This window comes from Trifolium pratense, linkage group LG3 (assembly GCF_020283565.1).
Source record: "Trifolium pratense cultivar HEN17-A07 linkage group LG3, ARS_RC_1.1, whole genome shotgun sequence".
NCBI classification, from domain to species: Eukaryota; Viridiplantae; Streptophyta; class Magnoliopsida; order Fabales; family Fabaceae; genus Trifolium; species Trifolium pratense.
The window spans coordinates 11736621-11841215 of record NC_060061.1 but is presented as its reverse complement, the minus strand read 5'-3'; the positions used below and the strand labels follow the sequence as shown (position 1 = coordinate 11841215).

General features: G+C 32.6%; 12 protein-coding genes, 3 long non-coding RNA genes and 2 pseudogenes across 29 annotated transcripts in view; 11 read left to right on the top strand and 6 right to left on the bottom strand.

Moving 5' to 3' along the window:
- Positions 1-2359: 2359 nt before the first annotated feature.
- LOC123914308 lies at positions 2360-4943 on the top strand (annotated as a pseudogene).
- A 1787-nt stretch (positions 4944-6730) lies between these two features.
- On the top strand, positions 6731-8571 carry LOC123914307 (stemmadenine O-acetyltransferase-like). The gene has a single exon (XM_045965411.1). It carries the CDS (start codon positions 6876-6878, stop codon positions 8208-8210), a length of 1335 nt encoding a protein of 444 aa, XP_045821367.1. The 5' UTR covers positions 6731-6875; the 3' UTR covers positions 8211-8571.
- Positions 8572-11492: 2921 nt separating this feature from the next.
- LOC123914306 (stemmadenine O-acetyltransferase-like) lies at positions 11493-13057 on the top strand. Its single transcript, XM_045965410.1, has one exon. It carries the CDS (start codon positions 11561-11563, stop codon positions 12872-12874), a length of 1314 nt encoding a protein of 437 aa, XP_045821366.1. The 5' UTR covers positions 11493-11560; the 3' UTR covers positions 12875-13057.
- Positions 13058-13598: 541 nt separating this feature from the next.
- LOC123914304 (stemmadenine O-acetyltransferase-like) lies at positions 13599-16594 on the top strand. Its single transcript, XM_045965408.1, has one exon. The coding sequence runs from the start codon at positions 13599-13601 to the stop codon at positions 14907-14909; it is 1311 nt and encodes a 436-aa protein (XP_045821364.1). The 3' UTR covers positions 14910-16594.
- On the bottom strand, positions 14931-16376 carry LOC123914305 (DELLA protein 2-like). The gene has a single exon (XM_045965409.1). The coding sequence runs from the start codon at positions 16374-16376 to the stop codon at positions 15237-15239; it is 1140 nt and encodes a 379-aa protein (XP_045821365.1). The 3' UTR covers positions 14931-15236.
- Positions 16595-26713: 10119 nt separating the features above from the next.
- Positions 26714-27854, top strand: LOC123914587 (annotated as a pseudogene).
- A 674-nt stretch (positions 27855-28528) lies between these two features.
- LOC123914303 lies at positions 28529-30855 on the bottom strand. Of its 4 annotated transcripts, none has more exons than XR_006811800.1 (4): positions 30537-30855; positions 30269-30442; positions 30024-30183; positions 28529-28813 (listed from the first exon to the last, which is right to left on the bottom strand). It is a non-coding gene; the product is annotated as an uncharacterized LOC123914303 (long non-coding RNA). The 4 variants fall into 4 exon arrangements; XR_006811801.1 differs by having other exon boundaries at positions 30269-30437; XR_006811802.1 differs by having other exon boundaries at positions 30269-30396; positions 30537-30853.
- A 2887-nt stretch (positions 30856-33742) lies between these two features.
- On the bottom strand, positions 33743-36076 carry LOC123914302. Of its 4 annotated transcripts, none has more exons than XR_006811796.1 (4): positions 35758-36076; positions 35490-35663; positions 35245-35404; positions 33743-34034 (listed from the first exon to the last, which is right to left on the bottom strand). It is a non-coding gene; the product is annotated as an uncharacterized LOC123914302 (long non-coding RNA). The 4 variants fall into 4 exon arrangements; XR_006811797.1 differs by having other exon boundaries at positions 33744-34034; positions 35490-35658; XR_006811798.1 differs by having other exon boundaries at positions 33744-34034; positions 35490-35617; positions 35758-36074.
- Positions 36077-38963: 2887 nt separating this feature from the next.
- LOC123914301 lies at positions 38964-41297 on the bottom strand. Of its 4 annotated transcripts, none has more exons than XR_006811792.1 (4): positions 40979-41297; positions 40711-40884; positions 40466-40625; positions 38964-39255 (listed from the first exon to the last, which is right to left on the bottom strand). It is a non-coding gene; the product is annotated as an uncharacterized LOC123914301 (long non-coding RNA). The 4 variants fall into 4 exon arrangements; XR_006811793.1 differs by having other exon boundaries at positions 38965-39255; positions 40711-40879; XR_006811794.1 differs by having other exon boundaries at positions 38965-39255; positions 40711-40838; positions 40979-41295.
- A 684-nt stretch (positions 41298-41981) lies between these two features.
- Positions 41982-46157, top strand: LOC123914300 (signal recognition particle subunit SRP72-like). The gene is made up of 6 exons (XM_045965407.1): positions 41982-42276; positions 42359-42495; positions 43553-43905; positions 44439-44535; positions 44627-44908; positions 45027-46157. The coding sequence occupies exons 1-6, from the start codon at positions 42147-42149 to the stop codon at positions 46020-46022; spliced, it is 1995 nt and encodes a 664-aa protein (XP_045821363.1). The 5' UTR covers positions 41982-42146; the 3' UTR covers positions 46023-46157.
- Positions 46158-50594: 4437 nt separating this feature from the next.
- On the top strand, positions 50595-54512 carry LOC123914299 (F-box protein SKIP14). Its single transcript, XM_045965406.1, has 2 exons — positions 50595-52503; positions 53268-54512. The coding sequence occupies exons 1-2, from the start codon at positions 51583-51585 to the stop codon at positions 53877-53879; spliced, it is 1533 nt and encodes a 510-aa protein (XP_045821362.1). The 5' UTR covers positions 50595-51582; the 3' UTR covers positions 53880-54512.
- Positions 54513-57577: 3065 nt separating this feature from the next.
- LOC123914298 lies at positions 57578-59454 on the bottom strand. 2 transcript variants are annotated; one of them, XM_045965405.1, is made up of 2 exons: positions 59300-59454; positions 57578-58711 (listed from the first exon to the last, which is right to left on the bottom strand). In XM_045965405.1, exon 2 carries the CDS (start codon positions 58677-58679, stop codon positions 57741-57743), a length of 939 nt encoding a protein of 312 aa, XP_045821361.1. In that variant the 5' UTR covers positions 58680-58711; positions 59300-59454; the 3' UTR covers positions 57578-57740. The 2 variants fall into 2 exon arrangements, with proteins under 2 accessions (XP_045821361.1, XP_045821360.1); XM_045965404.1 differs by having other exon boundaries at positions 57578-58707; positions 59300-59451.
- A 5448-nt stretch (positions 59455-64902) lies between these two features.
- Positions 64903-71124, top strand: LOC123914297 (putative ABC transporter C family member 15). Its single transcript, XM_045965403.1, has 10 exons — positions 64903-66100; positions 66290-67719; positions 67805-67891; positions 67984-68574; positions 68662-68826; positions 69016-69310; positions 69388-69908; positions 69994-70057; positions 70173-70412; positions 70527-71124. Exons 1-10 carry the CDS (start codon positions 65260-65262, stop codon positions 70634-70636), a joined length of 4344 nt encoding a protein of 1447 aa, XP_045821359.1. The 5' UTR covers positions 64903-65259; the 3' UTR covers positions 70637-71124.
- Positions 71125-75159: 4035 nt separating this feature from the next.
- Positions 75160-82285, top strand: LOC123914296 (lysine histidine transporter 2-like). Of its 2 annotated transcripts, XM_045965402.1 has the most exons (8): positions 75160-76096; positions 79930-80051; positions 80652-81035; positions 81128-81521; positions 81605-81710; positions 81851-81942; positions 82018-82086; positions 82187-82285. In XM_045965402.1, exons 1-8 carry the CDS (start codon positions 75641-75643, stop codon positions 82283-82285), a joined length of 1722 nt encoding a protein of 573 aa, XP_045821358.1. In that variant the 5' UTR covers positions 75160-75640. The 2 variants fall into 2 exon arrangements, with proteins under 2 accessions (XP_045821358.1, XP_045821357.1); XM_045965401.1 differs by lacking the exons at positions 79930-80051; positions 80652-81035; positions 81128-81521; ... (2 more) ...; positions 82018-82086; positions 82187-82285 and adding an exon at positions 77231-78647 and having other exon boundaries at positions 75199-76354.
- Positions 82286-83195: 910 nt separating this feature from the next.
- LOC123914295 (polynucleotide 5'-hydroxyl-kinase NOL9-like) lies at positions 83196-88747 on the bottom strand. Of its 2 annotated transcripts, none has more exons than XM_045965399.1 (9): positions 88418-88747; positions 88015-88294; positions 87879-87912; positions 87031-87200; positions 86705-86897; positions 86429-86609; positions 85935-86034; positions 84782-84909; positions 83196-83689 (listed from the first exon to the last, which is right to left on the bottom strand). In XM_045965399.1, the coding sequence occupies exons 2-9, from the start codon at positions 88274-88276 to the stop codon at positions 83510-83512; spliced, it is 1248 nt and encodes a 415-aa protein (XP_045821355.1). In that variant the 5' UTR covers positions 88277-88294; positions 88418-88747; the 3' UTR covers positions 83196-83509. The 2 variants fall into 2 exon arrangements, with proteins under 2 accessions (XP_045821355.1, XP_045821356.1); XM_045965400.1 differs by having other exon boundaries at positions 83235-83689; positions 86429-86549.
- A 392-nt stretch (positions 88748-89139) lies between these two features.
- Positions 89140-97498, top strand: LOC123914294 (ATP-dependent DNA helicase Q-like 5). Of its 2 annotated transcripts, XM_045965397.1 has the most exons (19): positions 89140-90384; positions 90569-90622; positions 90890-91002; positions 91121-91333; positions 91420-91498; positions 91757-91810; positions 91912-91986; positions 92134-92187; positions 92597-92641; positions 92728-92822; positions 92903-93032; positions 93409-93507; positions 93737-93792; positions 94078-94180; positions 95011-95139; positions 95589-95758; positions 96010-96034; positions 96139-96254; positions 96573-97498. In XM_045965397.1, exons 1-19 carry the CDS (start codon positions 89245-89247, stop codon positions 96658-96660), a joined length of 2838 nt encoding a protein of 945 aa, XP_045821353.1. In that variant the 5' UTR covers positions 89140-89244; the 3' UTR covers positions 96661-97498. The 2 variants fall into 2 exon arrangements, with proteins under 2 accessions (XP_045821353.1, XP_045821354.1); XM_045965398.1 differs by lacking the exon at positions 93409-93507 and having other exon boundaries at positions 89276-90384; positions 96573-97452.
- A 5695-nt stretch (positions 97499-103193) lies between these two features.
- LOC123914293 overlaps positions 103194-104595 on the top strand; it is a 4715-nt gene continuing 3313 nt past the window's right edge. The window contains exons 1-2 of one of the 2 annotated variants that reach the window (XM_045965395.1): positions 103194-103371; positions 103887-104595. The exon at positions 103887-104595 is cut by the window's right edge and continues 131 nt beyond it. In XM_045965395.1, coding sequence (XP_045821351.1) covers positions 103906-104595 — 690 coding nt within the window. In that variant the 5' untranslated portion in view covers positions 103194-103371; positions 103887-103905. Of the gene's footprint in view, positions 103549-103886 lie in introns of both variants that reach the window. The other variant, XM_045965396.1, reaches the window with a different exon arrangement.

The following is a 104595-nucleotide window of genomic DNA, read 5'->3' as shown; positions in this document are numbered from 1 at the left end:
ATAATATAATATTTCTACCGACCGAATTAAGCTCACATGACAAATATTTATTATTTTTTTTTGGTACATGACAAATATTTATTATTAATAAATATAAAAAAATATAATGTCGTCATATAAAAATAAATATAAAAAATATAAAACAATTGAATAAGTATTATTTTTATATTTATTAATAATAAATATAAAAAATACACTAAACAAATATTTGTCATATTGATAGATATAAAAATACCAGACAAATATATATATCATAAACTTTTCAAATGAAATGAACTTTACTTTTAATCATCTTTGGTACTTCGTCGGTAATATTCTCAAACAATTGGTTTATTGGTTTTTAATTTTAATGTCGTCTTTTTCATTACTTTGTTCCTAATTTAAAATTTAAATGTAGGTTTTATTAATTAGCAAAAAACTTGGGTAATATGTTTGAGGTTATAGGTTCAATTCTCATTAACTCTATTATAAACAAAATAAAAATTTTGACTTACAAACAAATGTGCACGCTTTGACGTGCAACCCGTGTGAAGCATGTATCCGTGCTTAGCACTGTTAACTTCACGTTTAAGGTGAATAAGTGTAGTGTCCAGAGTTCGAATTCCGACTTCTACATATATAGTATGATGTCTCTGCCATCTGAATTAAGCTCACACAGAGACAAGTAATAGTATTTTAGATGATACTTCCTTATGAGAACACAATTCTATTAACCCATATTTAATTCACTTATATGATGTTCGATTTTATTTTTTTTAAATAATGTAAAACTTTTAACCCATATTTAATTTTCTTCTCACGATCCATTTAAATGGCATATGTTTCTTCTCAAATATTTTCTTTTTATTCACATACACAGTGTGATTGGCGTAGCATCAATGAAACACCGTAAATTATTTTTTTATTCACATACATATTGTTGAATGAAAAAGAAGCTTCCGCTTACGGATGAGCACAATAAATCGTTTTTGGTATTTGGAGAATTTTTCTGATTTTCTCAACAAAATAAATAGAGCATGTAATTGGAGGATTTTTAGATGACATTTAGTTGCTTCTTAGGCTCTATAGATGTTTCCAGTAGTGCACTAAGTCATTATAGTAGCCGGTGGAAATTTATAAGCATGTTAGTGCTCATTATCTAAGGTCTATAATGAATGTATGGTAGTAGACAATAAATCCTACTATGTAAGGATAGATTATAAATAGGACTCTTATGCATTTCTCAAAGAACAACTTGAAGTTTAATATAATTGAGAGTTTTCTATTGTGACAATTCTGTTGAATATGTAGTTGTTGAAGTTTGTTTGAAATCTCACATTGCTTATGTTCCGGGCTGCTGAGTGTATAAATATGTGAGGGCAACCTCATCCTAGCTATGAGGTAACTTTTGGGGTTGAGATCCAAACATATTTAAGGTGTCAGAACCGAGTTAAGGACTGCAATATATGTGGACATTTGACTCAGGTCCACGCTAGGCGTGAGAGTGAGTGTTGAATATGTAGCTGTGTAATTGAAGTTTGTCTAAAGTTTCACATTGCTTAGGTTCCCGGGCGGTTACACGTATAAATATGGACAACCTCACCCTTTTTGGGATGAGATCCAATCATATTTAACAATATGTTCCTTTGTTCTTAAGATAAGAACTTTATAGTGTTGGTTCTACCGGAAGATGTGCGGTTAGGGTCAAGTTCCTATACATACCTGTTTTTCAAGACAATCTTAAGCTATCGCTTATCATCATCTCTATCAGTTCAGTGTCAATCATCATTAAACCAACAAACTATTTCTAACTGCTATCATCATTGTTGAATTAAAAAGAAGCTTCCACTTAGAGATGAGCACAATAAATTGTTGGACCAAAATATAGATGAGCGTAATAAATTGATTGACCAAATATAGATAGATCAGGCAATTATATAACTTATCATCATTGTAGGCCATAGACAATATTAATGTTTACCTTGCAATAGCGTTCATAAACATATTCATCGAACCTGACGCATTAAGTTTTGATTTTAAAACTGATTATGAATTTATGATATTGGATAAATTGAAGGTTAAAGGAGAGGACGAAAATTGAAATTTTTGTCCCCCACTGAACCATAGAACAATATTTTGTCCTATGCATAAATTGTCTAAAATATCAAGAAAATATTATGTCCACTAAATATCGTACAACACGAAATTTGTTCAATACCTTAAACGTAACTTGTGTTGTTCTATTTTGTATTATTCTGTCAAGTGCTTACATTTTGCAGATCAAACGAATTTTAATTTAAAAAATAAAATAAAAAAGTTCACACTATATAAAGACTTGTGCTAGCTATAGTCATGGAAATGCCTATATAGTAAGGAATATTTGAAGTGTATATATTATATCAGTTGGAGAGACACAATTATATAGTTATCATGGAAATGGAATTACTTTCTAGAGAAACCATCAAACCATCATCACCAACTCCTTCTCACCTTAGAATATATCCACTTTCTTTTATAGACAACATTGTTTTCCGCAAGTATTTACCATTGCTTTACTTTTACAACCAAACCAAAGATATTGACCAAAATTTCAAAATTTCACAACTTCGAAAATCTTTATCTCAACTTCTATCCAAATACTACCCTTTTGCAGGAAGATTGAAAGATAAAATTAGCATTGAATGTAATGATCATGGCGTGTCATTTTTAGTCACAAAGATAAAAAATAAAGTATCAGAGATTCTCCAAAATCCGTCAGAAAAAGTGTTGAACTCATTATTCCCTGACGAATTGCAATGGAAAGATATGGATTGGAGTGACACTTTAATAGCCATTCAAATCAATGGTTTTTCATGTGGAGGAATGGCAATAGGTATTTGCATGAGTCACAAAATTGGTGATGTTGCTACCCTTTTCAACTTCATGAATGATTGGTCCATCATCAACCAAAAATTACAAGAAGAAGAAGAAGATGAAAAAGGGTTATTAGCATTATTATTAGGGGTGTGCATGGTTTGGAAACCACACCACACCACACCTAATTGATGGTTTTGGTTCTAAACCAAAACCATTTCAATAACAAACCGGTTATTTTTTAAAACTAATTTGGATTTGGTTATTAACCGGATCGAACCAATTTATAACCGGTTTGTAATAAAATTTAAGTTATTCACATGATCCAATTTTAAATAGGTTTTTTACTTAAACTAGTTTTTTTTATTAGTTGATTAAAAAAAATAGATTTATTAATTATTTTAAAAACATAATTTTTCATTAATTTTATGATTGAATTGGTTTATAATCAACCCACAAAATATTTTTTTTAAACCCAAATTATTTTTTACTTAGCCGAAAACTTATTTTTTATATTGTTTTAAAAATATTTTTTATTATTTAAAAAAAGAGTAATTTTTAAAATTTAAAAATCTGATTTTTAAATACAAAAAAAAACTAATAAATAGGAAAAAAATTAAAATACTAAATTTTTGAAAAACTAAAAACATTAAAAACTGATTTTTTAATTATTTTAAAAAAAAAACTGATTTTTTTAATTATTTTTAAAAATTAAAAACATTAAAAACTGATTTTTTTAATTATTTTTAATATAATTATTTAAAATCTGATTTTTAAAATAAAATAATATTAAAATAGCATGGGTGGTTGGTGGTGGCCGGCCACCGGAGCACCACCACCGGAGCACCGCCGCCGGCCGCCGTGAAAGCCGCCGGAGGTCCGCCGGAAACCGCCGTCCACCGCCGTCCCGGCCGGAGCGCCGCCGCACCGGCCGCCGGTGGTCCGGCGTTGACCACCGGTTGACCACCGGTCCTCCACCCCTCTTTTAATTAATTATTTTATTATATATTAAAAAATTTTAAAAAATTGAAGATTGGGCCTGAATTAGCTATTGGGCCTAAATTTTCAAACCAATTTCAAACCAAATTACAATATGTGGTTATGGTTTATAATTGGTGTTTTTTTATTGGAGTGGTGTGGTTTTTTTTTTTAAATGGATTTTGCAAACTAAAATTGGATATGGATTGGTTAGTAATTTGGTTAAGGATAACCAAATTTTTTGCACACCCCTAATTATTATTACCCTTTGATGGTGGAGCTTATGTTTTTCCACAAAAGGATTTACCTATTTTCCCAGAACTTGTGCTTAAGAGAGAAAACAATGTGGTGTGTAAAAGGTTTGTGTTTCAACCCTCAATGATTAAATTACTGAAGGCAATGGTAAATTCTAGTTCCATGGATTCACCTCCTACACGCGTACAAGTAGTAACGGCATGGATTTACAAACTGTGTGGTTTCAATAATGGGATTAGATTTCAAGACTGCATTGTTTGCCATGGGTGTGGATCTTCGCAAAAGAATGGTTCCTCCATTATCTGAAAAATGTGTAGGGAACATAATATGGTTATCGTATATGTTTGCGGATAAGAAGGAAATGAAATTAGAGGATTTGGTATGTAAATTAAAACAAGGGTTATCTGAGTTTTGTGACGTTTATCCAAAAATGTTTGGAGGAAAAGAAAAGGAACATTTTTCAATGATATCTGAGTGCTTGAAACAAGTAACGGGGCCTCTTCCTGAGAATCAAACTTTGTTTACTTTTAGTAGTTGGTGTAAGTTTCCAATGTATGATGCCGATTTTGGATGGGGAAAACCAACATGGGTCACCACTTTTGGTTGTTCCTTGAGGAATGTAATATTTCTGATGGATACTAGAGATGGAAATGGGATTGAAGCAGTTGTGAATATGGAAGATAATGATATGGCTAAGTTTGAGCATGATGTACAACTTCTTCAATATCAATCTCTTAAATCTTATCAATGTTGAACTTGATGTGATATAACTATATGCACTCTCTAGTCAAGTTCTCTCAATTACTTCTTAACATGTATATATATCTATATAAAAATAATGTGTTGGTGTGAATAAGTGATTTTCAGTAAGTACTTAATTTCAAATGTGTTAAAAGTTATTTGTAATTTTCGCCGACTTTATTTACATAACAGCTACTACATAAAAAGTCATGTTCTTTGCAAATCAATTGATTATCCAGCCAAAAAACTGGCCAGAACACATGAATATGCTAAACATAACAGTATGCAAAGTATGTTGGGAACATGGTGCTGAGTTTGAAAAAATATAAAAAAAAAATATATAACACTATTAAACTATTATTACACATTTTAACATAATAAAAATATAATGTGAATATGTTAACAGAGATATGAACTTTAGGATGAGATTAATAATAATTTTGTTTATAATTTTCATGAGTTATAACATTAAAATTTTTGAATTTTTTTTAATTCTATTAAAATTATTACATGGGCTTGGATCTCATCCAAAAGCTAGTTCAAAGCATGTTGCTCAAACACATTTATACACTCAACAGCCTAGAAACCAGAATAATGAGGGAACTCCAAACAACTTCAACAACTTCCCTCACGCCTAGCTAGTGTGGGCCTAAGTCCAATTCTCATATTGCAATCCTTAAGCCGGCTCTGGTTACCATATTAAATGGGTTTGGATCTCATCCCAAAAGCTATCTCAAATGGTGTAGTCGTCCAAAATACATTTTTATACAATCAATAGCCTGAGAACCTGAGCAATGTGAGACTCCAAATAACTTCAACTCCCTCCCTTACGCCTAGCTGGCGTGGGCCTAACTCTAATTCTCACATTGCAATCTTTAACCCAACTCTGATACCATATTAAACGGGCTTGGATCTCATCCCAAACACTAGCTCAAAGGGTGAGGTTTCCAAAAGCTAGCTCAAAGGGTGAGGTTGCACAAACACATTTATACACTCAACAGTCGGTAAACTTAAGCAATGTGAGACTCCAAACAACTTCAACACCCTCCCTCACGTCTAGCTAGTGTGGACCCGTGTCCAATTCTCACATTGCAAATCTTTAACCCGACTTTGAAACCATATTAAATGGGTTTGGATCTCATCAAAAAAATTAGTTCAAAGGGTGAAGTTGTCCAAACATATTTATACACTCAACAACCGGAGAATCTAAACAATGTGAGACTTAAAACAACTTCAACAAAAATGATATGATATTTTCTAATTGATCGATTTATTTTACAAAAAATAAAGGTAATTGATACAGATATGAGTACTTAAATAGTATAATGGACACTTGAGTATAGATCTGAATACAGATATTTTTTTCAAAATACGGATTTGAAAAAAAAAATTATAGTATCCTAATACCCTACCCATTGTAATCCAATATTTGATTTGATTCCCCACCCAGCTCATATTGTTCATCCATCGGATCCTATTAAAGATCTTCAACTAGTTGATTGGTTCCTATCTTAATTGGACGTTAACTAATTTGTTGTAACCATTAACCAACTTGTATTCATTATAAACTTGGATCAAAATTATAAAGATCCTTTCAGAAACACAACAAAAAACAAACAAAGTACAAATCCTAATGTCAATGAATATTTAATGGGGGTACATAACATTGTTTGACGTGTTAAATGGTAAAATCAAATAAATTAACCTTATTATAAAAAAATTATGCTCCACTAGAATGTTAGTCGATCGGCCAATATTGTCGTTTTTACACAAGTGGCACATAGGAGATAGGACTTATGAGTATATGAATTATTAAATTCAACAAGCAGCATCGTTTTTTCAATAAATTAATTTTATCAATGAGAATATACACAAAGAAATACTCCAAATTAACTTTAAACTAAGTAATTTTTTATTTCCCCATTTGGAATATACATGTCTAAAATTATCATCATCGATGCTAAAAAAATTGTAAAGGAAAATTTAGTTGAACTACCATATATGAAAAACTACTATATATGAAAAAGTATAGAATACTCAACAAAGTATTAGAAACAGATTACTGAAGCATGGAAATTGAAATAATATCAAGAGAATTCATCAAACCCTCATCACCTACTCCTTCTCACCTTAAAAAATTTCCCATCTCTTTCATAGATCACATTACTTTCCGTAACTATGTGCCCCTACTTTTCTTTTACAATGATACCAAAGTTTGTGACCAAACATCAAAAATTTCAAACCTCAAGAATTCCTTAGCTCAAATTCTATCTATATACTACCCCTTTGCAGGCAGGTTCAAAGATCAACTTTCCATCGAATGTAACGATCAAGGTGTGTCATTTCTAGTCGCAAATATCATAGGAACAAAATTATCGACAATACTCCAAAATCCAACTGAAAATGTGCTTAACCCTTTGTTTCCCGATGAATTACAATGGAAGAAAATGGATTGGAATGAAAGTATTTTAGTCATTCAAATCAATTGTTTTGCATGTGGAGGATTCGTAATAAGTGTTTGTGCTTGTCACAAAATTATTGATGCTGCAACCGCTTTCAATTTTATGAACGATTGGGCCAAACTGAACCGTGAAGAAGGAGATTCAAATTCAAAATTTTCATTACCCTACAATTCACTTTATGCGGGAGATACCATTTTTCCACAAGGGAATTTGCCAAATTTTCCGGAAGGCGAGTTTGTGATAGACAAAACAATAGTGTGCAAAAGATTTGTGTTTGAAGCTTCTAAGATAAAGTTACTTAAGAACATGGTAAATTTTGATACACATGCGGTGAAAAATCCCACGCGTGTAGAAGTTGTCACGTCACTGATTTACAAGTGTGTGGTTTCTGTATTGGGATTAAATTACAAAACAACATCACTTCGCATGGCTGTAGATCTTCGCAAAAGAATGGTTCCTCCATTGTCTCAAAAGTGTGTAGGAAACATAGTTTGGTTCTTATTTGTTATGAACCCGGAATTACATGACTTGGTATTCAAAATTAGGCAAGGGTTGTGCGAGTTTCGTGAGGTTTATCCAAAGAAATTTGGAGGGAAAGAAAAAGACTTATCATTTATTTTTGAGTGTCTAAAACAAGTTACTACTTCAGTGTCAGAGAGTAATAGTATTGATCAAAGTTTGATTATGTATGCTAGTTGGTGTAGGTTTCCAATGTATGAAGCTGATTTTGGATGGGGGAAACCGATATGGGTGACAACTAGTGCCTGTCCGGTAAAAAATGCGATAGTTTTGATGGATACAAGAGATGGAGATGGGATTGAAGCGATTGTGAATATGAAAGAAAATGATATGATTATGTTTGAACATGAATTAGAGCTCCTTCAATATGCTTCTTTGAATCCTAGTATTATTGTTGGACATGATGTAGCTAATGGTTTCTAAGCTCAAGAGATGTGTTGATATTGTCATCTTGTCTTGTTATAAAAAGAGAACTGCATAAGTAATCAAGTATTATTTGTATATTTGCAATTGAAGTTAAGTGCTTATTAAAATAGTCCAATGCTAATGAGTGTCTAATTAAGATATTGTTCAACAAGTTTACAAAAGAAAGTTCATTTTATGTCATAAAATACCTACCTTAGCTACGGTTTATATAGGTGAATCTATGGAAGGACATCATTGACTAATTATCAAAATAGTCTTTTTTCCTAGTTTAGCCCGCGACAAAGTATGTGTCGCTCATGATAATCAACTTAAGGAAAATAAACCAAAAAAAAAAAAATAGAAAGAAATTTTCAAAAGTTTTAATCTATTACTAATATATTAAAACCGATTACCACCAAAATTCCTAAATTAATTTATTACTAATATATTTTAACCACATTGCAAGTTTTATATTCTTCATTGTAATTTAACTAAAAAAATATTTAAAAAAGTATATAGAAAGAATATAAGATAAATACAAAAAAAACAAATATATAGAAAAAATATAAGATAAATACGAAAAAATAATTATATGCTTAAAAATAGGAGCAAAACAGAACGATCTATACCCATAAAAATAGGAAAAAACACAATAAAAACATTATAGAAAGTTTATTCAATAAAAAAATTATAGATTGAATATAGAAAAAATAATAAGAAAGCACGTAAAAATAAGAATATAGAAATAATTAATAAAAAAAAACAAAACTTTATAAAAAAAGGAACATAAACAATATTTTTCATAAGAAAAAGAAAAGAAATATATACAATACTTTATGTCGAAAAAAAAAAAAAAAACCTTATGTTATGGTCAGTTTGTTAATAAAATATATTTTTGCTGCTAAAACAAAATGTATCTTATGTTATGATGAGTTTGTTAATAAATTTTTCCGGCACCAGAATGATGAGCATTTACTGCACATCAAGGCCTCCAAGCCGTTTTCCGGCAGCCACTTGATGGCCATTAATGCCATCAAGGGTCTTGGCCCAGCGTTGGGGGCTATATATACGCAACTCCTTGTCATTTGTAAGGTACGCATTATTTTAGCACAGAAAACCTTCACTTCACCTCACTGACTTGAGCGTCGGAGTGCCTGCAGGTACACAATCCCTCTCCGTTTCAACAGGGGCTTTACCAATACCAACGCCGGCGCGGTCGCACTTCTGATCCGGCAAGATCACAAACCATGTGTCAACTTAATATTATTTATCATGAGATTACCCTCTCATCAACATGGAGGATGTGCATATGGTGAGTTTGCGCCCAGGGCCGACCCTACATGAGACCTAAAACAAATTATGAAAAGAGACTTTTATATATTTTAATAGTAATATTTTTGTTAAAACAAAGCTGATGGATTATTAGAGATATAGTTAGTTGCATTAGTTACTAGTTAGTTAGCCTGTAAATAAGTCATTTGTACCTAATTTTCTTATCAATTGTAATTTTATTCATTCTCATCAATACAAGTTTTCTAACTTTTCTCTCTACTTTTTCATGGATGTCATGTTTGTTAACACCGATCAAACAAAAAACTAAAGAATTGTTAACCTTTTTTACGGAGTAGTAAACTTCTTTTTCGATTTTTGAGCTAGTTAACTTATCACTTGTTACTAATTTTTTTTTTTTTTAATTTAGAGCCTAAAACTCTTGCTTGATTCGCTTGGTACTTGAGTCAGACCTAATAATATGCACAAATTATAATAGAGCCATAAATAACATCATTAAATATTAATTTTGGTATCTAATTTTAAGGTTAGCTGACGTATTTGATGAGTTGTCTGTGCATGTACAAATTTTTTAAAAATTGATCTGAGAAGTGGTTAAGTCAAATAAGGGTGTGCGAAGAAGATTTAATGGAAAAAGACATATCCAAGACCAAATTTCGTCCATATTAATGGCTCGTTATGCCTTTTGAGAAGTGGTTCAAGTACTTTTATGTGCTTAATGAGCTGTAGAAGATTATGTTAATTATTTGAAGGGTCTTGTTAACATGTGCCCTAAGGGCACATGTTAAGATATACCAAAATAGAAATTTAACATTTAATTATACAAGAAATTTAATGCTTCAAAAGTCAAAATACACAAATTAGCATTTAATGATTTCTATTTTTGCTTCCTTAACATGTGCCTTAAGGGCACAAGTTAACATTCTCCATATTTGAAAATGGTTTTGAAGGTCTCTTAAGAAATGAGACTTTTGATGAAAACTTTGAAAAAAAATGGACTTTTTGTAAAAATAATAATATCTGAGCTAGAGAATTCTTTCCATAGGTTTAAATTTAAACATTTTTGGAGTAGGTTTTGTATTTTTTTTAATGAAATATTCGGAGTAGTTCACTTTGCTAATCAGGAACATTATTTATAGTGGTTTGAATTTAAATTCATCATTTTTTTATAATTAAAAATGTGTGTTAGTCAAAAAAATAACTAAAAATGTGAGTTTATTATCTACTACAACTAACTAATCAACAAAAAGCCAAATATGTTTAGTGATTCAAGAGTTATGGCCGACCGTGTAAAAAATATTAGTGCATAGAAATTATTTATAATTGATAATAATATTTGTATTGGTCTTGTTAACGTGTGCCTTAAACACATTATAAACTTCAAAAGTAAAATTATTACATTAAAAATATAATAATTTAACCACTAAAAATTAAATATACAACTTTCGATATGAAATTGCTTATCCTGTGTTTTTTTTAAAATTTGTCTTTTTTAAAATTTTCAACGATCATTCATAGCCAGACACATTAGTATTTGTCTTTTTTTTTAAAATTTTCTCATTCATACTTTTTTTTTTTTGACTAATCAAACATTCATACTTAATTATAGAGGATGGAGAGACACGTAGAGAATTAAGAAAGAGATATCCAATTTGTCTTTCGGTGCCAATGATTATTATTTATTTTACTTTTTGGTCAACATTCATACACTATAAAATACTATCTTCGTCCCTAATTATAAGATTCTGTTTAATAAAATTGTACTATTCATTTATCTTGTTTTGACAGTATTTTTTTAATAATATATAAATATAAATATTAGCATATAAGATCTTGTTCAATTCGTTTTGATGAGTATTTTCAAAATATTAAATTTTTATAATTTTTACTAATAGAGAATTAAAAGATATTAGTGATTAAAATTGTGCATTAACATACATGTAATGGTCAAACATAATCTTATAATTAGAGACGGAGGTAGTACTATCGATAAATATTTTTTCTACGGAAAAATATGAACGCTTGTTCTATATTAATGGCAAAGCATTCACGATAGAATAATGGATATTAAGTAAAGTATGGAAATGGTACTACTTTCTAGAGAAACCATCAAACCTTCATCCCCAACTCCTTCTTATCTTAGAATATATCCACTCTCCTTTATAGATAACATTTTTTACCGTAAATATGTGCCAGCACTTTTCTTTTACAACACAAACGATTGTAGTAACCAAAATTTTAAAATATCACAACTTCGTAAGTCCTTATCTCAAGTTCTATCTAAATACTACCCTTTTGCTGGCAAGTTGAGAGATAAAACCAGCATTGAGTGTAATGATCAAGGTGTGTCATTTCTCGTCACAAAGATCCAAAAAAAATTATCAGAGATTCTCCAAAATCCGACGGAAAAATTGTTGAATCCTTTGTTCCCTGATGAATTACAATGGAAAGACATGGATTGGAGCGGAACTTTAATAGTCATACAAATCAATTGTTTTGCGTGTGGAGGGATCGCGATAAGTATTTGCATGACTCACAAAGTTGGTGATGGTACCACTCTTTTCAACTTCATGAATGATTGGGCCATCATCAACCAAAAGGTAGAGCAAGAAGAAGAAGGGTTATTAGTATTACCCGTCCCTATACTTGGCGAAGGGGCTTCGATTTTTTCCCAGAAGGACTTACCTATTTTTCCAGAACTCAAGCTTGTGAAGGGAAACAAGATGGTGTGCAAAACATTTGTGTTTCAAGCGTCAATGATTAAGTCTCTCAAGACAATGTTAACTAATTCTAGAAATTCTCCCACACGCGTACAAGTTGTAACTGCATTGATTTACAAGCGTGCGGTTTCAACAATGGGATTAAATTTCAAGACAGCGCCATTCAGCACGGTTGTGGACCTTCGCAGAAGAATGGTTCCTCCATTGTCAGAAAGTTATGTAGGGAACATAATTTGGTTCTCGTCTACGCACATAGATAAGAAGGAAATGGAGCTGCCGGATTTGGTATGCAAAATAAAACATGGATTATATGAGTTTTGTGACGTTTATCCTAAAAAATTTGCAGGAAAAGAAAAGGACGATTTGTCGTTCATTTCCGGGTGCTTGGAACATGTTAACGATTCTTATTCTGATGATCAAACTATGTTTACTTTTAGTAGTTGGTGTGGATTTCCAATATATGAAGTAGATTTTGGGTGGGGAAAACCAACATGGGTCACAACTTTTGGTAGTTCTTTGAGGAATCTAATATTTATGATGGATACTAGAGATGGGGTTGGGATTGAAGCATATGTGAACATGGAAGAGAGTGATATGGCTAGGTTTGAGAATGATGTTGAGCTTCTTAAGTATGCCTCTCTTAATCCAAGTAATGTTGAACATGATTCATAACTATGTACTTTCTTTTTAAAATGTGTGGGTGTGGATGAAAGATTTTCAATAAGTATTGAATTTCAAGTGTGTGTTGTTGAAACTTGAAAGAGATTTGTAATTTATTTGAAATTCAAACATGTAAGATTTATATCTGTTTCTTCCAAGTTCTTTTTCAATAATGTACGTGACAAACATTTTACACATATAGATCCCACAGTTGTGTTGCCTCAAAACAGAACATATACTAATCTTGGCAAGTTAAATTATCAACAAAAAATAATTTTGGGCAAGTCAACTTTAACCTACACCAATTTCACATCACAGTAATTAAATCGGTAAACAACCAGTTTTCAAATATATAAAGTGTTCGCACTATAATATTTGAATATATTTTTTTTGACGTAAATTATGCTCTGGGTGCAAAATAAATTATACTCTACTGCTGGTTAGTTGGCTAATTGTCGTTTTTATACAAGTGGATTACATTATATGAATTGTTAAATAACTTAAATCCAAGTAGCTTCATTTTTTCAATAAAGAAATACTCCAAACCATTGACTAAGCAAAAAAAAATAAGGCACATAACTTAGTTGATCTAATTTTTTTATCTATCCCACTAAGAGTAGGTATGTCTAAAATTATCATTATTATGATAAAATAATTGTAAAACAAAATTCTACTATGGAACTTGAAATAATACATAAAGTGTAAGAATCTCAACAGATCAGAAAGAGTGTGAAGTATGGAACTTGAAATAATATCAAGAGAGTTCATCAAACCCTCATCACCAACTCCTCCTCACCTTAGAAAATTTCCCCTCTCTTTTATAGATCACATTACTGTCCGTAACTATGTGCCTCTACTTTTCTTTTACAATGATATCAAAGTTTGTGACCAAACATCCAAAATCTCACACCTTAAGAATTCCTTGTCTCAAATTCTATCCATATATTATCCCTTTGCAGGTAGGTTTAAAGATCAACTTTCCATCGAATGTAACGATCAAGGTGTGTCATTTCTAGTCGCAAATATCACAGAAACAAAATTATCGACAATCCTCCAAAACCCAACTGAAAATGTGCTTAACCCTTTGTTTCCCGATGAATTACAATGGAAGAAAATGGATTGGAATGAAAGTATTTTAGTCATTCAAATCAATTGTTTTGCATGTGGAGGATTCGTAATAAGTGTTTGTGCTTGTCACAAAATTATTGATGCTGCAACCGCTTTCAATTTTATGAACGATTGGGCCAAACTGAACCGTGAAGAAGGAGATTCAAATTCAAAGTTATTGTTACCCAACAATTTACTTTATGCGGGTGATACAATATTTCCACAAGGTAACTTGCCAAAATTTCCGGAACGCGAGTTTGTGATAGATAAAACAATAGTGTGTAAAAGATTTGTGTTTGAAGCTTCTAAGATAAAGTTACTTAAGAACATGGTAAATTCTGATTCCCCTACTGTGAAAAATCCCACACGTGTAGAAGTTGTCATGTCACTAATTTACAAGAGTGTGATTTCTGCATTAGGATTAAATTACAAAACAACATCGCTTCGCATGGCTGTAGATCTTCGCAAAAGAATGGTTCCTCTATTGTCTAAAAAGTCTGTAGGAAACTTGATTTGGTTCTTAGTTGTTACGAACCCAGAATCACATGACTTGATATTCAAAATTAGGCAAGGGATGTGTGAGTTTTGTGAGGTTTATCCAAAGAAATTTGGAGGGGAAGAAAAAGACTTTTCCTTTATTTTTGAATGTTTAAAACAAGATACTACTTCAGTTACAAAGAGTAATAATGATCAAAGTTGGATTCTTTTTTCTAGTTGGTGTAGATTTCCAATCTATGAAGTTGATTTTGGATGGGGAAAACCAATATGGGTGACAACTAGTACTTGTCCGGTGAGAAATGCAATAGTTTTGATGGATACAAAAGATGGAGATGGGATTGAAGCGATTGTAAATATGGAAGAGAATGATATGATTATGTTTGAGCATGATGTGGAGCTCCTTCAATATGCTTCTCTGAATCCTAGTATTCTATGTAACTAATGATTTCTAAACTCAAAGAGGTTTGTCGAAATTGTCGTAGAAAACACTTTTTTTAAGGTGTTATTGGTACAAAGTTTCTACATCGATCTATTTAGCGATTAATCTCCGTCTAGAAATATGTGCAACACATAAGATAGGTTTGTCCCTTCCAACTGAATTTTTTTTATATGTATGAGTAAAAAAATCGAACCACTAACCACACTCGTGTAAACGCTCTCAAACAAAGGAGCTACCCTTGGGAAGTAAGCTTTCTCACCTGGATCAATAGAAAAGCAACTGGAACTGGATCGATGGAAGTTCCAATGTAAAGTTTCCTCTTCTCTTGGTCTAGCCCATCTGATTGAAGTACCATTGACCACTCGAGTTGTCGGCGGCGAGTTTCCAAGCAGAGGTTACAATTAAAGGCCTAGCGTTCCAACCATGCATGAGACAACCATCATTCTCTTCCACCTTGTAACCCTCCCTGCCGAAAAGCGACAACAACAGACTCGCTCGCATTAACGCATTAGATCCCAAATGTACCGGAGAAAATCCAGCCCAACCGAACCGGTTCCTCCACTGGTTCAAAGTCTCATGACGCTCAACCCGGTCCGTTCCTTCACACGCCACCACGTTGCAAATTTGCTTCCCAAGATACACCTCTGACATAGCCTTGTCCTGCGGTTCAGCCAACGAACTCTCCAGCGAGTCAAACAGAGCTGAATAATAGTACAGCGACTCGGTAAACCGGTCCAGAAAACTCGATCCGTTGTGATTTGCTTCTTGTTCGACTACGGTTACAATCTCCGGCTGAATCTGACGGATAACAGAAAATACTCTCTCAAGCGAGCCGGGACGCGCGTTAAGTTTATGAAGTTCAAAAACAGAGTTAACAGCAACAGATTCAGTCTCCGGCGAACGGAGTTCAAGCATAGAAGCTTCTAGATCAGCGAGACTATTAACAACAACACGGCGATACTTAAACTCAACACCAAACGTTTGTGCAAGCTGAGCAAGCTTCCAACCAACCTGTTGGAGGTGATCGGAGTTATCAGAAGCCGGAGATCCTACTCCGGTGAGACGAAAGGCATGAGGACCACCGGGACGCAAGGCAAGCGCCCGCATAAGCTCCTGCCACTGTATTCCTTCATTGATGGAAAAATCAATGACATGAACACGAGATTTTCCTTGAAAAGCTTCGAGAATAGCTTGATTCGCGGTGAAATGAGCTACTTTTAGGTGAGGACAAGCTTTATAGAAATGGTTCTGAAGGGAAGCAGAAATGGAATGTTGTGGAAACATACCGTGGATTCGCCGAGCGAGAGCTTCGGCGAAATAGGTAGCAACTTTACTCGTAGCGGGTTTTTGTAATGCAGCTAGGTATTTGATCGGTTTGGCAATATCTTCCGCTAGAGGTATATTGTTCTGTTCAACTGCCTCAGCATAAGCCATCAAAGTCTTGTGAAGCATTTGAGCAACGTCAGACATGTCTGATTATTTCACTTTGTAACTGTTGTTGGAGATAAAACTCACAAACGCAAATTAATACACACACTGATGATTATTGGATTGAGATTATGAGAGAGTAAAGGGAGATAATGAAACTGTATTTAACTTTTCTATCTCAATTTGTGCCAGAGTAGTATTAGGATGACTTTTCGGAAATTGTGATTTGTTAAACATGGGGGTTGTGGTGGTTACAGGAAGATGAATGTTTGTTGGTTTTTTTATTATTTTTTATTTCGTTTTCTTTTAAAAAAATTCATAATTATATTATATGGCAATATTTATCTACATGGCACTAACTATTTTAATTTTAATTAAAAATAAATCAAAAATCAAGTAGGCACGCCACATCATCAAATATGTTTAGTCATAAGTCAAGTTATCACTGAGAGAATAAACGGTGAAATCTTAACATTCTTAGCAAAAAAACACAAATTTTTTTCCGAAAATGAAACAAAACTCGCTATCATTGCAGGACTAAAAGCTACTATTAACCATAATAATTACAGTATTGTGAGTATTGACAAAAAGTCAAATGTTTAATAGTTCAAGAGTTGCGATAAACGCGCATTCATACTTAATTATTTTTAGCGCAAGCATATTCATCTAATGCTGATCTTGCAATCGATGAATCACGATATCTATCTATTATTTATATATTTAGGAGTTTCTCTCTCATGGTCTTATTCCTATGTGGCACCATTTCCTTGATCCATGTCTTATGTGGCATTCTAATATTTCTCCAATTCCTATGTGGCTAATTATGAAGGCCTTTGCAATTTCTCTAATACATGATGATATCATTTTACTTAGAATCTTTGGCTAATTTGGAAATTCAATCATTTCTCAATTATTGTTTATAAATCGTATTTAATGCACCTATTATCTATCCCCATTATCTATTATCTATCTATCTATCTATTATTATTATTATTATTATTATTATTAATATATTATTATTTGGAAGGGTTTGATAGAAGAATTATGTACACATGGTGTTCCCAAATGCATTTTTCTCCCATATTTTTGGCCATAAATGAATTAAATGCTTTATATGGTTTTTCATTTTTTTTTTTTTTTGCATTATTACAAAAGGAATTGTTTCTGAAGTGCTATATATAGCAAGCAATTATATAGTCATTATTTTTGTTGACCGAAAATCATAAATTTACTCTAATAATTATTTTTGTACCAATTTCGTCAAAAAAAAAAATTTGTACCAAAGCAATTGTTTTTAAATTTTTTTTTATGAAAGGAAGATTGCCAACTGCATATAATAATTAGGTATAATTGTCAGCCGGATATAATAATTTTTATGGTCTTCAAATTCAATTAAAAAAATATTAAATCTTTATGATCAAAATTATTCTCTCACAAATTTTTTTCTAAATGGTCGTGTATCAAAATACTAAGGTCACATATATATATATATATATATATATATATATATATATATATATATATATATATATATATATATATATATATATATATATATATATATATATATTGTATTACGGTAAAAAAAAATATTATATATTTTCATAATTTTATAATTATATAAAATCACATAATATAATTAATATTTTATTATTATTTAAAAAAATTGGAATATGTGTGTTATATTCATGTGCATTAATTTATTTAATTTATTTATAATATAATGGAATATGTCTTATTTACTAATTTACTAATTACTAATTTACTAATATATTTTTAAAATTAAAAATGGAATCAATATATTTGACTTTAATGAATTTAATTTCATATTAAAGACAAAATTACTCATTTGTCCATTTTTTTTACTATATATATAACATTTATCCGAACTCTAAAACTCACAATTTTTCAATCTTCATTATCTCTTATTCATCTCTCTCGATAATCACTATTTTTCTGTATATTGTCACCTTTTTAAATTTCTTTATTTTTTCTTCTTTGTTCGATATTTCTTATATTTTTAATATATTGTTTGTTTTACCTTTTAGATTATTTTCTTTTGGTCATCTTTTTATTTATTAATCCTATTTATTTTCGTGACAGGGAAATAATTGAGAGGCAAGACGAAATGCATCACATTCTCACAAAATGGATTGAATTGAGAGCTCGGAGTCTGTTTTAACAACTGTAGTTTTGTTTTTTTAGAAAATCTTGCTTATAGCACTTTATCAATATCAATAATGTCTTGGATACAAGTTGGAATATCAATGATGTATTTACTTGATGAATCTATTAACAAATTAATCAAATGATGTATTTTTCCAATAGTATTAAGTTCATCATTATTGTATATTTTTCCATTGCAATTTTTATTTTATACTTCTTTTTTTTAAAAAAAAAGGAGATCTTTATTTTTGTGAATCTATCTATATTATTTATATGTTTAAGAGTTTTTTCTCTAGGAAACAAATCTGCGTGTCACTTTCTTATGAATTTTAATTTTTATTATGGAAACTTTCCTATGTGTCATTCTCTATTTGATCACTTGATTAGGTGTCACTCTACTATTTACTAATCTCCTATGTGGCGACTTATTAAAACATTTCTCTAATTTTATTTATTTGACCTTTGGTTAATTTAAAAAGGCAACCATTACTATATTAATCAGGTTTAAATCACAAAAATCAAAATCAGAAAGACAATTATTGATATATTAATCGGGTTTAATCACAAAAATCAAATTTAAAAATTATAACTATATATAGAAATTTCTTATTCTTATAAATTAATTTAAACAACATTAGATGTTGAGATTTTTTTTTTCGTTTGAAAAATATCAACAATATTTTCAATTCTTATTTTTTAAGTGTAATATTATTTGATTAATAAAAAAAAAACTGTATTATTATTTGAGTGCATTTGTCTAAATTACCTTTAACATAAATGAGTAGTTTTACAACAAATTATTTTTATATTAGATACATGCACAAAAAATATGAAAATAAATGAGTAGTCAATTTATATTCTATATTTGGAAACAATTCAAAACATTATTTATTTTGGTAAGAATTCAATACATTATTATTAGGAGATTAGGAGGCAATCAAACAACTTATAGTACTAATATTCTAAAATGGTAAGACCCCAATTTTTTTTTTAAACAAGACCCCAATTTTTTTAACATACGAAAACAAATTCTTATTATGTGATAAAAAGAATTATGCTAAAAAACTAATATATTTTTATTAAAATATAAGCATTAGTTTGATAAAAAAAATTATTCACATTCAATTTATTAATAAAAATTAAAATTCGAAATTTATTTTAAAATATAATTCTTCATTTTTTTTAACAAGCCAATTCTTCATATTTTATTATCTTAAAAAAAATGGAATATTTGAGTTATATTCATGTGCATCAATTTATAATATAATGGAATGGAATATGCCTTATTTACAAATATATTTACTAATACGTTTTTTAAATTGAAAATAGAATCAATATATTTGACTTTAATGAAATTAATTTCACATTAAAGACAAAATTACTCATATTTGTCTTATGTTATTGTGAGTTTTGTTAATCAAATTTTTTTGTTGCTACTAAAAAAATCAAGGGTGTTATATGTGTTATTTCAAATGATAGTGAAGGGCAAAATAGACCAAAGAAAAAGTCAACCCAAACTCTCCTATCCCCTTTATATATTGTTATAGATTTCATCTCTCTCAATACTCACAATTTTTTTTGTCTATTGTCACTTTTTAAAAATTTCTTTATTATTTTTTCTTTTTTCGATATTTCTTATATTGTTTTTTTTTACTATTTAGATTATTTTCTTTTGGTCTTTATATTTTTATTTTTATTTATTAATCCAATTTATTATTTGTGACACAGAAATCATTGGAAGACAATAAAAAATGCATCACATTCTGACAAAATGGATTGAATTGAGATCAAACTTGGAGTCTCTTTTTTTCTTATCTTGCTTTATCAATAATTATGAGTTGGATATAACTTGGAATATCAATGATGTATTCTCTTAATGAATGAATCAACAGAGTGATCAAATGATGTATTTTTTCAATAGTGTTATGTTCATCATTATTTATATATGAAATTTTATATGTACCTCACTATGTAGTTTTTTTACGTATTATTTTAGTTTTTGAATTCATATTAGTTATTTGTATAGTTTTTTTTTTTTTTTTTACAATCAGTGGACTTTAAATTAGTTATTTGTATAGTTAAAAATATTAAAATAAAATCCAAATAATTATGTTTAATGATGCATAGTTTTAGGTATTAAAATTAGGTTAATTAAAAAAAATTCATTGGACTTTGAATTAGTTTACCTTTTTTTTTACAATTTGGTACTAAACAAAAATGAAACTTTCTCTTCATCAATTTGTTTATTTTTATTTAAATACATCAATTTATTTTTGGTCTTGCAATACTATCATTAATTTATTGAAATTTTCATATTTTATGAGATTTGACTTTCTCAAGAAGTTTGTATATTAATTTCTAGCTTTCTATAGAAGTCTTTATATTAATCGTGTGTTAATTACGAATTAATTATTGCACCAAAAATATTATGTCAAACTTTGGTATATAAGATAGCTACACTCAAGGAATATGATTTGATGATAAAACAAAATTTTAGAAACATTGCCAAAATTGACTAAAAATATTTTTGCTCTCAGCTTTCTTTCATCTCTTTTTTACATATTCTTTTCTCTTATTTAGTTTTTTTATCATTTCTCATATCTATGGCCTATATGTTTTTTCTATTGGATCTAAAGAGCATATTTAAAGACGAAAAATAAATTTATTTATTCAATTTTTTTAATATGTTGATGAGATCCTTACAAAAACTGATGCAGATGTCTATGAGAGAAAAAATAACATGTGAGTTGGGAACGGGGAGTGGAAGATTAATATACACCCTCCCCTTTAAAATATGTAAAATTTGTATTATTTTTCATATCTAAATAAATTACATTAAATAAAAAAAATTATAGATAATTAAAAAATCACAAAATATTAAAATTTTAATAATTTATATTTTTCATTGAACATTAACCCGTGCAATTGCACGGGTAAGTTATACTAGTTATTTATATGTTTAGGAGTTTCTCTCTCATGATTCATTTCCTAGATGTCATCCTCTCATTTATCAATTTCCATGTGGCATTCTCTCAAAACTCCTCAAAAAATTTAATCCTACGTGGCAACTTCTAATGGCATTCTACTTATCAAAAAGTGAACAAATTCAAAATAAACAAAAATCTATATTAATCAATTTCACATCAAATAGTAATAATATCGTAAATGGAAACAAATTAAATCAATGGTCAAGCATAATTTGGAATTATATCCAACTTTCATTAGAAAATTAAAATATAATGATTTATATTCTATATATACTTGATTCCATTTTTATGAGATTATTTGCTCTTTTAAAATTGTTAATTATTGATTGACATCCTGTAAAAGTTTATGCAAAACTTTAGGGATACTACCTTTAATTGTTAGTAGCATCATGGTATTATATATACATCACATTTTCATTCGAAAACAGGTAGCATATACTTTTTCTCAATATAATGATAGTGTTATTTTTTTATTTGTTTGAACATCAGTTTATTGTTTGAATAGTTATTTTTTCTTTTGTTTCACTCTTACTCATTCATTTAATTTGTAATTTTTTCCCAATTTTACAGGTTTTTTATATGATTATTTTTTTCATTTGATTATTTGATCTTTTCAGGTTTTGAGGTTTCTTTTTAGTTTATTGTTTGAATAGTTTTTTTTTCCCGTTGTTTCACTCTAACTCTTTTCTTTAATTTTTTATTTTTTCCCATTTTACAGGTTTCTTGGTTATTTCTTTCCTTTGATTATTTGATCTTTTCAGGTTTGAGGTTTCTTACTATTTGTATATTGCAATCGAAGTTAATTTTTTTTATCATTATTTTTTGTGTTTTGTTTTTACAACCGGTATTTGGTCCATTGGACAGCCTATTTTATTTTTCAACAGGATCTAATCTTCAAGTTTGATGAAACTTTAATTTGGAGGATAAAAAAAAGACAAAATTGCATTAACTTGTGCCCAGAATCACAGATGGTGCAATATTTTCTTTTTCTGGGACATTTTTTTTAATCTGATTATATATTTGGCAGTCCGCACTCTACAAGCTTTCCTATGTTATTTGATATTAAATTGTAAAACTATTGTATTTTACTTTGTCAAAAAAAAAAAGAACAACAAGTTATTGCATTTTTATATTCGCTATTTGAAATATATTTATTTGTGATTCGATTTATGGCTTTGAATTTTTTTTATTTCTTAATTATTTGATATTTTAGTTTTCAAACTGTTCCATCAATTGTGCAAAATTTTTTTTTCCATCAATTGAAGAATGACAGACAACTTGATGTTTTCTTATATAAGCTTAATTGAAATTGTAAGGTTACATAAGATATATTATATATAAAAATTATTCCATCAATTGAAGAATGTTAGACATTTTTGGTACGAGCACAAATTGTTTATTTTGTACTTCGGATAGATATTTGTATTTTTATTTTACATAATTAATTTTATAATATAATATATATTTTAATTATACAAATTACGTTTTGATTAGAATCTTCTAATTTATTTATTTTTGACAAAAGTAAAACTAAACAAATTCATTAATAATCAATTTCAATAATGCATATTGGAACATCATCATAATATTGAAAAATAGCAATAAATATAGTCACCCCTACCAGAGCCACTACATGGACTTTCTTCCTTAAAAACTCTAACGAAGAGTTGTAAAAATAACATAATAAACTACTCCAGGATAAACTCTTCTCTTCTAATTGAACCCTACAAAATTAGCTTATATGCATTTATTCAAAACCTGGTCTAGACCATAAACGATGTAAACTCTCTCTACACCAAATTCAAATTAAAATATAAAATGATAAATAATTTTTTTAATTAATAGAAATGAACTGAATGTATATATATTCAGTAACATATATAAGTTTATTATTATTTTTTATAGATATATAAGTTTGATAGATATATAAGTTTATTATAATTTATGAATTTGTGAAAAATCAATTTATTTTTATTACTTTCAACATAAAAGTTTATACTAATTAATAGTTTTTTAACTTAATTTCCGAGACAATTGTTAGTGCTTTAATATTTGTTTCCTTATCAATTTATTTGTAATTAATTTGGTACAATAATTTTGGAAAAATTTGGTACAATGATTTGGTTCATAGTAGTTACTTTTTTACCCTAAAAAAGGAAGCAAAATATATGAATTTTTAATATTGGGATTCGATTAAGTATAATATAGGAATTGTTATTATATGCTTTAACATGACATTATGACAACAAATAAATAAGGTCATCCGCATACTTATACATTTATTAAACAAAAGGACAGATATACGCTCGAAATTATTTTGACTTTTGTTTTAATGTTATTTTTAGATGACTTAGAAAGATCAAAATCTATCTATCTATATCTATCTATATATTATATGTTTTAGAGTTTCTCTCTCATGCTCAATTTCTTAGGTGGCGACCTCTCATTTCTTTTACTGGTCAAAATCTCACGTGGCAATCTCTCAATTCATTTTGTTGATGTGTCATTCTTCTATGTTTCTTCCTTTAGTCATTAGTGCTCAATTATAAATATAGAAATTGCTCAATCAAGTTTTATGAACAAATGTCTATATTAATATTTTGATACAATTGAAATTTTACATATGGAAACTTTTGATTATTGACCAACTCATTTTTGGAATATATATTGATTAAATTAAATCAATGCTGAAATGTATGGAAATTTCAAAAATTAAGGACCAAAAATCTACTATAGTTTCTATATATACGGGTCAAAAATGAAATAAATTTCACAAGTAATTTGAAAAACAAAAATATCAAAATGAACATCTATGGAATACGGGGGGGCTATATTTCTATCCATATACCAATATTGGGACCACTTTTTCTTAAAATTTGTACGGAACCTTTATTTATACTCAGGGGTTTATTTTTTTGTAATTTTTACGGAGTTAAATTTCTACAGATGTTTTAATACGAGATTTATTAATACGGGGCGAATGACCTATTTTCTTTTTTTCTATGGGAACCTATATTTCTACACGTATTAATGCTAGATACCTATTTTTTTATAATTTTTACTGGGACTTATATTTACACTCATATTAATAATAGTGCATATTTTTTATAGTTACATTTGTTTTTAGTGTAAACACTGATACACTTACTTATTTACTTTAAAAAGTTGAAATTTTAGTTATTATATATTACTTAACAAAAAATACATTAACTAAAAATAAGAATAGAAAAACTAAAATTAAATTTAGAAAAACTAATATCTCAACTAATTGATTTTAACCTTAATCATATATAATAATAATCTAATTTTTTTATATGATGATCAACGAGATTCTTGCAGAGACTGATGAAGATGACTACGAAGGATAAATAACATGTGGATTGGGAACAGAGTGGATAAAATATTCAAGTTTAATTCTACAATCAGAAAATTATACTAATTTTGAGTTATAATTCTTTATTTGCAGGTCCATATACGGAAGAACAACATTGTTTGTTATTCAAATTAGGATTAAGTATTATCAATTGATGTTAGAGTTTTAAGTATTTATTTATATTTTTTATATTTTATTGTCATTTTTTTTAATCATATGTTTACTTATTAAAAAAGAATTGTTGTTCATATTATTTTTTATTGGATTTAAATCATGCTTATAAATGTTTTTTTACTATTATTTATAAATAAATGTTGTACTCTATTTTTTTACTCATTATTTTTTTATTTATCTAATTTTTCATGTGATATTTAACAAATGTGGAATTGAGAAAAATGTGGAATTGGGAAATTGATATGCTTAAAAAAAATTATTCTTAAACTTCATACTTATCAAGTAGAGAAAAAGGTGTCATTGTCTGAAATATAAAGGGAATGAAGTAATTGACTTCATAGATTATTTTTCTATTTCATTTTATTATTCTATTAATTATGGTTTACCTTAACGTGATTTTTATAATAAAAAAAATACATAGTGATTTGTACCAAACAAAATATTAAAATACGGGGGTATTGATAAAAAAAAACCTACATGGAGGTATTAAGCAAAAAATAACTTACACGGGGTGAGACATACATTTGTAGATTTTATTATATAAAAAATACTATATCAATTGAAAGCAGGGAAAGTAACAATGATTTTATATATATATATAAAAGAATTAAAAGCAATAATATCATGTATTACTTTATTTTTATTCTCCATACATCACTGTAAAATAAACAAATAAAAATAAAAACAAATAGATGCATTTTTTAAAATTTGCACATTAACAAATGAGATATGCTTAAAAAAATTATATTTTTTTTTTGTCAAGCAAATGACAAACAATTCTACTGTTCATTACTTTTAAATAAATAGTATTAAAATTAAAATCGCCCCATTTTGCTTCTCAAATGTGAAATTTTTTCACACGGGGACATGAGATAAAATACTCCTGAAGAAAACAAATGTCTAAAGGAGAGAGATGACGATTAAGAACAAATATATTAACCGTTAGATCAATTTTTGCATAATGACTTTTTTTTATGAAAATAAAAGAACAAATATATGAACATGTGAGTTGGGAACGGGGAGTGGAGTATCACTCTCCATTATGTCATTTCTCCTTAAAATCTCCAAAATTTGGATATTTTATTATATTTAAATAAACTATTACATTAAATATAAAATTAATTTTACAAATAATAAAAAAAATCACAATATTAAAATTTTAATAATCCATATTTTTCATGTGTGAAAAAAAATGATCTATATTTTTCATAAAACATTAACCCGGGCGATAGCACGGGTAAGTTATACTAGTACGGTATTTAGTTGAAATAGCATACTCCTCTTACTATTTAATTTTATTTTTTGGTCAACATTAATACACTATATAAAATATAAATAAATTGCTGTAAAAAAAATAAATAAATACTTTCTTTTGGGAAAAATATAAACACTTGCTCTTATTACTCTCTCATGTTTTTTTATAAGGAACACTTTAAAATCAAGAAAACACATTTTACATAATTATTTTCATTTAATAATCTTATAAATTTAAATCTATTCTATGTATATCTTTATTTAATTATTTTAATTCAACTAACTTATTTATTTTTAATATTCCATCTCATAATAAATAAGCGCATAAACAAAATTAAACATTTAAAACATTTAAAAATTGGTCAAAATTTCTAATAAAAAACCAACCGAAGAGTAATATTTTTATAATATTTTTTTCTATATTAATGGCAAAGCATTCAGCGATAGTATGGAACATTGGAAATGTTACTACTTTCAAGAGAAACCATTGAACCTTCATCTCAAACCCCTTCTCATATGAGAATATATCTGCTCTCTTTTATACTCTTTCCGGTCCTAATTATAAGATAAGATTCACTTTTTAGATACATTGAAAACTTAATATATCTAATCTAAATTATAATCTAGATATATCAAACTTTGAATGTATCTAAAAAATAAATTTTTTCTTATAATTAGGACTAAAGGGAATAAATAACATTTTTTTTACCGTAAATATGTGCCTGCGCATTTCTTTTACAACCCAAAAGAGTGTGGTAACCAAAATTCTAAAATATCACAACTTCGTTATTCTTTATCTAAATACTACCCTTTTGCCCTAGAGGGACCTACCTATTTTTCCAGAACTCAAGCTTGTGAAGGGAAATAAGATGGTGTACAAAAGATTTGTGTTTGAAGCGTTAATGGTTAAGTCTCTCAAGAAAATGGTAACCAATTCCAGGAATTCCCCCACACGCGTACAAGTTGTAACTGCATTGATTTACAGGCGTGCGGTTTCAACAATGGGATTAAATTTCAAGACGGCGCAATTCAGCACGGTTGTGGACCTTTGTAGAAGAATGGTTCCTCCATTGTCAAAAAGATATGTAGCTATGGAACATAATTTGGTTCTCGTCTATGCACATAATTTAGTATGCCAAATAAAACAAGGATTATTTGAGTTTTGTGGTGTTTATCCGAAAAAATTTGCCGGAAAAGAATAGGACAATTTGTCATTCATTTCCGGGTGCTTGGAACATGTTAACGATTCTTATTCTGATGATCAAACTATGTTTACTTTTAGTAGTTGGCGTGGATTTCCAATATATGAGGTCGATTTTGGGTGGGGAAAACCAACATGGGTCACAACTTGTGGAAGTTCTTTGAGGAATCTAATATTTATGATGTATACTAGAGATGGGTTTGAGATTGAAGCATATGTGAACATGGAAGAGAGTGATATGGCTAGGTTTGAGAATGATGCAGAGCTTCTTAAGTATGCTTCTCTTAATCCAAGTACTGTTGGACATGATTCATAACTATGTGCTCAATTATCAAGTTTTCTCAATTTCTATTTAAAATGTGTGGGTGTGGATGAAAGCTTTTTAATAAGTATTGAATTTCAAAGTGTGTTGTTGAAACTTGAAAGAGATTTGTGATTTATTTGAAATTCAAACATGTAAGATTTCTTTTAAACTTTGACTTGATTTAAATTTCTCTCAAGATGGATAATGCATGACTCTTAATTAGGACATTTCTTTAAATGAAGTTATTGCATTTTAGTCCATATTTTTTCTCTTTGGTTAATTAATTTACTTTGTTATCTTTTCTTTCAAAGGCCAAATTCGATATATAAAAATTGCTATAGGCACAAGCTACAATTTTTTTTGTTTTCACCACTAGTTTAATGTCAGTTCTGACATCAATTGGTTCCAACTTTCTTCCGATCACAGTTGTAGAGATCGAATCAGCTACGAAATTAAATGTAAGGTGTTTGGACTCAAAACTGTTATCAAAAGATTTAAAACATTAATTTGTTTCTTGTAACAGGAATTTTGATCGAAACATTATCTTCTCATTTAATGTATTAGCAACAAATATTAGGGGTTGGCTTGCTCAAAAAAATATTAGGGGTTGGTCCTTTAAATTTTGATGGTTCCAAACAAAAACATTTTTATATTGGATTTGTAAGACCAAAACATGTTACTTTTATAACACCCCATATTGATTTATCTAGAATATCAATAGGAGCATACATAACTGAATCGGGAAACATTAATATTACAGAATAACTTTTGTCCGACATAGTACAATTACAAGATAATTTGCCAGACAATACATAATCTTGACAAAATCCTGAATAAACTGTCATAATGTACAACCTATAATATATTATACATCAGAGCGAAATAGAATGCATAACAATCAGGATCAAGCCTTGAATCATCTTCTATAATAATTTAACAGGTGAATGCTACGAAGTTTCCATAAACAGCGTCTTTACTTCAATCCTCTTGAAAATCCATTTATCATGCTCAACCTGTTACCTATAATCAATAAATCGTGGGTTGAGACTACTAAGCCTCAGTGAGCTCCTGCTACCCCAACTACAGTGGTGACTACACCGGGGGCTCGTACATAAATCAGTTGATCACTAAAATAACTCATATTCATAATTGAATAGCTTAAACATAAATAAAGGTGTATCACATAATTTATTATCTTTATTAATTTTATAACTCACGGACACTTCGAGGTGAGCGGGTCTCGAAGGCCTGACTGTAGTTTCTGATATTAAATGTAGATCAGAGAACCACCTCAGCTCACAACTTAAATAACTTGATTCCCACTAAAAGTGAAGAATCCCTCGTAGCAAAAGCTAGACTCTTAGCCAAAGGCTAGATAAAACTGTGGTTCGGGATCAACCACCATAATCTGATCAACTGTCTTAAGAATCTAAATTGCATTAACCTGCCCATCAACCCTTCCCGGGAATATTTCTAACTATTATGATCATCCTGATTAAATTCCTAAGTATACTGATTTTAAACATGTAGAAAGTCTGTAATCGTGGAATTTAGACACTTGTTGTTTTTATAAAATACTATTCGTGACGGAGGGTTTTTAGTTAAATTAAATTAGTTGACATATCCTCCATCCTTAACTCAAAAGCATAATAGTCTCAGGTTGCATCGGTTCATAAGAGTTGTGCACCGGTTCATGTACTCAGTTTGTTACAAAAATAGTTATTGTTACAAAAATAGTTATTCTGGGTTCCATGCTCCCGTGCATACTGTCTATGCACCGATTCAAACTCTGTCCAGGCCATGTTTGAGTCACTCATACCGGGTATGCACCGATTCACACGTTTTCCATGTTTTTATAAAACACATACTGAAGCCTATGCACCGGTTCAAGCATAGCTTGCACCGATTCATAGACTCAGAACACACATTTTCTAAGCTCTGGAAAACATATGCATCGATTCATAGCTGTATGAACCGACTCAAACACGCAACCTGTAACATCCAGCAGCACTTACCATTCCAAAACAGTATACATATCAATCATTTTATGCTAAATTCCACGAATTAACAACATTCCAAACATGTAGGGCATATTCAATTCATTAATTAAGTCATTTCATGAGTTCTCCCTAATTAGTCCCTAAAACTTAAGTTAACATGCATAGTTGGATTTTGGGGGAAAACTAATAAGGCTACTCTATTAAGTGAGAGTTTTCCTAAAGGAACCCACCTGAACATGACGTTTGAATCGTGCTAACAACATATTCGGAGCTAGTTGAAAAACAGAATTTGCAGCCACAACACTCTAAACCCGTAGCCCAAAGTTCTGCATCAGACCTCGAACTTCAAATGCTTCTTCCGAATTCATTACTGCTTAGAAATCCATGAAACTGGCGTCGAATCGACCGGAATTTCGTTAGCTTACCACAGAATCAAGCGGCATTTCAAACGGAGTTACGAGGAGTGAGAAATTACCTTTTTAGTGGAGGTCTGTCCAGAATACGGGTTTAACCCAAATCCTTCCAATTTCTTTCTTTTCCATTCTCTTCAATTTCTTCCAAGCTTCAATCTTTAGTCTCCACTGTTACAAGTCCACATCTTTGCTGAAATTCCAAACTAACAGTGAAACATGACTTCTTTCAACCTTCACTTTCAAGGGAAATCGGATAATAACTATCTCATTCTCTAACCATCAAAATCGGTCAAATCAACACAGAAGAGGGGAAAGTTTAGGAATGCTTACATTACATTGGTTTCCAACATCTACAAGCTACCCATAAGAAATTCGTGCAAATGGTGGAAGGTATGAGTTTGTGAGGAAGAAAGGGGTTTGTGGCTAAGAGTGGGAAGGAGAGGAAGATAGGGTTGGTTTTTGCTTCTATTGAGTTTAATTGATGATGGGTTAAGAAGAATTCATACATGCATTAAGAAATTTGATGGATTAATGGAGTATGAAGTTTGTGGTTATGGTGAGAAAGGGAGGTTGGGCGTGAGAGTGTTTTGAGAAAGAGAGTTGTTCTTCTCATCTTGGAACTTATATGGCTATTACTACAAAATTACTATTTTGTCCTTCACAAGTTATTCCAATTTACACTTATGTAATTTCCACATCCTTCACTTGTCCAATTTTTTTCTTGTAATTAAATTCTCAACTGTCTCTAATTAATATTACTACTATTAATTAAGTGGGTTGTTACAATCTACCCCCCTTAAATGAATTTCGTCCTCGAAATTCGAAACTTCTTCATTCATCACCAGGATAACCATGGTAAATCGTTTATGTTCTTTCCTAAATCCCTTGACATATCTTCTTTACCGATCATGGCTTGCCGTTCATTGGTTACTAATCATCACTTTTTACTGCGTTAGCAGTTTCTTATGTTACCATCGGAAATCCCAATCGTCCATTTCATGACATCGAACTCACACCTCAGTCCATATTACAACTCTTATATGTGAGTTCATCATCTGTTAGTCTCTTATGTCATCCTCCCTCAGTTCAAACGCACATGGTATAACAGTCCCTTTTTCTGTAGTCTTCGAATTACATCAAAGCATACTTATTCTTACTAGTTCACCGTGTTAAACTTCTAAGTTGAACCGTGTTTCTCAAACGCAGTCTCTGCTCTCAAGAGTACTTCGTTACTATTAATCCAAGATTTAAGTGGGAGTGTATGCACTAATTGTCACACGTTCGTCAATCATCTTGTGGTCAATCACATTCAGTCTCTTGGAATGAAACTTTCCTCTCAAAGAGTTGTTGGCCTAAAGGCCAATCTGCTGACTACATTCTCAACCAAAACTTGTTGCGCACTCTGATTTTTGACTACTTACCGTCATCCTCTTTGATTGCGTCAGTACTGCCTTGATCTACAAGTTCCCGGAAACGGTCCCATAGCGTCTTTTCTTATCGTTATATCTGATTGTGATTACCGTGTCATTCCAACAACGACGCTTACCTCATCCATTGGTGTTACCAGTAAGTGGATTTTGCTTAACTTCTCACTCCACCGATCTCTGCTACGGTTAATATCCTTTTATTGCTTCCGGCAATAACTTTGTTACTCAACTAACTTTGTAGGTCGGTATCTGGCCTGGTCGGTTACACTCCGAAACACGGGACACTGACTGATGTTATGAAATTATCTTAAGGGTATAAGCTTGGGTATAAATACCGACTAATCCAAAATCTCCTCATCATAAAGCTTACGATTCTGCTCCTTTTATCGGTAATTCTTGAAACAACTCCTTCTGTTACTAGCTCCTAACTTCATTAAGGTAAGATTTGGATTGTTAACAGAATTGTCTAATGCAGCCTTGCAATGGAGAGTTAGCTAAAACAATCTAGTCACTAAGGAAATGTCACAACACAAGAATCTTTGAGTCCCGGTGGTTATGCTAACGTTGAATGAGTTGTTTAACTTTGGGTTGCTTATTGGTGTTACTTAATTGGACATAAGGATAGTTAATAGTTTTCAAAGGAATATTCATTGCTTTCAACTAGCAATTACAACTTACATTAATCTACCCAGGTACCGAAAATGGAACTTAAATGATCTTACAGCAACAACTGACATGGTTACTACTTCCTATTTCTCTGGATAGGTTTGGAATTTATCCGGAATTATTTGATGAAATTTTTACAAGAGTTAGCTAAAGTGATAAGATTAATAGTCGCGAGCTTGAGCACTGGAAAGTTCGGGTGATTAATTGAGGCTGGTACTAAACTAAATTGTTGTTTCGAGACAATCTAACAATGGCGAACGACACGTCAATAGAACGGGTATGAACCTAAACCGAAATCTATTTGTGGCTTATCGTGACTAAGTGAACTCCTACTAATCAGAACTGATCACTAGTAATGAAACTGAAAGACTGGGATGTTTTGGCCGAGATACTTAAGTATGACACTTAACGAAACTGACTAGCAGGTTAGCAAGATGATTGATAACTTAAACTGAATTCTCTCATGACCCCTAATGAGCAATTGAACTTCTACGGGTCTGAATTGATCATCAATAATGTGACTGGAAGGCTGAATACATTGTTCATAACTTTCTAAGGCTTACTGATTACGGATTAAGCATCCCTCAATTCAATGAATTTGGATGAGTAAGGGTCCACATGAATCGATTAGTAATTGAGAATCCGGTTTCTACTAATCCCAACTCAAACTTCATAATTTCTTTCTACCGGCAGTCCTCTTGAATTAGCAAAACTTGGTTCTACATGCTTCTTATAACTAGGTTCACGAGAGTGTCTCGTCACTCCTAGATTTTGGAAAGGTTCATATTACACCTAAATGTCGGTTGGATACCATTTGCATACTACACTATTCATTTAAACTGTGCTCAGTTCTCACAATTACATCATCTGTCTCATTGCACAATTCAGACTTACTACGATCATCCGGGTATTTTTACCTCTATGCTTAGTCTCGGTTCCAATCCGATTAAAGCTAACTTTGATACTGGGTTTTCCATTCCCAAAATCCTTTACCTCCTTTGGCATGTTACGGTCAGCTGCGCGCGTCCGACTCGTGCAGCTCCCGACATCCAACTTCCTACTAGTACTAAGCCACGTATTATCCTTGAATTCTTCACACTACTTGTTGGTGTCACATTAGTTACTTCTGTGTCTTTGAATGTTGTAGCTCCATCGTTAGATTCCAAAGATCTTCGCTCATACTTCCTTCCGAGTTCGCGCTTCTACCACGTTCTTACCACTGAACTCCTGGTTCTCAACCGTAGTACCCTGCCTACCATACGTGACACTGAGTTGATCAGGCTCAATACACGATGATTTCAGAGTAAACAGTCCAGACTCCAAACCGTACTCCTTAAGATTGAATTTTAATGATCCGCGGCAAGGTCCGATACTGAATCGACCTGCTCTGATACCAATTATAACACCCCATATTGATTTATCTAGAATATCAATAGGAGCATACATAACTGAATCGGGAAACATTAATATTACAGAATAACTTTTGTCCGACATAGTACAATTACAAGATAATTTGCCAGACAATACATAATCTTGACAAAATCCTGAATAAACTGTCATAATGTACAACCTATAATATATTATACATCAGAGCGAAATAGAATGCATAACAATCAGGATCAAGCCTTGAATCATCTTCTATAATAATTTAACAGGTGAATGCTACGAAGTTTCCATAAACAGCGTCTTTACTTCAATCCTCTTGAAAATCCATTTATCATGCTCAACCTGTTACCTATAATCAATAAATCGTGGGTTGAGACTACTAAGCCTCAGTGAGCTCCTGCTACCCCAACTACAGTGGTGACTACACCGGGGGCTCGTACATAAATCAGTTGATCACTAAAATAACTCATATTCATAATTGAATAGCTTAAACATAAATAAAGGTGTATCACATAATTTATTATCTTTATTAATTTTATAACTCACGGACACTTCGAGGTGAGCGGGTCTCGAAGGCCTGACTGTAGTTTCTGATATTAAATGTAGATCAGAGAACCACCTCAGCTCACAACTTAAATAACTTGATTCCCACTAAAAGTGAAGAATCCCTCGTAGCAAAAGCTAGACTCTTAGCCAAAGGCTAGATAAAACTGTGGTTCGGGATCAACCACCATAATCTGATCAACTGTCTTAAGAATCTAAATTGCATTAACCTGCCCATCAACCCTTCCCGGGAATATTTCTAACTATTATGATCATCCTGATTAAATTCCTAAGTATACTGATTTTAAACATGTAGAAAGTCTGTAATCGTGGAATTTAGACACTTGTTGTTTTTATAAAATACTATTCGTGACGGAGGGTTTTTAGTTAAATTAAATTAGTTGACATATCCTCCATCCTTAACTCAAAAGCATAATAGTCTCAGGTTGCATCGGTTCATAAGAGTTGTGCACCGGTTCATGTACTCAGTTTGTTACAAAAATAGTTATTGTTACAAAAATAGTTATTCTGGGTTCCATGCTCCCGTGCATACTGTCTATGCACCGATTCAAACTCTGTCCAGGCCATGTTTGAGTCACTCATACCGGGTATGCACCGATTCACACGTTTTCCATGTTTTTATAAAACACATACTGAAGCCTATGCACCGGTTCAAGCATAGCTTGCACCGATTCATAGACTCAGAACACACATTTTCTAAGCTCTGGAAAACATATGCATCGATTCATAGCTGTATGAACCGACTCAAACACGCAACCTGTAACATCCAGCAGCACTTACCATTCCAAAACAGTATACATATCAATCATTTTATGCTAAATTCCACGAATTAACAACATTCCAAACATGTAGGGCATATTCAATTCATTAATTAAGTCATTTCATGAGTTCTCCCTAATTAGTCCCTAAAACTTAAGTTAACATGCATAGTTGGATTTTGGGGGAAAACTAATAAGGCTACTCTATTAAGTGAGAGTTTTCCTAAAGGAACCCACCTGAACATGACGTTTGAATCGTGCTAACAACATATTCGGAGCTAGTTGAAAAACAGAATTTGCAGCCACAACACTCTAAACCCGTAGCCCAAAGTTCTGCATCAGACCTCGAACTTCAAATGCTTCTTCCGAATTCATTACTGCTTAGAAATCCATGAAACTGGCGTCGAATCGACCGGAATTTCGTTAGCTTACCACAGAATCAAGCGGCATTTCAAACGGAGTTACGAGGAGTGAGAAATTACCTTTTTAGTGGAGGTCTGTCCAGAATACGGGTTTAACCCAAATCCTTCCAATTTCTTTCTTTTCCATTCTCTTCAATTTCTTCCAAGCTTCAATCTTTAGTCTCCACTGTTACAAGTCCACATCTTTGCTGAAATTCCAAACTAACAGTGAAACATGACTTCTTTCAACCTTCACTTTCAAGGGAAATCGGATAATAACTATCTCATTCTCTAACCATCAAAATCGGTCAAATCAACACAGAAGAGGGGAAAGTTTAGGAATGCTTACATTACATTGGTTTCCAACATCTACAAGCTACCCATAAGAAATTCGTGCAAATGGTGGAAGGTATGAGTTTGTGAGGAAGAAAGGGGTTTGTGGCTAAGAGTGGGAAGGAGAGGAAGATAGGGTTGGTTTTTGCTTCTATTGAGTTTAATTGATGATGGGTTAAGAAGAATTCATACATGCATTAAGAAATTTGATGGATTAATGGAGTATGAAGTTTGTGGTTATGGTGAGAAAGGGAGGTTGGGCGTGAGAGTGTTTTGAGAAAGAGAGTTGTTCTTCTCATCTTGGAACTTATATGGCTATTACTACAAAATTACTATTTTGTCCTTCACAAGTTATTCCAATTTACACTTATGTAATTTCCACATCCTTCACTTGTCCAATTTTTTTCTTGTAATTAAATTCTCAACTGTCTCTAATTAATATTACTACTATTAATTAAGTGGGTTGTTACAATCTACCCCCCTTAAATGAATTTCGTCCTCGAAATTCGAAACTTCTTCATTCATCACCAGGATAACCATGGTAAATCGTTTATGTTCTTTCCTAAATCCCTTGACATATCTTCTTTACCGATCATGGCTTGCCGTTCATTGGTTACTAATCATCACTTTTTACTGCGTTAGCAGTTTCTTATGTTACCATCGGAAATCCCAATCGTCCATTTCATGACATCGAACTCACACCTCAGTCCATATTACAACTCTTATATGTGAGTTCATCATCTGTTAGTCTCTTATGTCATCCTCCCTCAGTTCAAACGCACATGGTATAACAGTCCCTTTTTCTGTAGTCTTCGAATTACATCAAAGCATACTTATTCTTACTAGTTCACCGTGTTAAACTTCTAAGTTGAACCGTGTTTCTCAAACGCAGTCTCTGCTCTCAAGAGTACTTCGTTACTATTAATCCAAGATTTAAGTGGGAGTGTATGCACTAATTGTCACACGTTCGTCAATCATCTTGTGGTCAATCACATTCAGTCTCTTGGAATGAAACTTTCCTCTCAAAGAGTTGTTGGCCTAAAGGCCAATCTGCTGACTACATTCTCAACCAAAACTTGTTGCGCACTCTGATTTTTGACTACTTACCGTCATCCTCTTTGATTGCGTCAGTACTGCCTTGATCTACAAGTTCCCGGAAACGGTCCCATAGCGTCTTTTCTTATCGTTATATCTGATTGTGATTACCGTGTCATTCCAACAACGACGCTTACCTCATCCATTGGTGTTACCAGTAAGTGGATTTTGCTTAACTTCTCACTCCACCGATCTCTGCTACGGTTAATATCCTTTTATTGCTTCCGGCAATAACTTTGTTACTCAACTAACTTTGTAGGTCGGTATCTGGCCTGGTCGGTTACACTCCGAAACACGGGACACTGACTGATGTTATGAAATTATCTTAAGGGTATAAGCTTGGGTATAAATACCGACTAATCCAAAATCTCCTCATCATAAAGCTTACGATTCTGCTCCTTTTATCGGTAATTCTTGAAACAACTCCTTCTGTTACTAGCTCCTAACTTCATTAAGGTAAGATTTGGATTGTTAACAGAATTGTCTAATGCAGCCTTGCAATGGAGAGTTAGCTAAAACAATCTAGTCACTAAGGAAATGTCACAACACAAGAATCTTTGAGTCCCGGTGGTTATGCTAACGTTGAATGAGTTGTTTAACTTTGGGTTGCTTATTGGTGTTACTTAATTGGACATAAGGATAGTTAATAGTTTTCAAAGGAATATTCATTGCTTTCAACTAGCAATTACAACTTACATTAATCTACCCAGGTACCGAAAATGGAACTTAAATGATCTTACAGCAACAACTGACATGGTTACTACTTCCTATTTCTCTGGATAGGTTTGGAATTTATCCGGAATTATTTGATGAAATTTTTACAAGAGTTAGCTAAAGTGATAAGATTAATAGTCGCGAGCTTGAGCACTGGAAAGTTCGGGTGATTAATTGAGGCTGGTACTAAACTAAATTGTTGTTTCGAGACAATCTAACAATGGCGAACGACACGTCAATAGAACGGGTATGAACCTAAACCGAAATCTATTTGTGGCTTATCGTGACTAAGTGAACTCCTACTAATCAGAACTGATCACTAGTAATGAAACTGAAAGACTGGGATGTTTTGGCCGAGATACTTAAGTATGACACTTAACGAAACTGACTAGCAGGTTAGCAAGATGATTGATAACTTAAACTGAATTCTCTCATGACCCCTAATGAGCAATTGAACTTCTACGGGTCTGAATTGATCATCAATAATGTGACTGGAAGGCTGAATACATTGTTCATAACTTTCTAAGGCTTACTGATTACGGATTAAGCATCCCTCAATTCAATGAATTTGGATGAGTAAGGGTCCACATGAATCGATTAGTAATTGAGAATCCGGTTTCTACTAATCCCAACTCAAACTTCATAATTTCTTTCTACCGGCAGTCCTCTTGAATTAGCAAAACTTGGTTCTACATGCTTCTTATAACTAGGTTCACGAGAGTGTCTCGTCACTCCTAGATTTTGGAAAGGTTCATATTACACCTAAATGTCGGTTGGATACCATTTGCATACTACACTATTCATTTAAACTGTGCTCAGTTCTCACAATTACATCATCTGTCTCATTGCACAATTCAGACTTACTACGATCATCCGGGTATTTTTACCTCTATGCTTAGTCTCGGTTCCAATCCGATTAAAGCTAACTTTGATACTGGGTTTTCCATTCCCAAAATCCTTTACCTCCTTTGGCATGTTACGGTCAGCTGCGCGCGTCCGACTCGTGCAGCTCCCGACATCCAACTTCCTACTAGTACTAAGCCACGTATTATCCTTGAATTCTTCACACTACTTGTTGGTGTCACATTAGTTACTTCTGTGTCTTTGAATGTTGTAGCTCCATCGTTAGATTCCAAAGATCTTCGCTCATACTTCCTTCCGAGTTCGCGCTTCTACCACGTTCTTACCACTGAACTCCTGGTTCTCAACCGTAGTACCCTGCCTACCATACGTGACACTGAGTTGATCAGGCTCAATACACGATGATTTCAGAGTAAACAGTCCAGACTCCAAACCGTACTCCTTAAGATTGAATTTTAATGATCCGCGGCAAGGTCCGATACTGAATCGACCTGCTCTGATACCAATTATAACACCCCATATTGATTTATCTAGAATATCAATAGGAGCATACATAACTGAATCGGGAAACATTAATATTACAGAATAACTTTTGTCCGACATAGTACAATTACAAGATAATTTGCCAGACAATACATAATCTTGACAAAATCCTGAATAAACTGTCATAATGTACAACCTATAATATATTATACATCAGAGCGAAATAGAATGCATAACAATCAGGATCAAGCCTTGAATCATCTTCTATAATAATTTAACAGGTGAATGCTACGAAGTTTCCATAAACAGCGTCTTTACTTCAATCCTCTTGAAAATCCATTTATCATGCTCAACCTGTTACCTATAATCAATAAATCGTGGGTTGAGACTACTAAGCCTCAGTGAGCTCCTGCTACCCCAACTACAGTGGTGACTACACCGGGGGCTCGTACATAAATCAGTTGATCACTAAAATAACTCATATTCATAATTGAATAGCTTAAACATAAATAAAGGTGTATCACATAATTTATTATCTTTATTAATTTTATAACTCACGGACACTTCGAGGTGAGCGGGTCTCGAAGGCCTGACTGTAGTTTCTGATATTAAATGTAGATCAGAGAACCACCTCAGCTCACAACTTAAATAACTTGATTCCCACTAAAAGTGAAGAATCCCTCGTAGCAAAAGCTAGACTCTTAGCCAAAGGCTAGATAAAACTGTGGTTCGGGATCAACCACCATAATCTGATCAACTGTCTTAAGAATCTAAATTGCATTAACCTGCCCATCAACCCTTCCCGGGAATATTTCTAACTATTATGATCATCCTGATTAAATTCCTAAGTATACTGATTTTAAACATGTAGAAAGTCTGTAATCGTGGAATTTAGACACTTGTTGTTTTTATAAAATACTATTCGTGACGGAGGGTTTTTAGTTAAATTAAATTAGTTGACATATCCTCCATCCTTAACTCAAAAGCATAATAGTCTCAGGTTGCATCGGTTCATAAGAGTTGTGCACCGGTTCATGTACTCAGTTTGTTACAAAAATAGTTATTGTTACAAAAATAGTTATTCTGGGTTCCATGCTCCCGTGCATACTGTCTATGCACCGATTCAAACTCTGTCCAGGCCATGTTTGAGTCACTCATACCGGGTATGCACCGATTCACACGTTTTCCATGTTTTTATAAAACACATACTGAAGCCTATGCACCGGTTCAAGCATAGCTTGCACCGATTCATAGACTCAGAACACACATTTTCTAAGCTCTGGAAAACATATGCATCGATTCATAGCTGTATGAACCGACTCAAACACGCAACCTGTAACATCCAGCAGCACTTACCATTCCAAAACAGTATACATATCAATCATTTTATGCTAAATTCCACGAATTAACAACATTCCAAACATGTAGGGCATATTCAATTCATTAATTAAGTCATTTCATGAGTTCTCCCTAATTAGTCCCTAAAACTTAAGTTAACATGCATAGTTGGATTTTGGGGGAAAACTAATAAGGCTACTCTATTAAGTGAGAGTTTTCCTAAAGGAACCCACCTGAACATGACGTTTGAATCGTGCTAACAACATATTCGGAGCTAGTTGAAAAACAGAATTTGCAGCCACAACACTCTAAACCCGTAGCCCAAAGTTCTGCATCAGACCTCGAACTTCAAATGCTTCTTCCGAATTCATTACTGCTTAGAAATCCATGAAACTGGCGTCGAATCGACCGGAATTTCGTTAGCTTACCACAGAATCAAGCGGCATTTCAAACGGAGTTACGAGGAGTGAGAAATTACCTTTTTAGTGGAGGTCTGTCCAGAATACGGGTTTAACCCAAATCCTTCCAATTTCTTTCTTTTCCATTCTCTTCAATTTCTTCCAAGCTTCAATCTTTAGTCTCCACTGTTACAAGTCCACATCTTTGCTGAAATTCCAAACTAACAGTGAAACATGACTTCTTTCAACCTTCACTTTCAAGGGAAATCGGATAATAACTATCTCATTCTCTAACCATCAAAATCGGTCAAATCAACACAGAAGAGGGGAAAGTTTAGGAATGCTTACATTACATTGGTTTCCAACATCTACAAGCTACCCATAAGAAATTCGTGCAAATGGTGGAAGGTATGAGTTTGTGAGGAAGAAAGGGGTTTGTGGCTAAGAGTGGGAAGGAGAGGAAGATAGGGTTGGTTTTTGCTTCTATTGAGTTTAATTGATGATGGGTTAAGAAGAATTCATACATGCATTAAGAAATTTGATGGATTAATGGAGTATGAAGTTTGTGGTTATGGTGAGAAAGGGAGGTTGGGCGTGAGAGTGTTTTGAGAAAGAGAGTTGTTCTTCTCATCTTGGAACTTATATGGCTATTACTACAAAATTACTATTTTGTCCTTCACAAGTTATTCCAATTTACACTTATGTAATTTCCACATCCTTCACTTGTCCAATTTTTTTCTTGTAATTAAATTCTCAACTGTCTCTAATTAATATTACTACTATTAATTAAGTGGGTTGTTACAACTTTTTTATAGGTATTAAAAACACAATTTAGTAATTTTACGGGTTCAACAATATATTTAACATTTTTTGTTCTACTATAAAAATAAAATCTTACATGGAGTTTTATATGAGTTATATTCATCATCAACTACAACAAATTGGGAGAATCCGAGTTTCATTTTTGGTGAGAATGATCTTTGACCAAACTTAACTTATTTCGCCGCCGAATTCTAAATTACTAAAGCCACTTTTACCTGAAATCAGAGAGTTAATATTAAAAAATAATAACATTCATATCCACAAAAGAATAAGAAACAACATGGGGAAAATTTCTCAACGCACCCACCCACTTTCTCCCGCACTCCCTAGCGCACCTAAAAAAATTCGGAAAATACGTTCCGAACTGTTTTTTAGTGTAAAATTTACACTATAAAAAATTCGGGAAACGTTTTCCGAATTTTTTGGGGAGTGCGGGAGAAAGTGGTGGGTGCGTTGAGAAATCTTTCAACATGGGTTCTTTTTCCAAGCCCAATAATGCAAAAAAAAACCCAATTATCACTCCCACACCATAGTTTCTCTTTCCACCCCCAATTTCTCTTCTCACTTCGGTAAACACACAGAACAGAAACTTTCCTTTCAGTTTCAGGATTTCAGCGCATCTTCATTTTTTTTCCCATTCATATATGTTTCATCGCTTTCATTGATTTTTCTAGCTCGCTACAACTGAAACCTAATGGCTCCGAAGCCGAAACCGACGCCGTCGCAGCCTCCAGCTCCACCTCCACTCGAAGATCTCTTCACCACACTCAACAAGCACATTCAATCTTCCTCATTCACCAATGCCGTTAAACTCACAGATCAGAGTCCGTCAATTTTCAAACTCCTTTAATTTCAATTAATCAATTATATTTTATCGTGTTAACAATTTCTGTTATCTAATCGCAGTTCTCGCGATTGCACCTGGCGATGAAGACGCTCTCCGATGCAAGATCGTCGCACTGATCAAAGATGATCGATTCGATGATGCTATCTCCGCTATTCAATCTTCTCGGACTCCTCCTGAGGATTTTCATTTCCTTAAGGTATGTTAATTGAATCCGTGAGGATAGGGTTATTGTTATGAGATTGTAGATTTTATTATTTCGCGAAATTAGGTTTATTTGGCGAAATTAGGAACTCTGGATAGGGTTATTTGACGAAATTCAGCACTATGTTGAACTCAGGATAGGGTTATAGCTATGAGATTGTAGATTTTATTATTAGGGATTGAATTATGAAGTTAAAGCATGAGGAGAAATGTAAAAGCTCCGTTTGGTAACAGTTTTTTAAAAAGAGCTTATAGCTTATTTTACTAGCTTATAGCTTATTTTTCAAAAGCTATTTCAATTAGCTTATGAGCTTATAGCTTATCATTTTTTCTTCTTATTTTACCCCTATCATCTTACTTGAAAATAATTTAAATATTAATTAAACATATCTTTTTTATGTCATTTCATACTTATAAGTTAGTTCAAACGCTAATTTTACCAAACACTACAAAAGTACAAATTCAATCAGCTAGCGTATTCGTTATAAACTAAAAACTAGCTTATAAGCTATCCGCTATCCGCTATCCGCTATTTTTTACCAAACAGAGCCTTAGTGTATTTTTCTACTAGTAGGTGTTTGGTCCATGTCCATAGCCAATTTTGTACGAGTTTAATTTCAATACACTGTTGGTGTAAAACATCTTGCAATGTCAACAAATGACGGGTCAATCATATGTGTGACTTTAGAAGTAGTTATGATTAAAGTCAATTTTTGTTAATGATTACGATTGATTGACAGTGCAAAAGATCTTTACGCTGACATTATGTATGAATTAAATGGAAATGGATAAGGTGCAGTCACGTGCAGTCAGCACCTTAGCAGTTGAGATCTTAAGACAGTATTTTATTTTTTGTTTAATATAAAAATTTTAGTTTGAAATATGGACCGTCTAATCTTGATCAGACGGCTATGAGTATGAACTCGCGACTGCATGGCTGCACTCAAACCCAATCTGAATTAAATCTTGTGTATATACATATATGCACTGAAACATTGCACACATTTAAATGCTTACCATTGATTTTTTTTTATTGTGTTGTGTCTAAATAGGCATACTGCTTATACAAACAAAACAAGTTGGATGAAGCTTTGGAGTCTTTGCAAAAACATGAGAGAAATGATGAAACTGCGCTTTTGGAATCTCAAATTTTGTATCGTCTTGGAAAAATGGATGCATGCTTAGATATCTACCAGAAGCTTCAAAAGTCCAAGATTGATATGTTGGAAATAAATTCTGTTGCTGCCTTAGTTATGGCAGGGAGATCATCTGAAGTTCAAGGATGGCTGGATTCATTTCGGGTTAAAGCAACAAGCAGCTTTGAATTGGCATACAATACTGCTTGTTCTTTAATTCAAAGGGATAAGTACACAGATGCTGAACAACTCTTGCTGTCTGGCCGAAGGTGATGTGATATTTTGATTGCGTGAATCGTGAAATTGATGAAATTTACTTCAAATGTTTTCATGCGTAACATATAACATTATAGTCTAACAATATTCGATTTTATTATTTGTGATGTCAGTATACCATATATCTATCTTAGCAGTGGCTAGATGTGATATCTATCTACCACACTTCATGGTTATGTGTTTGTTATTTTTAGAGCTTTGTTTATAATTTATTTTCTACTTTTGAGTCATGATGAAAAATCATTTTTATACTTACCCATTAGTAATTGGTGTTTCATATGTTGGCAAGTCAAGGGTGATTGGTCTGAGTAAGTGTTTCTTATTGTAAAACATGGACAAAGTTAATTGCTATAATCAAATTATGCTTATCAGTTAGTTGTCTTGACTTCAATGATGTAACCTATTAACGCATAAACTTATTACCAGGGAAGTTAAGTTATCCATGAATGGCATATACTTTTTTTTTTTTTTGAATCAATGAATGGCATATACTTATTAAGTTATTATTCATATTTTTATTTATCAGAATTGGTCAAGAGAGCCTGATGGAAGATAACTGGCCTGATGAAGATATAGAAAATGAATTGTCTCCTATTGCTGTACAATTGGGCTATGTCCAACAGGTAGAAGTTCTGACTTCTCAAAAAAAAAAAATTATCTTTCAAGCAAAATTTTTTTTAGAGTCGGGAATTTTAATCAATCATTGATTGACAGCTACTTGGGCGTAAACAAGATGCTATTGAAGCTTACGTGGACATGATTAAACGAGATATGGCCGATGAATCATCCATTGCAGTGGCAATCAATAATCTTGTTTCACTGAAAGGTCCAAAAGATGTTTCTGATAGCCTGAAGAAACTTGATCGGCTAAAAGAGAAAGAGATACAAAGCTTTCGCCTAGCTCATGGATTGGACTTGAAACTTTCAGCAAAAGAAAAGGAAGCAATATATGCAAATAGGGTTCTTTTGCTTATTCATGCTAACAAGATTGACCAGGTGTTTTATCCGTGTCTTCTTGTCCTTAAATTATCAATTATATATCACTATTATTTGTTTTTAAATCTTGGCTGCAGAACATGCTGTTAATATGATGTTGTTGCCTCGCAATTTGTAGGCTCGAGAACTTGTTTCTGCATTGCCTGACATGTTTCCTGAAAGTATTGTTCCAGTATTGCTGCAAGCTGCCCTCTTGGTTAGAGAGAACAAAGCTGGTAGGGCTGAGGAAATACTGGCACAGTTTGCTGGAAAGTTCCCTGAGAAGTCCCAGCTTCTTTATTTAGCCAGGGCTCAGGTTGCGGCGGCGGCTGGCCACCCACATATTGCAGCTGATTCTCTCACTAAGATACCGGATATTCAACACATGCCAGCTACTGTTGCCACCCTTGTGTCTTTAAAAGAGCGAGCCAACGACGTTGAAGGTGCAGCTGTTGTGCTTGATTCAGCAACCAAATGGTGGTCTAATGCTATGACCGAGGACAATAAGCTTAATATTATAACGCAAGAAGCTGCCTCATTCAAGCTAAGGCATGGAAGGGAAGAGGATGCTGCTAAACTTTTTGAGGAGCTGGTTAAAAGTCAGGGAAGCATAGAAGCACTAGTTGGGCTGATAACAACAGTTGCGCGTCTTGATGTTGTTAAGGCAGAGCTATACGAAAAGCAACTAAAGACCTTACCTGGATTGAAGGGAATTGATGTAGACAGCTTGGAGCGTACTTCTGGAGTTAAACGAGTTGAGGGTCCTCCACATGCAGGTGTTGCTGAAACGAACGAGGAAGGAAAGAATAAGACAAAAACTAAGAAAAAGAGAAAGAGAAAGCCAAGGTATCCTAAAGGGTTTAACCCAGCAAACCCAGGTCCTCCACCAGATCCTGAAAGGTGGCTTCCCAAGCGAGAGAGGTCAACTTTTAGGCCAAAGAGGAAGGACAAAAGAGCTGCTCAGGTGAGAGGCTCACAGGGTGCTGTAGTTAGAGACAAGCACGACGCTAGTGCTTCGTCTAATCAATCAAATCCAAAGTCAAACCAGGCAACTACCTCCAAAGGTGCTGCCCAGAGTGCAGTTTCTGAGCAAGCCAAGCCTTCATCCAAGTCAAGAAAGAAGTCTAGGAAGTAGGAAGTATCTAGGATTTGTGATTTCTGATAAACATTTTGTATTATTGACATTTTGTTATTGCGGCTTTCAATGACTAAACTGATAGTTCATATACACTACGCGAGTTCAATCTCAAAACCGTAAATTTTGGTTCAAGCAAATTAGTATATTTGTCTATTGGATGCAACTGTCAATGTGCGAGTTTGATGCATGAAGTGTGTTCATATTAATATTGTTTGATCCTCAGTCTAGCAACTCACTTCGACACTTCCCCTCACTAAGCAGTAAGCACTTCAATTAATATTTACATAATTCTTTTGTTCAAAATGTTGGATTATTGGATATAGTTGTGGACGCGTGAAATCAGTAACTAGATAAAGTTATGTCTAAAGTGTACTACGAAAAACAGGTTTGGTTCCCCCTGCTATGTACTGCTAAGAATGAAATTGTAAGTATAGATTGAAGCATTACTTCTTCTGCATTGGAAGATTTGTAGAGATTAGTATGATTCCATCACTTCAACCATGATTTTCAGTATAGATTGTCTAAGAATTCTTTTTTGGGTGTGTCTTGCCATTATGTGAGTAGACAATGTGGTAGATTTTCTCATTTATTTCATGATGGTGTTTTCTGTCATTTGATAGCTAAATGTGATTCACATGCTATTATTCCTTCTTTTTCTGTCTGTACTTCTCAAAACCAGCTCTGATATCAATATGATATCAATAAACAGTTGTACCTGAATTTGTTGTTTATGGGAGGCTATACTTATTGTCAAGAGAAGGTCTCAAAGGATGTTTTTTCACATCAATGTAACCATCATTTGTTCTCCACTCACCATGTTGTTGTTGTTGTTGTTGTTGTTGTTGTTTAAGTATGCACCCATCTTCTCTGTTGATTTTAATGTGACACATGCTTTAAGTATCACATATGAGCTCATTGTGTTTTTATGGCATGCAGCTAGCTTCTAAAATCCATAGATTAAATTAGGCTTGTTCGCGGTTCGGTTTTGAGCATAAAAGTCATCCTAACCGCGAGATAAAAATGCATGCAGTTCGGTTTGGTTCAGTTGTTTTTAAAAAGTCATCCAAACCAAACCAATGCGGTTAGGGTTGGTTTGGTTTGTGCGGTTTATCCCGATATAAAAAATATGACAATATTTCCAACTTATTACAAAATAAACATAGGAAATTTCAATTTATTTTATTGTTTATATGATACAATATGCATATACAGAAATTGTATATACATAATATCTTATTTTTAATAACAATGGTATAGTTCTCAATCGCGTGAAATAATATGTTTTGACAATCTATTGTTTTATGGATTCAGTTTGGGTTGATTGCTAATAGTTGATAGAACTAAGTTAAGTATTGCGGTTTGGTTTGGTTTGGTTCGATTTTCTGAAATGAAATCCGCAAACCAAACCAAACTGTGCGGTTTGGAAGAAAAATGGTCCGTGCGGTTAAAACTAAATGCGATTTTTTGCGGTTTCGGTTTGGATTGGTTATGTTTGTGGTTTTACTTTTGGATTGGTTCTGATACGATCACGCCTAGATTAAATTAATCAAATGTTTAAGATACATTTAATATTTTGCTTATAAAATTAAAAATGTAGGGAAAATAGGGATTTTTTTTCTAGGATTAAGGGTTAGCTTATAAGGTATGTGTTGACAAAAGTTTGTACTTAGATCTTATCCTTGAACTCCAACTTTTTAGTTACTAATTATCAAATTATCTCATTCTAGATATAGCTTTCTTAAAGATATTGAAATTTATAATTTCAATGGTTGCAAGTTGTGCAACGTAAGAACTAAAAATAATGTTAGATTGTTTTTAGTTGCCATAATTTGTTTGTGAAGCTTTTTCCATCCCACTTCATTAACCTGAAAATAACAAAAAGAAATTGAGCATTTTTTTTCTTTTAGGTAACACCATATAGGTGGAGAGCAACTTAAATATTATTGGTGTCATGTGATCCTACATGCATATCAAACTAAGTGAGTGCTGATCTTTATAAGAGAGTTACTATTTTTCGGTTTTGGAATTATTATATTTTTTAACACGATTTTGAAATTTTTGAATGTAACATATTTTGAAATTTGCCAAATTGGTGGATAAGATGTCACGTGTGAACCGTCGATGTGGACAATCTGTTTAAGTTCTTAAAATAATTTAATTAGTTCATTATAGTTTGTATAGATAGATGATAAATTAGAGCTTTAGTGAACATCAAACACAATAATAATAAAATAAATACATGATATATGGTTATTTTGTGTGCATCAAATATAAGGTATAGTAAGAGTTTATGTTATATTTTCTAGATCTTGTTGAGACATTTTATCATATTCATCCTTATCTTATGACCCACCAAATGAACCTCAAATGTATACGTTATCCTTCAACATACTATAAGTTGGAACTGTGATTCACAATTAACCAACAACTATAGTATTTCTTTTAAGGTACAATTGTAGTGTTAAAATGTATATATGTGTCATTGTAATATAATATCCATGCCCATTTTAAAAAATCCATGTAAATATAATTCAAATATAATTCGGTAGAGATATTTTGTATGATATGTATATTGTAGGGCTGGGTTTAAATATGAAATTTTTTATTTATTCATTTTAAAGGTGAATTTTTAGTCATTAAACAACTTGATAAAAAACACGCATCTATGTATTTACGCACACATACTAGCTTGTAGATAGACACTAACATATTTTGCTTAATAAAAATAAGCTTAATTGTATTTTCAGGGTCAGTCCTGAGTTTTTGGAGGTCATATGCAAATATAAAAATTGGCCCTTTAATAAATAAAAATGCAATCTTTTCTAAAAAATATTATCTTGATTTAAATTACAAATAACATAAAAAAAAATAATCATCAATGCAATTAACGTAAAAAGAGTCATAGTTTAATCAATAATAATAAAATATTTTCAAACTATTTAAAACGAGTCATTTTTGGAATATTTTTTGAAGAAAATTCGACAATTAAGTAATGTATTAAATTTTACACTCCCTAATTTATTAAAACTACAACTCCATAAAAGAGATTATGAGCCTAACAATTGGGTTTTTGCAGTTTATTGTATAATATATTAATTTTTAGACCCTTAATTTACTAAAACTACTACACTTAAAAAAAATTGAGGCTTTCATTTTTAAGAGGCCCGATGCCACTGCACATGTTGCACATGTGTCTGGACCGGGCCTGTGTATTTTTGACCTCTTATTTTAAGAACCGATTTTCTAATTTCTCAATTTCACTTTATTTTGAATTTTGATTCCTTATCTTATTGTTTCGGTTTATAGACCACTTGTAACATGCAATAGCAACACATGTCTTGCATAATACACAAGCCTTTTTAACTCATTGGTTTTGCTTTTTAAATAAATAAAAAAATTAATCAAGACTAAATATCTTTGCAATTGAATTAAAAATTATTAAACCATAAGGCTATTAAGTTACTTGTTACATGATTTGATCTATTCACTTATGACATGAGAGTGTTTATTCACTTAAGCAATACATAGTGCATACATGCATGTTAGCAAAACCTATTTTACATGATTTGATATATTCACTTATGACATGAGAGTGTTTATATATTACATCATGTTAAATATTTATCTCATAAAAAAAAATTAATTCATTTCAAATCAATTTTTGTAGCCACATGTTCAAACACACGTTTAGTATGATTTTATTAAGAAATAGTAGCACTTTCTATAATCATAGATTGTAGGAGGGGAAGAAGGTAGGAGACAAACTCTAATCAACTCCTCCAACACCTCATAGGTCACCCGTACCATTGATTGCACACCAATTCTATAGCCCTTAAGTCTTAACCATGTAACAATGCTAACACCTTATGCTATCATAATTCTCTTTTTTAACATAAAACAATCTATGAGTATAATCTATTATGATTATAGGCCTGTAAAACATCTTTAACAATGACACTAAGCAATAAATCCATAGGAATTCGACCGTAAAACAGCTACTCCAACTGATTAGCTAAGCAATTATTCTCTATTAGGAAATAATGAAGTTCATATAAATATTTCTCAGTAGATACAAATAATTTTCTCAAAAAAGTTGTAATTTATGAAGGGAAAACTTAATAATTTTTTATACCAAAATAATTGGTAATACTTACTAATCAAATTATTTATATTATTATTTTATATTTGCACTATTATTTTTGTGTTCAATCAAAAAAAATATTTATTGTAAAGTATTTTTTATCTCTATTTTATAAAAAATAATTTACTTTTTAAATTCGTTAAATAACTTGATACGTATCAGTTCTTTAATACACTAAACAATAATTTTTTTAGATATATTAGTTGTTAAATAAACTTTTAAAAAAAATCCTAGAAATTACTGTACCACATAATGAATACACCTATGCTATCGGTGTTTGTTCATATACTTTGTGCTTTAAGCTCCTTCAATGTGAACAACAAAAGATTAGTACTGTAGTACTAGTATTTGGTCAAATAGAATAAAATCTATGTACTATTTTACATGACGCAACATATGATCTAAGCTTACAAATATTAACAAAAAGCACACACACAATTTTACACAAAAAAAAAATAAAATTAAAAAACAAAGGCAACAAACAAGTGTATGATTCATGAATTTCATAGATGCGAAAATACCGATTGTATCTCGCTTCTACCACCACGTGTCGACCGTTACTCCTATTTTTATCTACTTAGCATAATTAAATTTTACTATTTTATTTTTACTATATAGTTTTTTGTATTAAAAATTCTCCTATAGTTTCTCTTTTCTTTCTCACATATTTTCCGCGAACTCGATCGGCATCGGAAGAACGAACGGAAGAGAAGAAAAACCCACCACGACATCAATTTTCCTTCCGATTTTTTCTTCTTTCTTCGTAACCACGAATTTTCCTTCTCATTCTCTTTTCTAATTCACTTTCTTTCCTTTTCATTTTCCCATTCCCAAATTCAATTAGGGTTTTCATCTTTCGAATTCCTTTTTCTCTCTCAAATTATATCATTCTCATCATCTTTATATCTTCCTATTCCAAATCTTCGATCGAGTTTACAACAACAAATAGAAAAAAAATCAAAAAAAGATAGTAGAATTAATTTTCTGTTTTTGGTTTTTTTTTTCTTTCTCCTTGTGGAAGAAGAAAAAACGATTCTAATTTTGTTCATCTGATTCCAATTCCATATTCTAGCTGTTTTTAATTTTTAATTTTCGTTTATTATTTGCTTCTTTGATTGCAAGAAACTCTGTGAAGTTTTTGGTGCGTTGTTTTAGTTTGCTATCCGAAATTGAGGGTTTTCTTGTTAGATCTATTCCACTTATTTGATTATGTTTTTTAATTTTCATTGTTAGAATCAAAAAGAGAAAAAAAAAAAAAAAAAAGGAAAATTGTTGTTTTGATTAGAAAATTTGAATTAGCCCTTAAAAGTTAGGGTTTGTTGCTGATTGATTTAGTTTTAGCCTTTAGGGTCTGTGGCTGATTGATTTGGTTAGGGTTTGTGTATATAGATAGGATTGGAAGGGAAAATACATGTCATGGCATTGAATTTCTCTCATCGGCCAATTTTTCCGAGTGGTTTGTCTGAGGATAACTTGGTTTTGCCGATGAGAATGGGGAACGGGTACCGAGTAGAGGGTCTTCCTGAGAAGAGTGGTGGTAGTGGTAGTGGTAGTGGGGATGGATTTGGTAATGGGTGGCGTGATGTTGATAATTGTTCTGTATCTAAGGACATTCTTGATCTTTTGCCTTCGGATCCTTTTGGGATGGATATCAGTACTACCTTCACAGCCATCACCGGATGGTTGGAAGATTTGGATTTGGATTTTGATTATGGTGGGTATCGGCGAGATGAGATTGGAGCCAGTGGCGAGAATTATCCTTTGTTTGCTGGGTTGAATTTCATTTGGAATAATGCTGTAAGGTTCCACAACTTTCCTTCCCAAGGGGGGAGTGTGTGCATTGACGAGAAGATTTCTCAAGGGGTGAGTGGATTCGGTGAGTGTTCTCGTAGAGAAGTTGGAGAACCATCCTGCAGCTATGGTTCTGGATCTTCTTGTGACATGGATGGCGTTTTAGGTTTTAGGTGTGGTTATAAAGATGTAGCTGTTGCTAGCGTGTCAGGTGACACAAACATGGATGATGTGAATTGCTCTGAAGAAGACGAACGCTCTCCTCATCCGGCTATAGCACTTTCTCTTGCATATTTGAGTTTGTCTGATCTTCTTGTTGTTGAGAGAGTATGTAAATATCTGCGTAATGTTGTTCGAGATGATACGCTTCTGTGGAAGACTGTCCATGTTGACCAGCCTTTAAATGAAAGGATCACTGATGACATTCTTTTCGAATTAACCAGAAGGGCTCAAGGTAAACTTCTCTGCCTGAGCCTGGTGGAATGTACTTGGATAACTGATGATGGCCTGAGGCGTATTCTTGAGGCCAATCCCACAATAATCAAGGTGAGCATGCCTTAGCCTATTATATTTTATCGATTTTGGAGTTCAAATTAGAATTTTGATACGTTGCTGTTCATATGAAGCATGTATTTGTGAAATTGTATAGCTTTGTATTTAGTAAGTGGTGAATCGGGGACATTGTTTACTTGAAATACCATTTGCTTGCCATTTTTTTTTATAATTTTGAAGTCAACATATCCTGTTTTGAACATTTTGTCCGTTGTATATCATCACGTTTATTTGTTTCATAAAGTTTTATCTTTCATTACAGAAATTGATTTAAGATCATTCTAGATTTTGCTCTAGGATACTATCATTTATTGGTTGAGGCATACCCTTTACTACAACTGTGTATTTGACTATTTGTGCTGATGTTTGTTTTCCATCATGCATTGGTGTAAAATGCGCTATGTTATTTGGTTGTAATTGTAGTTATTAAATATTTTAATCTCCTATTTAAGGGAAGATGTGGTTGAAAGCAAAATGTATTATAGACCATGTTGAGGCACATCATTAACTCTTCGATCTCTCAACTTTGATATATGCAAGCTGTTAAATGATTCTTTTGCATTTGATAGATCTTGGCACTTTGAAGTAAGTTTGCTAATATTATTGGTAGTTTCATATTCCATGTGATTTATTGTTGGTATGTTTGCTAATTCCTGACTTTCTGTAATGTTATTGTATTAGCTGCTTTGAGCTTTGAATACTTTCGATCGTATTACAAATAACCATGTATATTTTTTTCCTTTTGTAAATCTCTGCAGCTGAGTGTTCCTGGATGTACAAGACTTAGTATTGAAGGTATTGTGGGTATGTTAAAAAATCACAACTCTAAGGAGGGTACACAAGGGGTGAAGCATTTACACATAGGCGGCCTCTATGGTGTTACACAAAAGCATTTTGAAGAAATAAAACTCTTGTTGGAGCATTCTAAGAAATCGGACTTGTTGGGCACCGACAGTCAACTGCAGGAGCATGCTAAGAAATCGGACTTGTTGGGTACTGACGGTCAACCGAAGAAGCATTCTCACAAACCGCACTTCTATTGCCGTTGGAAGTTGTATCGGCCCTTCGATGATGATCGGTCCTTAGATATTGAAGTTTGTCCTCGATGTCAGAATTTAAGGCTTATATATGATTGTCCTGCAGAAAGCTGTCAACGGTTGGTAGGAAACGCCACTCAGGCCTGTAGGGCTTGCACTCTTTGCATACCGCGATGTAGTCAGTGTGGCCGCTGCATCAATGACAGCGAGTATGAAGAAACATTTTGTCTGGAATTGCTTTGCTCTTTTTGTTCTCAGCCTTTGGTCAAATTGTTGGGAAGGACGGATGGAAAGGCCGGGCTTGTCAGCTCAGTTCTCCCTGAGCAAAGTTAGGGCATGTGTTGTGTCATACATTATCATACAGAAGATGTCTTTGTGAGGAATAATGTCCCCCCTTTTGAAGTCATATGAAATGCTGGGTGCAGTTGGACTTGTTTGGCATTTGTTGTATTTGGTGGGGATTTTCCTGTTGTAGAGAAAGTGGAAATTGATTTCGTTTTTCTGTCTCTGCTGCTATTCGAGCAACCTGCAGGAACCAAATCAGTTACTATGATTATGGATTGCCTACTACATATTTACAATGGGTTTTTGATGACGTGACACTACGTGATTATGGGGGCTGCGGTTGGAGCGATATGCTTTGCAATGCAACCTTTCATTGGGTCACTTTCAGATAATATTTGTGATATAGTTCTATTGCTTTTCCAGTTTGAATTATCTGATTTCTAGACTTTTGGTTACTTCAATAACTGCACTGGTAATTCACTGTTTCCAGGTTGGGGTCTATGTACCCTGTTTATTCTTTTTCCCATCTTTGGATAAAGACAAAAAAAATAAAAATAAGTGGATAATATTGTGGATGTCTTAGATTCTATTCGTATGTTTTTTTAGCTTGTATCATGTGGAACTCATTTGACTGAAGTAGCTTTAAATGAATGAATATCTTGGGATGTTTTAGCAAAATAATTTCTTTTTTGTATATTTTATTTCCCCTCTTGTTCGTTGTTATGTTGGCCCTGTGATGTCTCTTACAAAGAAAAGTAGTTATATGATTTGATATTTTGATTTGATTATGAAGGAAAATGCTAATGCTTGAAGGAAATATTTTACTTGTATGAAGTTGATTTTCAACCCTCTCATTTATTATGTTCAAGCTGGCAACTGAGTGGTTTATCTAAGCTTAGCTTGAATACACATATCAAATGCCTTACCTCTTGAGGAAATGATAAGAAATTGTGATTGTAATTTCTGAATTGCAATTATATTAGGTGATGAGCTTGCAAAACATTTGATATGTCACGCATAAGATGTGTGCATAAAAATAGGAATTTTTTAAGAAAGAAAGAAAGAAAGAAAGAAAGAAATGTGTAGTTTGGTGAAGTGTCACAATCACAATGGTCAATGTTACACGAATGTCTTGGCAACCAAGTTAGTGGCCTCATAAGGAAGTTATTCTTCTTTGCTAGGTTAAATTTAGGAACATGTTACTATGCTTTGAGCATGTGAAAACTTGAAGGAAGCTCTTGAAAAGGTAGGTGCTTTCTGTTGCCTGAGGTAATGGAGAAACTAAGGCATAACATAGTTGAAATTGTATGGTCAAAGTCATCCAAAACCCACATATTACGTTTTCTTTGCCTTGGTTTGTTTGATTGTAAGCTTTTTTGATGATGCAATATACTTGAAACCAAGGAAGAGTCATAATACCCAACGACAGGAAGAAAGGGATAAAAAAATCAGTAATTAATAATTATTCAAACAATGCATAAAGAAAAGGAAAATAGTTTATTTCATTGGTATAGTTTTGTTTTGAAAACTACTTCAGCTAGGGTTTATAGCTTATTGTTATAATAGAAAAATAAAATTTATATTGAAATAGGGAGCTATAGTTATGCACTTACAGCCTAAAACAGCTAGTATCAACCATGTTTTTTGTCGTGTTATCCAACTTCATCCCACTTTATTGATATGACATTTCAACTTGATAATTTTTTTTTTGCATGATCGTAGATAACCATTTTACACGGTCAGTGCATTTTCGTTGAACTCTTTTTTTAGTTAAAATACATGAGTTATATTACTTTCTTTTTTTTTTTTTTTGATAGCTATGAGTTATATTACTTTAGTTTATTGGTAATTGTCACTTTGTCTACAAAAAGAAAAATATATTGTAATACTTCTTTATTTGACTAATATTTAATGAGTAAATGTTTTAAAATAAATTATATAAAAGTTAGTATTTATATGAAAAACTTTTTTTTAAAGAGCTTAACGGTGAAATTCACACTCACATTAGGTATGATTTTTCTATGGTGAAAAAAAAATTCAAATGAATTGACTATCTTGACTATATATATGAATGAATATCACATGAATATCTCAGCTGCTTTTTACCATTTTCAATTGCACATAGTGCATATGAAAACCATTTAAATATGCTCAATTTATGTTATCTTTTATTCATTAATCTGTTCAACAACTAATTATATCAATTAATTCAAATTCAGTGAACTAATTTTTGGAATGAACGCTATCAACTAACTTCTCAATTATAATATGTCAAAAAAAAAAACTTCTCAATTATTTGTTAGTTGATCATCTACTTTTGGCAAATATAGCTTTTATAATCCTACTTTAATTTATACATGAGTTCATATGAAAATAAAGAAGATAGGAAGAATAATTAACGTAACTTTCTATTAACAAACTACTAACAAACTTTAGTAAAAAAAAAACTACTAACAAACTTATCTCTAATGTTGTAAAGTAGTGAAGAGAATATTTAGGTGTCCTAAAGGTACCATAAGCCATGATCTTTGTCATTGGTTAAAAGTACCAGAACAATTTTATGGATTCATTCTTTACTAATTGAATTAAATGTGCATACTTAAGCTCAAATACTATGTTGGGTTAAATGTTGGTTTGCTTCGTCCGTGAGCTTAGCTCGGTTGTTAGGAACGTCGCATTATATATACAGAGACCGAGGTTCAAATCCAGGACACCTCACTTATTCATCTAAAGGGTGAAATTTCTAACTACTCCCTCCGGTCCTTTTTATAAGGAACACTTTGAAAAAATCACACAGACCAATGAAGCACATTTAACATATTTATTTTCATTTAATACTCTTATAAATTTAAATTTATTCCATATATACCCTTATTTAATTACTCTTTATTCAACTAACTTATTTATTTTTAAATTCTCTCTCATAATAAATAAGGGCATAAGTGAAATTGAACATTTAAAACATTTGAAAATTGGTCAAAGTTTCTTATAAAAAGGACCAAATTTTTTGCCCTAAGTGTTCCTTATAAAAAGGACCGGAGGGAGTACTAGATTACCTGACAAAAAAAAAGTATGTTTGCATCAGTGTTGCCTGTATAATAACTTATTTCTCACATTGGATGTCATGTAGAACTTTCAATTTTAATCAAATTCTCTTACAAATTAGAGACGGGAGAAAAAAATACAACTTAGGGGACTAGATAAAAAACCTACAAGGTAATTAAAGACATTTTATTTCTAAAATATTCATTGCAGATAAAACTTATGATCCAATCAATGATCTCCAACATGAGAAAAACCATAATTAGCTAACTTATCAACACAATAGTTAGTCTCCCTAAAAATGTGACAAACATGAAAATTCATGTGAGAACAAATGTTAAGACAATTAGCCTGCCGATTGCGAAGCCTCCAAGGAACAATAAGAACATTAGTAAAGCATCGACGACAAACTTATAATCACACTCTAACTAAATAAAACTTCAATTCTTCCCATTAGCCAACTTAGTACATTCATAGCTGCAACGAACTCAGCAAACAAAGAAGCCTGAATACCAATGTAAGAGCTAAATCCACTTTTCATGACACTAAAATGGTCCTTAAAAATCTCTCCAATAGAAGCAATGACCCGAAGACACGGAGCCAAATTATCTTAAAAAGTGATTCTAACTTGACATTACAATTTAAAGTTTTTGCTTGTAGAATCAGATCTTCTGGAGTTTCATCGCTTTTTAGTGAGCAATATAAATTACTTTATATTCAACTCATTTTTAACTTGGCCAAGTCTACATTCATAAAAAATATTGCTTCTTCTACAGATACATGGGTGTCAAACACAGTACAAAAATAGGACCAGATTACAATATTTGAATCAATTCAATTGCTTAACTTACAACATGTAAACTAGAATCAGGTAAAAAATTCAACATGACCTGCAATTTCTCTGCACAATAGCTTCGATTCACTAGCTAACTTGATGCTTTTAGCAATTGCTAACCCAGTCAATTTGTGTGTAGATGCAGGCTTATATGATTCCACATCTTCTTTGCACCCCAACAACAAAGCTTCCCTCGCCGGAACAACGTTTTCCCACCAAAACTCTCTAAGAACCCCGTGTATTATATCCCAATATCCACGATCCCTGATGACACGAAATATGGTGCTTCCATTTGGTGTCCAACAATACAAATCAACCCAATCGAAATCCATAATCTCCATTTGTCCTTGAACTTGAGGCATGTAATAGAATGGCATAGTTGACCATGGCAAACCTGTCTCAGGCTTGCCCTTATTATAAGGACACTTGACTTCCAATATTCCAGTGCCGAGAATACCATCAGGCGAGGCACCAAGCCAATCATAAGACTGCTTTGAATGAACTGCAAAACCCATTGTAGTCACCTCACGACCGGTGATTTTCGTATACTTTTCAACAGCTACCGACTCATTGAGCATTCCCCATGCCATTGCATTTCTTTGAGCAGCTTGAATGATTTGTGATTCTGATGCAAATACTTTCTCATGCCATAACTCAGAACGGCGAGTACCTTTCCAAAACCCTAATGCAGTACTGAACGTGCTTGTTGTTAGTTTGTCCTTACGAAGGGCAAACCACTCGTCTGAACGTTGCGGAACATCAGCGGGTGAAGCAAATGCTGTACATCTTGCGGATTTAACAGCTAACGAAGTTGTTGTTGACGATGATGCTGGTGAGGTAGTACATATGGATAGATTTTTTCTAAAATTATCTTTTCCATATTTTATTCTCCTAGGAAATGTTTTCTGAAGTAAGCCACCGAATCTAATCACGCTTGAATTGCACGTTACTGATGAAATCCTCATATCCATTCATTCAAAATTAGTCAGGAGCAAGTACCTAGCTACCAGAAGTTAGTTATTAATTCAATTATGTTACATAAGAATAAGATACTATGTCCCTATTTTTCTTTTTTTTTTGCTAAAGATACTATGTCCCTATTTGAATAAACAACTTATAGCATAATAGCCTATCATGATAAACACTTAAGGGTGCGTTTGATCCGCCAAAAAACAGATGCCTGGATTGGACAACTTTTGTTGTACCTGTTTGATTTAGAAAAATAGTTACGAGACTCAACAAAATAATAAGGGACACTACAAAAACAAGAATTTTTGTCCCTCACACAACTTTTTGTCAGTGTACAACTATAAAAAAATACAAAAATACTCATTTTATCTTCGGTGAAGTTTTGTCCCATGCATCCTGTACTATCTTGTTTTGTCTTATACTGCTGTGTCCCATATAAATATAAACTATTTCCATAACAAAAGATAAAATAAAATAAAATAATTTTCATATAAGCTTGTTTCCATAAGCTATCTTCGGAAGCTTGTATGAACAAGACATAAACTGTTTTCATGAGTTCTCCCAAATAATCTCAGAAGTGTTTATGACGGTAAAAATGAGAATAAAATTAAAAGAGGAAAACCTGGAAGAGTTTATCACTATTTTTGGCGGCACGTGACAGCTCCGGCAGCTGTTTCCGGTCGGTTGAGTTCGGAGCGTCGCTATCCAATCCAAACTTATTTCCGTCCGATACAACAAGGGCAAAGAAGCAGACGGTGATGATGATGGATGAGTGTCTTCAAAACCGAGTGGGCTGGGCTTGGATTTAGGTGTTTTTACCTCAAATAAATGAGTATTTCTTTTTGCACTCTCCTAAGCTTTTCGTGCGCCCCTAAATTTTTAAAAATACATACTCGGCTCGAGTTTTAGTACTCGAGCTGTATTTTATACGTTAAAGTAGGACTGACAATAAACCAAGTCAATTTGAACAGAGTTTGAGACTCAACTCAACAATTGATTCATAAACCAAATATGTCGAATTTGAGGTAAAAATTAAATTCGTTAATTAAATGAGTTGAATTTAAGCTATACATAGTTTGACTCGTTTGGTTCACGAGCTATATATAACACTTCAAAAAAAAAATTAAAAAATACTAAAAATGAAGTAGTATAATAGTTTTAGTTAATTTGTTATATATTGCTTTAAAAAAATTAAAACAAACATTTAACAATAATAAGATAAAAATGAGCCATATTAAAATTGATAGATAATGCCATGCACATTGTTGTAGTTTTTAAGGATTTCAAAAAAAAAAAAATAGTCCCATGTATATGAACAATGGAGAATAATATTATTATTATCTATAATAAGAGCAACATACAATAGAGGAAACCAAAATTAGATTTGACGTTGCATTATACGTTATATCCTTATCAATTTTCTCATTAAAAATTGGTATTAATTTCAATTTATTTACGGATCTAAAATTTAATTTAATTTTTTTTTTACTTTTGAGTTATGTAGTTTGAGCTAACGAGTCGAACCGAGTTTTTGTGAACTCAAATGTAGTCGAGTTTGAGTTATAAAAAAATTTATGTCGATCTCTCTAGTTGAGTTTCGAAAATGAGTTGAATCTAACAAGTTAAACCAAACTATTGGTCAACTTTAAACGAGCCGAACTCAAACTAAAAAAAAGTCTGTATCGAACTCGAGTTGAGTTTTAAGTTGAAATAATTCTTATCGTGTCGAGCTCGGACAGATTAAACTCGACTCATTTTCATCCATACGTTCAAGTTTTAGAATTCAACTACCCCAATCATATCCGCAAAATTTAGAATTTACACATTCAAGTTCTTTAACTTATAAGCTTGTAATTTACACGTTCAAGTTCTAGAACTTCAAATTTATTTATATTTAGACAATTCTATTATCTCAAGTTGTATATGTTTTTTCAGATATTAATGCTTCTCCCATTGACGTGAAGCCAAAAAATATCTAAAATTGAAAATTACAATGTTTCTAAAATTATGGATCACCCTCAATGATAGAACTAGAATCGAGGCAACATATAGCTTTACATTATCTTGATTCTAGAGAATCGTCCGGAGCATCAATATCTAGAACAACGTAAACAACTTAAGATTCAAATTTGTCTTGTAAAAATAGGTTTCAAGTTCTAATCCAAAACATATTGTCCGAGTTCTAAAACTTGAACTTGTAAAATCTTGATTTTTTAGATATTATTGGAGGTGTTTGAGTTCTATAACTCACACTGAATATTTTTGGAAATTTAAAGAGAGCATTGGAAACTTAAGGACGTGAAAATAAATTCTCTAAATAAGTTTACAATATTCCTTCGATTGGGAGAAGACTGAAATCACTTGATGTCAGAACCTACACTTACACCAATTAAACTGGTGGCAAAAACAAAAAAAAATAATTTACAATACTCCTTGAAACCCAATAAATTTATGCCTTCACCCCGCAAACCCTAGTTTCTTTTTCCAATTTTACCCATTTTGTTAACACCAATGCTCTATAATAAATTGTTTTTCTGTTTTTTTTTCCCGCCATTTTTACCATTTACAGACTTACATCCTACATTACGAGGGGAGTACAATTAGAAGGCCGTGGAGCGCATGCAAGACTTGAAGGCGGAAAAAAAAGAAGTCAAATCATGATACATGGTTCCGGATGAGTGAGTAGAGTTTCAAAACATATACCACATGATGAAGTGGGTACGAAGTAGCCATCAGAGAGCAATACCAGATGTCCTTTTCAAATATTGAATCTTCAATCCCAGTGTGTGTCGACATTATGATTTAATTATGTGGCTAGTCTATTCTCATTTTTCATAGGAGACTTCACAACAACTGAATAAGACAAGAGCATTCTCTTTTAGATATACTATGAAGGACAAGACCAATTTACTTACTTGTGACTTTTCTTCTTCTATTTCATGTCATCCATAACTTTGGATTCTACCCCATCGTCTACCAACTACCGGCCTCCACCTCATTGAATTTCCTTCAACATTCAAATGTAGACATCAAAATTCATCGAGAATATTTTCCTAATTCGGGTATAGGATTTACATTTGTTTTGAGACTTAATTAACTCAGTTAGTTCAACTTAATTTGTGAACTAAACGATTAGCTCAAAACAAGTAATCATATTTTGACATCTATTATGTGACAATTTTTTTTTCCTCTTTATTTGAGATAAAAACAATAAGTTAGAGAGAATAAAATTCAAACCCCTCGTCTTTGCCTCGGACTCAGGTGGTTGAGAGGTTTAGTCTGATCTCTTGTTAATCGAAACCAACCGAACAATTATTAAGATGCAAATTAATTTGTTTTCCTTCTCTCTCTCCCCCCTCCTCCCATCTCAATCTTGTATATTATTCGCTTTTGCTAGATATATGAGAGAAATGTTATATTTTACAAACTTATAATATGTTTATGAACTTGGTTTGATAGATATTCCAATATACGTTCTAGATTTATTTTAATTTTTATTTCTCTTCTACTTGAACTGTTATTACCTTTAGATCTACATATTTGAAACAAAATAACTACATCTTATCCTCTTTGTTTTTTTTTTCATTTAGTTTTTCTATTATATGTTGCATTGTGTACATAGTATTGAACTATTTGAAAATTATGAATTTTTTTATAATGGAGTTTTAGATGCAAGAGTTTTAGATGTAAACAAAATTTCAATATAATGCGTAATAACGGCCCGTTCTATCCGCCACCCGGACAAACCGAAGATGTAGACAATCAGAATGAGTTCAAATTAAATGGTTGCAATTTTTATCGATTTGATAATTTTCGACACAAAATTCTACCAAAACCGATCGATGTTCAGGTCAAATATTTTGAGACAGAGAGTATATTATTTTGTGTCTTATTTTGTTTGTATATATTATTGTTCAATAAACACCATACAAAATAGAAAATTATCAAGAACTTAAAAAATATCCTCGTACTATTATTTTGTCCCATACTTTTTTCTATTTTTTTTTATTTTGTCCCATACTTATTCAAATGATTTTTTAATCACTATGAGAATGTACTGCTCTCTTTGTCCCAATTTAATTGACACAATTGACTGTTGTGCACTATTTACACATGTTGCTTTAACCTTATTTTTCTACTAATAAACAAAAATAAATATTAGCATATAAGATGTTGTTTGATTCGTCTCAATGAATATTTTCAAAATATCAAATTTTTATAATTTTTACTATTATACAATTAAAAATATTAATCGTCAAAGTTATACATCGACATGCGTAAAACAATCAATTGTGTCAATCAAATTGGGACAGAAGGAATAATATCAATTTAAGAGTTCCACACCTAGTCAAATCCAATACTCCCTTCGGTCCTAACTATAAGAGAAAAACTACTTTTTACATTCATTGAGAATCTAATGTATTTGGTCTATAATATAGGTCAAATACATTAGTTTATCAATCAATCTAAAAAGTTGTTTTCATCTTATATTTAGCACAGAAGTATTTTGCACATGACATATTGACATGCTACATTAATTTGTTTTTGACCAAACATACTACATTTGATCTAAGTGACTTAATTTATATGCTTGTCTACTACATCTTGATGAATATTTTTGACTTGTGTTGTGGCAGGCAATTAACTATGGCGCCATTATTTATGATCATACTCATACTACTCCCAAAATAGAATTTCAATGGGATCATTAAAATCAAAAGTTGCAATAATGAAATGAAGGACCATATGATTTGTTTTGTTTACCAAAACAAATTTGAGTCACATAATCTTTCTTTCCCTTTAAACGAGAATTAGTCACGTGTAAGCTTTACCTACGACATGTCAGTTTTTGGTCCCACGCGGCTCGCATGAGTTGGGTGTGGCACTGGCGGGACACACGTCAATGTCGATAAAACACATGCCTATTCACTGTGATGAAAAATATGCGACCAATTACAACGTGAATTCCACACACCAAATCACCTCTGATCTCGACCTTTTCGTTCTTTCCTTTTGTATTCTGAATCTTATACCTTGCTTTTGTGATTTTTAGGTCTTAATAAAAGAAACACTATTGGACATTTTACATGTAGTGTGAGTTGTTACTAAGTTTAATTTCTGATAAAAGTTCTTAATTATTCTCATAGGAGAATTAAACCGAACCCAGTTATAATTAAATATCAATATATCTATGCCAAATTTGACGAATAGAATTAACATGACCCAATCTCAGTGCATGAGTACCCACCACCATAACACATGAGAAGACATTGATATATATATCCAGGTGTATAACAAATCCATAGAACAAGCCAAAAAAGAAAAAGAGTGTAGGATAAAGATGATGGAGAAACATCACAAACCATGTGGCCTGTGGGGAGTTAGCATCAAATTCAGAATCTGTTATATATTATACTACAAATGAAAGAGATACATACACAAAATATTGTCCTTTTCGTTGTGTTATAACTAGTAATAGTTATAATAATGTTTTAACTTTTCCCACAACAACCATTTGCACATAACCAGATAAGGATTCACTCACAGGTTGGCAAAGGTTGGGTCCAAAACATGATAGAACATGGATATATACAAAGAATATCAATTCTACGGTGCACCAGTGAGACAATTCTAAGGTGCATTAGTGAGACATATATGTTTTGCATCATGCACAAAATTTTTTGTTAGTAAATCAAAGTATAATCAACAAATTATAATCAAGTATTTGCCAAAGTCCGGTTGGACCTAAAATTTGTGAATTAGGTTGCTCTGTTAGTGATTCCTAATTCCTATTTGTTTGTTTTTTATTTTTGACTAAATTATAATTCCTTATATTCATCGTGAAGAAGACATTAAGCTCAAATAAAAAAATAAAATTATTTATAAAATTAAATTAACCAAGATGCATAAAGTAAGTAAAGAGAATGTTATAGCTAGCGCTTATATAAGATGATGCAGATATTTTCTAACTTAACCAATGTTCTGAGTTCGACATACAACAACATTAAAATTCTTAAATGAGAGTTTATAGTCCATTTGAGTCACACAAAGTTTTATAAATTAGTCTCTGCAATTATACGCAGAAGATACATTATTTAACAAAATAAATAAATAAATAAATAAATAAAGAGATCGAATGTTGAATTTTTTTTTTTATAAAGGGAATGTTGAATTATTAGTCAAAACATAAATACACTGTTTGTTTCTGGAAAATGTGTTCAAAGTAGGTTTCCCAACTTAAAATTATTTCCAAGAATAAGTGATTAAATAAAAAATGTCCAAACTTTTTTGAAGGCATTCTATTGTCTATTAGTGCCATGCCACCGCAAATGTCCATCACCACTAGCCGCTTAGTTTCACTTCATTCCTATTTTCTTTCAAAACATTAAATTACATTTATATAAACAATCTCTGTCACATTTATATATTCTTTATTCTTTATCCGTTTTTTAATTCCCATTTTCTTTATTCCACGAATCAATTTCAAGAAACATTAATTTCACAGATTCTTTCCTTTGTTTCTTCTTCACTATATTATTGCAACATCACTCACTCACTTCAACTTCAACTTTTCAACCAACCATGACAATTTTAGATGTTTTCCTAGGAACAACAAATGTAACATTTTTCTATGTGATTTTGATATGGGTTTTATTTGATAGTTTAAGATTAACCAAAAGTAACAATCTTTTACATTTTAAACACACACCAACAATTTTTGCTTATATCACTGTTTTTTTCAGTGCTGTTATTTCTATTTTTAATGTAGCTTTTGTTTTCTATGATTATGTTACTAATGGAATCATAGGATTTAGCTTTGTTTCATTGGTTTTAACTTGGGTTTTAGCTACTTTTGTTTCATTTTATTCAATGAAGAACACACTTAAGGAGAGTAAAAGATTCCCTTTTGTTCTAATTCTTTGGTGGCTTTTTGTTACTTTTGTTGATATAATCTCATTGGCTTTTAAACTTGTCAAAAATTATGATTCCATGATGAACTTATGGATTTTGTTGTTGGAGGAAGAGAACATTGTTGATGTAGTTTCTTTGCCTATGTTGTTAGTACTATGTTTCAATGCACTTCCAAATGCTTGTGTAAAGGAACAAAGTGAAATAGAACAAAGGTTACTTCATAAAGAGTTTGAATCTTCTACTTTGGGAGATGAAAGTGAAGAAGCTTTTGTGAAAGCTGGTTTATGGAGTAAACTTACATTTAGGTGGTTGAATCCGATTTTTGAAATCGGTCGGATTCAGAAACTTGAACATGTTCATGTTCCTTCTGTTCCTCATTCTGAGACTGCTGCTAGTGCTTCTTCTATGTTGGAAGAATCTATTAGGAAACAGAAACTTCAAGGTGGTTCATTGACAAAAGCTATTGTCCATTCTGTTTGGAAATCATTAGCCTTAAATGCTGTTTTAGCAGGTACACTAATTTACTAATTTGTTTACTTTATTCTTAAGCACTTTATATTCAACATTCAATCATTCATAAAATACTGTTTAATAATTTGTTTATTTTATTTTTATGTACTTTTTTTTTATGTACTTAATATGCAACTTTAAGTCATTCATGTGATGAATAGTAGTTTGATTAGTTTATTCAAACTTTCAGGTGTTAATACTATTGCTTCTTATATTGGTCCGTTGTTGATATCGAACTTTGTGAATTTTCTATTGTCGAATGATGATAATTCAAATATCAAATATGGAATGATTCTTGCCTTTATTTTCTTCCTGTCAAAAACTGTGGAGTCATTGAGTCAAAGACAATGGTACTTTGGCGCTCAGAGAATCGGAATTCAGGTGCGTGCAGCTCTTATGGCACTAGTTTATAGCAAGTCGCTAACGATTAAGTGCGGTGGACCAACACATGGTAAAATCATCAATTTGATTAATGTGGATGTTGAAAGAATCGGTGACTTTTGTTGGTATGTTCATGGAGTATGGTTGCTTCCGGTTCAGATTATTTTGGCCTTGGCGATCTTATACATAAATTTAGGTTACACACCTTCTATTGCTGCACTTGTTGTTACTATTTTGGTCATGGTGTGTAACACGCCTTTGGCTAATATGCAAGAAGGTTTGCATTCGAAGATAATGGAAGCTAAAGATTCAAGAATCAAAATGACTTCAGAGACTATGAAGAACATTAGAATTTTAAAGTTGCATTCATGGGAATCTACATTTCTGCAGAAGCTTTTTCAACTTAGGGACACGGAGAGGAAGTGGTTGCATAAGTACCTCTACTTATGCTCGGCAGTAGCAACTCTATTTTGGGCATCGCCAACTTTGGTTTCTGTTTTCACTTTTGGCGCTTGTATATTGGTGAAAACCGAACTGACTGCAGCCACGGTCCTCTCAGCTCTTGCAACATTTCGTATTTTGCAAGAACCAATTTACAATTTGCCTGAGCTTATTTCCATGATAACTCAAACAAAAGTCTCGGTTGATCGGATTCAGGATTTCATAACTGAAGAAGATCAAAACCAATTCATGAATAAGCATGCTTCCAAAACTTCAACAATTGCTATTGAAATAAAGGCGGGAGAATATGCATGGGAAGAAAATGATCAATACCTCAAGAAACCAACGATTCATATTGTGGAGAAATTATTGATAAAGAAAGGTCAGAAGGTAGCAGTTTGTGGACCAGTAGGGTCTGGAAAATCAAGCTTGCTTTGCAGTATGCTTGGTGAGATTTCATTGGTTTCTGGAGCAGCAACCAAAGTTTATGGGACTAGAAGTTATGTACCACAAAGTCCATGGATTCAATCCGGAACTATAAGAGATAATATATTGTTTGGCAAGCAAATGAATAAGGACTTATATGAAAAAGTTGTGGATGGTTGTGCATTGCTCCAAGATATCAACTTATGGAGTGACGGAGATTTAACCATGGTGGAGGAGAGGGGAATAAATTTAAGCGGAGGACAAAAACAACGAATTCAATTGGCAAGGGCTGTTTACAATGACTCGGATATTTATTTTCTCGATGATCCTTTTAGTGCTGTTGATGCTCATACGGGAAGCCATTTGTTTAAGGTTAGTATTGCTAATGATTATTTTTATTCTAATGACACTTTCATTCCATTCTAAGAACTTACCAAGAAGTGAAAATGTTGTGCAGGAATGTCTTATGAAACTTTTATACGATAAAACTGTGGTCTATGCTACACATCAAATGGAATTCTTGGAAGCTGCAGATCTTATTTTGGTTAGCTATATTGAACACTTTTGTGTCACTGATGAAATCACTGCACCTATTTGATCGAACTCATATCTCATCAATAATACACTTTTTGCCAGGTTATGAAAGATGGAAAAATAGTGGAATCTGGAAGGTACAAAGATCTCATCGCGTGTCCTTATAGTGAATTTGTCCAGCAAATGGCTGCTCATGAAGAAACAATATGCCAAATTCCATGCCGGAAAGATGATTCTGTTTGCTGCAGACCTTGCCAAAAAAATCCAATTGAAATCGCAGAAGAAAATATTCAAGAGATCATGATGGATTGGAAGAGAACCAGAGAAGAGGAAGCAATGACTGGTGGAGTAAAATGGAGTGTTTACTCAACCTTTGTCACATTAGCTTATAGAGGAGCACTTGTTCCAGTTATTCTTCTTTGTCAAGTTCTCTTTCAAGTTATGCAGATGGGAAGCAATTATTGGATGTCTTGGGCTACAGAAGAAAAGGGAAGGGTCGACAATGCGCGGCTTATGGGAATATTTGCTCTTTTGTCTGGTGGCAGCTCAGTCTTCATACTGGGAAGAACTGTTTTAATGGCAACAGTTGCCGTGGAGACTGCTCAACGCCTTTTTCAAGGAATGATCACGTCAGTTTTCAGGGCACCTGTTTCTTTTTTTGATACCACACCTTCTAGCCGAATCCTGAGTAGGGTAAGTTTTACTTGTATTTTTTATCTGATAAGATCATCATTCCCAGGTTCATTCAAATTAAATTTTTTTCCTGTCTGATTGTTACAGTCATCTACGGATCAAAGTACGGTAGATACAGACATACCATACAGATTAGCTGGACTAGTTTTTGCACTTATCCAGTTATTGAGTATCATTGTACTAATGTCCCAAGCTGCATGGCAAGTCATTCTTCTCTTTTTTGTGGTTCTTGCTATCTCCGTCTGGTATCAGGTAAGAACCGTCAATATATGCTAATATTTTACAATGCATGAACCGAAAAGATCATAGTTTAGTTAATGTTATGATAACTGATAAAGGCTTGTGTTACTTGTCATAAATGTTTGCATTGCATGTACTTACTCTTTTATGAATCATCTTTGTATTCAAATGTTGAGGGAAATTATGTGTACTTTTTTGTAGGCCTATTACATCACTACAGCTAGGGAATTGGCCAGGATGGTGGGGATTCGAAAGGCGCCGATCTTGCATCACTTCTCAGAATCCATTGCTGGGGCTGCCACAATCCGCTGTTTCAATCAAGAGAAAATATTCTTGACCAAGGTTATGGCTCTAATTGACGATTATTCTCGGGTAGCTTTTCACAACTTTGCCACCATGGAATGGTTGTCTGTCAGAATCAATTTTCTCTTCAATTTGGTATTCTACTTTGTTCTCATTATCTTGGTTAGTTTGCCAAGGTCTGCCATTGATCCCAGTAAGTTTCTTTCTCCGCGTTCAATCTAGAAGCGATAGCTTTTCAAAGTTGGTTGATTTTTTACTCGGATTTTTCAGGCTTGGCGGGTCTTGTAGCAACTTATGGTTTGAACTTAAATGTGCTTCAAGCTTGGGTGATATGGAATTTATGCAACGTTGAGAACAAAATGATATCAGTAGAGAGAATATTACAATTCTCTAATATACCAAGTGAAGCGCCATTAATCATTGAAGATTGTAGGCCTGAACCAGAGTGGCCTAAGGAAGGAATAATTGAATTCCTCAACCTTCATATACAATATGATCCTACCGGTCCTATGGTTCTCAAAGGTGTCACTTGCATCTTCCCAGGACAGAAGAAAATTGCAGTAGTAGGCAGGACCGGGAGTGGAAAATCTACTTTGGTGCAAGCCCTCTTTCGAGTGGTGGAGCCTTTGGAAGGATGTATACTCATTGACGGCGTAAATATTTCTAAGATCGGTCTGCAAGATTTAAGATCTAAGCTTGGTATCATTCCTCAGGATCCAACCTTGTTTTTAGGTACTGTGAGGACTAATTTGGATCCCTTGGAACAACATACCGATCAAGAACTTTGGGAGGTTAGCATTAGGATACTTTCTTGAAAATGCCATTATCGATCCGATTTCTAAAAGTAATAATAACTGAAAAAACTAATCTTTTCAGGTTCTCAGCAAATGCCATCTCGCCGAAATAGTACAGCAAGATCCACGGCTTCTTGATGCACCAGGTATACATATATTTGTTAAACCAACATTATCTTTCAAGAGTATAACTGCTACCAACATTATCTTACATATATTTGATATGATGCATCCTTTAAATTTGCGCAAACACGTGTGCAGTGGCCGAGAATGGAGAAAATTGGAGTGTTGGACAGAGGCAACTAGTTTGCCTTGCTAGGCTACTACTTAAGAAAAGAAAAATTTTGGTCCTGGATGAGGCAACTGCATCCATCGACACTGCAACTGATAATTTAATTCAAAAGACTATCAGAGAAGAAACAAGTGGATGCACAGTTATTACAGTAGCACATAGAATTCCCACTGTCATTGACAATGATTTGGTTTTGGTCCTTAATGAAGGTACAAGAAACTCAGTAGACAACATGTAATTCAATATATAATTATAACTGCTTATTAATGCACACCATTTTTTAATCCTGGAACTAATAAACACTACTATTGTTATGTATACAGGGACGATAGCAGAATATGATAAACCATCTCAATTGCTACAAGATAGTTCTTCTTCGTTCTCAAAGTTGGTTTCGGAATTTTTGAGGAGATCGTCTCAAAGTAACTGCTAAAAATGATCAGAAGACATAGAACTATCGTACATAGATAAACAGTTAGGCCTAATGCTGAGCAGAATTAGTTGTGACAATGAATAGCAGCTCAAGAATTCCTGACTCATTACATTAACAACTTAAAGAATTCTGATTTCACAAGCTTAACTGAGTTTCTAATCTAACTAAGATTTTCCTTTTCAAATTATTTTTATCACACAATTAGTGATTGTTTCCATTCAAAAAAATTAATATTAGTGAAAACTTCATAAACACAAGAGACTCAAAAGGATCTTTTGAGGTCCAATCTCATAAGTCATATATCTTATGCCTTGAATGAACTGAGACTAGTGCACTATATTCAGTGAATGAAGTTTTAATCATATTTTTTTTTACTTTAGATTGGTAGTGATCATATTGTATATATGCTACCAAATACCAATACAATACTCCTTAATTAAATGTCATTCTCTGAGATATAATAGCAAGTAGTAACATCTTAATCTTAATCTTGTGCTCAATTCTTATGGCAAATTCATGCAAAAAGTTCAATATATTCAAGTTTCACATTGGATTATATGTCTGAATGGTAAAAAGGATAAGTCCTTTTGTGCTCAATGTGGCTTGGTCAGACATATCTCACCCGATTTAAATTCTATTAATTTTTTTCTTTTACTATTGTTTCTCGAGTACCATACACCAAAATTTATTTAATCCAAAAATCCAAAATCATCCATTAATAACATAAAGTTACAAAATTATACTTCTACACTAAAATAAACTAAGGTTACGAGACCAAATTATACTTCTAAGATTGCTCTACAAGATTTTAAGATCTAAGGTTAGTATAATTTCTAAGGATGCATACTGATACTGATTTCTTTCAAAACTTTTCATAAATGTTTCTGAAAACTCCAAAATTTCAACCAAGTGTGCTGAAGGAAGCATAATCAGAACCTTTTCCCTATACCATTAGTTTGGTTGGATGCTTAATCTCTCATATCTTGTGCAGTGAAGGAATGATCCAGAGTCGTGCGCCATATTCATCAGTCGATAAAGTTGTAATCATTTGTTAGTACTTACTCTCTTCTGTACTCTAATAATTTATTCTTCTAAATGTGCATTTGTAAATGACTTGTATACCTTAGAAAACTATGTTTATTTTGTAGATTAGATTGGTAGCAGTTAAAGTCCAAAAGATGCTACCTCAGTGGTAGGAATTTGGTCTCGTAACCTGAAGGAACGGAGTTCAAATCTCCTCGGAGACGGATTTAAAATGACTAGTATTGAAACTTTAATTAATAATGATATTATAGATTGATAGATGCAAAAAGTATGTAACCGAGAACAAAAAGTATTAGACTACTTTATTACAACATTCAGAAAATAGATGCAAAACGGACGATATATCGTTTTAACATCAAATTATTTCAAAATTCAGTAAATATGCTGAAAACTAATCAGCCAAGGCAGAAAGATTTTGATTGATTTATTCATTCAGGGTCGGAGAAGAACTTGTTGACAGACGGCATAACCTCACGTGGTCTATTGCGGAGGAACTTTCGGAATTTGTGTTCAGCATATGCTTCACCCTCGGCATAGTTCTCGAGCACCCCTGCACTTCTGTTCTCTTTGTTTACCCTGAAAACCAAATCAATATAATACATACATCAGTATAAAACTAGGGAAACTTTATCATTTTCTGCTAAAGTTTATGTTTAATTTTCATTGATATGTTTTGCATTAAGGTAAATTACAAGAAATTTTTTCAACCATGGTTCACTGGACCGCTTAATATGGTTCGAGAGTCAGTTCTGACATCAAGTTATTTCACCGATACCAGTTAATAAATTTCTTTTTCTATTTGAGGTATATCAATTTTTTTTTATTTCTTATTTCGTGTTAGGATGCGAACCGTTTTTTGTTTTCCTAACTTTTTCTATTTACACACTCACATCCTACGTTATGAGGGGTGTAAGGTTGGAAGGCCAGGAAGCGTGTGTGAGACTCAGGGACACGAAAAGAAGGAATTCAAAACTATTGGGTCTGGTCTGGTTGCTTGTGCACCCTATAGTTTAACAGCTAGCCTAGTTGATTTTAATTTAAAAAATGGCCCAATTGAATATCATAAAATTATAATCATAATTAAATAAAGTAGACATAATATTGTACTCCTAGTCCTACCATACCATTTTTTTATGGGATTTTTTCGTCATTTTTTTTGTACGACACCTTATTATTATTATTTTTAAAAAAAACAAAACACAATATAGATTACATGAAAATGAGCCTCATATTGTTATTGATATGGGTAACAATAGACACAGGTAGATTATTTAGAAGTCCAACACCCTTCAGGTTCAATCCCAGTCCAGCAAGCTAATTCATGAGCTAGTTGCCATCCCGGCTAAACGATCAAATTGACCAACCATTGTTTCTCTAGAACAGAAGTTTCACATGACCTTGCTACCTTTTCCCCGGTAAGCCCTAGGGTAATTCTTCTTCTGAATCGCATCAACCACCTTCTTTGCATCCATCTCAATCACTACCTTGTGAACATCCAACTGATTCACCATACGATGGGCCGGGTAATTCAATTTTATTGCATTATTATATCTCATCCTAAAAAACATTCGTATATAGTGGGAGTTTAGTTTTTCTGACAAAAAAATCACAAGAATGTAAAACTATTTTTTTGACAAAATTCGAAATGAATTAAAACCTCATAAATATAGAAATATTTAAAATGAAACTTTTAAAAGTTAACTTAGCTTGCTAAAATAATGAAACCATAACATTTTTTCAAGTTATTGTATATCCATATTGAAAAAATAATAATGAATCCAAAATAAGATAGATCATGTGTTGTCGTATTGAAATTGTTAGCAACGCTCTTAGCATCCAAATTAAAAATAATGTTGTTCAGATTCAAAGTATTTAACTATTCTTCACTTGCTTAATCTTTGTTCAAAGATCTGTCGAAAATGTACAAGGTAAACTCTCTCACAAAGACCACAATGTCTTGAATGTTTTCAACTAAACTTTTTTTATACACATTTAACGCTTAGTACTTACTTAAAATGCACGTGTTCTCGTCACTCCGATAATTATTTTTTATGCCATTTACGATTTAAATAAAATATGACAAATATGAATTACTATGATTAATAAATTTTCACACATTATATTTATTAAGAGGAGTGCTAGCAACACACTCCAATAACAAACACACTCTAACACACTCTCTTTTATTGGTTAAAATTTATATGGGTCCCATAAAAGTTATATGGGTCCACATTTTTTTATGGGACCCATGTGAATTTCAACCAATAAAAGAGAGTGTGTTGGAGTGTGTTTGTTAAAGAGTGTGTTGCTAGCATTATTCATTTATTAATTGATCGTTGATATTATTTATTTTATATAGTGTAAAATGAATGATTCATTTTTAAGTCACAGGAACTAGATCCCTAAATCTCTATCTCTTCTTTTTGTTTTGGCAACTCGTGCTTTATGCCTTGCATGCCACACACGACACGATCCTGGAAATTTCCTCATAGTGAATGAAAACAAGCACAATGGGCCCATGGAATTATAATATTGAATTGAATAATATAAATTACTACTATATTCATCTCTAAATATAGAACACCATAGACTAAATTGTAACAAGAACTAAGCAAAGATAGTACTTCTATTAAATACTATCTTGATACTCTTTGCCATTAAAAAAAAAATACTATCTTGATGCATATTTTACAAGTCTATCCTTTAAAAATGAGAATTAGTTTATGTTTATGCACCACATATTTATTAGTACAAATTAAAAAATATATATAAATATATAATATAATTAAAAGAATCTTGGTAAAGAAATAAAGAATTTTTCAATGCTTTCATAAAGTAACTTATATAGTAAGCTTACCAAAAAAAATATAAAGTAACTTATATAGCAAGAAGGAGTATTATCAAAATATCAAAATATATATAGTAAGAGGGAGGGAATATTGACTCTCATTTTTTTATAATAGTTTTTTTTAGTATAGTTTAATGGTTAGAATTTTATCTTAAGGTGAATAAATGGAATGTCCAAATTTTGAATTCCGACTTCTACATATAAAATATGATGTCTCTACCAATTAAATTAAACTCACGGAGACAGTTGTTTTTTGTGAGAAAGAATATTCTTACAGGTAGGAATCACTTTAATTAGAGTTTTTTTTGGCACCCGAAAGGCTCCAAAGGTTTTTCCCAAAACTTCCATCTTTTGAACCTACTATGAAATTAAGCTCGGCCCAAATGTTTAGGTTACAACTTAAAACTATTATTTATACATATCTTTAAATATGTATGCTATAGATATGAATTCGAATTAACTTTGATCTTCTCTTACAAGCTCAACGTAACTTAACAAACTGAGTCACATGTAACAAAGAGCAAATTAGGTGAAGGGTGGAGTAATAAAAATTAATTAATTAAATTAATAATATTTATTGTGTGGAATGAAACACACATTACAAAAAGTCATCTAATTAAAAATCCTTAGAATGTCCACTGAGCTCACAAAACTAGAGATTCTCAAATCTCAATCCTTCTTTTTAACTTTTTCTCCACTATAGATAAGAATAGTTTCTCTCCCTCACAAATCCTTTTCCTTTAATTTGTCATCTTACAATAACAACATCATACCACTAATCATCATTCAGCCTGCAACCAACCATCCAGCAATTTGTTTTTGCTTCTAACTTCAACCATCCAAACAGTCCTTAATTAATTAGCTTCAATATAATTTCCTTGCACTTCACTATTTACAAAGTTCCTACAATTTTCATCTCATTATTACTTTTCCAATAACTTTCACTTTTTCATATCCAATACAAGAATAAACATAAAGCATATATTAATATATATTATATACTTGTATATATTGAATATATTCTCTTCTTAATTGAATTATTTTTCACTTTACACTTTTATGAAAGTATCTAAAAAGCCACTATACTTTGTTTCATCAACATAGTAACTTCAATGGCACCTTCTTACTTTCCTCTTCGTTGGGAAAGCACAGGAGATCAATGGTGGTATGCAACACCTATTGATTTAGCAGCTGCAAATGGTCTCTATGATTTAGTAACTGAGCTTCTTCATCAAGATACAAATAATCTCATTAAACTCACTTCTCTTCGTAGAATTCGTCGACTCGAAACAGTTTGGGATGATGATGAGTCTCAGTTTCAAGATGTTGCTAAGTGTAGGTCTTATGTTGCAAGGAAGCTTTTGTTTGAGTGTGAAGAAACAGGAACAGGAAAGAATTCTCTTATTAATGGTGGATATGGTGGTTGGCTTTTGTATACTGCTGCTTCTGCTGGTGATTTAGAGTTTGTTCATGAATTGTTGAGAAGAGATTCTTTGTTGGTTTTTGGTGAAGGAGAGTATGGTGTTACTGATATGCTTTATGCTGCAGCTAGGAGTAAGAATTTTGAGGTTTTTAATATGATTCTTGATTTTGCACTCTTAGGAAGAGAGTTTAGTATTGTTAAATTGGATGAAAGTGGTGATGGTGGTGGAATTTTCATGAGGGAGATTTTGAATAGGGCTATTCATGCTGCTGCTAGAGGAGGAAATTGGGAAATATTGAAGAAGCAGGTTCTTCTTGGAAGTGCTTCTCAGATTTTATTATCTTATAGAGATGCTCAAGGATGTACTGTTTTGCATTCAGCAGCTGGAAGAGGCCAGGTTGAGGTAAGACACACTCACATGACTTGTTTGGTATGCTTGTATAATTAAAAATTAACATGGAAAAAATATAATTGGCTTATAATTGAAAAGTTCATGACACATAGAAAAGACTTGTTTGCTATGAAGCACTGACACGCGACACTGATAATAAATTTAAAAAGTTGAATGTAAATAGATGTGTCAGTGTCGTGTCGGTTTCCTACTCTGACACTTACCTGACACCCAATATGTCTATAATATGAGGCATCGGTGCTACATAGCCTTCTCGTATGGTCCCTAGAAACCATAGAGTTTTGTAGTCTTGGTGTCCAACTCTGAGACGAACCGGACATTAGATACACCTTTAACCTGAGGTATTGGTGCTACATGGCCAGTTTGTATGATCGCTAGAAACTATACAAATTTCATGACATGTAGGAAAGGTATGCTTGCTATGAAGCACTGACACGCGACACTGATAATAATTTGAAAAGTTGAATGTAAATATATGTGTCAGTGTCGTGTCGGTTTCCTACTCTGACACTTACCAGACACCCAATATGTGTATAATATGATATGAGGCATCGGTGCTACATAGCCTGCTCGCATGGTCCCTAGAAACCAAAGAGTTTTGTAGGAGCGAACCACCAATTTTTTCGGACAACTTTAATCGTAAAATTGAAAATCTTTAATCAGATTAGTCTTTTAGGAACGATATTGATATGGTAGAGAACTTTCGATTTTAGGGACAATTTTGTAGTTTTGTTAATTTCAGCGGCCAAATTGCTCGACCAAAATAATTTGAGGGACTAAAATGATGGTTCACTCAATCTTGTGTGCATAGACTCAAATCAGAGTTAATGCTAATTGCTAAATATATTCAATATTTTAATGATGCAGGTGGTTAGAAATCTAATTCTATTATCACCTGATATTATAAACTCTACTGATTCTCAAGGCAATACAGCATTACATGTAGCTTGTTGCAGAGGTTACCTTTCTGTGGTAGAGATTTTGATTCAAGCATCTCCTTCATTAACAATGTTAACCAATCAAAATGGAGACACTTTTCTTCATATGGCAGTGTATGGTTTCACAAGTCCTGATTTCTGCAAACTAGATAAACACAATGAACTCATGAATCAGTTACTACTAACCGAAAAGATTGCGAACTTGAAAGACATAATCAATGTCAAGAACAATGTTGGAAGAACAGCAATTCATTTAGCTGTTATTCATGATGTCCAATGTGATGTGGTGGAATCAATGATGTCTGTTAAATCAATTGATCTTAACATTCGCGATGCGGATGGAATGAAGCCTTTCGATTATTTGAAACAAAGACCAAAATCAAGACCTTCTAAGTTATTAATCAAGCAATTTATTTCAGCTGGAAGTTTCATTAATCGTGAAGATTATATGACAAGAAACGCGATTGTGGCTCATTTGAAAACTCATCATGGTATTCGAGGTAGTCCCGGAACTTTGTTTAGAATTCCGGATTCTAAGATATTCTTGTACTCATACACTGATAATGATCAAGCAAGTATTGAATCAAATTCATGCTCAATTGAAGTAGACAGTAATTATGACTCAGCCGAAAATTCCTCGGTTAACAGCAAGACTAGTTCTGTTAATTCAGCTGCGAGACGGTTAATGAATCTTCTCAAGTGGCATAAGAGAAGTAAAAGAAAAGAAGCAGCGTCGGAATTCGAAGGTGACGATGATTCTGTTAATAATACTCTAAGTTCAAGGAAAAACAATTTAGAAGAGTTACCAATCTCATCATTAAGACAAAGATACTCAAAACAATGTTCTCTTCCAAACAACAAAAGAACACTATCTATAAGGACTTTACTTCCAACACAATCTGCAAAGAAATATTTCACTGCTGGCCTAATGCAAGGTGTGATTAAGGTAAAGCCACAAATAGAAAGGTCTAATTTGTCTGATTCTTCAAACAATAAGCAAAAACATGTTGATACAATAGGACCAATAGATGATGGAGGTACCCTACAGTTGAAGTATAAGGAGAAAAATTTGAATAAGAAATTGATGAACAGATATTTTTCTTTTGGAGCACAAGGGCAGGCTTTGAAAGATGCAAATAGTTGCTCAATGTCAAATCATAGTTCTAAGTGTTTCAGTTATTTATAGCTGCATAAATGTTATGTATGATCCTGTTATTTTGTGATAAAATCTAATAAGCTAAGGCTGCAATGTAAAGGGGACCTAAGAGGGCCTAAGTGACTGTATAACATCAAATGTACAGTACCATAAACCTCAATACTATATATATATATAGCCAAATTAATAAGTTGTATTCTTTTATTGTTTTTTTAACCACCAGTATTCGGTCCACTGGACCGCCTAATCTAGTTTAGGGGTCAGTTCTGACATCAAGTGGTTTCAACGTCCTCCAGATCGCAATTGCGGGGGATCGAACCGTAGTCCTCCCTACCAAGTTCAGTGTCAATCACCACTGAACCAACTAACAATTGATATTCTTTTATTGTTTTGAAAAGTAATAAGCTTTGTTCTTGAATAAATATCAAAACCAGTATTTCATTTTCAATTCTTTCATAAATAAAAACAACTTATTTTTGCTTTATATTATGTTTTGAACCTTGTGGCATTCGGCATTCCTTGAGCAGTTCACACGAGCTTAAAATTTATGAAGCACCAACACCTCTAAAATTAGAAGTGTCTCTATGTTTGACAGCGTCAGCGTGTGACACATATCCAAAAAGTAAAGCCAATGTTCTATTTTATTTTTTTCGTCAACACACTTTATTTTTATTGTTTTTATAATGGAAACTTAAGGTGTGGGGATGGTGACTAAGTCCATTGTTTTTGACAATAGTGACATGTCCCTATATTGTGTTTCTGATGGAATTTGTGCTTTATAGCTTGAAAATAATAATTGGTATATTTCCTTTGCCGAATGTACCATTGTAAAATAGAGTTAATATTATTTCGCACACACATTCATAAAAATATGGATTTAGATTTCGTATAGTAAATACATCATGTTGTTTTAGATCTGAATGTCCGATCTGAAATTAACAATATTATTTGACACACACTTTGAACATTACTATAAATAGACACTTGTTTTGAACTACCATTGATCCATATCAATCTGAGTATATATTGTTTAATTTCTCCGATGCATGCGCTTTTCAGATAAGGATAATGTAACTAACTGTAATAACTAACTAAATGGATAATTGACCAGTGATGTGTAGCGAAAAAGCAGATCATGTTAGCAAAATCACAAAATAAGTGTCTATTTATAGTAATGCTCCCAACCTTCATATAGCTTCCCACACTTTGTGTAACTTATGGATTAATTACATTTACAAAGCACACACCATAACACAAATCTAGCTAGTTGCAGAGACTTTTGAAGAAGTGCTAATTGGTTACATTACATTATTGTTGCATAATTGCATTGCAAAGTAGATATATCATATTTGAAAAAAATCAAATATATATATTTGTGAAAAAATCAAATATACATTGATCAGCATAAAATGGTGGATTTGGTGGATGATGCTGCTGCTGCTGAAGCTGAGCGACAGAAAAAAGCCATCGAGGATTGGCTTCCTGTCACTGCCTCGAGAAAAGCCAAATGGTGGTACTCCGCTTTTCACAATATCACAGCCATGGTTGGCGCCGGCGTTCTCACCCTTCCTTACGCCATGTCTAAGATGGGATGGTACATTTTTTTATCTATCTATCATAAGAAAAATCTTTCACTAATAATTTCAAACGGAATTTTATACTTACATATGTTTTTCATCTTTTTGTTTTCCAGATTCGTACAAACGCACATATCTTTACAATCTTATTTATAAAAATTTGTATATTTTTTGAAATTAACATATAGTGATCGATGTTTCATTCCAATTTTATTGGATGTCAGTGTGACATGAATGTACGTATGTCTCACTCTCTTTAGTGTAGTCACAATATATTTACACAAAACAATGATGGATGACTTATTATAAATACTGTTATTTATATATATGGAATATGATTTAGATGTATGTGAAGATTTCGACGATCATCTTATTTCTAGAGTAACTCATCAGAATTACACTATTTAATACTCTCTCCAGATCTTATTATAAATAAAAATTTACTTTTTAAGTTCATAGAATGTTTAATGTATTTGGTCCATAATATGGATCGGATACATCAAACATTCTACGAAACTTTTTCTTATAATAACGACCAGAGGGGGAGTAACTCATAATAGACATTAAATTTTATAAATCTAACCTTTGCTTTGTTGGAATGTATAAAAAAAAAACAGGGGACCAGGGGCAGTAATATTGTTATTATCATGGATAATCACATTGTTCACACTATGGCAAATGGTTGAGATGCATGAAATGGTACCAGGTGTGAGATTTGACAGGTATCATGAACTTGGTCAACATGCTTTTGGTGAAAAGTTAGGTCTATACATCATTGTTCCTCAACAACTACTTGTTGAAGTTGGAACTTGCATTGCTTATATGGTTACTGGAGGAAAATCAATGAAGAAGGTTCAAGAAACTCTTTGTCCTACATGTACACGCATCAGAACCTCCTATTGGATTGTTATCTTTAGTTCTATAAACTTTGTGCTATGTCAATGCCCCAGCTTCAACTCTATTTCTGCTGTCTCTCTTGCTGCAGCTGTCATGTCTATTGCGTAATATAATTCGACTCTCTATCTTTATATTATTAGTAGGAATCAAATTTGATACCATATTAGTTGACATATTGATATGATGTACAATATAGATACTCAACAATTGCTTGGGTGGCTTCACTTCAAAAAGGAGTTCAACCAGGAGTGGACTATAGTTACAATGCTCATAGCACTATAGATGGTGTATTCTACTTCTTTGTTGCTATGGGAGAAGTAGCATTTTCTTATGCAGGTCATAATGTAGTTCTTGAAATCCAAGCAACGATACCTTCTACGCCTGAGAACCCTTCAAAGAAAGCAATGTGGAAAGGAGTAGTTGTTGCATATATAGGAGTGGCCTTTTGTTACCTCCCAGTTGCATTTGTTGGATATTATGTGTTTGGAAATACCGTTGATGATAACATACTCATCACACTAGAACGCCCTCCATGGCTTATTGCTGCTGCTAATATATTTGTTGTTATTCACGTTGTTGGTGGCTATCAGGTGACTTTTTCAATTTTTCAATTTTCAATTATGCCGATGTGAAATTTTTCCACGTCTAATGTGTTATATTTTGGAAACAATAGGTATTCTCAATGCCGGTGTTCGATATGATTGAAACATTTTTGGTGAAGCAGATAAAACTTCCTCCTTGTTTTATACTTCGATTCTGTGCTCGAACTATATTCGTTGGTATGTGATTATTTGTAGTTTAATGGACACTTTTATTTAGAGACATCGACACATAATAAAATAATATTAATTTTATTTATGGTTTTGACCGTAATTTAGCTCAATTGTTGAACTTTATTTGTTCATGTACATTGTTTCAGCCATGACTATGATAATTGGAATATGCATTCCATTCTTTGGTTCTCTTCTTGGATTTCTAGGAGGATTTGCCTTTGCACCAACATCATACTTTGTAAGCAAAAGTAATGTTGATTTATGTATGAAATCAATGTACACATATCTGATTATCTTATAATCATGATTGCAGATTCCATGTATCATATGGCTCAAACTTTACAAACCGAAGAGATTTGGCTTGTCTTGGATAATCAACTGGGTATGGTATTATTAATTGATATTATTGAAGCGTTTAAAATACTCGTATTCTATGTTGTGAAATTTAGCAAGATTTTAACTTATTTTATTGCATATTGCAGACCTGCATTGTTCTTGGGACGTTGTTGATGATACTAGCTCCAATAGGTTCATTGAGACAAATTATTATTCAATTCAAGGATTACAAATTCTTCTCATAATCTATCAACACAAGGGTAGCACCTGAATCAATATATTTATCGGTTGATAGTTAGGTGTAAATTCTAGTTTATTTTGGTTCAAAAAATGTGAAAGTAAGCTCTATCATTTTATTCCCTTGATACATAGTTTGTTGTTGAAATTCACCAATTTTTGTGTGTGATTTGTATGCATAACTGAATTGTGTCAATAAAATGTAGGCTCTTCTAGAATTATAGACAACTCATTTATGTAATAGGAATGACTCCCAAAGTGAAATTTGACAAAATGTGTTGCAATGAAAAAGAAAGAAGAGAACAAGAACCAATTTTTAAAAAGTTTCATGATCAATTTGCAAAGAATATTTTTTTTAAAAACAATAGGTCTCAATATATAGACACAGACACAACATATTTTTATTGTTTTGCAAGAATGAGCTAGAGTTGAAAATGGATTGTTCTTGCCAAAAACATGGGGAAAACGAATCTAAGCTGGTAACTAAAAAGATAATGGGAGTTTGAAGAGAAGAGAAAAGATATAAAGGGAAATCAGGTTGGAGAGAATACAATTGAAACCAAATAAATGGAGGTTTGTTGGAGAAAAAAAATTATGAAAAAATAATGAATTTAACAAGTATAATTTCATGTAAGTTAAGGTTACGATCCTTCAAGCAGTAGTTGGATCCCACATTTTATGTGAGTCGATTATCTACCCCACATGATTAGGACAATATGGGTACTCTCATTTTCAATATAATCATTATGACAAGAATTGAGAAAGAAAAAAAGTGACCGATAATGATATATAAAAAAAATAGTGATATTGATGTGTTTAATATTAGTACCTTTTTTTTTTTAGTTAAAACACGAGAATATTTATATGTTGAGATATAATTAGATGCACAAGCTTCTTTTAATATTCACACATAGCTATTAAACTAAAAAAAACAAACAAAATCACCATGTCTAATTTAAATTAGGAATTAGATTGATGATAGCTTGTAACTTGTATTTGAACCATTTTCATTAAGAAGAAAATACATATATAACTGCGCTACTGTCAACCCAATTTGTAACAACCCTTAACAATTTAGAGTGGCAAATTTGCATAATTATAAATAGGGGGGGGGAAATATACTATTAGCCTATTAGGAAAAAGTTACAATCCATGTGCTGATGCTTCCATGAAAAGGGAAGTATGCATAATAATAATAACTATAATAATGAAGAGTTGGCTACTACCCTGCTTTATTCTGTTACTACCCTCTTTTCTCCTCTTTTCTTTCTCTTTCTCTTTTCTCTCCTTCCCTGTCCTAACTCTTCTGTTGAAGTAGTTCCCTCTCCTAACTCTTCTGTTGAAGTAGTTCCCTCTCCTAATTCTCTAGTCAATACATTCTCTGACATGTAAGGTGATATGCATCCCTTGACCTGAAAATAAGCAAATTTTTTTTTTACATAAGAACATGCATCCATTAACCATCATATTATAAAACATTAATAAAAATAAGCCATTACCTTCCCCACTCAGATTAAAAATTGAAATAAGAAAATGAACATTTCATAGAAAGTTTGAAACATGGGTGATTCGATTGATTTCAAAGACACTTGAACAAGATTGATGTTAAGAAATATAGCCAACCCTTCTCACCTAGTTCAAGCATATCATAATGCAAATGCACAAAGACGAGCATCTCACATAGCCAGACCTTTTCTACTGGCTCAAACGTAACATAATGCGCAAAGAATGTAACTCTAGCTAACACCACAACTAGAAGAATGAATAGAACTAACAGAAGGGAAAGAGAATGAATGTCCAAATTAAGCAAAGGGTGTAGTGGTGGTCAAGGCTGTCCTATCGTGGTCTCAGTATGGTTGTGAGATTCCACATACCAAATCATGAATTATAAGTTTAAAACTTTGGGCTTAGAGAAGAAAGAAACGAAGGAAGCTAAAGGTAATTTTTTTTTTTTTTTGAAGAAGAAGAAGCTAAATTAGCCCACCCAAATTGGCACCAGAGAGAATTGAATCTGAGACCTCAAGGAGGAGCACACTCTCAGGTCCCAAGCCAATACCACCAGACCAACCCAAGGTAATAAATTGAATTTTATCGATAGATATAATGTGTCACAATACCTCAACCTTTATACCCATATATATGCCAATAAGCAGGTCAAATGCCACTATTAGTACAAGCCCCAAAACCAAACACACTAATATAATATTAAGAATATATCTTAAATATTCTCTAACAACACCAATGAATTCTCTAGAATTATGAAGTGGCAGGTAGCAGAGCAGCACCCAGTCCCAGCAATAGACCCAAGACAGATGGCATGAAATTTTAAATTACATGTTAACATCCTTTTATAATATTTGGCACCACACATTTTAATGACAAATTATCAAAATTGCAAGACAACACAGAATAAAGTTGTTTGGTAACACTTTTGACATGGTATTGTTTATTTTCTACGAGTTAATGTTGAGAAGAAGGAACAAGTACAAAACACAATTTCTTACCTTTATTAAATGAGTAGGAATTTGGATATAACCCTGTAGCAAGAGGTTGACTTTTTTCAGAGAATCATATGGCACAGGTGTAATCACATACAGCATGCCTTTGACTGTGTCAATGCCCCTCACAATGCCTGAATCACAAGAAATCAAGATGTCTTTAACAGTAATGATGCTTAGAATTACCCAAATGCATAACAACTAGAAAATCAGATCGCTGTATGATATGTGTGATCATCATTAAAAGATCAGAAGACCAGATCTTTTGTATTTTGTGGATGTTTGATACCTTAAAAAGGTAGATATCCTTTAGATGTATTACAACTTAAGATATTAGAAGGCGCTGCACTAGTTCATAAAACTACTGCCATGTGAATAGTAAAATGATGTCAGATGTTAGAATGCGCTTTTTCGGTAATTAATGTTAGAATCTTTATTTGTAACAGATATACACACTGTATTTGCATCTTAGTAAAATGATGTCAGAATGTTCATTTTGTAGCAGATGCATAATATACTTATATAATTAAGCCTTCAATTAATTAAGTATTCTGCCTTAAAGATTGGAAGATCACATGGGATGGGCCAACGAGACTCGGTTGTGATAACAAATTTACTATCAATATTGCTCATAATCCGGTGCAGCATGACAGAACAAAGCATAATGAAATTGATAGACATTTTATAAAAATGAAAGCTGGAAAGTGGACTGCTTTGTACTCCCTGTGTAAATATACAGGGTCAACTTGCTGATGTACTTACCAAAGGGCCAAGCAGTACCACGTTCCAGAATATTGTATACAAGCAGGGAATGGTAAATACCTATTCATCAGCTTGAGGGTAAACATTAGAATGTTTGTTTCTGTAACTGATATCCTTTATTTGTAACTAATGAAGAATTTATCCGTAGAGTTAAATCCGTTTGGAATATTCGTTAGTCACTTAGGGAATCCAAAACATCGCTGGATTTAGTCATTATTTGTTAATTAGTTTCTTGTTCTGCCTAAGGTTCTCATATATATAGAACACACATTGGTGTTTTGCTTAGGATGAATAAAGAATTCATGTTATTTTAAATTTTGAGAAATCAACCTCTATTTCAGAGTAAGATATGATACTGTATACATTTTAGAATTTGGAAATCAGCCAAGTTACCTACCAAGACCAAGGCACCAGGGTAAATTTTCAGGTTCATCAGATTCAACTGCAAAGCCAACAATACTAGCATTTAGGCTGTAGAATATTTCAGAGCTTGGGACCTACAAAAATATTCATAGGTCATATAAAATGGTTTGATCGCCTTGATATAAAAATGAATAAATAAATAAATAAATAAATACAAGAAATATTGTTGAAATTTATATATTCAATACTCAAATTTATATTGAAAAGCATAATATATTCAATATTTAAATTTATAATAAAAAGATTTGAAATTCAAAGTGGATGAAATGCATCAAAACCAAGCATATAAAGGGTAGCTCAGTCACAAGAATGATAAAACACCACTGTAGAGATTAGGAAAGGTTAGACTTTGACACACAACTTGAGCGAAGAGGCTGTTTAGGCCGATACAACTGCGAGCATCAACTTTATTTTTCTCAGTGTCATGAGACAGAATCAGAAGAGATAATAAGTAACAAAAGAACCAACCTCACGATGAACATGTTGAATCTTTATGCTTGCAATGGGAACTTGATAAGGACAAAGAGAGGTCAAGGAATGAGCAAGTTCCTTGACTGTTGAAATATCTGAATCACTAGGAAAGCACTGCCTGAAATAATCCATTATTCGAAAATCACGCAGGCGACCAGCATCCTTCGGAACAGGCGCCCTAGAGAATCAAATAAGGATATTATAATACTTTGTCTAAAAAATAATGTACCAAATTAGCAGCTGAAAATGGTAACTTATAAGATTTGAGCTTACGGTCTATTTGAATCATGACGAGCTGACTTTATCTCGATCAATTTACTTGTTCCATCATCATCTTCCCCATCTAACCAGAATTCTCCAGCAGGTAAATTCTTATTTGCATATCCTTTACCTGGAATGCCTATCTTAACTATATGAGTGGGACAAATATATTTTAACGTGTCCACTAATACTTCATAACCTACACCTGAAATGCAAGACAAACCCCATTGAATGAGTACCATAATAATAGATATATTTTTAGTAGTTTATGTGCAGTAAAAATATAAAATGTATGATTAAAAGGAATCAAATTAAAAACTGAAAATACATGAGCTTACCTTTAACCCAGCCAGAAGTATTCACTACAAGAGGCGTCTGACTCCTAGAAGAATTGTGTCCCTTATCAAAGGTGCAATACTCCTTTTGATAATAATCATAAATGGAACATATGTATTTCAAATATGCTGATGGGTCTCTCTTAGGTGAAACATCACCAAAGAAAAGGGATCTGTCACGGAATAAATGACAGAAAGTGAATCAAGCAACTCCATGACAATTAAATACGTACATTCAAATAAGACATGGATTGGCCGGCACTAACAGAATCAAATATATCCTACAAACATACAATAAGTAGCAACGACCGCACTGTCTATAAAAAACTTCATAGCAATGAAATGGACTAGGACCTTTGAGTCTTACAGCATCTTCAAAAAACGGAACAACAATGTACAGAACAAAATCACATGAAAAGGTCATAATATACAATATTATTAACAATTAGTTATTTAATGTTTTGGCAGTTCTACTTAATCTGAAAAACATTCTTATAGACAAAATATTAGTGGTAATTTGTTAGGGGGAGGGTACTTGTTAATAGCAGAAATTGAGCCCAAGACCTCCTACCTACATAATACTTCTTCGGTGTCTCAACTGATACCATTGGGCTACTCCTTTGGGGACTAATTTGAAAAACATGTGAAACATCCCCACCCCAGTAATAACCAATCATCGTAACCTAACTGACAAGTGAAAAGTATAACATGCCTAACTTTACATGGCCCAATATATGTAACTACTGAATAGAGATTATGCGGTGACAGCATCACAACTACACAAGCAGCTAAGTGTGCAACATAAAAAAAATCCAGATAACAGATTATTGAGATGAGATAGCAATTCATACCTCTTTGGTGTTTTCTTGAATTGACTAGTCAAATCTAAAACAATAACAAAAATCAAGTCAATATCCGGTATGATTAACATTTTTATAGAAAATTACTGAATTAATCAATTACATGTGATGTAACTACCAACCCTACCTGGAGTGACTTGATGAAGATTAGTTAGAGAGATTAAACCAGGAGGAGTAAACTCGGGTTGGCCAACATCGATATCAAAATAAGCTACTTTCTTCCATTTAGTTAATAGGAGATTAACGAGATAGCGAGAGAATGTTGTCTTGCCACAGTTTTTGGGTCCACATATGACTGTGATAGGAGGCATTGAATTGTATGCAATGGAGTTTGCAGCCTCAGACCATTGTTCTGGGATGTAAATGTCCGGTGAAGAGTATGAATCCATTGCTCTATCTCTTTCAATCTGTGAAATTGTGAAACAGTTATACTTGATTAAAAAGTACTTCAGTCATGCAAATATACAAACAGTACGTGTGCATTCAAAAAACTGAAATTTTAAAAACAGGAATCAAATCTTTATGCATACAGAGAGGAACTTAATGAGTAAGTGGCGTGGCTAGCAATACGACGAGAAGAGCGAAGCTACAATTCACGGCAGAACTGAGACCCAACTTCTAGTTTTTTCTGCGTTCAGACTGTATAGACTTGCGTATGTTTGGCGGCAAGTGAAAGTGATTCTTCCTTCTAAAATTGATACTAAGTGAAGCTACTATTTGTAGGTTTTGAGTTTGGCCAGACTCGAGTCTATAAATCTGTGCAAGTTCAAGTTCTATGATGATTTTCCAGCTTCAAACTTCTTCCTGCGTTATTTTTCTCTTTGCTACGGTATCTTGTCTGATCACTAGGTTAGGGAAGAAAGAGGGTTGGGCTCCAAAGGCCCATGTTTTGTAGAACCTCATAATATTATTTTTTTAAAATTTATTATTTTTTTTAAAAAAAAAAAAACTTTAAGTTAAGTTTATCACGAGAAAAACAAATTTGGTGACTCGTTTGTGAGAGCGACCAATTCTTAGCTAGTTTCTCAATATTTGTGACATTATTGAAGGGTACGAGATTTGCATTTGAGTTAAATATGTTTTTGGTCCTTATAGTTTTCTAGATTTTTTGTTTTAGTTCATGAATATTTTTTTCACACTTTTTAGCCCCTGATGATTTTTCTGTCAAGGTTTTTATCCCTACTTTTCATTCTACTCATGCATCTCATTCGAAATTTTAAGAGTGTTACCTCAGGCAGCTTTGTCAAGGCGAGGGTATATAAATAAAAGAAGAAAACAACCGGGTGCAAATAGTAAACTACAGCACAACCCAGATTGGTGAAACCCAATAATCAAACCCGAAAAGCAAAAAAACAAAATGGCGGGAACGTGTTGTATGAACCACCATTTCCCTCTTTTTGTTCTTCATCTTCTTCTCCGATCCAACAACAGCGATAGCAAAAAAATGCAGTTTGATTCCGATTCAGATTCCGACGGATCTCACATCTCTTCAACTCCTCCAAGACAACCAAATCCACCACCACCACCGTCACCAAAACCACCTCTTCCAGTTTCCAACAAAAAATCCAAAATCAATACCAAACCCAAACCCTCAAAATCCAATAAACTCCCTTCAAAACCCCCCGAAACTCTCCCCCAACAAGATCCTGACCCTGACCCTTTCCCTCTCGCTTCCTTCTCCTCCCTTCCTTTTCATATCCGACAACGAACCTCCGAAGCCGCTTCAACTTCATCTTCCCACTCAATTGAAACCCTCCCCGCTGGATTCTTCTCAAAATCAATTTCATTCTCCAAAATTCGTAAACCCTTACTCAATCTAGAAGCTTCTGAAAACGAACCCGTAGTTAATTCCCCTAAAGCCGTTGTAAAATCCGCTAAGAAGCATCCTAATTTAATAGGCGCCAGTGCTCCAACGCCGATAGTGAAGGTACTACGAGGCGCCGGAGAAGGTAATTTTGTGAAATTGAATTTGAATGGTAAGAGAAAAAAGTTTTTGAATAAAGGTTGGAACAAAAAAGGAAAATTTGGCAGTGGAAAAAGGTATAGAAATGGTTATAGTAGTTATAGTGGTAGTAGAAGTAAGCGTAAGAAATTGGAAGCTGAAGGGGGAGATAATGAGGAAGATGGTTTGGATGAAGAGAATGCAAAGCAACAGGAAAAGCGAAAGGGTTGGGAAAACGAATGCAAAGTATTGGAGGAGGCTGTGTTAGCAGCAAGAAATGAGGCTTCTGATGAGAATTTGGTGAAGCTGTTGAAATTGATTCATGGTTATGATTCTTTTCGAGAGGGGCAACTTGAGGCTATCCAGAATGTTCTTGCTGGGAAATCGACAATGCTTATTTTGCCGACTGGTGCAGGGAAGTCGTTGTGTTATCAGTTGAGTGCATTGATTTTGCCCGGGATTACGCTCGTTGTTAGTCCGTTGATAGCTTTGATGATTGATCAGCTTAGGCAATTGCCTCCGCTCATTTCGGGTGCTCTCCTAAGCAGTTCTCAGGTGTATTTTATAGCCTCTTTACACTTACTCTTGCACACAATTTACTTTGTCTGATAATAATTGGCATGTCATTGTTTCGAAATTCTTATTCAAACAATGCTATGATTGATGTCTTATCGTAAATTATGTCTAATGATAGATCATTTAAATATCATTTTTTCTCATGTTTTGTTTATTGTATCAGACGCTTGAAGAATCATCTGAAACGCTCAGCCAGGTCCGGCAAGGCACAATTAAGGTGGGAATTTCGACTACCGGGTTCAACTTTTAATCAGGTTTTCTTTTGCAGAAATATGTAGTGTTAAGAAGTCCCACATAGGATGTGACTTGGCCTGGACATGGGCTAATAAGATGTAGTAAACTTGCTGATTGATTGCATAAAGGAGACTGTTGATTATTTATAGGCCATTTTTACGTGACACATTTGCACAGCGGGTTTATTTATTGCATCAATGATGTTGTTACTCTTACCTGAAAATAATGTCTGTAATTCCAATTCATACAGGTGCTTTTTGTTTCACCAGAGCGGTTCTTGAATGAAGAGTTTCTATCTGTTATCTCTGCTGTGTCATCCGTGTCACTCGTTGTTATTGATGAAGCACATTGTATATCTGAATGGTGAGTGGATTTCAATGTCATATTGGTGAAACACTTTCGTTCTATCTGTTAATTTGGAGATCTCGCTTTGTGGGCTTCTGCTTCCATGTTGATATTTAGATTTTGAAATTTGTTACAGGTCTCACAATTTCCGACCTTCATTCATGAGACTTAGAGCATCACTACTTCATAAAAGTCTTAATGTAGGTTCTGTTCTTGCAATGACAGCGACTGCTACAACCACGACTTTAGACGCCATCATGTCTGCCCTAGATATTCCTTACACAAATCTTATTCAGAATGCACACTTAAGGGACAATTTGCGTTTGTCAGTGTCTTTGATAAAAAATAGGCAAGTTAGATGCTTCTCTTACTGCTTCGGACTGTTTTCTTTTCAACTCTTATCTGATTTTTGTTAAACGTATACCTCAATGATAGAATGAAGGACCTACTGGTTCTGATAAAGTCTTCTCCTTTCACGGAAGTTAAAAGCATCATAGTATACTGCAAATTTCAGGTGCGTATATGGACTTCATTTTTCAATTTGAATGTACTAGGTCTCGGTGTTATGTGGTTTGCATTATGCTGCATAATTTTCTCTTTTCTTTCCTATAGTATTTGAAATGTATAAACTTGTTTGCAAAGAAAACGATATTAAGTTCTGTGTTTCTGGTTTAGTATGTGACTAATTACTTAAGTTTGTAAGTAATGTTGTATACTGCAGTGGATGTATCATATATATATGGGAATTGATTATGTTTTTTTTTTGTTTCAGTCTGATACTGATCAAATCAGCAGATACTTGAATGATAACAATATCAAGGCAAAGGTTAGCTCCACATTTCTCTTTTGGACATTGTGTATAACCCTTGAGTCTTGACAGCTTGACACTGAATGTTAAATCTTACAATTGATGTGATCATCATTTAGAGTTATCATAGTGGTATTTCTGCAAAGGAACGTGGCTATGTACAAGAGTTGTTTGGTTCAAACAAGATCAGAGTGGTGAGATTTAGTTTATTGTTCTAATCACTAATTTTATCAATTTTATGATGCAAACATTTTTGTTTGATATTCTCCTTGTTTACTCTCTTTGGTGCTTCTAATACAACATTGCTAATCCAACTGAAACCTTGCAAATTTTTTATGAAGGTTGTTGCAACTGTGGCATTTGGCATGGGACTGGACAAAAGAGATGTTGGAGCAGTAAGGCTTATAACATGTTTTATTTTCTGCATTAATTTGCACGAACTGGTTTTTGACAAATGAAGATCTCTAGGATGGTATACTTAAAAAGTGATTCACTGATTCTCAATGGGCTCTTGTTTCACGGTGTATCAGAAACAATTGATTTTTTCTCAAAAGATTTTATTAATGGTTGGAAATTTTAAAATGAAAATTGAGAGTAAATAGTACCGGAGAACTGAGCTCTTTACTTGCTCTCTGTTGATGCAAATGTTCTAAATAGTTACATGTTACACTAGGCTATTTTTTTAGAACCACTATGCAATCTGCACACCCTATTATCTTGTTTTTCACACTACTTATTTGCTTTGAAATATAAAAGATATATGTTACAGTAATTCATAGTGGAACTCCATTGTCATGTGTTTAGGTAATTCATTACAGTTTACCCGAAAGTCTGGAAGAGTATGTACAGGTATATGATTTCTTCTAAATTCTACGAGTAGCAAAGCAAGATGTTCTATCAAACGTTTTACTTACTAAATGGAATGGGCATTGTAGGAGATAGGACGTGCTGGAAGGGATGGGAGGTTGTCCTATTGTCACCTATTTTATGATGATGAGATGTATTTCAAACTTCGTAGTCTAATGTACAGGTAACACACTAACACTTATTTTTCTTTTATTTTCCACACTTTCAAATTGTTCTTCATTTAATGCAATTTTTTATCATCAGTGAAGGAGTAGATGAGTATGCTGTGAATAAATTTATGTCTGAAGTATTTCCTGCTGACAAAAGCTCCTGTGGGAAAATCTGTTCGTTAATCAAAGAATCTGCTGCACGCAGATTTGATATGAAAGAAGAGGTCCTCTACTCAATACTAATATGCTAAATGCCATTTTTAGGAATGTTATGCTTTAAAAACTATCCTCGTTTTTGTACAAAAATATAGCTTTCAGTTTATCTATGTCCGTGTTAAGTGCTTAAAACCCAAGAAGTCAAAATTAACTTGAGACCAAATAAAGCTAAGGTGCAGTTTCTGAGAAGCAATCAGGATTTTAATTTTTATGAATAACCATTTATTTATAAGCATTAGTCATTTATCCATTTACATAAGGTATTAGATATGCACATGCTATTAACAAAACTTGCTGTTGTAAGGATACTCTAGATAATTATGTGTCACCTTTTCAGACTAGGTCTACAGGTTAAAACTTTTCCTCCAATGTTTCCTTTACTAGGTAATTCTCACAGTTTTGACACGCTTGGAGCTGGGTGACATGCAATACTTACATTTACTTCCACAAACAAATGTTACCTGTGTTCTGAATTTTCATATGGTGCGTGCAAACAGACCTTCAATTTCAATTGCATGTTGAGTATGCCGTACAAAGATAAATTCAGTAATCTATTTATCTAAACTATAGTATAAATTATGGATTGAAGATATTCAGATAGAACATTTCAATCTCGTGTTTGTTAGTAATTTTTAACTGAAAGTTAGAAAGATAAATGCTGTTTGAGCAATTATTTAGTTGCTTATATTTTAAATTTTTGGCACTAATGCAGACTCCGGCTGTGTCCCTTGCCCAGAAGGTTTCTGCTATTGCTGTGATTCTAAAAAGGTAATAATAAGCATTTTCTATTTCTTGGCTTTTCGTTCAAACCTTTTTCCTCTGAAATGCATGAACATTGTGTTGAGTTATCATTGTGTTGAGTTATTTTAATGTTATCAACTTCAAGATGGAATCTGATCCAAATTTTCAATTTCTACAAAAGGAAGGCATGCTGGTTGAACAGCGCTTGGTTTTTTTCATGACTTCCTCATTATGATCATTAGAATAGCAGTTCAATTCTACTCGTGCGTATACAATCTCTTGTTTAACTGAACCTTTGTTGTGTGTTTTCAGATCTGAAAATAAGCACGGACAATATATTTTTGATATTCCAACTGTGGTAAATGACATGGGGGTTACACCAGTTGAATTAACAGATCAGTTGTACGACCTAAAGGTTTGATTAGTAAATAACTGGATTTTTTTCTTGAATTTGTATGTGGACATAAACTATGTTTAGAAATTGCATGAGGTCTTTTTCTGAGTAATTAAATTTAAATTCGCTACTCTGCAGTAATGAAGTATGAGAGAAGTCCTTTCCAGCTTGTTTAAGTGCATGGTTTACATACTAGAAGATATTTGAACACATTCAAATTTTTAGACTTTTACGCCGTTCGTATCACTTAATCACCCTTAAAATTTTCAAATTAAACTTAGAATGGTTGAAGTTATTGATTCATGGTACTTACCTAATTTAGATTCTGGATAGTAATTCAAAGAACAGGTGCTTCGGATAGTTACCCCTGCATCAAACCTCCGATTAGCCTACACCACTCATGTTATAAAATACTGATAAATGTGTTTGAAAGAAAATGAAGCGATAATGTGTAGGCTTACCCTTAGAACTTTAGCCATAAATACTTGCAGCATTATTTATGTCTTTATTGTTGAATTATCTGATAACAAATTTCTACATTTCCTTGTCTTGAAAATATTTGGCATCATACGTAATAGTTTCATATAATCAACATTCAATACTGACTGAAGCTGTATATTTTGTTTTTATCTGAAGATGTAGTGTTTTTGTGCTTGTTTGTCTGCATGCATTGAGTTAGAGCTTTGTGGAGTGTGTGGGGTTTTTTAAATTGAGTTTTGCACATAATTAGTTTTTATATGAAGATTTCTATTTTGATTTTCTAATTTGGGACCCCAGACCAATTTGGCGTAGCTCTGCCCTTGTGTTCTGGTCTATGCAATCTAACCTTATTATTTGTGGAAAAAATTCAGTTGAAGGGAGAAATAACTTATGAAATGAAGGACATGGCCTACTGTTATAGGATTCTTGAAGTCCCAACAGACTTTTTTTCTCTATCGGATGATATTACCAAATGGTTATCTGAAGTTGAAAGTTGTAAGGTAGTAGTTTATGAAAAACTTATATCTGTTCATTATGGTTTTTCTTTAATAGAATCCAAAGATTGAAATGTAGTTATTATGATATAGGGTCTGTTTGGATTGACTTATTTGAACTTATCTACTACATAAGCACTTGTGATTGTTTGGGAAAGTTTATGGAAACAGCTTATAGCTTATATAAAAATGATTTGAATTTATTTTACTATTCGGTATAGAAATATGTTATATATAAGCATTTATAGGATAAGCGTTTATTTAAGATGTTTATTCAAATAGGGCTAGTATATCATATTTCTCTCAGTCATCACAACTCACAAGTCCCAACCAACTCCTGAATCCGGAACTATTTTTGGGTGGATAATGCATTTTAGATTGTGCATATTTTTGTGTCTGTTAAGTCAAATGTATTATTGGTTGGTTATTTTCTCAAGGTTCTGTTTCTTGTATAGGTACGGAAAATGGATGTAATGTTTAATGCTGCATATTTTGCAGTAAATCTATGTGATAAGATGAACGGTTGCAGTAGTGCCGATCACACCTCATGCTTGCAAAGGATAATATTGGATTACTTTGCTGGAGTTGATAATATTGATTTCTGCAAGAAAATCAGTCAAAGCAGGTCCTTACTAATTTCTGTCACCTAAGTTCTGTAGCAAAGAACACATTTAATCATTGAATTCTAAAATGGCTTTAAGCTTTAAGATCTTAAATTCTTTGGGGTATTGAAAATCGGAAAATATAATTGTCTTGCTAGTTTATTCCCCAAAAAAATTATTGCAAGTTGCAATCTACTTATTTGATGATAACGATATATTTCTGCTATATGCTACCGTGATCTTGTACTAAAATAGCTGGTATTTACATATGCAGTCCTTTCCTGCGGGCAGATATAAAGGTGAGTTGTTACACGAGCATTCTCAGAATCTTAAATAAACTCGATACATATCATGTTTGGAAGCGGAAACTGTGAAAATTACCTGTTCCTTTGGGGATTTCCAGGTATTTCTACAGAGCAATTCACATGCTTGTTTTACACCGAGAGCTGTTGCGAGAGTGATGCACGGAATTGCAAGCCCAGCCTACCCTTATACAATATGGGGTAAAACCCATTTCTGGTACGTTGAGTTTTTTTATTCCATGTTCTTAAATACTTTTTGGTACGAAATGAACTGTGCGATTTTTAAGTAACATCAATAAGTGAACCTTACACCAATAATATCCAGAAGTAGACCTTTGCCAGATTTTCTATTTGAGAAGTTTTAGCTTTAATTTGATAAAACAAAAGGAGGAAACTCTATTTGAGCAATTTCCATTCCTTTCATTTCTTTACTCCTATTTTTGTTTAATGTTTTATTGGACTTTATTTGTCTGCATATTTTTTATCATTCATTTAGGCATGGTGCTGAAACTGAACTTTAAATTGTGGATTGCAGGGGAAGGTATACCAAGGTAGACTTTAAGGTGGTGATGGAAGCAGCAAAGGAAGAACTCAAAAATTTTATTGGAAAAGATATGCTCTAGTGATTTATGATTTGATTTTACCATCTACCATATATGCAGAGTCCCTTACTGGTAAAGACATATGTATGTGCATTGATTTGAGGAGGGGGTTTTTTGACCTGTGCAGTTGTCTCATACCATGTTATCATTGTCGAAACTGTGGCGCCAGCCGCCAGCACAAGTCTGTTACACCAGGTTGAGACAGAAGCAAAAAGAAAATTAAAGCTCTGCCTCATTATCTGTGCGACCTAGATGAAAGGGATTAAGGATTTACAATCTTTACGTTTGATTTTTTGTTGTTATCTCTTTGTCCTATAGAGTAATCCCTCAGGTCAAAAGGAAAAAGTTGATGAACTCAACTTTAAGCTTTGCCTCTTACTTTTTCCCCATACACAATAATGAATTATGCTTTTTCTTTTTCTTTTTTTAAACGGTGATGCTATTTATTAACAGGCTCAAATGTATATAGTACATGAAGATTTTCTCCATATGCAAAACAGTTAGAGGTGCAGGTGCATGAGTAAAACATAGGAGTAATTTTTACTTGTGTTGAAAGTGTTTGGTTGTATTTGATAAAACAAGTTTGGTTGTAAAGTTTAGAAAGATTGGTAGTAGTTACAGTACGGTATTAATTATTATTCTATCCAACTGTCATTACTTGAGTTTAACAATTTGATTTCTGCTTTGTAATGTAATAAAGCATACTCCAATCACTACCACCACAGTGATCTAATTCTTCTTTTTTGTTTTTTTCTTCTTTTTCAGTGAAGAAAATTTAGTAAAAATCAATTGTATTTGTTAACAATCGCTCAACATCTTCTTTGTTTTATTGTAATTGTAATTTTGCATTAGTGATAAATTTTGGTGGCTTGGTGATGAATGGATGATGAATTTTTTTGGATTTTATGTTGAAGATGGTGAGTTTTTTGAGTTTGATGATGAAGTTTAACGTTTTGTTACAAATTTTAACACAAATGACTCATTTGATAAATAGAAATATAGTTAAAGGAACGAAACAAAATAGAAAAGTACCGGGGTATATTTGGAAGTAAAAGAGTATACCAAAACAACACACTGAAAGAATAGTGTATTCTAATACAAAGTCTCCCACTTTTATCATGTTGACTTCGTATGAAAGAGAGGTCACCTGCACACTAGGATAAATAATACTCTCTCCATTTTTTTTTTTTAATTGTCCATTTACGTTGAATTTAACATCTTTATTTAACTGTTCATTTGATATTTTAAGGGTACGATTTGTCAATTGTACCTAAAATTTTCTTATTTATATGCTTAATTAGTAATCCGAGGCACTGTTTAACAAAATAATCTACAATATAGATATCTCATAAAACAACTATTACTTAGGAGTAAAAATCAATCTGATAGCACAATGCATAGAAAAATTAAATTTACACTATTATAAACAAATAACTTTTATACTTTTTCATAAGATTCACCTTTAGATGATAGGCATCATTTTATCACATTTGCAATAAGTAAGTTATAGGGTATTTGATCCGCAAAATGTAAATACAAGACCATACACGACATAACTACATATAACAAACGTTTAAAGTATTAAACAAATTTTGTTTTATATGATGTTTTGTGGACAAAAAGTTATTTTGATATTTTAAATAACTTATGTAGAGGTAAAAAAGTTATCTCATGGTTCATTAGGGGACAACAATCTCTATTTTGTCCGGTCCTTTAACCTCATCTTCATTCCACCCATATTTCGGCCAACCAGAAGCATCAACACTGCCTACTCTAGGCTGCTTAGTCACTTGTTCTTCCATTCTTTCTTGAGTTTTCTTTGAAGTTCTTTCTTGTATCTATCCGTAATTATCAGTGAAGTACTTCTCCCCGAAGTCAGAAAGATGTTTTTTGATTGATTCAATTAAGTGCTTCCAAGACCCCCTTATAAGGAAACATTTATGCAGTTAGTGGGATCCCTTAGTTTGGACATAGCAAACTTTTAGGCATCGACTTTACTTAGACCTTCAATAACAGCATCAATAAAAAGTCCTGAAACTCATTTTCGTCGTAAATACTGTCTTGTCAAGCGGTTCAACATATGCTGCATTGAGAGCTCAATTAAATCCCTGAATGTAGATTTAATTTGAAACACGCTTTCAAAGGTATCAATAGGTCTTTCTTCCTCCAATCAACAACATCTTTTGCACTAGGGAATAATCTTTTTTTATAAGAGAAAAATCTAACTAGTGACATTGTCCAATCAATGTAATCCAAAATGTCATATGCAAGAAAATTAAATACCTAAGCAACATATAAGCAAAAAAAAAAACATAGAACTCTTAATTCTAACTCTTCAATTTAACGAATTAATGGTTAAACATATAAATGAAAATAATGTGGCTATTTATCAGCTCATCTTGTGGAGCTGTAATTTTATCACAATTCCGGTACAACTGTTCTCGTTCCATCATTAGAGACATGATAAGTCTTTCTAATAACATGATTGGTGAAATAAGAATTTGACTTAAATGTGAAGAGGAATGAATAATTGTCAGCACCGTCAAATTTCATCTCAAATGAAGTTAAATAATCATCAAAAAAAAAATTTGTCAAACTCGGAGAACCAATCAACGAGTTGAGGATGATTAGCAAACATATTTGACCAAAATTTTGGTATTGCTTTGATCGTCTTAGAATAGTCTTTGTATTGCTTCGATAGTCTTAGAATACTCAAAATATAAATCACTATATAAATATAAATAACATCATATCCATAAACTTGTATAAAAATACATAATTATCCAATCAATCATATAAACATCCAAATAACAATCCAAAATAAGAAGATTCATAAGTTTCTAAAATGGTTAAAAAGTTAAAAGTATCCAAAAAAAACTAGAGTTACTCTCTTCAAAAGTTCAATTCTCCTACAAGGCTACAACATCATCTTCATTGTTGTATTCATCTCCAACATTATCAAATTCTTCTACAAGATAATAAAGGATCTTCAATATTACAACCAAAGATCAAATTGATTGAAGGTGGAGTTGGGAAAAGTTGTTGTGACAGATGAGTGAAAGAAAAAAAAATTGACACAAAAAAGAAAATTGGTCTTTTAAAGATAAACTCGCAAATATAGGTAAACTTGTGCGAGTTGTAACACCCAAACCCAATATTAGCCTTATTCTACCTTTAGAATTTTATTTTCAAAAACTACGCAGCGGATCAAATAAAGTCAAAGACTTAAATCAAAAAGATTGATAAAATATTGGTTCGAGATATTACAAATTACTTCAAAACCTTACTAATAACATTAATTGGTAGAATACGAGTTTAAACAAATCTTTGAATTAAATAAAGTATTATTATTTATACAAAATAATTAAGACTAGAGGACTCTACATATATAAAACCCCCTTTTCCCGTGTCATAATCAGAGCGGAGCTTCATCAATACTCGAACACACGACCTGAGAACCTGGACCCCCAAAGGTCCAGCACATACACAAAACAGAGAGTTAGCAAAATATCTGACTAAGTGCAAGTAACTCGATTACTATCCACACTTGAGTAAATAAAAGTAAGGCATAAGCATATATGTTCCTACACAATTCTATCTAATAAGCATATTCATTAACAATATAGCATAGCGAATTAGATAACAAATACACACATAATTATCAAAGAAACATTTATGTTAAATCAATGACAATTATCAAGTATCAAGTACAAATGACACATAATTCCTAAATGTACACTAATGTCAATTAGAAATGTATGTCTCCTAATGCATATCTAATGCATGTGGTACCATTCCTTTTTTTTTTTGATAAACTTATATCCCTCTGCATCTCTCATTTGCTTACCAAAGCGGTTATGCATTTGACCAATTACATTGGATTTCCAACCTTACCAAAGGCCAATCATACAACATGAGTGCATGAAATGTTCACATAGCAATTATATGATATTTACATCTACACATATACCAATATGTATGTACACTATCAATCATAATTACTATTCCAATTATAACTATCAACTCCATGATCAATTAACAATTCATATTATGATTCAATCACAAACATCATTGTCACACATAATGCATTTATTCCATCAATCAACAATCCAATTATCATTGAATAGAATACTAGCATATATTCCTAATTATTCAATCATTTGAATTCACAAAACTCATTTTATTTCCAAATAATGTTTCTAACATAAGAAATTATTAACAAGCAAGCATTATTCCAGAAAACTAACTTCAGATTTGGAATCTATACAAAAAACTGTGAAAAATAGGTTCGGGGTGCATGAACCATCGAAAAGTCAACACTCAGTCAACAGTCAATGCAGTCTGGTCAAAGTCAAGGGTCAACAGTCAAACTGTCAAACCAACAGTTGCGTCGGTAATAGCGTCGATAAATTTCGACGCAAATACCAGTTCATACTGCATAATTATTATGTAGATAAATTAGCGACGTCATAGCGTCCAACTATTCGACGCAAATACTATATTGCAGATTTTCAGAAAAACGGGTTTTGAAGGTGGGTTTGATCCAAAAGTGCTTATTTTCACCAAAATCACTTATTTGAACTTAGGAAAAGTACATACACTTAATACCCAACATATAACTCATATAAAACAACTTAAACATAAGGACACAGTTAAAACATAAGAACGCAACGTAGAAAACTCTACGATCGGAGAAAAAACTTTGATTGTTGTCTAATGACAATGTGATAATTACATTGTGTGAGTTTTTTTACAACACATATAATTCTCTTGGACCTCACAATTTGGATAATCTCACAATGTCCAAAACAAATATGTTAATTATATTACATCTCACAACACAACACTACAAATTTAAATGTTTATCGATTTATTTTGTAAAGAAAAACTAAATGGAGTGTCTGATATTCACATTTTTTCTCTCTGTTTTTTTTTTTTTTTTTTGCTAAGTTGATCAATGGCTAGAATTTCACCTTTAAGATGAATAAATTGAGTATCCAAGGTTCGAACTTCGACTTCCATATATAAAATGTGATGTTCCTAACAATTGAACTAAACTCACGATTTTTTTTTTTATTAGACTTATTTTAAATTTTCTCATTTCAACCAATTCCAACGGTTTCTAACGACATTAGATAAAAATTGAAGTTAAGCTTAAGCCTAATAAGGTAAGCATTTACATGAATAACTAACTTCACATGATAGTTAAAGATTAAACTAAAAATAGAGGGTATAAACTATAAAGCTCTGAAAAGCCATTTACCTAATTTTATCTAGTGACTAGTAGTGAGTTGTTTTTGTTTTTTGGGGTAGAGATGGTGGTTGGGAGATAAATGAATCGAAGGTAAAGAACAAAACAATTAAGGGAACTTGTTTTTTTCCCCTTCTTGCACAAAACATGTATTTGTCTGTATGCCAATTGTGTCAATTGGGGCACTTGGCAAAGCACAGTATGGCAGATGTGTAGCACAGTCATGGCCCCATGCAATTCTTTGTCTTAAAGTGAACATTTTATCATGTCATTTAATACTTTGCATCTCACATATTATTGTCTAGGGTGTGCCTTTCTCAAGATTCTTCGTCACCGGTTTACATGACCGCCTAATCTGATGGTTTCAGAGTCAGTTATGGTATTAAGTGGTTCAAGTCGCTTCCCGATCGCAGTTACAGAGATCGAATTGTGATTCTTCCTATCAAATACAGCGTCAATCACTACGGAACCAACTAGAACTATGCTAAATTTTTTGAAAGTGCATATAATAGTTACAAGCATCACATTTTTTTGCGGGTGTAGTTATTATTTAGTAGTACTGATGTTGGAAGTCTCTTTACTATGTACAGCCTAAATTCACCAATGGTACCAATTTTAGTCAATTTGGGTCCCAAATAAAACAATGAAATTTATGAAACTATCCGTATCATCACAAACTTGGATTGAAGCATCTCATGGCCACGTGAAAAGGTCAGAAAAAACCTCCATTATCATACCCTCCTCACTTCAGAAGTATCACAGATCCTCTATGCTCTTCATAATCTTCAACCGTCCACGTGTCCATCCATCACACTCCATGTTATATTAACTTTTTTTATCCACGTGTAATTACAAATATCTCAAATAATTGAGATCCATTTAAAATGTTGACATTTTTCAAAAGATATTTTTTTCATATGTATCGTCCAAAGATTAAATTGAAAACCAAATAGCCAAATAGTTAAAGGAATCAAATATCTGTCACTTGTACCACGGATCAGGATTCACTGCAGTAGCAGTTTTGCGTAGTTATCAATCTCAACAATTTAATTTAGATCGAATAGTCCAAATTAAATATACAATTAAATAATCTTATTCGTCGATTCAGATCAGATGAGATAACTACATTGCAGGAAATCCATTTCCCTTGTGCCACATGTTGTTGGATATGTTATATTATTTTATTTATCTGCACTAGATCTAGTAACCGTTAAAAGTACAACCATAATTTTTATAACTCTTTTTTTTTTTCTCTTTTGGAGACAGTAGAAAATAGATTAGTAGTACTATTATTAACTAGTATTTTCCTACCTAGTGGATTTGTCACTTACACAAAAATCAATAAACCAATTCAATTCCACAATGATTCTTTTTTGTTTGCAACTCTAGAATGAAGATATAAACTGTGGATTCCAATTCCAACCCACATGCCACCTGCATTACTTACTCAATAATAATAAAAAAGCTCATCAATTTCCAAGGTAAATTGTTATTCTATGTTTCATCTTCATTTATTTTTGTCCTCAATGGCCCCCCTCCCTTTTTGTGAACCATGCATAGGACATTAGGATATTTTGTTATTATAATGTTGAATGGATCTCAAATTCACTCCTTTCTCTGCAACTCTCAGAATTTCATGGTTTTCAAGCAATAATAAGGTATATCATTTCATTCACTTAAATAGTAACCATTAATTAAGCAATATATATATACTCTTAAAGTGCTTACTTATATATGCATTGCTTAAAATTTGTTCCATTTTGGTAGTTCTGTTTAATTTGTTTCTCATATACATGCAATTAAGGATCTCAAGTTGAACAATACTAGTTAGTTACTTACTTTACTTCAATCTAGATAAGGCTATTTTTCTTCACAAAAAGTTAACAAAGATTTTTCAATAGTAAAACATAGAGCATAGTGATTTTCAATAGATAGGATCTAGAGCAAAAATTGTAGACTCTGAATATTTTCATTTTTGTTTCTCTCCTTCCCTAAGTTTGAACAAAACTTTGAGAATGAGATTAGTGGAAGATAAAGGATGTTATAGTAACCATGGATCAATAGCACAAGATACTCCAAATAGCAATTCCATAATGTATTCAGAGTTTCACAAAGGAAAAGATGCTACTACTACTACTGGTACTACTAATAGTGCTACTACTCGTGTTTCGAATCATCATCGAATAAATATGGGAAAACCAACGCCGTCTAAGTGGGATGATGCGCAAAAATGGCTTGTAGGTTTATCTAAAGGTGGAGAGAAAAGCCAATCAAAAAACAAACCAAGAAACTCAAATGCAGATGATTTGAGATTAATAGCTCCTGTGCCACAAAAAGAGGAAGAACACGACGATATTTACAATGGATGCCGCGATTTCATGACAACGACTAGTACTGAATATGTAGAAGAAGAAACCAAGAAAGTAGAATGTGATGAATCAATTTGGAGAGTGAATAATAATAAGATTTTAGCTGAAAACAAAAACACAATTCATGTTCAATCAATATGTTTTAGAGACATGGGAACTGAGATGACACCTATTGCTAGTCAAGAACCTTCAAGAACTGCTACACCTATTAGAGCTACAACTCCTATTACTAGAAGTCCAATTCATTCAGGAACTTCAACTCCAATGAGGAATCAAAATGGATTGTTGCAAATGGAAGCTGCATCAGGTAATGATGGAAACACAACTAGACAATGT

Bases quoted from the DNA above. Each gene is read 5' to 3' on its own strand.
- LOC123914295 (XM_045965399.1), bottom strand. From the start codon at position 88,276: ATGGATTCATACTCTTCACCGGACATTTACATCCCAGAACAATGGTCT. The intron at 86,610-86,704 runs GTAAGCTCAAAT...TTGATTCTCTAG, and splicing joins CGTCATGATTCAAATAGACC to GGCGCCTGTTCCGAAGGATG. The intron at 83,690-84,781 runs GTAAGAAATTGT...GCTTATTTTCAG, and splicing joins TTCCTACTCATTTAATAAAG to GTCAAGGGATGCATATCACC.
- LOC123914294 (XM_045965397.1), top strand. From the start codon at position 89,245: ATGGCGGGAACGTGTTGTATGAACCACCATTTCCCTCTTTTTGTTCTT. The intron at 92,642-92,727 runs GTATATGATTTC...TGGGCATTGTAG, and splicing joins GTCTGGAAGAGTATGTACAG to GAGATAGGACGTGCTGGAAG. The intron at 95,759-96,009 runs GTCCTTACTAAT...TTACATATGCAG, and splicing joins AAGAAAATCAGTCAAAGCAG to TCCTTTCCTGCGGGCAGATA.
- LOC123914306 (XM_045965410.1), top strand. From the start codon at position 11,561: ATGGAAATGGTACTACTTTCTAGAGAAACCATCAAACCTTCATCCCCA.
- LOC123914298 (XM_045965405.1), bottom strand. From the start codon at position 58,679: ATGGATATGAGGATTTCATCAGTAACGTGCAATTCAAGCGTGATTAGA.
- LOC123914297 (XM_045965403.1), top strand. From the start codon at position 65,260: ATGACAATTTTAGATGTTTTCCTAGGAACAACAAATGTAACATTTTTC. The intron at 66,101-66,289 runs GTACACTAATTT...TCAAACTTTCAG, and splicing joins CTTAAATGCTGTTTTAGCAG to GTGTTAATACTATTGCTTCT. The intron at 69,909-69,993 runs GTTAGCATTAGG...TAATCTTTTCAG, and splicing joins CCGATCAAGAACTTTGGGAG to GTTCTCAGCAAATGCCATCT.
- LOC123914304 (XM_045965408.1), top strand. From the start codon at position 13,599: ATGGAACTTGAAATAATATCAAGAGAGTTCATCAAACCCTCATCACCA.
- LOC123914296 (XM_045965401.1), top strand. From the start codon at position 75,641: ATGGCACCTTCTTACTTTCCTCTTCGTTGGGAAAGCACAGGAGATCAA. The intron at 76,355-77,230 runs GTAAGACACACT...TTAATGATGCAG, and splicing joins CTGGAAGAGGCCAGGTTGAG to GTGGTTAGAAATCTAATTCT.
- LOC123914300 (XM_045965407.1), top strand. From the start codon at position 42,147: ATGGCTCCGAAGCCGAAACCGACGCCGTCGCAGCCTCCAGCTCCACCT. The intron at 42,496-43,552 runs GTATGTTAATTG...GTGTCTAAATAG, and splicing joins AGGATTTTCATTTCCTTAAG to GCATACTGCTTATACAAACA. The intron at 44,536-44,626 runs GTAGAAGTTCTG...ATTGATTGACAG, and splicing joins AATTGGGCTATGTCCAACAG to CTACTTGGGCGTAAACAAGA.
- LOC123914305 (XM_045965409.1), bottom strand. From the start codon at position 16,376: ATGTCTGACGTTGCTCAAATGCTTCACAAGACTTTGATGGCTTATGCT.
- LOC123914299 (XM_045965406.1), top strand. From the start codon at position 51,583: ATGGCATTGAATTTCTCTCATCGGCCAATTTTTCCGAGTGGTTTGTCT. The intron at 52,504-53,267 runs GTGAGCATGCCT...AAATCTCTGCAG, and splicing joins CCAATCCCACAATAATCAAG to CTGAGTGTTCCTGGATGTAC.
- LOC123914307 (XM_045965411.1), top strand. From the start codon at position 6,876: ATGGAAATTGAAATAATATCAAGAGAATTCATCAAACCCTCATCACCT.